General features: G+C 39.1%; 22 protein-coding genes, 1 non-coding gene and 1 pseudogene across 27 annotated transcripts in view; 11 read left to right on the top strand and 13 right to left on the bottom strand.

Moving 5' to 3' along the window:
- LOC115624635 (dehydrogenase/reductase SDR family member on chromosome X) overlaps positions 1 to 3,228 on the top strand; it is a 4,754-nt gene extending 1,526 nt beyond the window's left edge. For all 3 annotated transcript variants that reach the window (XM_030519393.1, XM_030519395.1, XM_030519394.1), the window contains exons 2-5: positions 236 to 450; positions 525 to 632; positions 1,824 to 2,205; positions 2,654 to 3,228. In XM_030519393.1, the coding sequence (XP_030375253.1) occupies positions 270 to 450; positions 525 to 632; positions 1,824 to 2,205; positions 2,654 to 3,050 (1,068 nt within the window). In that variant the 5' untranslated portion in view covers positions 236 to 269 and the 3' untranslated portion in view covers positions 3,051 to 3,228. The remainder of the gene's footprint in view (positions 1 to 235; positions 451 to 524; positions 633 to 1,823; positions 2,206 to 2,653) is intronic.
- Positions 3,229 to 30,036: 26,808 nt separating this feature from the next.
- LOC115624750 (casein kinase II subunit beta') lies at positions 30,037 to 30,961 on the bottom strand. Of its 2 annotated transcripts, none has more exons than XM_030519578.1 (2): positions 30,323 to 30,961; positions 30,037 to 30,233 (listed from the first exon to the last, which is right to left on the bottom strand). In XM_030519578.1, the coding sequence occupies exons 1-2, from the start codon at positions 30,871 to 30,873 to the stop codon at positions 30,140 to 30,142; spliced, it is 645 nt and encodes a 214-aa protein (XP_030375438.1). In that variant the 5' UTR covers positions 30,874 to 30,961; the 3' UTR covers positions 30,037 to 30,139. The 2 variants fall into 2 exon arrangements, with proteins under 2 accessions (XP_030375438.1, XP_030375440.1); XM_030519580.1 differs by having other exon boundaries at positions 30,146 to 30,269.
- LOC115624910 (pro-resilin) lies at positions 30,961 to 31,701 on the top strand. The gene is made up of 2 exons (XM_030519759.1): positions 30,961 to 30,981; positions 31,042 to 31,701. The coding sequence occupies exons 1-2, from the start codon at positions 30,961 to 30,963 to the stop codon at positions 31,699 to 31,701; spliced, it is 681 nt and encodes a 226-aa protein (XP_030375619.1).
- Positions 31,702 to 33,500: 1,799 nt separating this feature from the next.
- On the bottom strand, positions 33,501 to 34,305 carry LOC115624909. The gene is made up of 2 exons (XM_030519757.1): positions 34,302 to 34,305; positions 33,501 to 34,171 (listed from the first exon to the last, which is right to left on the bottom strand). Exons 1-2 carry the CDS (start codon positions 34,303 to 34,305, stop codon positions 33,501 to 33,503), a joined length of 675 nt encoding a protein of 224 aa, XP_030375617.1.
- A 1,660-nt stretch (positions 34,306 to 35,965) lies between these two features.
- On the top strand, positions 35,966 to 42,091 carry LOC115624747 (VWFA and cache domain-containing protein CG16868). Its single transcript, XM_030519575.1, has 6 exons — positions 35,966 to 36,185; positions 36,247 to 36,623; positions 36,699 to 37,467; positions 37,585 to 38,250; positions 38,508 to 39,149; positions 39,573 to 42,091. Exons 2-6 carry the CDS (start codon positions 36,303 to 36,305, stop codon positions 41,588 to 41,590), a joined length of 4,416 nt encoding a protein of 1,471 aa, XP_030375435.1. The 5' UTR covers positions 35,966 to 36,185; positions 36,247 to 36,302; the 3' UTR covers positions 41,591 to 42,091.
- Positions 42,092 to 42,841: 750 nt separating this feature from the next.
- Positions 42,842 to 44,793, top strand: LOC115624563 (phosphate carrier protein, mitochondrial). The gene is made up of 3 exons (XM_030519292.1): positions 42,842 to 42,973; positions 43,491 to 44,450; positions 44,515 to 44,793. Exons 2-3 carry the CDS (start codon positions 43,508 to 43,510, stop codon positions 44,679 to 44,681), a joined length of 1,110 nt encoding a protein of 369 aa, XP_030375152.1. The 5' UTR covers positions 42,842 to 42,973; positions 43,491 to 43,507; the 3' UTR covers positions 44,682 to 44,793.
- A 451-nt stretch (positions 44,794 to 45,244) lies between these two features.
- Positions 45,245 to 47,768, top strand: LOC115624609 (zinc finger protein 2). Its single transcript, XM_030519359.1, has 5 exons — positions 45,245 to 45,428; positions 45,489 to 46,221; positions 46,277 to 46,648; positions 46,968 to 47,505; positions 47,558 to 47,768. Exons 1-5 carry the CDS (start codon positions 45,422 to 45,424, stop codon positions 47,606 to 47,608), a joined length of 1,701 nt encoding a protein of 566 aa, XP_030375219.1. The 5' UTR covers positions 45,245 to 45,421; the 3' UTR covers positions 47,609 to 47,768.
- Positions 47,622 to 48,516, bottom strand: LOC115624610. Its single transcript, XM_030519361.1, has one exon. It carries the CDS (start codon positions 48,374 to 48,376, stop codon positions 47,810 to 47,812), a length of 567 nt encoding a protein of 188 aa, XP_030375221.1. The 5' UTR covers positions 48,377 to 48,516; the 3' UTR covers positions 47,622 to 47,809.
- A 483-nt stretch (positions 48,517 to 48,999) lies between these two features.
- On the top strand, positions 49,000 to 52,597 carry LOC115624646 (flocculation protein FLO11). Of its 2 annotated transcripts, XM_030519422.1 has the most exons (3): positions 49,000 to 49,536; positions 49,613 to 51,041; positions 51,114 to 52,597. In XM_030519422.1, exons 1-3 carry the CDS (start codon positions 49,130 to 49,132, stop codon positions 51,810 to 51,812), a joined length of 2,535 nt encoding a protein of 844 aa, XP_030375282.1. In that variant the 5' UTR covers positions 49,000 to 49,129; the 3' UTR covers positions 51,813 to 52,597. The 2 variants fall into 2 exon arrangements, with proteins under 2 accessions (XP_030375282.1, XP_030375281.1); XM_030519421.1 differs by having other exon boundaries at positions 49,613 to 52,597.
- LOC115624647 (tetratricopeptide repeat protein 4) lies at positions 52,592 to 53,902 on the bottom strand. Its single transcript, XM_030519423.1, has 2 exons — positions 53,268 to 53,902; positions 52,592 to 53,211 (listed from the first exon to the last, which is right to left on the bottom strand). Exons 1-2 carry the CDS (start codon positions 53,898 to 53,900, stop codon positions 52,654 to 52,656), a joined length of 1,191 nt encoding a protein of 396 aa, XP_030375283.1. The 5' UTR covers positions 53,901 to 53,902; the 3' UTR covers positions 52,592 to 52,653.
- A 190-nt stretch (positions 53,903 to 54,092) lies between these two features.
- LOC115624653 (protein LLP homolog) lies at positions 54,093 to 54,868 on the top strand. The gene is made up of 2 exons (XM_030519433.1): positions 54,093 to 54,278; positions 54,489 to 54,868. Exons 1-2 carry the CDS (start codon positions 54,093 to 54,095, stop codon positions 54,741 to 54,743), a joined length of 441 nt encoding a protein of 146 aa, XP_030375293.1. The 3' UTR covers positions 54,744 to 54,868.
- Positions 54,800 to 56,240, bottom strand: LOC115624652 (syntaxin-17). Its single transcript, XM_030519432.1, has 2 exons — positions 55,753 to 56,240; positions 54,800 to 55,696 (listed from the first exon to the last, which is right to left on the bottom strand). Exons 1-2 carry the CDS (start codon positions 56,057 to 56,059, stop codon positions 55,122 to 55,124), a joined length of 882 nt encoding a protein of 293 aa, XP_030375292.1. The 5' UTR covers positions 56,060 to 56,240; the 3' UTR covers positions 54,800 to 55,121.
- A 3,771-nt stretch (positions 56,241 to 60,011) lies between these two features.
- On the top strand, positions 60,012 to 62,028 carry LOC115624565 (sister chromatid cohesion protein DCC1). Its single transcript, XM_030519294.1, has 4 exons — positions 60,012 to 60,086; positions 60,150 to 60,221; positions 60,275 to 61,342; positions 61,872 to 62,028. Exons 1-4 carry the CDS (start codon positions 60,049 to 60,051, stop codon positions 61,969 to 61,971), a joined length of 1,278 nt encoding a protein of 425 aa, XP_030375154.1. The 5' UTR covers positions 60,012 to 60,048; the 3' UTR covers positions 61,972 to 62,028.
- Positions 61,979 to 65,066, bottom strand: LOC115624564 (ATP-dependent RNA helicase ddx24). Its single transcript, XM_030519293.1, has 6 exons — positions 63,531 to 65,066; positions 63,353 to 63,472; positions 62,666 to 63,118; positions 62,423 to 62,606; positions 62,238 to 62,366; positions 61,979 to 62,183 (listed from the first exon to the last, which is right to left on the bottom strand). Exons 1-6 carry the CDS (start codon positions 64,993 to 64,995, stop codon positions 62,039 to 62,041), a joined length of 2,496 nt encoding a protein of 831 aa, XP_030375153.1. The 5' UTR covers positions 64,996 to 65,066; the 3' UTR covers positions 61,979 to 62,038.
- Positions 65,067 to 65,315: 249 nt separating this feature from the next.
- Positions 65,316 to 65,414, top strand: LOC115625002. The gene has a single exon (XR_003995508.1). It is a non-coding gene; the product is annotated as a U6atac minor spliceosomal RNA (small nuclear RNA).
- Positions 65,399 to 75,631, bottom strand: LOC115624545 (bcl-2-related ovarian killer protein homolog B). The gene is made up of 4 exons (XM_030519271.1): positions 75,120 to 75,631; positions 74,627 to 75,010; positions 68,745 to 68,885; positions 65,399 to 66,086 (listed from the first exon to the last, which is right to left on the bottom strand). Exons 2-4 carry the CDS (start codon positions 74,933 to 74,935, stop codon positions 65,628 to 65,630), a joined length of 909 nt encoding a protein of 302 aa, XP_030375131.1. The 5' UTR covers positions 74,936 to 75,010; positions 75,120 to 75,631; the 3' UTR covers positions 65,399 to 65,627.
- LOC115624547 lies at positions 69,782 to 70,039 on the bottom strand (annotated as a pseudogene).
- Positions 75,632 to 76,257: 626 nt separating the features above from the next.
- Positions 76,258 to 94,102, bottom strand: LOC115624546 (bcl-2-related ovarian killer protein). Its single transcript, XM_030519272.1, has 5 exons — positions 93,549 to 94,102; positions 77,424 to 77,708; positions 77,210 to 77,356; positions 76,503 to 76,811; positions 76,258 to 76,440 (listed from the first exon to the last, which is right to left on the bottom strand). The coding sequence occupies exons 2-5, from the start codon at positions 77,691 to 77,693 to the stop codon at positions 76,276 to 76,278; spliced, it is 891 nt and encodes a 296-aa protein (XP_030375132.1). The 5' UTR covers positions 77,694 to 77,708; positions 93,549 to 94,102; the 3' UTR covers positions 76,258 to 76,275.
- Positions 81,062 to 83,620, top strand: LOC115624908. Its single transcript, XM_030519756.1, has 4 exons — positions 81,062 to 81,423; positions 81,536 to 82,084; positions 82,857 to 83,029; positions 83,085 to 83,620. Exons 1-4 carry the CDS (start codon positions 81,062 to 81,064, stop codon positions 83,618 to 83,620), a joined length of 1,620 nt encoding a protein of 539 aa, XP_030375616.1.
- Positions 94,103 to 94,923: 821 nt separating the features above from the next.
- On the top strand, positions 94,924 to 95,619 carry LOC115624641 (phospholipase A2 large subunit). Its single transcript, XM_030519409.1, has 2 exons — positions 94,924 to 95,180; positions 95,241 to 95,619. The coding sequence occupies exons 1-2, from the start codon at positions 94,930 to 94,932 to the stop codon at positions 95,491 to 95,493; spliced, it is 504 nt and encodes a 167-aa protein (XP_030375269.1). The 5' UTR covers positions 94,924 to 94,929; the 3' UTR covers positions 95,494 to 95,619.
- On the bottom strand, positions 95,547 to 96,287 carry LOC115624640 (phospholipase A2). Its single transcript, XM_030519408.1, has 2 exons — positions 95,971 to 96,287; positions 95,547 to 95,916 (listed from the first exon to the last, which is right to left on the bottom strand). The coding sequence occupies exons 1-2, from the start codon at positions 96,270 to 96,272 to the stop codon at positions 95,661 to 95,663; spliced, it is 558 nt and encodes a 185-aa protein (XP_030375268.1). The 5' UTR covers positions 96,273 to 96,287; the 3' UTR covers positions 95,547 to 95,660.
- A 681-nt stretch (positions 96,288 to 96,968) lies between these two features.
- Positions 96,969 to 99,375, bottom strand: LOC115624907. Its single transcript, XM_030519755.1, has 5 exons — positions 99,299 to 99,375; positions 97,986 to 98,128; positions 97,576 to 97,923; positions 97,083 to 97,517; positions 96,969 to 97,009 (listed from the first exon to the last, which is right to left on the bottom strand). Exons 1-5 carry the CDS (start codon positions 99,373 to 99,375, stop codon positions 96,969 to 96,971), a joined length of 1,044 nt encoding a protein of 347 aa, XP_030375615.1.
- Positions 99,376 to 99,525: 150 nt separating this feature from the next.
- On the bottom strand, positions 99,526 to 105,007 carry LOC115624551. The gene is made up of 6 exons (XM_030519276.1): positions 104,999 to 105,007; positions 101,162 to 102,606; positions 100,885 to 101,017; positions 100,683 to 100,825; positions 100,284 to 100,628; positions 99,526 to 100,222 (listed from the first exon to the last, which is right to left on the bottom strand). Exons 2-6 carry the CDS (start codon positions 102,525 to 102,527, stop codon positions 99,669 to 99,671), a joined length of 2,541 nt encoding a protein of 846 aa, XP_030375136.1. The 5' UTR covers positions 102,528 to 102,606; positions 104,999 to 105,007; the 3' UTR covers positions 99,526 to 99,668.
- A 32,363-nt stretch (positions 105,008 to 137,370) lies between these two features.
- LOC115624905 overlaps positions 137,371 to 139,085 on the bottom strand; it is a 3,676-nt gene continuing 1,961 nt past the window's right edge. The window contains exons 2-4 of the mRNA XM_030519754.1: positions 137,920 to 138,111; positions 137,586 to 137,856; positions 137,371 to 137,533 (exon numbers count right to left, since the gene is read on the bottom strand). Of these exons, the coding sequence (XP_030375614.1) occupies positions 137,371 to 137,533; positions 137,586 to 137,856; positions 137,920 to 138,111 (626 nt within the window). The remainder of the gene's footprint in view (positions 137,534 to 137,585; positions 137,857 to 137,919; positions 138,112 to 139,085) is intronic.

Below are 139,085 nucleotides of genomic sequence, written 5' to 3'. Positions count from 1 at the left end.
CGTAGATTTATTGCACTTTGTCCATCTGTTCGACACCAGGTGACGCCGCCACTCATTACTTGAACATAACACTTAAACATAATCAGACTGCACTGAGGCTCAAATTCCAGTTCTTTTAGCTGGCATGTCCACACCGTTATCAGCAGCAGCGTCTTATCATTTGCGTCTGGCTACGCTTGAATTTGACACGTCATAATGTATAATCTGTATGTTACCCGCATTTTGACCTCCACAGCTACGGCATATTCCGCTCTCAGGCCACCTTCAATATGTTGGGGACGCTGTTCACACTTGCCCTCTTAGCCCTGATGCTTTGCGGCTTCATCTTCTCCAAGACCACCAAAGGTATACCCAAGTCCTGGTATGAGTGGAAAACAGAATTTCGATACCAGTATATGGGCATTGTGGGACTTATACACGATGCGCAATACGCGAAGCGCGATCGCGTGGGTAAGTCAAGTTAATACAAATTATTGGTTATGCAATTCCAAATAAGTATATATCTCTCATGCTGTCTATTTAAGCATTGTACAAGCAACCGGATCGGATTGCTGTCATCACCGGCGGCAATCGAGGCATTGGTTTGCGCATTGTAGAAAAATTATTGGCCTGCGACATGACTGTCATAATGGGTGAGTCGGACTTGAACTTTAGGTTGCACGTAAGTTACTTGTTTTAGATCAAAGCCCAGCTTAAATGCCCCTTGAATTAGTGATTCCACATACACTTGGCTCGTTTTGTAAAAAACGCGGCACAATTGTTGCGCGATACGTACGTGCGATGCATGAGCAATGAAATTCAACTTAGTCTGGCTCTCATTGTTGTACCTTTGTATTTAGCAGCTTTTATTTAATTTCATTTTTTTTGTTAAGCGGTCTGGCTAGGCAAATTATATTAAAAATTAGTATATTGCACAATTATTGATTGATTCATAAATTAAATAAAAAATTAGTATATTGCACAATTATTGATTGATTCATTAACTTCATTATTAACATTTTGCTTACAACGGTACAGGGACCGTACAACGGTACATTTCCGTTTAAAGTTGGTTTTAAAACTAGCTAAAAGAAACTTACCACCATCGTGGAGAAGCTGACATTCTGGTTTGAATATTCAACTCGCAGCCAAAAGTATGCTACTAATTTTTTTTCTTCACTTAAGCGGCTCTTCCCCGGTGTACTGCATGGTTAAAACTAGCATTGATGAGTGCCAAGCAGGCATGCTTATCAAACTCTTAAATACAACAGAAACACATTCCGTTTACATTTTGTTACACTAATTAATTAATATTATAGTAAAAACAAGTAGAGTGTATGTACACGAATTTGATTAAACACGGTTTGAAAATTTAAAATTCTATATGTATATTGTTACTTGACTTTTTCCATTTATTCAAAAATAGCCCAAAATAAATAAATAAATACACACACAGCTGACAAACAGCTAGAAATACAATTACAAGTCCAAATTTCCGGGTATTCAATTTTAATGAATTAAAAATATAGAGAAAATATAAGATTACCGATTGTATAAGAAGAGCTAGAGTCACCAAACTTTGTATGCAGGTTGTCCCAGGTCCGGGAAAGTACAAGTTTATGGTTTTTTCCGATATGTTCTTTTTTTACACGGTCTTTATTTACTCGGGTTTGATTTAACACGGTTTGAAAATTAAAAATTGTTTATATTGTTGCACGACTTTATTCCATTTATTCCAAAAGACAAAAGCTGACAAATGGCTAGAAACCATTATTATATGGGTCGTTATGCACATTATTTACGTGATTTCATAAATTAAAAATATGTATGTCATATATCTCCAGGTGTCCGCGATCCACAAAGTGCAGAGGCCGCCGTGCGGTCCATTGTCGATATTAGTCAGAGCAGTGGGAAGCTCATATGCGAGCAGCTCGACGTGGGCGACTTGAAATCCGTGCGAGCCTTCGCACAGCGCATAAAGGAGAAATACACAAAAATAGATTTGTTGCTAAACAATGCCGGCATTATGTTTGCGCCCTTCAGGCTGACCGCCGACGGCTACGAGTCGCATTTCGCCATCAACTACTTGGGACACTTCCTGTTGACGCACTTGCTCTTGCCACAACTGAAGGCGTCCGGTCGTTCCGGCAGGAACTCCCGTATTGTGAACGTGTCGTCTTGTGTGAACCTCATTGGACGTATCAATTATAAGGACATTAATGGACTGTAAGTAATACATTTTAAAATATGCAATAATAAGCAATGCAGAATGCTTAGGTTTTAAAAATTAAATGGTCCGTAACACTTATATCGTCATTATTGTTGTACATATTTAAAGAACCAAACGAATTTATTTGAACTGTGAATCGGCTCGACGATCATCACATACATACTATACATATATTAGTAAAGGTCTATAATATGCGATATACTGCCATTTATTTCTGACTTAAGGAAAAGCTTTTAAAGATTGTTCAGAAGCCCTTTTAATTAATTTTAATTTCTACAATAGTTTCCAAAGCTATGTGTGATGTGTTCAAACAACCAACAAATTTGGGTTAGCTTTTCATTGAAGAAAACTAATCAATAAATTAGAAGAAAAGTAATAGGAGCTTACATCCATACTCGTACATATGAAATAGTAATTGCAATTATTTTTGTTGTTGCCTTTCAGCAAATATTATTATCCCGGCACTGCCTACAGCCAATCGAAACTCGCCCAAATACTCTTCACACGTCATCTGCAACATCTGCTGGATGAGCAACAGGCGCCTGTCCAGGTGAACGTCGTCCATCCGGGTATTGTGGACACAGATCTGTTTGAGCACTCGGCAACCACTTCGGTGCCCTTTATGAAGAAGCTTTTCTTCAAGACACCCGAGCGAGGAGCACGCACCGTCGTGTATGCGGCTATTGATCCAGCTATCGAAGGCCAGGGCGGCACATATCTGAGCAACTGCGGCAAGGGTCCAATGCACGGGGATGCCAAGAAGCCGGAGAAGTGTGAGAAGTTCTTCAAATACTCATGCGATTTGCTGAACATCAAACAGTATGGCAATGGTGAAAACTGAAACTTCGTGCTCTTTATTTAAGCAAAACAAATGAAACACTCAACCTCTTGTACTCCTCCATTTTTTTATAACCCTACCCTTCTGTCCTCGTGGTGCAACGTACATTTATGATCGCTATTTTTGTAAAGCATTTTTGCAATACACTTACAAACTATTTTTATACATGTGTATGTAGAAACGACTGGAGTTTTAATTAACTTGTCTTCGTGACGATAGGCATTAGGTTTGTTTTTCGTTTTTTGTTTTTACTTGACTTGTTACTAAAACGCAATTAAATTAACAATAATAACAACAAAAACAACAGACACAATGCAAGCATAACAGAAAACGAACGGCGGCTGCTTAAAAGAGAAAAACTGCAACAATAACAACAAGAACATTAGCCCCCACATCAGCTGTTATATGTCAACTTTTAAAAGCTACAGCAAACATTTTAATTTTGTTGCCGAACACAATGAACGATTAACATTTGCAATGTGCGAGTCGCTTGCAACGGAATTTTAATCGACTTGCGGTAGGTGTATCATCCAAAACAGCAACAGCAACAACAACAACATCAAGTTTGCTGTCACTTTGCGCTCAAGATGAACTTCAAAGCTAACGACGCTCCGTCAAATTAAGGCATACGGAATCTTTGAATGTGTGAAGCCGTGAAGCCCGTCAGCTGCTGATTTTGGCTTCGGATTTACGGTGGGCTGTCATCAATCAAAAATATCAATGGACATGTTACGCTCACTTGGGTCCCAGGTTGTCAGTGTCACATATAAATGAAGTCATCTCTGCCTTGCATGTCTGATGGGCATTAAGGCGATGATTGGAATCGGGTGGGCTTGAGCATGAGAGTGATGCACAGAGTGCTGATAATTAGCGATTGGGGGCAGTCAAAACGGGAGCGGTTACCATATCCATAACTGAATAAGTTTGTGGCTTGTGGGCTGTGGTTGCGAAGGAATCCATTGAGTTTGCGTCACAGGTGTAGCTAACTGGTACTCAATATTACCGTACAAAAGGTGGGTTAATAAGCTAAAGTTCAATGGATTTTTTAAATCAACTATATTATGGTCGTGCTCTGTCGTAACAAATACACCTTTTGATAGATGGTGGAAACACAGCTAAGAATAAATTTCTCCACGAAACTGAGCCAGCTATACTATACTATACTTATTTTCTCTTCCAGCACTAGAAGAGAGTCCTATGCTATACAACACAACGTATTTCGATATTTTAGTGACTTCACTGATCGAAATTGTTATTTCGAATTTTGACAAAAGGGTCCGTATACATGTCCATCCGTCGATCAATTTGAATAAAATTTAAGAAATTTTCAGCTATACTTGTAAAACTAGGAATACTATACTACGCATGTACTCTTTTCTTATCCGTACACAGACCAAGAAATCGCCTATAACTACATTGCTTATAACGTTATATTGGTAAAAAACAACGAAATTCTGATGACTTATTTGGCTTGCTATACTGTAAACCGTTTAAATTAATAAGCGATCTGCCTTTAATGACGAAACTTCCAAATATAATCGAAAAAATCGTAGAACTAGAGCAGGGCAGAGCTTGTTGACACACATATTGTTTGTGCCCAATACAGTTATTGCAAAAGTATTGTAGTTTTCCCCTTATATACTGTACATACAAGTACTTGTATGTTATTGTGGAATTCGGTGTGTGCTGATGAGCTGTTGAGTTACAACAAAAATATATCTGTTCAACTGATAGTTGTATATACTTACATATACTATAGTACACTCAGCACTTTAATAAATACCCTACGTGACCATGTCAATTTAAAAACAAGAGAGAACGCTACAGTCGAGCAAGCCCGACTGTGAAATACTCTCTATATGATCAGATATAGTATACATCTAATTCTGTTTTCACACGGTAGATTGGTTCCTAAAAATTTCGGGTATATGCAAAATGGAATAAAGTCATGGAACCATATATAAAATTTTTAATTTTCAAACCGTGTTAAATCAAAACCGTGTAAAAACCTTGTAAAAACAGAATTAGGTGTAATCAAGAAGTTTCCTAAAATCTAAGTCCCACGCTAAAATTGGATGGGAAAACAAGGACTTCTGGAATACAAACTATTATTGTGTTTGATTTAACTAAAAAGAAAACGCACGTGCGGCCCCGGCAGATGGATATTTGCATAACGAACTGAAGTGCGTTTGCATTTCTTATCACACTCTGTTCCATTCTTGTTTTCATATTAAAGTTTGCAACATTTGCCTCGTTTGTTGATTGAAACATTTTCTTCTTAATAATATTTTCATCTACAAGTATGTTTGAGGCTCTCAAGTTGTAAATGGTTAACAAACAAATATATATGAGAAAAAAAAGAAATAGGAGAAAAGCGAACTATTATTTTTTGAAAAATATGGCATCAATATTAAAAACAATAAAAAAAGACACTTAAAAAATTAAATAACATAATTTGTACATGTGTGCATTAAACGTATTTTAATTCTGTTTGAATCAAGAAAGTTAAAAATATATCGAGATTAAAACAAACTTACTTGAGAGTGGATGTTATTAAACAAATTTTTTTGAATATTTTACACAGTGTCAAGCATATAGGAAAGAAAAATAACTCATTCTATTTATGATTAAAGGGGAGTAATCAACGCAATCCATGAGCTAATCATATTAATAATACATACATATGTCCAATGAGATTCTTTACAATCTAAACAGCCGCATACCATGCATTACAGAAGCACAATGCGGATTAACGTTGTGCTGAGCGCCACCGGATCGTCACACCACCGGCAGCTAGCCACAATCCAATTAACCTTTCGACATTTGCGACAGGCGGCAGAGGTCTCGGCAACCACGGCGGGGCAGCCACCAAAGCAATCGCCAGCCGACAGACGTCGGCTTCTAGATAATGACCACGCAATATGTTGCACTAACGTGCGCATAAATCACGCGCAAATGTATCTGCTGTATATACATATGTATGTACATTTGTACTCGGATGTACACAGATTTGTAGAAACGACCATACTAAGCGCATTTAACTACGTGCGTGGCACTTGTAATACGATAGTTATTCTCACTTACTTGTACTATCTGGCAGTTGTGTCTGTCCCGCCAGCCCCAAGCGGATGCGGTGGCCACTGCAATTAAAACACTCAACAGCTCTGTCCCAGTCCTAGTCGCAGTTGCAGTTGCAGCCGAAGCGGCGACTTCTTGACAAGTTCAGGCTGTGGGCAATGGCAGAGGCAACGGCGGCAGCTGCTAAGTTTAATAAACCTATCAACCGCAGACGCAACCGCAACCGCAACCATAAAGTCAACCAAACCAACAACAAGAACAGCTGCTGCTTCTGAGTAGTCTGGTAGCAGCAATGCTGGTGATTTTGACCATGTATGTTTGAACTCGGGTGTCAGACAGATCGGCATCGCCTTGGGGTTCGTAATTGAAACGGAACCTGTCTGAGGTTTATAGTATTTTCATTTTTTCAACAAATATGGGCTGTCGACATAGGCTACATACTATACAATAGAAGTACAACTAAGAGTATCTTACAAGTATCTATTAAAAATATTCTAAGAGGTCTACAATAATGATATTAGGTATTATCAAGGGCGTAGGCAGCTTTTGCCAAAAAGGGGTGCCAAAAAATTTAAATAGTGATCAATAGAAAAATATCTACAAATCCAACTCAGTTCCATTTTAAGGCGAAATAGTACGCCATAATAATGAATGTGTTGTCGACTTCATATGGAGAAAAATTTTTTAGAGGGAGCAACGGCCCCCTCTTCACAAATCACAGTCAGAAATAGTCACAGACGTAATTAGAGAGACCTAAAAATAGTTACCTACAAAATAGGGCATTCGTAGAAGGGAACTTCCACATTCTAACTAATTGAAAAGAACTATGTACATATTATCTGGCTTGAAAGGTCAAGGAATAACGCAAAAAAGTGATAAAACTAACAATTTCAGGGCGTACGTAGAAAAAAAGTTTGCTCTCAGAAATCGACCGCACATTCATTATTTTACGACGTTATTTCGCTTTAAAAAAGATCTGAGTTGGATTTGTTGAAGTTCTTCGGTTGAACATATGCAGAAATTATTATTTTAACGCATCGTGTACTATTATTGAATTAAAATTTTATTTTTTTTGCATCCTCCCCTCTTTTGTGAAAAGCTGCGTAAGCCCTTGTCACAAGAATATACTTATTTGTTAATTAGTATTTATGTACAGCTTTCTCTTCTTCTTCATTTCATTTTCATTCAAATATACTGCACAAACCATTTTGGATTGTCCTTAAGGTTTAAATATTTTGCCATCAGTGCTGAAATAATCTTTGAAAATCCAAACGGATGGATATAGATACACCGATTTTAAAAGTAAATTTTTTCTTTACAGAACGTAACCTAACCTTTGTAAAAGAAGTACTGAGAAGGCCTGGAAAACACCATCAGAGCGAAATAGTTCGAGCAAAGTTCATAAACAGTTTATTGATTTACAGAACACACAATTTATTTAAAATCGAATAAGTCTATATATTATAATAAATACATGAAATGGAGGCTGAAAGACTGAAGACTGGAGGAGTCAATGAATTGAAAGGGGCTATAAAGAGCGAGTGGATAATAGAAATTCCAGAAAATGGTAATGATTTTTCGTTATGTGATGAATTCGATGGAGCTGAGTTGCTAGTAAGGAAGATATTGCGTAAACATATAAAACTAGCAGGTTCGAAGAAGAAGAAGAACTCGCCCGCATCCAACCCGGCAATAATTAGGCCCTTGGCAGACGCTGTTCGCAAAGCATATAAAATCTATCTCGACCACTGTAGCGATGAAAGCGAACCGACTCCAAACTTTGATAGATATACATATAACTCGCTATATCCCAACAGCCCAGCTTTCGCCGGCGCTCTTGAGGAGACGTTTAATCTATGCAAAATGCGAGCCTTGAACATATGTATACAGAAATTGAACAATCAGTTGGGGAATCTAGAGTTTAATTTGCTGGAACCAATAAATCCAACGGAGGAGCCCAACGAACCAACTGATCCCAATCATCTTCACTTCGGCCCATTCCCCGAATAATACCATTCAAAAATGTGACAAAACTACAACACCCACGGAAAGTTTGTATGCCTGTTGACCGATGTAACACACCGATTGAAAAGTACTTTAAATTAATTTGCAACCTCTAATTATAGTCATTTCAAAAATATTTAGTTTATATGAATGCAGAATTAAATATAAAAATTGTTCTTTCAGAAGGCTGGATCGGCAACCATCGGTGACGGCTGGTTTTCTATCTATTTCTTAGCGGGTTTCATATGAATATTTGTTTCATAGCTATTTAAAGCTGTTTTCCAACCGTTTTCTAGCTGTTTTTCTATCAACTTTATAGCGGTGGTTTTGCCTCGTTTTATGAGCACTGGTTTCATCAGCACCAGCCTTGTTATGTTCGGCAAACAGCCACTCATTTCTCCGGGAGAGACATATGTGGCCAATGGACGACAACTGAAGCAGTATGCAGTCGTGGAGTTCATCGACAATGACATCGATCAGAGCACTTCGACGAATATCGTGCACACATTGGCGCTTCCGTTCTGGTCTTGGAGCAGCATGCGCTCGGCGTTCAGTCACGCGCCCAGCAGGGCGATGCCATTGCCCTGGGATCGAGCGCTCTCGGCTACATACGTCTGCACAACGGTAACGTTGACTTAGGGTCCGGCTCTCTTGGCTACATCAGCGGTCAGCAGCTTCTGTGCGGGATGCCCGCCACGCCAGTCAAGAGAAAGATTAGTGGCCTTAGTTGTAAGTACGTTTAACATTATCCAGAAAGAAGGGATTTTAAAGGCTCCGGTGGAGTAGGAAGAGGTGAGATAACAACTTTCCTGATGCGCAACTTTAGAGCTCTGTGTACGCTGGAGTCGTGTATTTTTATACCCTGTACCCAAAGGGTAAAAGGGTATATTAGTTGGATTAGTTGCATGTATGGAATACTTTATATTTAATTAAATTAATTAATTAAATTTTTTTAATACAGTTTTTTTTTTGGTGGGGTGGTGCAGGGTATTTAAGAGTTGAACCTGCTCGACTTTAGCATTCCTTTCTTGTTGCTACTCGTACTGTCACGGTTAGATTTTTTCGCCGGCATTATACTGAAATGGAAATTCTATTTCACATGATATATCATTTAAATTTGGCACTCATGCCAAATGCCTTCGCATTATATCCAGACCCCATGAACATTTTGTATGTTTTAAGAATTATATGGTTTTCTCATGGATGCCATCGTCAGAACTGGACTAAATTGAAATGGGACCACACAGGAAGCATCAGCTTTCAAATGGTACAATAATCATTAAAAACGGTTTACCCAGTCGAGGGTACCGAGGTAACAAACATTAAAAAAATACAGGCGAATTGATAACCTCTCCGATTGCGGCAATATATTTTGGAGGGTCTCGAAAATTTCAACTTTGGTTAAGCCCTTTCCAAAATGCATATGTTGATTTAGACAAAAAGGTCATGGGCATGTCTACATCCTTTAAAAGGGGTCGGAGATGCTTTCTTCAGTTCGTTTCATATTTTTTCGTTCGCCCACTCACACATACTGCAAGAGTTTTTTTTTTTTTGTTGCCTTAAACAACAAATTCAATTACAACTGCCATATACTTGCATAACTTGTTAATTCGTCTAAAATCTGCACATTGCACAGAACTCAGGAAAAATTTCAACACGTTCAATCGCAACTACGAATATAAACCTGCAAACCCACAACAACAATAACAACAGCAACAATGGACGGTGGGCGGGAGTCATTTGCGGTTCGAGTACGGAGTGGTTGCTATTAACTGGCGGCCTGAAGTACAATTATGTATCAGATGAAAGGGATGGGGGACAGGAGATAGTTGTACCGCATGCCCACACGCGCTGCTCCAGTAAATCCAACAAGAGGGCATGCGTCGCTGCATCAGCGTGGGCAGTCGGAGTCCATAAATCACGGCATGATTAATGTGTGCATATAAAACGCTCTCGTCTAGAAGTAGAGCCTAGGCCCTAGCTTTTTAATTGGAGCGGCAAATTGTTGCAAAGAATTCGCCGGCAGGCAACTGTGCACAACTAACTATTGTGAAGAGCTGTGGAAAATTTAAATAAAATCCCCATTTGGCACAGAAGCAAGGCGGAGTTGGTCAAGCGACTTCTAGGCATGGCGAAACAATGGCTGGCGTATGCCCAAAAATTACTTTAGGGGCCAGCAACGGGTTTATTGATTCACTTTCATTTTGGGAGTTAAAAATGAAACTTCGGATGGGAATGATTCTTAGTCCTATTAAAAGGAAATCCATTGCTTACTAAATAAAAGGTATTGTGTTTATAGTTTCAAACACATTTTGTATTTACTACAATAAAAACATTAAATATTATCATAAAATGTCTGCATTTTGAATTAATAGATTTCAGCCATTATTTTATATGTACAAGTATATAGAGCATACTCTCTTTGTATATATGTATATACATGTATGTACTTGTCTTTTGATTTCACACTTCCACATACAAGTATTTTACACCTCCAATTAGCTGGCCTACTCGTATCAGGCATGAAACCAAATAGTGGGCAAAAAAATTTCATTAATTAATAAACATCATTACTTTTGGGAGTCAATTAATCAAACACTTAGCCTTACAAGCAATTTGCATATGACGTATCTGAAATGTCTGAAACGGCTGCCGCATTTTTAGCCCAGTTTTGACTGTGTGCGTTTGTGTGTGTGTGTGTGTGTTGTTATTTTTAGCCATTTTTCAAAGTCGCCAGTGGCGGCTTATAAGTATATTGTGGGTATGTGTTATAAGAAATAAATTCGCATTATTTTGTTTGCGGTTTTCCACTTCTTCTGTACGAGTAGCCTTTGGCATTGTTGAATCGTCCGCGACTTTGATGTGGTGCCTGGCCCATTTTACGCTCCATTATCGAGTACAAAGGCCGCTGTCAGAGCCGGAGCATCCGAAGCCACTGGTTGGGTTTGTGGCGGTGTCGGCTTGCAAGTTTCTTCATAATAATAAAATGACCATAAAAATTTCTCATCAAGCTATTGAGCTTGTCAAAATCTGCTCCAATGTAATTAATCGTAAGTATTTACACACATTATTTTGTGTTGTTGTTTCCTTTTGCTTGAAATGGGCTCGAAATTGAAATTGGAATTGAAATTGAAGTTGGTCGGTGCGTGTGTCTTAAAGCGCACTTGAGGCGCCAATGGCTATGGTACATTTTATTCGGTATTTATTTTTTGGCATAAAGTGTTTAGGGTTGCGTGAATTTTGCAACGAAAGTAAAAGTGTTGGGCGAAGGTGAGCCTCTGAATTTCAGAGGTGGACTGGACTGTTGCAGAGCACGGCCCAACTGCCCAAATGACAGGAAAGTGGATGCTGCCGCTAAGGCTGTCGTTACAGTGGCAAGAGCAAACAGAGATGCCAGCTGGCAGCTGCCATCTGCCTGCTGAGTGGCAACGTTGATGTGACTCGCCTCGAACCAATTTCAATTCAAAGCTATTTCAAATGCCCAATAAGCCGACATAATTGTGCAGCAATTTGTTTTCTGATAATAGTAAGTACGTACATACATCTATGTATTTGCTTATTACATAAAAAGCCAAACACACACTGATACTCAGCCGCGTGCGGCTTTCAAACGACCTTGCCTGACTGACACAAACTGTATCAAGTAGCCGCTCAAGCCGCAGTCGAAGTCGAACTCGACGACGCGACTGCGCAGGAAATTAGGTGACGCGTTGAGCTGCGAACAAAAAGTGAATGTTTATGATACTTCAGACTCAAGTCATTGTAGGTACAAATTCCCAAACATCGATGGATGGCTACGATATGATGCTATGGGGTCCAGGGCTATAGAGCTATACGGCTTTGGTGGCGGCATTACGCAGCACAATGGGGGACTGGGAAATCAATGCAAGCGAAAAATAAGAGAAAAGGCAAACATCAACAAAAAGAGCAAAATGTACAACGACTTCGTTAGCAACAATAGAAAGTTAATGGTATTTTGATCAACTGTAACAAATTTATGTACAACAAATACAAGTATTCCACAACTCCGACAATTGTCAAACCCTTTGCCACACTTTAGCGCCAGCAGCTCACACTCCCACTCCCACTCCTACACGCACTCCCACTTAGATACAAAACTAGCGCAGCGACTTGAAAAGTTTTAAGTAATTTAGATACTTTAATTAAGTATCTGTGGCTTGCGTAAGGCACGTTGAGGCACTTGGTCGTATATTTTAGCTTGTTGCAGCTGATGCGAAACATTTGCTCTCGCATTAAATAGATTCAATTGTCAATTGCCGCAGTAATTGCTTAACACTAGCGTGCGAGTCCGTCTACGAGTATGTGAGTGTGAGTGTGTGTGTGTGTGTGTGTGTGTGTGTGTGGGCAGACAACATTACAAAAAGAAATGCGTCATGAAAATGTATAAATGAAATCAATAATAACAATAGAGCCAAAATGCAAGTTGATGCAAGGTTTTCTTTTGATTTGGCCCATCGGCCCTCAAAAATGCAAATCATTTTTGGTTTAGTATGTGGTATTGATTACATTAGGAGTATAGTAGTTGAAGGCTGTCGAGCTAATGCAGGCGATTGTGCTATCCATAAGAAATGTGTTTGACCCCATTGTTCCAAAGGGAGCATAAAAGGAAATTGAATCGCTACACGCACTTATACAATACCAAATTATCCCATATTCAATGTGGCTAATTTAATCGACACTTGAGATTAATTTGGAAGAATGGCCATGGCATACAAATTATCGAAAAACGTTTGCGATAGAGGTAGGAAGTAAAAGTATTTTACAAAGTTGCTCTAATAAACGTAATTATTGGAAATAATTATGTTCGAAAATGTATTTAATAATATTACTATAATCGTATGTGGATCCCCATCTTCAATTCTTTCCTAACCTACTAAATAGGCAGCGAAGCTGAATTTGAATTTTTTTGAATAGAAATATTAATTATTCGTTAAACGTGCCCTAAACCCCAGATGACTGCAATGTTCATAGAAAAGTCAAAGCAAACTTCAGCCGCAATAGTTGAAACAATGTGAGATAATAGTATTTTATTTGAAAGCAATACTATAAATACATACATTATCAGATAAAAATTATATAGTTGACGCTCGGCAATTAGAGTTACAGAAATCAGAATTTACAAAAAAAAGAAGAAGAAACGCAGGATTTGAGAAGTGGACGCTCTTATGTTAGAATAGCCAGTTTATTAGCCGTACATAAGTTGAATTAAAGTATTATTCAAACTAATAGAGCTTTCTTTTTTAATAGTGCAGCTATGCAGTCTGTGTATATAGTACATACATATACATATTAATATTCAAAGGTGCCAATACCTAAACATTTAAGAAAAAAATTACCTTTGAACGTATTTACATAAATAATAACAATTTGAAGATTGCAAAGTGCCAACAAATACTACAAACATCAAACATTCACATGAATGAAAACGATATCTTAGCCTTTGGGCATATATCCGGACTATGAACCTTCAGATATTGAATTTACTTATTAAAAAACGATTGATTTATAGGAAGGGATCAAACAAAGATCGGTCACATATCGCTCTTCGTAATGGTCAGACGAAAAAATGTGCTTCAAGTCCGTACAGCAGCACAAACGTACAAAAGCACAAAAACATTCACTTCGAGTGCAAGCAAGTTATATATTTATTTACAAAATATGTTCATACGTAATACATATTATTATGCTACTTTACAGGTTTTTTTTAACAAATTTGCAATGTTGTAAAATCAATTATTACGAATTTTGTAAGTTTCGTGCAAAGGGGTGTTTATAATAAGAGAGGTACTTAATTCGGTTACAATCGTATACACCTTATATACAATCATATATACCTTATATACATATAATAACACTTATTTAATATTGTATAACCTGGGTATAAAATAAAATATGCCTGATTCTGTTTTTACACCGCTTTTTTTGATTTAACACGGTTTGAAAATTAAAAATTTATATATTGTTACACGACTTTATTCTATTTAGCAGAATTTATTTTGCATATGATCAATGTCTTTTTTTGCACGGTTATAGGAACCAATCTACCGTGTAAAAACAGAATTAGGTGAAAAATTTAAAATTACTACAATTCCTATATTGTCAGTATCAATTGAGCTGTTCAACATTCTTTCAATTTGAAGAAGAATAAAAATTAAAACATTGCTTTTCAGTTTCCCCCTTGTGCTTTACGGTAATGAACATATTTTAACTAATTAAATTTTCCACATGCCTAAGAAGAATTGTAATTTTTCATTTTTGTTTGCTTGATAAATAAATTCATTGAAATGTAAGAACAATTAGTTTTGGGAGAAATGTTATTTGATAAAACGTCACAATAACATAACTTAAATTATAATGTGTGCAATGCATATGTAATCGCATTTTAGGTGACTTTGCATTTAAGTTGTGTCTATTTTTTTAGGACAAAACAGGCTACTTTATGCCCATTAGGTGTTGCATAATTCGCAAAGTCAGTCTAACAATATACCCGTATATAATGTGCCTATGCCCTCAATAGTCACACTCGCTCACTCATCCATTGTCTGCAACCCGGCCAAAACGTCACTTTGCCATCTCGGCCGTCAAATGCTTTGTTGGCAACGCCAATTAACTGATATTTAGTGCCTAATATTAATAGCGATTTGTGGCACATTCGCAACACAAACGTCAACTCACAAGTGTCGGTGAGAACTCGAGGAGTCGACGCCAACATCACCATCGCTGGGGTCTGATCCCTCTTTCTGCAACGATTTTATTTACGTTTATAGATTTGTGTTTCATTTCGTTTCTATTGTGTGGAGGCGCTCAACTCGGTCAGGCGCTGCAACAGCACTTGCCGAAAATATAGTATGCATCTACAAACACAGATACAGACACAGACACAGGCATACTACCATACATACGTATGCACTGATGTAAGTATGTATGGGTGTGTGTGTGTGCGCCCAGTTGTGAAAGAAGCGACAGCCGAAAATCTCAGCACATATTTGGCAATTGCAACAGTCTCGAAATAATTTTAATGCGCTCATCATTACGAGAAGATGGAAAAAATGTGAAAACAACAACCATAACCACAACAACAACAAGTAACAAGCGTCTGTGTGCAAACCGAAAATTTAACAAAAATCATATGTCAAACACTTCAAAAATCTCAGTCGCGGCCGACGTCGTTGCCGTCACATGTGCAACCCATCAACACATTCACATTCACCGTTAAGCCGCTTCCTAAGCTTCCGCGGCTGCCACAGCAGCCACAACTTCTAGCCGAGATCTCAGCTGTAGCCTCAGTCAGCAACCTAGCAGTCTAGTCTCAGCCTCAGTTTCAGTCTCAGCCTCAGTTTCAGTCTCAGCCTCAGTTCCAGTCTCAGCCTCAAATCATAATTAATCTGCTTTGGCGTTTTGCGTGTTGCAGCAATTTAAAGTAGTTTGCGGCACTTGCCCGGCAATCTTTGATTACGAATTGGAGTTGGAATTGGAATTGAAACTGCATTGGCGGCTGATACGAGTACTTTCAAATGGCACTGTACACATCCATATGTATGTACATACGCGTATGTACATATGTATGTATTTGCTTATATTGCTGGCATACCACTCGAGCATCGCCCATGACAACAACAAATGCAAAAATTTGGGTTAAAGTTGTCAGTTGCCTGCGTTGCCGACCGCGATACCTCTGAGGGCAAACAGTTATATTTCTTTAAGATATTCAAATTTCGGCAAACAGTTTCTCGAGTACTGTTTGCTTGTGTGAACTACATGCATCTTTAACCCAATTTATTTCACTATCGTTTCTACAAAACTATTGCGGCGTTGTTTACACTATAGTATTTATTTCTTAATCAAAATTCACACTATTATGATGTTGCTATTTTTTACAGTTCAAATTATCGAATCAACTAAAAATATATGGTATTTCAGATTGCAATATTTAGTTTAACAATCCAACTGAAGTTTATTCGTTATCTACCATAGATTTGAAACTGAAACTCAACCAACAATCAACTATGAATTTCATTTATTTCTATTATATATTAGCCCCAGTGAAAATATTTTTTTTCCAATTTCTGCGAAATGTTAGAAGTAGATTGCTTTCCAGTTTAAAAATATTTTCTGATCATCTTTGGTTCAAAATATTTATACCCTATACTCAACCGCTTTATGTTTATATACTCTGTCTGCCTATATATTATAATACTTATACATATTTTTCCTAATTGTTGTGCATGATAGAATATGATAAAAAAAATGTAATGCTGAAATGTGTATATGTTTACTGCAAAATATTAATGTAATTTCGGGATAAATGCGAATGATGTTGTTTACCAAATTTTGTAGATATTTATCTTAAAACCTTTAATGCAGTTCTTGAACAGCGATATTGATGTCAGGATTAAAAACTATTTTCAACGTTTCATCGTATTTTATTGCAAAGCTTAACAAATTGCTCAAACTAGCAACTGCCCGGTTGGCAGATAAGCCGCCTCTTTAACTATTTCTATAGAAGAGTTAGAGAAAAAGAGGAGGAAAGCGTTAGCTTTTCTGTCACTGTCCAACACCAGCAATCCTTTTTAAACGATCTCACTGAGTTACCAAAAAATGAGATCGTATTTTTATCTAACTTCATCGAACTTACCGGGTTATTTATGGCGAACCTATATAAGAAGGAGATTATATGGTACTCTAACGCCTAACATACTGAGGGATTTTTCTGTCCAATTATTTCCTAGAGAGATTAATTAAGGAAGAACTAGCTTTCAAATGGTAAAAGAATCATCAAAATCGATTGACCTAGTCAAAAGTTCTGAGATAACAATCAAAACACAGTAGAATTGAGAACGTTTTCTTTGCAGAATCCAACCTAACCTTTCTTTGTAAAAGAAGTAATGAGAAGGCCTGGAAAACACCATCAGAGCGAAATAATTCGAGCAAAGTTCATAAACAGTTTATTGATTTACAGAACACACAATTTATTTAAAATCGAATAAGTCTATATATTATAATAAATACATGAAATGGAGATTGAAAGACTGAAGACTGGAGTAGTCAAGGAATTGAAAGGGGCTATAAAGAGCGAGTGGATAATAGAAATTCCAGAAAATGGTAATGATTTTTCGTTATGTGATGAGTTCGATGGAGCTGAGTTGCTAGTAAGGAAGATATTGCGTAAACACATAAAACTAGCAGGTTCGAAGAAGAAGAAGAACTCGCCCGCATCCAACCCCGCAATAATTAGGCCCTTGGCAGACGCTGTTCGCAAAGCATATAAAATCTATCTCGACCACTGTAGCGATGAAAGCGAACCGACTCCAAACTTTGATAGATATACATATAACTCGCTATATCCCAACAGCCCAGCTTTCGCCGGCGCTCTTGAGGAGACGTTTAATCTATGCAAAATGCGAGCCTTGAACATATGTATACAGAAATTGAACAATCAGTTGGGGAATCTAGAGTTTAATTTGCTGGAACCAATAAATCCAACGGAGGAGCCCAACGAACCAACTGATCCCAATCATCTTCACTTCGGCCCATTCCCCGAATAATACCATTCAAAAAGTGCCGAAACTACAACACCCACGGAAAGTTTGTATGGCTGTTGACCGATTTAACACACCGATTGAAAAATACTTTAAATTAATTTGCAACCTCTAATTATAGTCATTTCAAAAATATTTAGTTTATATGAATGCAGAATCTTGACTCAAATATAAAAATTGTTCTTTCTGGATCGGCAACCATCGGTGACGGCTGGTTTTCTATCTATTTCTTAGCGGGTTTCATATGAATGTTTGTTTCATAGCTATGTAAAGCTGTTTTCCAACCGTTTTCTAGCTGTTTTTCTATCAACTTTATAGCGGTGTTTTTGCCTCTTTTATGAGCACTGGTTTCATCAGCACCAGCCTTGTTATGTTCGGCAAACAGCAACTCATTTCTCCGGGAGAGACATATGTGGCCAATGGACGACAACTGAAGCAGTATGCAGTCGTGGAGTTCATCGACAATGACATCGATCAGAGCACTTCGACGAATATCGTGCACACATTGGCGCTTCCGCTCTGGTCTTGGAGCAGCATGCGCTCGGCGTTCAGTCACGCGCCCAGCAGGGCGATGCCATTGCCCTGGGATCGAGCGCTCTCGGCTACATACGTCTGCACAACGGTAACGTTAACTTAGGTTCCGGCTCTCTTGGCTACATCAGCGGTCAGCAGCTTCTGTGCGGGATGCCCGCCTCGCCAGTCAAGAGAAAGATTAGTGGCCTTAGTAGTAAGTACGTTTGACGTTATCCAGCAAGAAGGGAATTTAAAGGCTCCGGTGGAGTAGGAAGAGGTGAGAGAACAACTTTCCTGATGCGCAACTTTAGAGGTCTGTGTACGCTGGAGTCGTGTATTTTTGGTATTCGTATTGTTACGGTTAGATTTTCTCGCCGGCACTATACTGAAAATGAAATTCTATTTCACATGATATCTCATTTAAATTTGACACTCATATACCGGGTGTCTTCGCATTATATCCGAAATCCATGAACATTTTGTATGTTTTAAGAATTATATGGTTTTCTCATGGATGCCATCGTCAGAACTGGACTTCAATTTAGTCCACACAGGAAGCATAAGCTTTCAAATGGTACAATAATCATTAACAACGGTTTGCCCAGTCGAGGGTACCGAGGTAACAAACATTAAAAAAATACAGACGAATTGATAACCTCTTTCTTTTTGAAGTCGGTTAATAACAACAAAATCTAATCTAATCCGACTCGGTGGGGGCAATTTATTTGGCAATCCGCCAACTATGCCCTGAATCGTAGCCAAGTGTAGTCAGCCTACAAAACAGAATATTTAAAATAAAATTCTCAAATAAAAGAAAAACTGATAAGAAAACGGAAGCTTATAGAGAAGCTTAAATGAGACAAATATTTAAAAAATATGAAAATAATCCAGCAACAACTTGTATCCTGCAGACGACCTACCGAGCAACGCAGCAAACAAATGCAATTTAAGTAGAATGCATTTTAACGGGCGACTGTTATCACGTAGCTCAGCTACCCACAGACCCAGTGACTGCCTGACTGCGGCATCACGTTGACGCTGCCACAAACAACACCAACACATCAACGTCGAATTGTAACAATTTTTCACCTGTCGTCTGTGCCGCACATGATTATTACATCAGTTTGAGAGTCGAAAGAGCTGAAAATAGTTTGGCTCACTTGATAGAAAAAATCATAAATTTGTGTTACAAATCGTGATGCGACTGACTCTGCGATGGGCACATTGCAACTGCAACAGCAACAGCATCAACAACAACAACAACCAAACGTACAGCAGTGCGTTACAAAACCAGAGAGTGAAGAAGAAGTGAGTTGCAGGCCAAGGCATCATCAATTGAGGTTTCAGCGGCAGCGTCTTCAAGGAAGCGCAACAATGCGTTTGATTTATGCACAAAAATGTATCATAATTTCGAGGATTATTGAAATTTTAGTACAATATAATTGCAGCAAGTTGTTAGCTACAATAAAGCACATTAAATTGAACTTTCTAAACGCCAGCGTTTATATCTGAATATACACGTAGGTAGTCCCGAGACCATGTGAAAGGATTTCGGGCAATCACACACAATTACCCTTAACATTACATACAACATTTTGTACCTTTAATTTTCGGAAATTATCAAAAAGTGTACGTGTAAGTAACTCAAACACATAATGGCCAAAGTATCTTAGAGCTCGCATTCATTGTCACTGCACTCAAGGCTAGTTCGAACATGATTGGCAACATGATGATTTTGCGCAAAAAGAAAGAGACCGAAACTTAAATTAGGACCACAACCAATCGCTCGAATCGGGTTTGACCAACAGCCGCTCGTCTATGTGTAAGTACTAACATGGCCAACGGAGGCTGTAATTAATTTACGAAACAGTTCCCAGCTCCGGGCAGATAGATAATTGCGCTATCAATCCAGGCACTCAATCGAAATCACGCAGATATTAATTATTATTAATTTAAAACTGAACTAAGCTGAGTGACGAGCCAATATGAATGCTGCAATCATGATACTGACAAGTATTAGCCGACTCGCAATGTAAGTATATGTATTCAGAAGGGAGTGGAAGGAAGATGAATATCCCAAAAATAATGGAATATTTTTATAAACATATCATTGATATGTTTTGTGATATCTATAATAATTTTAGGCGTATTCACAATTTTCTACTTTTTCGAACGTCAAGACTTGAGGCTCTGATATCGCTATTAGTTACCATTCAAAACAAAACAAAAATTCTTAAAAATTAAATCTTTAAAAAATATTCAACTATTCAATTTATTGCAAAGTAATGCATCTGAAAATCACATGGTGGAGAGCATTACAAAGAATTTAGCCTAGTGGGGAATCAGCAGCATGAAAAAGCAAAACTTAATATTCGAATGAATTAAACGTGACTTCTAAAAAAGAGCAGTTGGCTATTAACATAGGGGTAATAGATGTTAATTTTTTAATAAAATGTCTCAGGAAATCAAACAGTATTGTAGTTGTTAAATATGAAATATAAAAACTGATAGTTCAATTTCTTTTTAATTTGTTATCTATAATTCTGTTTTTAATTTTCAGTTAAATATGTTTGTATATTCCTTAAAACATCACTTCCAACTATCAGTAAAAAAAAAACAAAATATTAGTGGCATTACTTAGATTTTATTTCATACATTTTAGATTCCTATAGTTAGCAATGAACAATTTGTTAACCTGCTCGTATAAAAGCGATCGCTCTAAAATAATGCCCGGCAGCTCTTAGCATGTCAATAACAATTTGCCAGTCGAGCTTTCAATCTTTGTTCGCTACAGTTGCGCTCGTTATTAATTGTGCGGTAGATTGCTTGGCATTCTACAGCACAAAAGGATGTGCCTTGACATTTGCCACCGTGCGGTTAAGACAAAAGTGAAGCTATATACGAGTACGAGTACGAATATTGGAAATTGATTGATCGGGTCTAAGCGCCAACACTTGACTTTGCCGACAAGCTCAAAATTGTATTCGTGACAATGCTATACATATCTGCGAGATTGGCGGCAATTCGTATGCAAAGTGCAGCTACAGCAGCAAACGATCGACAGTCATATTATGTTGCTCTACAAGATGTCAGAGTTGGGCATTCATATGCAAATGACACGAATTACTTGCCCGGCTCCCACAATTTTACCCGCCACTAATGTGCATAACGAGACGTGTTCTATTAAAGAAAAGTCTATCCGTCCCAATGGCTGGCTCAGGCTCTATGGCTCCCTAGCTCTCAGACTCTGTGGTTGGCATGATCTGCCCCGCTCGACCCACTGACGCCTCACTGACTGACATAATTTTCAATTCTTGCACAATCATCATCGCTGTTGGGAAAAATCGAAAGTGTTTTGTGTTCAACAGAGCGCAGAGCACCGAGTACCGAGCACCGAGCTCTAAGCGCCTTCATCAGTTGTTGACTGTGGGTCAGCGGACAGTGTGATACGACAGTGTCTCGCTCTTGGACGGCATGCAAAATCCCATAACATTTGTTTATTCAATGCTTTTTATTATGATTTTTTAATTGTTTTATAAACACCAGCAAAGAAATCGACCCAACAGCACGTGCACAGTAGTAAAAAATTTTACATTATCAATCAAAAAGTTGTACTACGTTTTTATCATTCTCTCAAAATCTACTTTTAAAAGTTAATTTAAAAACAAAAGGAACTTTGAATAATAATATGATATATTATTTTTCATGAGCTTTGCTTTCATGTCACAGCAATATAGACAGCGAGCAATTAATAATAAATAACAAGTTCAGTAAAAGAAAACTATAGCTATACGAGTCTTTTGGATTTGAGTCTTCTATCAGGGATAACAAAACAATTTTCAAATAAAACAGAAAAATCTATATTAAACAAGAGACAGTGTTAAAGCTATTTTTATGCGCGCATAGCAGAATCAAAAAGAAGGTTTGGTTGACGTTAATTTGATCTAATAATGCACTTTAAAAAAGGAAAGAGAATTTATATGTTTTATTTGCATTAAATACGCAAAGTTAAGTTTGTGTAGCTTCGAATTTGTAGACAGTATTTAAGGGGGGAAATCAAAATAATAATTCTTGTGGCCTAGAATCTACATACCAAGTTTGTTTAATGTTGTCTCAGCCCTTCCGAGGGGGAGACAATTCTACATACATACTTCGCACAAACATAATATGTAAACCCTTTTTACTTATTCATTCATCGTTAGACGATTCTGCTGCAGATAAACCATACACCAGAGAATTTATAAAATAAAAAGTTCCTAAAAAATAACGATAATATCTATTAATGAATTCGGGTCGAAGGGGGAGTTTTATTTGCTAAACGGCCAACTAATTAAATTTCGATTCTTTAAAATTAAAAAATTGAAGCAATGGGAAAAATGAAATTAAATGAAGTAATAAGTAATGAAATTTAAATAAATAAAAAGTAATACAAATTAAATTAACAAGAAAAGCAATATAAAAATAGCCCATTTAGAATCAAGAGGTTCAACTCATTCTGATAATAAATATGTGTATTGAAATAATTGTACTTATATGGATGCCCATTTCAGACTAAACATTGAACTCTATAGACCTCGTATAAAAGCATTGGTACTTATATGCTACTTTTCCACCAACTTCTTGGCTTGCAAATTAACTTTTAATGCTCGAACATAGTTGAAAAAATATAAAAGGCTGTGTACAGCATAGAAATCACTATTTAATAATCCGAAATGCAAAAGAATAATAATTATATTAGTTTCATAGATCAAAGTATAAAATTGAACTACTTTTGAATAGCCTCTTAGTTACCAAATTTATACACAGATATAGTTAATAAAATGTATGGACGCAAGTACCAAGTAAATGATTTACAATGCCAAGACAATGACTATTTTATTATACGAGCGAGTGTGTATGTACTTCGAATCTTCACCAACCTTTTATGATTTCCTTCCACTGTAAGCGTCGTAAACTTTAATTAAACTGAAATACAGCCGACAATTGTGGCCTATGTTGCTGCTGTTTTCAATGTCAATGCGCTAAGGATGACGCCGTTGTGGTTTACCTTTTTGTACGGCATATGTGTGAATGTGATGTGTGGCATGTCTAACAGCCCGTCAAGGCGGAAGTTGTGCGAGCTGTTTGAGCGCAAAGTGTTTATCAATATATCAAAGCCTGATTCGAAGCATATTTGTGAACACAAGTAATCATTATTTTTGTATATACTCGTACATATGTACTATATGTAGCTACATAGGAGTATAGCATGTGCTGATTTGATTTGATTTGATTTGGAGCTCATCAAAAAGCGATTGCGGGCTCGGTGTGGGTAGGCCGCAGCCAAATGCCAATCAACCAGCAGACTGCTCGCAGTTAAACAGCCGATGACCCCCACGCAGTGACATGCCAAAGTGATGAGGCGAGGAGGATGTAGACTTAGTCGAAGTCGAGTCGAGTTGTTCTTACAAGTGGCGTCAAGTTGAGCATGTACACGAAACGTACACACATACAGAGGAACCAGAGGAACTGAGAATCAGAGAAACATGCACGCTTAGCAAGTGGATTAACCAAAGCGAAACAAAAGACTTAGGCAACGAACTTGCATGCGCATACTCACCAATCAGGGCCATAAACACAAACACAAACACATTCACACTCGCACTCGCACTCACATATCAAGCTACGGACAATGGACCATTGAGTGCAGCTACAAATTGGTAACAAAAACTATAGCAAGAAACTAATTTCAATTTCCTTTTGTTTGGCTTCCTTAATGAGAGACCGCCGCAAAAGAACTTGGACGCACGCACGTTTTTCCAAGCATACCCAACAGCCACATCATCGCATTGTCGTCATATTGGCTGTGCTGGTCTGGCACTAGCACATGCGCATGCGCATGCGCACCTTCTAATGTTGCTCAAGCCGAGGCGATGCATGTTGCGCAACTATGTTGCTGGCGCATCAGCATCAGCAGCGACAACAAAAACAAATTTACGCTGCTGCTGTCGGAGCTACTGCTGCCCCAGACATAACCATTTCAATTTAGCTGCCGACTTTGCCTTGCGCTACTGCAAACAATACAAGTGTAAGAGTTTGCCGCCTGGCTTTTCGGATTTACAAATGGGCTTAAAGTTGCTCCAAAAGACTGCCACCACCTCATTCCTCCTCCTCGAGTTCAGCCATTTCTGTTGTGCATTGACATTTTTTGCGGCAGTGGGAAATAGTTTTATGAGTGCCGAGAGCTTACATATAAATAAATCAGCCACAGCGCCCACAATTTGTAATCTTTACTATGGCAGTCAGTGGCTCTCAAACTGTGTGCCACATCAATCATAGCCGCTCTGTCACATACCTGTATTCATATGAGGATACATGTATGTACTCGTACATATGTGTGTGTCTTGTCTAATGCATTTAAACAATTTGCACTAGAAAATTGTTTTGGCGTTCAAGTTTAATTGCTAAATACTCGCACTCATATGTACTTGTATTATTATTCGTGCTCGTACGTTTTAATTATTGATGCGAGTGCGCGCACCTCTCAGACTCTGGCACTTCAATAACTAATTTGGCAGCAGTCGAGTATGCTGATGCACTGCTCAGCAACCTGTAATTACTTTATAGAGTGCACTGCACATCTTTTTTATGACAGACAGTCGCCGACGCCGCATAGCTTTTAGTCACAAATTCAAGTCAAGTCATCATAACTGCAACAACACACGATGCAACTCCAAATGCCATAGGTCTACCTATACAGAGAAGCTTTTACTCTGATTTTGCTGCACAAATCGGCAACGTTTATGTTGGCGATAATTTTTAACAACATTTCGACCTTCGGCTATAGCAGCAGCACAAACAGCAACAACAGCAACAACAGCCACAACTGCACCAACAACGGACAAAAAATGCAGTTGGCCAAGGAATGCGCGCACACACGAAAATACTTTCGAATATTTTTTTGATTTGTGCTCGAATCAAGCATTGTGCGGCGCCCCCTTCAACGACGTCTTTGTTCATCAACATCATAAACATCATCATCGTCATAATTATAAACATCAAACATTATCAACAGCATCTTCTATTTTAGATTCAAGTGCGCGTAATTTACATCGAAATGCCTTAATTGATTTTCTGGTCTTCGCTGCCTGTGTGCGGGCCCAACTCGCAATGAAATTATTGTAGTTTAATTTAAATTACTGGTACGTTCCACTCGTCATCGTTCTAGGTTACAAAACAAATATTTCAAGGTCCGCTCTCAAATCAAATTGTGTTTCAGTTGGCGCATCATCACTTTGTAGGGTGCCATTAGCTTGGCACGTTCAATGTAAATTAGCTGGCAAAGTTGCTGCTGATATACAAGTATGCAGGAAATTAAATGATTTTTAATACGTTTGTACGCTGAAAAGGCGCTTCGTATTATTGCTGTCTAAAATTTTCCTGCATTTATGTAACTGACATAACGATTGAATTATATTTTATTATGCTCATATAAAGTATAATTATTTAATAATGGTTTACAGCATTGACTTTTTCAGTAAATGTTTTTTAATATTTCTGTCATTCTTTCAGGGGCATATGCCAAGAGTTTATTTTACAAATATTAATGGAAGATTTTCCACAGCTTGTTTTTACGCAAACTATTCTCAAAGTTTTCGTTTTTGTAAATTTTGTATTGCTGATAGTTTCCTAACCAAATGGGAATAATTTTGGTAGCTTTCTCATTTCTAACGAACGAGTCTCAAATATTATATGAAACTTCCGTTTTGGGTCCACTAATAAATTTTCAATATAACGTAATAGAGTATAATTTCCTATGCCCTTTAAATCATCCTTTTTTTAATCGAAGCACGATATAAATGGTTTACTGTTTACGTTTTACACTTTGTTTAAAAAGACCCCTGGCCACCATTTTAAACTTATACTTGTACTTTCTGAGTGAAAGTAAACACATTTATTATTAATTTTCCTACAATTTGAGTTACCCCAAAAGATTAAGAATGATCTTATTCTTATTTTGCAAAAATGAAATATAATAACTAGTATTCTGTTCAATACTATCATTTATCAAGGCAATAAGTCTGTGTTATTTTCCTTATTTTATTTGTTTTGCAAAGTGTATGCTAAATAAAATGGCTTTCAAATAACAAGCTTCAATGCCGTAAACCTATTTAGGGCGTCACAATTATTTTGTTGCATATTGTACAGTAGTTATAAGTCAAGCATTCAACATTGTGAAAGTCACCTAACTCGTGCCAATAAATAATCAAAAATAAAAAACTCTATTATACACATACAATTAAAATTGTTTGCCAAAATGCCAATAATAATTATTACGCATTTAAATTTTTCAGAGTACACGAATATAGCACAAAAGCCAAAATCTCAAAAGTCAAAGTCAATTTTCAGCTTAACGAACGACATTCAAAATGTTTGTAGTTTGATTTTGAAAATCTGATAAATGCTACACCCACAAACGCGTCAAGCAAATTATGTAATATTGATGAATGTTTGAAATGCTATTCAAATTTTGCTACAGTTATGTGTTTTGTTTTCTAGTGAAGTGGGGAGTGGAGCAGGCCAATAAACCTCCTTCTCCTTGGGCGCACTGGCTGCAGCAATAGGCATGTGTGACCTCATTCAATCTCATTAAATGCAATGCTCACACTTAATTGCATATTACTTTTCGCGTCAGTCCATCTGAATCTATATCTCATTTCATTTTGGATACAAACAAAAGTCCCACGCCCACGCGATGCCCGACAGTAAAAAGAGCTAATTTGTAATAAAATTACGAGGCGATTGTGCGACAAAAGCAGCGCAGACAACAACAATAATTGGAAGAACATTACAATGCTTTGTTTTAACACATGATGCACAGGTTCGTGTCTTAAGTCTTTTGTTTGCTGCACGCCAACTGCATGGCAGCTGCGATGCCGCACGACTGAGCTGAGCCGAGCCGCCTCAAAGTCGGCTGCAGAAGATGATGCGTGGCCAGGCACACAGGTATTACTGCACCAGTTCCGCTCGCTCTCAGCAAACGCTCACATATGCACACACACACACACACACACACTCACACATCTATATGAGCAATAGCATTGCAAATGGTCTCCGCTAAGGCAGCCTCTTAAAGCCCAAAGATAACAACACCAACAACAACAACTACTACTACTGCAATAAACACAGTGCCTATGGCATGTCGGGAGCGCATTTCGCATTGCTCCCGCGTTGCTCATTTATTTGAATGTGCGACGCTCATCTTCATGGGTAGCGCTTAACAAATTTCGAGCGTCGTCATTGTCGTCGTCATCATCAGCATCATCGTCCTGAAGTCGACAGCAAATGTTTGGCGCTTTAATTTAAAAGTAACTAGTTTACTATAACAGTAAAGCTTCGTTGTGTTTGTCTGCTTGCCATCTCGTCGTGTTCGTTTATTTTCAGTGGCACTTCAAGCCAAACGACGCGTCGATGCTGAGAGCGATGCCGACGCGAACGCGAACGCCAGCGCTGCTGCTGTTGCTGTTGCTATTGTTGCTGATGTTGATGCCGTTGCCGTTGCCGCTGCCGCTCACAGTTTGCATTAAAAAAGCGTCATGTTGTTGTTGTTATTATTATTGTATGTATATTATTTTGTAATGTATTTTTGGGTATGTTGCTTCGTCTTCTACTTATTTGAAGCTCATGCTCTTCGACTCTTGAAATTTGGCGCGCAGTTTTGTTGTTGCTGCTGCTACCGCTGCTGCAAAGCCAACGGTGCCAACGATGGCAACGATGGCAACGGCGACTGCACCATTTCAAATATAAATACTGGCCTACGAAATTGTTTCAGTATCACAATCAAATCAACCATCTTCGCAAGAAGAACACCAAAAACGCATCTGGTGCTGTGTCTTTAAACCGTTACGTGTGTGTTTCGTTCAAACTCAAGTGATTACACAAAATGAAGGTATATACTCGTACATACAAACAATACATACTCAAATATATATAATCGGCTACAAAAAATGTCTTTCGTGTTGTGTGGTGTACCCAAATCCTGGCCGAAGGATACATTTAAAAATATACAAATCTCAAATATTTGTCCACCTCTAGTTTGCTTAAATATTCAAAAGAATTTAATTAAAATTTTGCATAAATTTTAATATCCAGTTCAAAAAAATATAACATATATTAATGAAAGCTTAATTGAGCAGTAAGACTCGAAAAGTGAATTTTCTACTAATGATATCTCTTCCGTTTCGTGGGTATCTTTAATTGTATTTAAAAGCACAAAGCATGCGACAAATATTAGGAATTTATCCGCTTTTCAAACTTAGTAAGCCCTAAATACTTGAAAGCATTTAATTTACTTCAATTGTTAAATCCTAACATTAGCTTCTTTGAATATTTCGATTCATACAAGTATTCAAATGCTTGGAAACGAGCATGAAATTAACTCAAGATCAATGGCTCAATTAATCAAACAAACAACCAAAAACATACATGAGATTAGCAAATGCTAATAATAAATTTGGTCTTTTAGCGGCGCCATTAAGATATAATAACGAATATACATATATGTATAGTATGTACAACAGCATCAATTTGTAGCGACTACTGTTTGAAATTTGTAGGAGTTGCCGCGCAAAATTTCCATAAAATATCGGAGCGTTTTTTAGCCACATAACTGAGGGTTAATAAATGGCGGTCCAGTGCTAGTTCCTTTCAGCTGGAGTGTGGGGTGTGAGAGTGTGTAACACCGAAGCAACAGACAATGGTATTGTTTATTTTGCAATGCATTAATTAAAAGTAAATAGTACAAGCAAGTGGCAGAATGCATGCCCAAGTATGGACTGCACAAGAGATGACCAAGGAGCGATAATACACGAACAGCAACATAAACATCAAGTACAACCCAAACAACATCGGCAAAATTGTACAAGCTTTTCGCCTGCAGCATTTTAACGCCAATGAAGCATGAAAGTCATTGACGGTGGCAGCCGGGTTAGATGGACAAACAGAAGAGGTTGCATAAATAATGCCCAGAAGTTGGGCTTCTCTGCCAGTTGTGCAAAAGCAGCGACATTGCGAAAAGTGGAAGTCGCACTCGAAGTCGGAACTGAGACGCAGTACAGCCGTTTTCTAATCTGTGATCAAGTCAAACTTATCAAACGCTAGCTACATGACAACCGTGTACTGCCTGGACAAGTTTGTCTTGTCTTGATGCCTCGACTTGAAGATGTTTTCAAGTACGAGTTTGTTGACAGCATATTTGTTTAAAAAAAAACATGCTCTCGTACCTATATATCTTTTCGTAGTCACATAGAGAACAGTTTAGGGTATGAAAATGGAGGCTGTGAAATATATTTTCGTGGCAAACACAGCTGCAGATTTTCAACATCTGCCCATAAAAACATTAAGACTGATTCAAAGCTAATTGCGGCGCCACTCAATTAAGCAGCCACAGAAGCTTCTAAGAGCACTCAATATTTACGAGCCATGCGAGTAAATGCGAGTGTCTGCAAAGCCTAAGCGACTTTATACGTCATAATTCAAAGTTGTGCAACTCACCACCATATAGCATATACTTGTAGCACTCCCTTCACTTCTTGCGCCGACAAAGGCAAGCAAATTGAAAACTGCGACCCAATTACCACAGATTTGCATATTTACCCAGAGCCACAGTTAACTGTCGTCATTTTTTGTTTTCGTTTTTGTGTTTTTTTTTCCACAAAACAAAGCATAATTTATATAAACATATTAGAGTAAAAACAATTGCAAAAACTGCATTGTTAACAGATTTAGAAACAGCTCCCAGCAAGCCCCGCAAGATGCTAATGTTCGGCTAATTACGAGCATGAGTTTGAGGCAAATTTTTGTTTAGCAGCGCATTCGCTTTTTAATTATATTTTGGTTGCAGTGAACAATCATACTTCAAAATTTTACTAAAACGAGGTCCAAAGTGGGGATTATACATCAGTTGCTCTCTTCGTGTGCCTGTTCCTTGAGGTAGGCGGCAAAATCACCCGGTGAGCGATAGGCCAATTGATGAATCTTGAAACCGTAGAGCCTAGAAAGAGGGTGGCAGCATTATACCATCGAAACTCTAAGTAATACAAATAGCTTGAGACTTTTTATTTCCACTCGCCACTCACTCACCTGGGCACAAACTTTTGCTTGGCGCGCTTGGGGCGCACCTCAGGATTCACCATGAACAGCATGTGCGGAAACCCAGTCCCAAAATAGGCGCCATCGATAGTCGAATGTCTTGCCGCCTTGGGCACATAGATGTCATTACATTTGGGGCAATAGATGCGTACCATATCTTCGCCGGGCGTGTCGCTCAACCCAATGGGGAGCACTGGCTGACGCTGGCAAAATACCCGGGGACACGTGCCAAACGCACCCTTTTGGTATTTCTCCAGCATGAGTTCGATGCCACGATTGGTTAATATGAAGCGCGCATGTATCAGGCCGTAAAGCTTCTCAGCACTCTGTTCTACTTCCGCCTCTGCGGGCGCATCCGACTCCGGCTCGTTGTCGAGATCAAGGATGACCTCGAGCGCTCGTCGGTAGTTGCTTACATTCGAGTCCAGGAAATTTAAATTGAATTTGTCATGTATGTAGTCCTCGTCGATTTCGCAAAAGAACTCGTTGCCCCGCTGCTTGCAAAACCACTGTATCCAAGCGGTCTCCTCAGAGTCGGTCATTGTATGCAACAGTTTATGAAGCGGAAAAAATATCTATCTAAGAGATAAAAGCTACAATTTTGTTTGTTTTTTAGTTTATCTGCTACGATGTTCATCATCTGTTACTATGTTTTAAAAAGTCCCCAAAACAATGATAAATAACTTAACTCCCTCTTCATCTCCTTGCAGTGCTTTGCATCGATCGCGCTGTTTGCCTGCCTGGCCGCTCTAACGCACGCCGAGCCACCACTGCCACAGAATCAATACCTGCCGCCCAACCAGGCTCCACAGGCTCCATCCAACAACTACCTGCCCCCCACTCAGAACTACCAGACACCCTCCAACAACTATCTGCCACCCCAGCGCGCCGCTGCCCCGCCCAGCAACAGCTACGGCGCCCCCGTTGCACAGCCCCAAAGCAACTATGGCGCTCCCTCCCTAACATCGGCTATATTCAAGGGTCAGAACGGTGGTGGCGCATCCAGCGGCTATGGCGGTGGTAACGGTGGCGGCTATGGCGGTCAGCGCGATGAGGAGCAATACGGTCCAGCTAAATACGAGTTCAAATATGACGTGCAGGACTACGAGTCGGGCAATGACTTCGGCCATATGGAATCCCGCGACGGCGACCTGGCTGTGGGCCGCTATTACGTTCTGTTACCCGATGGTCGCAAACAGATTGTGGAATACGAGGCTGACCAGAACGGCTATCGTCCCACCATTCGGTACGAGCAGACGGGCAATGGCAATGGCAACGGCAACGGTGGACGCAACAGTGGCTACAACAATGGCGGTGGTGCCGGTGGCTACGACAACAATGCGCAGGGAAAGTTCGGCGGCTATCAATAAGTGTGTGGCGCCCTCTCCCAAAACTTGTTCTCTAGTTTTCTCCAATTTAAGTCTCAACCAGCAGTTCTATTCTTCAGCCACCGCTGCCATGCTAAGTATTAGGAGCATTCATTGAGCATTGGCCAGCATCCAAAGTTTTCCAGGCACAGTCTTGGATTACAAATCTCGCCTCTCTTACACGCTCTGTGTCTATGTCTGTCTCTTTACTTGAACGTGATTTTGCCATAGCCACTACGTTCGCCACTCTCTGTTCCTGTTCTTCCTCTGTCCACCAAGCCTGACATGTTTCATCTTGTACTTCGCCGATTGTTTGTTAAGCGCTTTCATTTTTGTGTAAGTCTACGCACACACACGCACACACACACACACCATAGGCACATACATGTGCTATGCTAAAAATGTGACCATCATACACGCATTTTACATACATACCTACATACATCAACATTGTATTTAATTTTAATTAATGAAAATGCATAGAATTCATAAAGAAGCCGACAAAAAATGTGTAAAAAAAACATATTAAATTTTTTGTGTATATTTAATAATAATGAATAAAGAAGCATTTTGTATAAAACAAAGTCAAAAAACAAAAAAACAGCGACCACAAATTTCATTTCTCCTTTTTAGCAATGTATCTCGATGGTTACTCACATGGATCTCGATGGTCAAGGGCGTAGGCAGGGAGGGGAGGGTTGGCCGTTGGCCCCCCCCCCCTAGAAAAAATGTTGCCATATAAAGTCGATCACACGTTCATTATTATGACGCATTATTTCGCCTTAAAATGGATCTAAGTTAGATTTGTTAAAGGTTTTTCATTGATCGTATGCATAAGTTATTTTTTAAATGCATCGTGCATTATTTAATCAACATTTTAATTTTTGGCACCCCCCTCCCCTTTTGGTAAAAGCTGCCTACGACCTTGTCGATGGTTACTTAGGGCTAAAAGTTAAATATTGGAAGAAATCGTCTTTGTATAAAACACTTTTATACATTTACATAACGTTGTTCCAATTCCACATGGGATATTCGAATCCAAGGATAAATGGGCTCGGCAACACATTCAGCAATAAATTGCATGGACTCAAGAAGCATTTTAAAAAATGTTAAAAACTTAACAAAACTTCCTTTTTCCTACAAATGTGAACGAATAGTTATTTACCTATTTTAGAGATTAGCTTCTTTTATTATAGCCTGTACCCAAAGGCTAAACGGCTATACTAGTTTTGTGCGAATGTATGTAACACACAGAAGGAGGCGTGACAGAGCGCACAAAGTATATACTTGTACATATATTATTGATCAGTATGACAAGACGAGCCGATATAGCCATGTCCGTCTGCATGGATGCAAGGATCTCAGAAAGTACAAGTACAAACTTGGAGTCCAAATTCTCCTATTTTTGTGTTTTTTTTCAGATGCACACCTCCCCCCCCCCCCCCTCACGCTGTTTGTGATTTTTTTTATAACCCGTAATTCTTGGAATTTCCAAATTGAATTCGGTAGTTATATCCAGTTAGTTATTGCTTTGACTTAATTCTTTACTGCATACAAGCACGCATAGACACGATTGTGATGTAAATGTATGCTGTTGAAACTGTACATAAACACTTATGTGTGTATGCATGTCATAAATATTTTATATTTAATTAAATTAATTAATAAAATTTATTTAATTTTTTAAATTATTTTTTTATTTTTATTTTTTTTTTGTGGAGTGGTACAGGTTGAGCTCGCTCGAATTTAGCATTCCTTTCTTGTTATTAATACAAATCAGCTTGTTAAAGCACTTCAATTATTCATTTTAAGACTCGTACCAGCTGCTCTTCTTTGTTGTATTTGTAGATGGGATCTTGAAGTTCGCCAATAGTTGAATATTTAAGCTGTGCTGTAAAGCCATCCCCTGTCGGTTCGTCCGCATTTTGGACAGTCCGATAAACTACACGTTGCAATTTATTGTCTGGTGAAACAATATAGTACCGACCTTCTTTAAAGTCCACATACTGACCTGCCGGCCGAAGTCTATCAGTGTCAGATATCTCTTTGGATGTGTCGTCATCATCAGGATAGATTATTCTAAAACCTAGGTTAGTTGGTGGGCCATACTGAGCGGCAGGTTGCTGTGTATTTATAGGAGAATTAGTGCTCCTCTCCCTATTAAAAAGTTCAGCTTCATTTGGGCTCGGCAAGGCCTGTTCATTGGGCACATCTAACCGAGGGGGCAAGTAATTAGATTGAGGTTCATTCAGTGCACCGGTTCCCAACAATTGTCCAGCAAAGTCAACGCGCTCTTTGGTAACCTCCACGCTGGGCCGCAGTCGCTGCGGCTCTGCCGGTTCCTCATTTGACGGCAAATATTCCCTAGGCAGATTGAAGGGCACTCGAGGTCGCCAGCCAGCGGCAGGATAGGGAGCACGTCGATGATTGCCTGAGACAGGTGGTTCACCCAAGACGGCTACAACAGCAACACCTAGAATAAGCACCTGAAAAACACTCACATTTTAAATTTTCTTTTCAGCTATTTAACACTATATACACACTTTTAGTAACATTCCGAACAACGTTGCAAAAATAACTGCAGCTTACAACTCTGAACTTACGCATTTTTATATAAAAACTTCTGACTATGTATGTTATCATTTTATTATGCCAGACAGGTGCGGCATACATATTATATGCTAAAGCCTAGGTGGGGGTGACACACATTAGTTACATCTGTGCTCCATCTCGGGACACATAGTCACGTACCCGATAAGCAAAAAAAAAGACAATAACCCAACAAAAATCGTATGCAATTGTCTGGCCTTGAAATCATGCGCCTGCGCAACGGATGAGCAAATTTTTGGCAGCTGGACAACATTTTTGGGCTGAGTTACGTAATAATTGGCAATGTCTAGTGGCGGCTTGGAACATTAGTGCGATTCGAGCTAAGCAAAGCACCGCTAAGAAAGTTCAATGCCAAGTGAGCCAGCACTATGGAACAATGAACCCAAGGAAATGAAGTTCTTGATAAACAACAGTCGAATCCGGAAGAATCCGATTGGTGACATGAATAACTTCATCAAACCACAGGTGCACTACTTAAGACCACTATGTCCCTACTAAAAGCAACAACAAAATTTCAATAAGCCAGTGATTAATTTTACTTTCCGCTTACTGGTGCTCAGTCGTTCATTCATAATCTAGTGGGCTTCCTGTTTGTGGGAGTTTAGTATAAAAACTTACGCGGAATTACATATGTATGTATAAATAATTATCATGAATTATATATTCCATTCTTCAGATGGCTTCAATTTCTGTCTCCTTCCCAAAAAATCGTGCGAAGCTTTATGACAAAATTATAAATGAACGTTTCGTGGCTTCCTTGTGTGTATTGCTTTTAAATTTACGGTGCGGCGTAAACAAATAAAATACATCAGTACTTAGACAATCTGAATCCACTAAGTATTTAAGGTATTTAGTATTTAAGAGTTGAACCCGCTCGACTCTAGCATTCCTTCCTTGTTTATACATACTTACTGACATTTCTCGCAACACTTCATTCACATGTTAAACGGGTGGAATGCTAGAGGCATGCTAAATTATTTTAATTTTTGTTTCGTTCTTTGAAAACTCTTCTAAAGTTAGCTCTTATTTTTCTACTTCCTTTAAATATAATGCAAGCTAGAATCAATTGGTATCAGGCTTATGTAGTTCTTGTTTTATTTTGTTCTGCCTACTTTTCCAAGCAAGTTTTGTTATTTCTCTTTAATTAAACGTTCCTCGACATATTGGCATCATTATTTTTTTATTCGCTAGTGTCGCCGAAAATTGTACAAACATTTTTTTATAATTTCCGCTGGAATGATATGTATTTAAAGAGAATGAAAATATGCTATGAGAATATGCTATAACAAACATTTAAAATAATCTGTGAAATGTGAATGTAAAAATGAAATGTGTAAGGTCACAACACTGCAGAATTAAATTAGAGCATATAACAGCTGCTCATCTATTAAAAAAAAATCTCTTACAAGCACTCAACACTCTTTAAGAATATTACTTCTGTTATCGGCATAAAATAAAAATATCCCACAATAATTTTCGCGCCTTGATGTTCCATTCTCTGTTCGTTTCAACTATCATCTCAAATATCCCACCGCCCCAATAGCGATACCGATTATCGACAATAATAGTGCTGTTATTGATTTCAAGACTATCGGCACAGTATCAGCAACTCTGTATTGCGCTGGAATGTGCACAACATCAAAGAAAATTTAACAAAGCTATGCCTTTAAAAATATAAAACTGTATGCACTGTTTTTTTAAGTGTGTAAAGCGCATGCTTGTTTTTCAAGCAACCATTACAAAGAAGCAGTGTTGTAGGGACGGGCGCCGCTTCTATAACAGCAATTGAAAAGAAAATTCGGGTGGTTAATAAACAAACAAGACAAGCAGCACCATGTACCGAAGGGGGGTGCTGCGCTGGGCATGTTGTTAAGATAGTAAGTTATGCGTGAGCGCGGCAAGCGACCAATACTTATCTATGACTTTTTTATGCGACAGGGACAGGCATGCTTTAAATGTGTCTGTCTATTATGTGTAAAGGAAACTAATTCAATATGTGGCAAAGCGGCACAATAATACTAACGTTGCTTGCTTTGGCTCTTGCTGTGCCGGCGACAGCGATGGTAGAAGTAACCACAAATAGCAGTCAACATGTTCCTCTATTTCTAAGTAACACAAACAAACCAAGTGCAAACACGACAACTAGCAACAAAGTGCCTACGCCCAACAGCAATGCCGCCTACATGCAGCAGACACCTGCAAGCGTTTTCTTTGCCAACTACAACAACCAGCAAAATGTAATGCAATTGGTGCGAAATGTTGACGGCAAACTACGCAGCATTCGAAATGTGGAAATGCATGTAGCCAAAATTCAAGTGAGTATCACCTTTACTCACCTTTACTTAATAAACTTTGCATTACTATCGTATGTAAATATCTATGGCTTGCAGGAAATCTTTGACTCAATGCATTTGACCAGCGGCGCAGCTGCCACTTCCTATCGTCCGTCCAGCGCATCTAACGGCAACAACGCTAGCCACATCAACGACAGCATTCAAAGCACAGTGCAGCTGCAACATGATCTGCAATTGTTTAGCAAGCGCCTGATCAAGAAGCTAGAAAAGGCCACTCATATTGTGCTAGAATTACGCGATTTATTACGAGTCAATCTGACCAAAGTTTTAGTGCAGCAACACGTTTACGATGATTTGGACGAAGAAGAGGACAGTGAGACCGAGCTCGATTTCGATATGGAAGATTTAAATGGTAGCAGTAGCAAAACAAACACAGAGCATATGCATTTATATTTGAACACACATATCGAGAACTGCCAAGCCGACTTTGAAGCGGTGTCAATTAACTCTGGCATGCATTATAACAAGCAGCAAATACAAATATTAAACTATCTAAAATCGGATGATGCACGCGCTACTTTCCTTAATGAGAACAATGCGCGCTCCCTAGCCGCCAATAGTTATGTGACAGAGCAGTTAACACGGCTTAAGCAACGCCTTATCCAAAATGACGAACAGGAGAGTAAAACGATGACTGGCACTCATGTCAAGCATTTGTACTTTTTATCGAACAGCGATGGTGCCCCGGCTGGTGCCCAATTTCGTCAACTCTACGTATCCGCCATCAAACGCAAGTTCGTACTTCTGCTCATCGACGTGGGATCAGCAATTAACGCGGAACTATTTGAACTAAGCAAAAATTTTGGTAAGTCATCGAATATGTCTAAGAAAACTGCGTTTGAATGCAGATTTTTAATAGCATCTAAAGAAGTTCTATAATTTCAAAAAGAAAAATTCTTACTTCTTTCTTAATATCCCACAGTAAACCAATTGCTACAGCTGCTCGATGATAGCGACTACATTGCAATGGTTACGGTATCTAGCGAAGTGGATTATATGTTTCTGGACAATTTTCCAGCCGAGGCCGCCTATGGCATCTACAGCGCAACACGCGCACACAAGGAGGAAATAATGAATTACATGAACAATCTCAGTTTGGCATCAGGGCGCGTCCTTACCAACCATACCCTTGGCTTTGAGTACGCTTTTCAGCTGCTGCACCGTTTGCAGAATTCCAGGCTCGTCGACAGCACACAACCTATTGAATTTATATATATAACGCGAGGCCTTCTGACCAATCTCTCGGATGCTATGTATGTTCTGCGTGCCGTGGCGCAGGGTCAGGCGCGTCTGCAGGCACCCGTAATTATCAATACCTGTGCCGTGATACTCGACGAGAAACGTATCATGTATGAGAAACAGTTTCTCAGCGATGTGGCCACCCAGAACTACACCAAGTACGATATTGATGTGAGAGCCTGGCTGACAACAGGACAGCAGCTGGCAGGCCGATTCTTTGTCCTTAACAAAATGCATCCTGAGACACTGCTGCGCGCCAGCACAAGGGTCTTCGGACAACTCTTCACCGAACGATTTCTAAACGATACTTTGGAGGTCCACGCGCCAGTTGTCGATTCGGAGAGTAAAGGTAAGGTCTAACTAGTTGGATTTACAACAGCTTTAGGAATATATTTGATGCTTTAGGGATTGGATAAATTTTGGAACCAACAATATTTTGTGCGCCAATTTTTTTTTTCTAATTAAACATGATATTATAGGTGTTTGCTCTATAAGATAATGGTGAATGGTAAACCTTGTTTGTATTCTTAATTTATGTTATTGAAGGCTTTTCGCACATTTGAGTTTCGAGTTATTTGGAATATACAGTTGTGTTTTGCCTTTCAGATGTATTAGTCGCTGTCACGCATGCCATAGCTCCATATGGTGTGGTGGGTGTAAATCTCTACCTCGATGATTTAATAGAGGATCTGCTCAACTATCAGCCAGCTACGCCTAACAACAAGCAACCGCAAAACTATGCTTTCTTGCTCGATAGAAGCTCTGGCAATACACTGGCCCATCCCGCATTTCCACGTCCGCTCATTCAGCGACAGACTTCATATCCGGTGGACATTTCCTATCTGGAGAATGCTACCGATTTCGTGAATATACGGCAGCGTATGCTGCGGGAAGACAACGGCAATTTAACCACCAGCATTTATTTGGGACGACAGCTTTTGCAACGCAGCTATCATTGGAAGTCGGTGCTAGGCATATATGTCATATGTCTGGTCAGCACTACAAACATGCAGCAGCTACAAATTACAGGCACCGGAAATCTAGCGTATAATGCGTCAAACAATAAAGCCCCGATTACACTACCATTAACGATGCAGCGCTTCAACATCAAAGATTCGGCCTATGAATCATACTATGGCGAACTCAACAGTCAGAGCATGGACTTGCTCTATCATCGTCTGGATCTAACCAAGAGCGGGGGTAGTTCTCCAAAGACGTGTCGTTATTTTCGACAATTGGCCACACTAGGTAAGTCTAGCAACAAACAGCGTAGAGTACTTTAGTCATTTATTTATTTAGGGAGATAGGGTGGCTTATTAGATTTATTAAAATCAATCTTAATCTTAATGGTGTTGACGTGTAGAGTTCAATTTGATAAAATCAAACTAAATCATTCTCTCTTGTTGTAACACAACTATTAACTTAAATGTGGAAAAAGATTTTAGAAAAAGCGTTTAAGCCTTAAAGAACATTTTCGAAATGTTAAATGGAGTTTTAAAAACGGGTAGATTTGATTTGCAATATCTGTAACCATAAAATTCAGACGTAAACCTTAAATGTCAATGCCAGATGTGTCGTTGTAGTATGAAAATAGCCAGATGGTCCGTTAGAGTCAGTAGCAGTTTTTAAAGCAGCTAGAGTATAGCTTACACCAACATTAATTCTTTTCAGATGCACCCACATTGTTTCTGAGCTCGGCCGCCTTTGAATCGCCTTTTACCTTTCTGCACAACAATCGTCCGCGCACCCAGCTGCGCAATGTGGAAGCTATCATGGCCTATTTGCGCGACCCCAGCGGTTTGTTGGCAAACCCCGGCCTTCGACCGCGGATACGCCACGAGGTTAATGTACTCTACCAGGCGATGCAGCTTCTGTGGAGACGGCATCAGGATGGGCGTGGAGGTCTTCGTAGTTACATAATAAGACGCTATATTGCCAGCGTACATGGCGTGCTTCAAATCTATCCTGGCTGCTTGCTGAGCAGCAACTATGATGCCACACGACGACCCTGGTTTCGTCAGGCACTGGCGCAACCCGGTAAACTTGTCAGCACTGCGCCTTATTTGGATGCCGGTGGAGCGGGTAATATTGTGACAATAGCTCATACAATTTTCGAGGGCAAGGCTCATGCCTTACACTCGGCAGAGCAGGATGAGCCGCTGGCTATAGTTGCCATCGATGTCCCCTATGCATTCTACTATCGCATCATACTGGACACAACGCCGCTATGCCAGCTGCCGCATATTAAGTGTCTCCTGTTCGAGCACGAAGGCTATCTGTTGGCCCATCCCAGCATGTTGCAACCGGCTATGCCGCGAAATCTGCGGCGTCCACATGAGCATTTAACACATAAAGAATCATATCTGGCGAATGATATGCTCAATCACGCGACCCTTGTACGGAAGCTTGGCTGTGCCAGCTATCAGAATCGAACACTACAACGTTACTACGCGTTCAACACGTCCCTGACCGCCATTTTAAGCAATGTGGTGCACGGAGAGCGCACTAAATACGCCATTGCGTTGTTGCGTGGCAGCAATCTCTTCGCCGCCTTCCTTAACTCCAGTTGCGATGGCGGTGCCTTCTGTCCCTGCAGTACTATTGACCGGGTGTGCCTCAATTGTAATCGCATGGATCAGACGGACTGCGAGTGTCCTTGCGAGTGTCCTATGCTTGCTCCGGAAGCGTATGCCAACTACACTCAACAATTTCCTTATTGCTCGCCACCGGGTGAGCACTTTGTGGCGCTCCCACCCACACCGGAGACGCTCAATGCCTTGCCCAGCTGTGTGGCAATTAGTTGCGAGGCGCACGCCACACAGGAGGAATGCTTGGCCGTTATGGGCTGTGAGTGGTGTCAGCAGGATGTAGAGGGCAATAGTTTTGGTGCCGCCTTTTGTACTGCACAAGCAGGTTGCTTCAACGGCATGCTGGCCTCATTGACGCCCTATGGCGAGCTGGATGAGTTGGAGTTGTTGGCCGCCCAGGGCTACAATCCTCAACGAGACCAGCACGCTTACTCTGCTTTCGGGCCGCTGGGTGGGGCCATTGTGGTTCTTGCTCTAGTCATCGGTTTTGCCATCTACTGCTATCGCCACAATCTGGATACGCAAGAGCAGTTCTATGTGGACTCTATGCAGGAGGAAAACTACGGCCTGCCGCTCTCGCGTTTTAATTTTGACGACTGTCAGGCGCACGATGAACCTCCCCTGGGCTATGATCATGCGAGCGCACAACGCCAGCTCATGCATCCGGCGGATATCTCGCCCTATCACGTGTCGACTGGCAGCAGCTTCCGCCGACCTCCGAATGGGGAGTCAGACAACGGCTACAGTACAATGACACCGCACGAGGACAGCTCCGACCAGCAATGTTTTACACTAGCGGAGCCGCTGCTGCTGCATGACAAGCGGCACAGTCACAGCAAGTCGGACACTATGTCCATATCGACATCCATATCAAGTCCAACAAATCGGCAACAGTCCTCGACGCAACCCAACACACATCCGTATCTGAGCAATCAGTCGGCGTCGAAGACTGAGCGTTATAAGCAGGCAACGCCCTCGCCTTGTCGTGGCATGGTATATGGCCAGACGACGCTGGCATTGTGCGCGGACGAGGAGCAGCGACCTCACTATATACTGGCCCCAGTCACTGTACATCGGCATATGGAGACTGCCGAGTCGTAGCCCGGACCTAAGTTATAATGTTAATTTTTAGTGTTTATATCCGCTTGTTTGCCAATTAGTTTTAAAAGCAGTTCAACTGCCCTCCCAACGCTTTTTCCACACACAGTTTGAGCGGCACTGTGACCCAACGCATCAGTTGACATCAATGTAAGAAGTAACCAAGAAAGCCAGCCAATTAATGTTAAAGTCGTTTATTGTCCATTTCTGCCATTTTTATCATATTTACTGTAATTTATTGCAAAAAGTATTATTATGCAGTTACTTCCAATATGTTTAGAATTTGTTTTAAGTCTAGCCTATCTAGAATTGTAATAACTGAGCACTGTCTGTACTTACTTGCGTATTTGTATGTATGTATTTACGTATGTACATACATTTATTCATTAACGTATGTATGTGTGTAGATGCACTTGAGGTGAGGAGCGTATATGTATACATACCTTTTTGTAATAGCGCCTAAGTCTTAAAGTTACTAACTACAATTTTAGAACATAACTTGTATGTTTGCAATAAAATGTTTAAATTTTGCATAAAACAATGCCATCTTATGCCTAGTATAGTAAATATCCTTGATCCAGACACCATTTGCACGAGTGCCAAGTGTTCAATAAAAAATAGAAACACTCTTGATTGTGGACGCCCTCCGACTGATCGATCAGCTGCACGCTGAGACAAAAGCGACGCGTTAATGAATTTATTTTTACATGCCTTTATGTATGTATATTCGTTCTATAAGCAAGCACGCAGAAGCGTCTTCGGTGTAGGCCACTTTTTAAATTGACAGTGGCCAAATTGGTTTATTTATAAACAACAAATATCAGCCATTTCGTACTGGGTTGCCGAAACTATATTCAACATTAAGAGCGAAATTTCTACTTTGGTTAAAAACGCATTACATTTGCTTTTCTGTTACTTTCCCGATTGATTGATTTGATTGGCAACCAAGATAATTAATTGTTTCAAACTCACAATTTCAATATTATATTTAAACCTTTTACATTTATCTCAGAAAATGAATATTTATTTTTTCAAAAATTAAATAAAGGCAGTCGGTAGTAATTTTCATTTGTATAATACATTATACACTATTATAGTATACATTTTTAATATTTTGGGTTTTGAACATAACATAAATAAAATATTTCATAAGAATTTGCCTATATTCTAATTATATCTGCGCACTTGGCAACCCTATGTGGTACTATTCGAATATTTTCTGCTATATCTCGCATATTTTTTGCAACTGTTGCATTTGGTTTTCTGGTCTGGCGCACGGCGAACGTTGTTCTGGGTTCTAAGTTTCTGCCCAACAACAACAACAACTCTCTACTTGAGCTATTCTATTATCAACTTTATCCACCTAAACTGTCTATAGGTTTTAAAGTGAGTGTTTTTCTTAAAAAACAATTCAAATAATTTCGAAAATAGTCGCACATGGCAAAAGAAAAATATGCGTGATATCATTACGCAACCGATTAGCTGTTTATTGCATAAAAAGAGCTTGTGGAATAAAAGAAAAAGTTATGTAAAAAATATTGAAAGCAATTGATCCTGTAGAATACAAGATCAATCTGATTTTCTGGAGCTTCGTTTTTGTATCGGAACATTGTGCTTTATAAATTCAAGTGGTGACATAAGCAAACTTGATAAATCTTTTTAGATTCAAGACTTAAAAAACGTTTTCTTTCTTCTTTTTTGAAAATGTGTACCCTGAAGCTGGTTACATCATGACCTTAACCTTAGTTCTTTACTTAGACAAGGAAATTTGTAGCGTTACGGATTCTATAATTCTAGCATAAAATATTCCTCAATTATTCTGATTCGGCAAATGATGATCTTAACATTAAGATTTGCTTTACGTGTATATTAATGTTCTTTTCTTTCTCAAATCCATGTGCAGCTTAAAATTTAGGCATTATGTTCAAATCACTTTTCGAAGCTGCGCAGAACTCAACGTTCAAGTCGCCATTCACCAGCGTTAACTGCCAGGCTGCAACAAACTCGCCAACAACTTTGACCACCAGTGGCAGCGATGTAGCTCCTCGGCAGCTGGCCCCAAACCATAACTTTGCAGCCGCAGCGGTCGCACAAGGGGATTCCTGTGAATTCGGCTCGAACAAGTATTTCTTGCTGTGTGGTTTGGGTGGCATTATTTCCTGTGGCTCTACACACACAATGGTCGTGCCGCTGGATTTGGTGAAGTGCCGTCTGCAAGTGGATCCGGCAAAGTACAAGAGCGTTGTTAACGGCTTCCGCATTAGTTTGGCCGAGGAAGGCATTAGGGGTTTAGCAAAGGGCTGGGCACCCACCTTTATTGGATACTCTATGCAGGGTCTGTGCAAGTTCGGTCTGTATGAGGTTTTCAAAGTGATTTACTCCGATGCCATTGGCGAGGAAAATGCCTTCCTGTATAGAACCGGTCTCTATCTGGCCGCCTCGGCCTCGGCTGAGTTCTTCGCCGACATTGCACTGGCGCCAATGGAGGCGGCCAAGGTGAAGATACAGACGACACCCGGATTTGCGAAAACTTTACGTGAGGCCCTGCCCAAGATGACGGCCCAGGAGGGCATTTCGGCATTCTACAAGGGTCTAGTGCCATTGTGGATGCGTCAAATTCCATACACGATGATGAAGTTTGCCTGCTTTGAGCGCACGCTTGAGCTGCTGTATAAATATGTGGTACCCAAGCCACGAGCTGATTGTACCAAGGGTGAACAGCTGATTGTCACATTCGCCGCGGGTTACATAGCTGGTGTCTTCTGTGCCATTGTTTCCCATCCAGCCGATACTGTGGTGTCCAAACTGAACCAGGCTAAGGGTGCTTCAGCCATAGATGTTGCCAAGCAACTCGGTTGGTCGGGTAAGTAAACATCCGAGACTTTTCAGTTCGATTTGTTTCTAAGTATCTCCCTGAACGATTAAAGGTCTGTGGGGTGGTCTGGTGCCTAGGATTGTCATGATTGGCACATTGACTGCGGCACAGTGGTTCATCTACGATGCAGTGAAAGTGTTCCTGCGCATGCCACGTCCACCACCACCAGAGATGCCCGAGTCCCTGAAGAAGAAGCTGGGAGTAACTGGTGCGCAGTAAGCGGTAGAAGTTAACCTGTTTAAATTTAGTGCCATATGCGATCAAATTGCCTTATCAATTCATTCAAATTGTATAAATAACGATTAGAAAAATAAAAACTATAAAACTCAAATTTTAATCGTTTTTATTGATAATTAGGAAGATAATTAGGAAGTGCCCCTATAAGTTCACCCAATTCTGTTTGTACATGGTTTTGATTTAATACGGTTTGAAAATTAAAAATGTTATATATGGTTACACGACTTTATTCCATTTAGCATTTTGCATTTTGACTCATTTTGCATATATCAATGTCTTTATACACGACTTTTTAGGAACCAATCTACCGTGTAAAAACATTGTACATAGCCAACTAACAAGGAAATAGTTTTTCAGGTTTTACAAACCTTGTTCCGAGATAGCTTTTACCATTTTCGATACAGGGCTTCAAAATAACAGCGACTTTAATAATCAAACTTTATTGAAACTCAATATGTGATTTTTAGTTGCTAGAACCGATTTTCAAAGTGAAAAATTCGCGGTCTTGTGCACCAAGCTGCCAACCCGCGATTTAAATGAATGTTAAAATTTTATTTATTTTTCCAGTGCTGTTAACGTTTCTAGTATTTTATCAGATATCAAAATTCTTGTGACCAAGTCACAGAAACAGAAAAGTGTCCATCATTATCATATAAGTGCAGCTGATTTTGCTTTTCATTTGAACCATACCATTTTTTCGAGGTGTATCTCAATCAAGGTGGATGTCAGGTGCGTATGTGAGCAGAAGTATTGAAATAACAAAACTTAATCGGAAAACCTCAATAACAGCGCACAATCAAAGCAATCTCACAGCATCGCTGTTACAATCACAGCACGTGGAGGCCTCTAGTTCTATTGAAGATGAAAATGATGAAGCGATGTTTAGCTGCGCACAGATTGAAGGGAAGCAAAGCGAAATTTACTTCTGCGAGGACTGTGGCTGCAGCTTTGCCAATATGAAAGACTACACGGCGGCACACAATGGAGCTCCCGGCACATGTAACAGTGATCAGAGAACCGAATATATTATTGAAGAAATTGAAGATGACGAGACAGAAATCAAGGTATTGGATGATGAAGATCTTTCAGATGAAGAAGCGCTAGTGGTAGCTGAGAAGCCGCTATGGGAGCTCGTAGACAGTGAGACATCCTTACAAATGGCTGCTGACCAGTCCAGTAACAGTTCGGAAAAGTATTTTTGCTACGACTGCCACTCCATTTTCGAGGATCGCCATAGTGCCGAGGAGCATACGTGTCCCCTGGCGGAAGAGAGTGACCCGGTGCTGGCACAAAAGATCGATTCGCCAGTGCCACCCAAAAAGCGGGCTGCTGATGTTCCGTCAAAAAGTCCCTCCACATGCAACATATGCAACACGATCTTCAGCTCGGCTAGGGGCCTCAAGTTTCACATGCGCATTCATGAAAAGCGTGCGGTAAAGCGCATACAGGATGCGCTACCAGTGGGCGCACATCAGCAGTATAATGACCTAGACCAATTCCATTGCGAAATTTGCAACAAGAGGTGAGAAGCCAATCCATGTTGAGATATGTTGCTGAACTAATCCATTTCTCCCCAGCTTTGACCAACATCTTTTGGCCGTGCACAAGCAAATGCATCAGGGCAAGGAGCAGCACATGTGCAGCGTATGCAACCGCAAATTTGATAGTGCCATAGACTACGAAATGCACATGAAGCTGCACGATAAAGTTCAGGAGCCCACTAAGCTGCCATCTCCTAGCAGTGAGAAACCTGGTTTCCCTTGCCAGTACTGCGGGCGAGTTTTTTCGCGGCCTTATGAAAAGGTGAAGCACGAGCGGGTCCACACTGGCGAGAAGCCCTACAGTTGTGAGGTCTGCGGCAAAATGTTTCGCGTCTCCTACTCGCTAACACTTCATTTGCGGACTCATACCAATATACGTCCATACGTGTGCACAACGTGTAATAAACGGTGCGTATTAAAATGGAATTCCAAAAAAGATTTCGTTTTGGAATCGGATAGTTGCGCTAGTCGGACGGCTGAATGTGTTTTAGTGCGATTCAAGTATATTTTTCAAAATTAATTTGATCAATTTCATCTAAAATTTTGTTGAGTTACTCCAATTTGATCACCAGCCTATTCGTAACTTCCCATGTGATATAGTATAGTAGTCTGACCCGCTAGTAAAGCAATCGATGTGCAATGTACATAAAAGAGAAAATGTCAGCCATTTATTAGCGGACCTACTGGTTTATAGATGGTATTATCAATTCGATTTGTTCTCTTCTAGCTTTAAATCCCACCAGGTCTACTCACATCACCTGAGTTCCCACAGTACGGAGCGTCAGTATGCGTGCGATGCTTGTGGAAAAGCCTTCCGCACATCTGTACAACTGTACGCACACAAGAACACTCACACCAAACCGTTCCAATGCGTTATTTGTAGTCGGCCATTTTCATCCTTGTATGCCGTCAAGGCGCATATGGCGTCGCACGAAAAGACGGGGAGCGAAGATGGCAAGGGCACTAGTAGCGGAGGTTCGGGCAAGTTTTCCTGTGTGGAATGTGGCGCCGAATATGCGCGTCCATTTGGCCTGCGTCTACACATGAAATCGGCGCACGGTCTTGTCATGGGGTCCACAATAAAACTAGAAGATGACCGTACGGTTAGTGAAGTTGAAGAATCCGATGCAGCAGCTACAGATTCTGAGACTGCACTGTTGATAGCGGCCGCTGCAGCAGATGCTGCCCAAGTTAAGGAGGAAACCTGCAACATCGAGGATACTGGTTCATCGTATGAAGAAATCGTCGAGGTGCCCGCAGATGCTGTGAGTATTATGTCATGAAAAACGGAATCCCTCCTAATTGTTACGTTTCCAGTTATTCAATGTGGATGACTTTCACAGCGAGGAGATTATTACCAGTTGGTGAACGAGAGTGATCATTCAAATAAGCGAATACATTTATTAATATTGAATCAAAAACTGACGATTAACTAGAAAATACCGCTGGTGTATACCAGTCCATTGAATTAACATAAATTAACATGAGAAACTATATTTATATATGTATATATATGTATGTGACTAAAGATAAGGATTTTTCATATTTAGTTCACATTAGTAACTAGTCCTATTCGACTTGGGCTGCGTTGTCTTCATCTGTCCGTTGCTCGTCTTCCTCGCCACTTTGGTCTTCATCGATAATTTCCTTGAGCATTTCAACCAAACATTTAGCCTCGTCAAGCTCCTTGCGCAGCGTTCCCATCTCCTCTTCCAGACCCTCAATTCGCTCGTGCAAATGCTGATTCTCTTTCAGCGTCGTCTCGAGAGCTTCGCGTCGGGTCTCTGCCAAGCGTTTGTAGTAGTTCTCTCCCGCCTCACATACGCTGGTCAGGTCATCGACTGTAATGGGCTTGTCAGCGTCATTTGGCGTTGCATCGGTCTGTGTGTCCGCGTCATGAAGTTGCGCAGTGCTGCCCGTTTCCATGCACTTGCGCTTTCCATATTTCGGCGTTGCATTGACGCCAGCCTTCAAACGACTCAGTTGATCCACGATGGAGACGCGTCCCGTTATATTTTCCTTGTCATTGACGTTGCCCAAAATGGGCTTCAATGTTTTGCGTTGCTGTTTTAGGTGCTCCTGCTGCTCGGCGTCGCTCTCAATCTGAATGTAGACTTTTGCAGCACTCGCAGACATTTTCAATCGTTTTTCTTTCGCTTTTTTTGTTTTTAGAAGCTGCAGTGGTTTATATTGTGCACACAATTTATTTACACATTTAAATTCTATTTGTTTTTCGCTCGCTCTTTCTATGGTTCTTTCTGGCCGCCAAAAATTGCAGCGTGCCTAGTGATGTGTGAAAATTAATCGACATTGTTCTTATCGATATCACTACTGAGTATTTGCCAGCACTGTACATTTTCGCTGAGTATAGGCCGAGTGGTATTCCTAAAACTGATTTTAACTTGTAATAGAGTAATTTATGACAAATATAAATCAGCTCAAGTATGGGAATTTCAAACACAAATGAAAATGTTGTGTGGAGATTTACACAATCTTTTCCAAATCACAATTTATTGCCTCTAATACGAATTAAAGTTTCTCTTCTTTCTCGTTGGTGTGACTGGGATGAAAATCCATATTCTTATTAGCAAATTGATGTAAACAGTATATACGTACTTACATAGTACACTTCTGTAGTTCAACTCAAAGTACTGTTAATGTTTAACTCTTCAATAAACTCCAGAGGGCGCTATAAACACTTATTTCCACAGGGCGGATTTTGAACAGAATTTAACAACACTTTATTGGATATATGTAGCTCCAACACTCCACACCCTTTGCAGAAAACATGTAATTTGCAAAAGGACTCAAAAAGTTTGTTAAACATTTTCATTTGCTTATTCATCACATATACCCACCACCGACAAGCACCCACCGCCGACCATCAGAATGAATCACAACGAGATTTGCATGTTCATGGACGTGAAACTTGACACCCAGGACAAGCGCGCAACTGCCCTACGTACGTGGACCAGATGTCAGGTAAAAATCGAGGCCATTAAATGTGTGCCCTGCTTTTTACGCCTGAGCTTCCAAAGCGCGGGAGACGCTTCAGAGCTGCTGAGCGTTTCGGTCAACGTTCCTGGAGTAAGCATCAGCCTGGCCACATCGCGCACAAAACAGCACTCGTATGGACTTTTCTGGACGCAGAATCGACGTGATTGTTTTATTTACTTTGCCCTGGAAACGGAGACCTCTTGCAGGCGGCACATGAAGTGGATGAAAAAGTCCATTAAGAATCTTGAGCTGTATCGCCAGGTCTTCCTAGAACAGCGCAGACTTAGCCGCGGGCCCAGGTGCGTTTTCATTCTACTCCTCGATTGGTGATAATATACATACATACATATGCAAAAAATTTGTAATATTTTTCAGTGCACAAAATGCTCTTGGTCCCCTGCCTACATTGCCGGATGTTTATGGTCTGGATGCCAACAGCTTTTCAGCACGAATTTCGCGCGTTTCACAAATATATGAGGAGATTTTCGATGGCAGTCGTATATCACGTGCGTCCATTGCATCAGGTATCTACGAAGAAATGAAACCGTCCACTGAATTAGAGGTGCCGCCAACCGTTCCTCCTTTACCCGTACATCGCAAGCGTATTAACACCTTCGAGTGCTCACCGCAGAATGGCAGGATAGATGAGTTGCCCCGCTGCAGCACCAATCCCGAATCGGACCTAGCCAAAAAGAAAAAATACAAGAACATGCTAGAAAACATTTTTGGCACTTCTCGTGGAAAGCGCACGGCAAGCATAAGTGAACCCGTCCAGCAGCCGCACAATTCACCAGTGATCTACGAGAACACAACACCAACTCGCGGAAACAGTGGAACTCCCACAAGCATCGTAAAATTTCAGCGCAACAGTTTCTCCAGTCCCGATCTATCAAAACTGAATTTTCTTGACACATGTGGTGAAGCCCACATAGCGGATATGCTAAAAATGGAATCAGAGGAGTCCAGCGGAGAACTGAATGTTAGTCTGGATGAATCCGTTATTGAACCGGTATCGCGCGATTTGTTGCTGGCTAAGATTACAAAGCAGCTGAGTAAAGGAAATTCGCTAGAAAGTCTCAACGTGTCTGAGCAGTTGCCACATAATTTTAATTTTTCTGCGTGTAACACTTCCAAGATTAATCTCATTGGAGCCAATGGCGCTGTTCCGAACAATACTCTCTTACAGAAAAACAAAATTCTGGTTGATGATGTCTCAGGTTACTGTGTAATGGCGCCCATTGTGAAAAAAAACACTGCACAGATAGAGAAACAGCCTACGACAAGCACATCCTCGAGTACCTCTGGCTATTCGACGGGCTCCTACAGCTCCTCATCGAGTAGTTGTAATAACGAGGATCAACAGTGTAAGACGTTAACCCAGGCGCAAATTCCCCTACCACCTCCGCCACCACCACCAATGGTCTCGAATGAGAGCGGGATTTACGAACCCATGCATGTCTCTTCGCTTAATAGCACAGCAACTCCGAACAGCGGTTTCGTTGATCACCTATATGAAAATTTGTTAACTGTTAAGGCGGAACAGGAGTTGGAGCTCCCGCTGGGCTATGGACTGAGCACCAGTACTCCTACTGAGTCACCGTTGGTGCCAGTGTTGCCACAGAAAGGGACACCCAAGAACCAGACAGCACCCACCAAACAAGAAGAGGATTACTATCAAACACCACGCAGGTCCATAATAAGCGTAGATGACAAGATACCCTCTTATTATCCGAATAGCTGCGACACACTGAAATCCAAGCGGCGCAGCCCCAACACTGACAATGGGAGTGGTCTCCGACATTTGGTAAGTGCTAAGCTGCGACGCGAGCGCAAAGAGAATCTCTACATATCATCACCGCAACAAATTATTGAACAGCGTCAAAAGCGATCGCCCACATTATCAACAGCATCATCATCAGCAGCATCATCCGCATCAAAGACTAAAATGCAAACTAAAAAGACTGCCGCCCATAAAATCTCCGAGGGCGTTTATGCTGTGACCCATGGAGCCAGTAATGGCAAATGGCATAGTAGCAACAGCTACAACAATAATGACGTGAACAATCTAGGTGCAGACGTGCAGCAGAAAATGGAGGAGGAGCTGCTTCAATTGGCCATGTTGCAAAACATTGATTTCAAATTTGACGATAACAAATCTAGCGATCCAAAGGCTCAACCGGCAAAGTCCATTCCAATTCAAGAATCACCAGTGCATCAAACGAGCATTGTGCCTACTAAACTAGAAGAAGAGTACGAACATTGTTATCAGGCAGCTGAGAGTGCAACGCGCTTGCTCCAGAGATATGCCACATTGGCCAAGTTCGGCAACTCACCGACGAAGTCGCCACAACATCAGCTCCAGGTTAATCAGAGCGCCAATATCAAGGCACAAGCGGTGGAGGCGAGCGATGTGGCCATGACGAAATCTATTGCCACACCAAGCGAACTACAGCCTACTAGCGGTAGCATGAAAAAATTTGCCTCGTTGCCGCGATTTAAGAAAATCGACTTCTCACCTCTGAGAATGCGGCTGAACAATGTGCTTCAACGGAATCAGCAGACTCAGCAGCCGTGAGTAACCAATTAGATCTTCCCAGTAATTTGTATTTAAGTTCCCGTTGCTTATAAGTCTTTAAATTGTGATTTTCATTTCGATTAAGTGTTGAGATCGGCCGAAGATTCGGATAATTCTATGTATGTAATAGCTAACAACTAATTTTCTTATATGCATATTTCTTATAATTTTTAATTTACATACATATGCATAAGCTTTATGTTTTTTGTTGCTATAAGTTTTAAAAATCAATTGTAACCATATCACACGCCTAATCAGGGCAAAAGGAAGTAGTAATCGACTGTTCCTTCAATGTTGGTTGTTTTAATGTTATTTGTATCGACGACTTGTTCACCTTTGGGCTCGTTTTGTACATGCGGCACAAACAGCTCCAATTATAGATATAATCTTATATACCTTATACAATCTAATGAATGTCTATAGGAAGTAAAACATTTGCTCAATTATACAAGAATTGTAACGCTTTTACACAAATTTTTATTGTTGACTTACCTAGAGGCGCCTCATTGTTGACAAATTTAGTTACAAATTTTAAATGCTATACTTAATTTTATTAAGAATACGCTTTCGGCTTCGCAAAACGCAGTAGCTTAACATATCAACAATCCCAGCGTGTGTATACATACAACTGCACATATACTACATAGTATATAAGAAGTTAAATGACAAATTAAATTATATTGCAAATGCTTTTATAGCGCAACCAAAGTTCAATTGTACCGTAATTTAGATCTCAGCTTCGAAACTTTCCGCTCAAGATAATAAAACTAAAACAGCGCTTTGTTAAAAGAACGTGTTTTGATTTGTGGCATTACCGTCGTATGATCTTACATATTACAGCTCAGCTGTAAATCAGTGGCCGCCGTTGCTGGTGTATAAACTCCTGCTCGATGGGTGTGCCTGATGGCACCACATAGAACAGCAAGGCGCCACCGGAAACGAAAAAACTTCTTTCGCTTATGATGTCGCGCAGCGTCTTTTCCAGGCTCACCTTGTGGACGCAACCAACCTTGCGGTTCTCGTAGTAAACAGTAACATTGCCCAAGCGATAGCTATTTGACTTATCGCAGGGCAGGGGCTCAGCAAAGAGCGTCGTCAAGCAATCAGTCATAGTGGCACTTTCTGGCAGCTGTTGCTGGAAATCACTTAACAGGAACTCTGGATAGGAGAAGGCAGCTGGCCAAATAAGTGAGACGCCATCCGCGCTGTCTAAGTGTACTGGAAAATCCTCAAGTGGCAAAAATTTTGGGCGCAGTAGCTCCTCAGTTATGTGTTTGTTCGCTTTAAGATCATCAAATTTTACAGAACGATGCTCCAAAGCATCCCGCAGCTTGTGAAAGTGTGTGAGGCGACGTTTTGCCTCGGCAGCTTGCTTACGCTGATTGCGTTCCATTTCAATCTGCAAGAAATTAAATCAGTTGTGTTCAATTTGCTGGTTATACTGCGAATGCAAACCTTGTTCATTTTGGTCTTGTGCAGCAGCTCTTTTGCTTCCTTGTGATCGATATTCACCTCGAGCAGCTCCTCGCACAGTTGCGTGCACAAATTGAACTTGTCCAGCTCGTGAGCACACTGAGCTGCTCGCCATAGTGCCTTGATGTAGTCAGGCTTATAGGTGAGGGCACGCTGTGCATCGCTCAAAGCGGATCTGTAGTTCTTGAGAAAATACTGCGCCGCCGACCGGTTGTTGTAGAGCACGGCCAGAACCTCCGAATTCTCGCATTTGGCCTTTATACCCTCAGTGAAGCTATAAACTGCCATGCGAAACTTTTTGTGCTTCATGTAAAAGTTTCCATCCTCTTTGTAGTTTAACGCCAGTTCCTCACGTGTATTTTCATCCGGATCGTACTTAAGCTTCTGCAAGCCCTCGAACATTGGATGCACTTCGTCGCCCGGTTGTGGAGCTCGTTTCATGAAGAACGGATGCTTGTCCATTTCCTCCTGCCAGCGGTCTTCAGGCCACCCTTCCTCGTAACGTTTACGTTCCAAGCCATCGATGAAGGCATCCAGCTCCGCGTCAAGCTTCGCAGCCAGTTCGAGGCGATCCTGTTCAGTCCAGTTCTGTTTGGCGGCCACCAACTCGTCCATGCTGGCTGAATAGAATTTTTAGAGGGGGTACAGAAACGTAAAGAAGTGGTATTTTACCAGTGTGGCGTTGCCACATGAGGCCTTCGAACTGGATGTACTTGTTTATGAAAGTGGTGCTCATCTCTAGTTGACTTACAGCACGTGTAAACATTTTACGCAGTTATTGTATTATTATTTTATTAATTAAATATCATGGGCCGTTTAAATCGATCTCGTAAGCGTCGCGATGAAATGAACAAAATAAAAAAGGCTCGCTACGAGAAAAAAGAGCTTATTCGTTTAAAAAAGACGCTTGGTTTGATAGACGCCGATGGTAATGAGATTATAAAAGATATAACCGATGTGGCAGAAGTTAAAACTTCAAAGGAACTGAAACGGGTAAGGTGAAATAAATGGCCTTATTACTCTGAACTAAAAGGTAAAACGGATAGTTCAGAAAAGACACAGTCCAGCAGGGACTGCAATTTTTTGATGAAAAACTTGTACCCTGGACACTTTTAACAGAACTAAAGTTTCTAGTTGAGTTTAAAAAGGCCATTTTAAAAGCCCTTCTTCGTCAGAAGAGTATAATTGAGATCAATTTTGCAGGAAGCCAAGAGCAAAGAGGAGCAGGAACTTATCTATGAACACGAGGAAAATCAAGAGCAGGGTCAACAAGTGGCAACGTTAAACGAGAACACGGGCAAGGAGCACGTATACAATAGCAAAACGCTTAAGGATCAGTATGGTAACTATCCTCCGTGGTTCAAAAATCGTAAGACGGCCAAGCGTCTTCGCAAAAAGCAGCACTCACAGAAGAAGAACTTCAAGCAGGCTTGGACAACTGTTAATGTTCCCCTTTAGATTCTGAAAGGACATCGTTTTTAGTATAAGATATTTAGTACCAACATGTAACGCGATTACATATAACGATATGGTCATGTTAACGCCGAGTTTATTGCATTAAAGCCTTATTAACTAGAAGCCAATTCGATTAAAGCTTAGCTTAGGAGTAAACTAGTAGTTTTAACTATGGTAGGCAACGAAAAAACATGGAGACATATATAACCAAACTAAACGGTAATGTCAAATGCATTAAAAGTGCTTTTTCATTCATTGCACATAACATCACAAAATGGGAGGAAATGAGTATCCAGCCTATTACTGGATGGAACAATAGCTTCGCGCTCTGGATAGCATGCTGATTGAATTCGTGGTGGCCAGAGTGGCACACACTGTGTGTCATTCTGGCTTTTCCTTTAGCTCCAACCCTTCTGACATAGGAGAGTCCTGCTCTTGTCCCACGAGCTGCTCTTCGATGTTGCCATGCGTTACCGTGGGATTGCTCTTAAGGACAGAGCCGCCTGTGAAGCCAAGTACACCGCAGCCGATAGCAGCTAGACCGCCAGCTTTTATTCCTGCCACTAGTCCGATTGGTCCGCCAACACAAGTTCCAAGGAGAGCGCCTACAATGGGATACATTGCCTTTTTGTACGTAAGAGCACGCCGCAAATTGCTTTCCCCTATCTGTACGTTTTCAAGCGCGTCTTCTGCATTGTCTGCTACAATATTTACGCTTTCTGCCTGCTCGTGTACCAGGCCTTGTATGTCGTGGAACAATCCATTCAAAGCCTGCATTTCGGTCTGTAAATGCTCTAGCTCATTCAAGCAGGCCTGTCGCTGCGCTAGCTGATGCTCCTCTAATCGAAAATTCGTCTGCAATGGCGGCAGCATGCAATGCTGATTGCTTCCATCGGATGAGGGTTCATTGTTCTCTTCGTCGTCATAATTTACTTTCTTTAGCTTAAGCTGTAGCTCTGTAATTTGGTTGCTGTAGTTATAGATTTCTTTCAAGTATCGTTACTTTAGATACCTGCAAACTCCTTCTTCATGCCCTCAAACGCCTTTTGCTTTCCATCTCGCATTAATTCATCAAAACCCTCACGGTCCTCGACCTTGTTACGCAGGGTGTCCATTTCAATCATCAAGTTCTTTAACTGCTTGATGACGCGCATGGCATTGAGCTCCTCCTTCCTGATTTTCTGCCAATCACCCATCGCTAAGCTTTTCTCAATATTGCTTCGGTGGTTTTTTAGCAAACTTAAGTGGTGGGGAACAGCGTCATTAAATCTTTGTACCGAAATGGCAGCTTGCCGCAATGGTATCTTTGGAGTGGCCATTGTACTTTCTACTCTTTGTTTGATCTTTTATGGGCTCAACTGCGTAATTTTCTTAAAAGTCGATCTGACTTAATAAGACTTATTAGGAGTATCGTGTTATATGGCACAAAAAAGGTGCATCGAATCTGAGCTCAAGAATATCACAATCACCTCGTTCCACATATTTTGAAATGGGTGGTTGTATTTATTTATTTACTTATGTATGAAGTACATACATACATACGTTTGCACACTATATTTTTTAAGTGCTGCGTAATATGCGTCGATAAGCCAGTGCACGAAAACGAAAATATTTGGCGCCTTAGAAACTGGACGTGATATTTAAATACATTCACGGCAGTTTTTTGTTTTGTCATAAATAATTAATGTACATTTAGTCGACGCCAAATCGTACATATATGTACGTCTCTAAAAATAAAGTTTTCAAATTGAAAGCGAAAGATAAGAAAAATCTATAACTTTTCAGATGTGTATAGGATTGGATTTGGCTGAGCAACGGTTTTGAAGTGCGAAAATGTATACATAAACGTATATTGTTTTTTTAAAAGACCAGCGATCAAAAGTAGTCCGAACCTCTGTAGTTATAAGCAATATTGCATTAAAGCACTTTATAAAATTTGGTAGTTCGAAATCATTTCTAGTGTAAGCTGAAAACGAGACGGCGTGGGAAGGAAACTTATATTAGTCTGCTGGCTTAGCCGGAATACAAATTGTTTAAAGGCATTTTTTATAATTCCTTTCGTCTCAAAGCTCAGGTCCTTGTTGCTGCGAAACACGGTCAATCGATTTTCGCAGACCTCCACTGATTGCTTTTTCCCCCATTCAGAAAACTTGGTAATGATGTCAAAACCGGTGGAATAAAACCTCCTAACCCAGCTCCCGAAGTCTCTGGGGAGCTAAGACAGAGCTAAAATAAAGGCCTCATGATTTTGAACTCCTATTTTAATATTTAAAATCTATTTTTTCTTTTCAATTCATCCATCTGTATGTAAGGATAAACATTTTTCCGACCCTTCAATTAACTTATGTATGTATGCCTTTGAGAAACACGCTGACACTGCATCTCTTTTACTTCTTCATCGCTTAAAAAAGTTCTTCCCTCGAAGGCTTTTTTATTTTTAATTTATTTATTTTACACACATAAGACATCGTTGTGCCAAATTTGGTGTCTCTACCTCTTATAGTCTCCGAGATCCAGGTGTTCATACGGACGGACAGACAGACAGACATACATAGATGGACTCGTATTGTCATGCTAATCATGAAGACCTCAGCTTCCCTTGGGTGAAGGACGAAGTTAAGAAAATCAGCAAGCGGTACATGCAGAGGCTACATGACCACCCCAACAACTTGGCGATGAACTTGCTGGACAACAGCGAACGGACCAGGAGGCTGCTCAGGACCTCCCCAGGGACTATCCGGATACTACAACCACATTCTAAATGAAATAATAAACTGTGAAGTTTATATTTATCCAATTTAATGATTGTCCATGATGGACAGTTTTAAATAAAATACGAAAAAAAAAAAAAAAATATGTACAGTTACATATGTATGTAAATATTAAACACTTAAAATAATTATCCAATATTTCAATTTGTTTGTTTCTTTATTTTTAAAATCATATTTTTCACACGAGTGAAACTTTTTGACCAGTACTGGATTTTTTTACCCTGTACCCGTAAGGTAAAAGTATATATTAGGTTTGCGCAAAGGAAGCATCTCCGACCCCATATATTCTTAATCAGCACGACGAGAGAAATCGATCAAAGTATGTCCGTCCGTCTGAAAACGGTTGAGCGCACATTAACCAAATAAGACCATAAACCATATTTGCAAAGATAATTTATATTTATTTATTTATTTATTCCTAGTGCTACAAGAATGATTCTTATAAATTAATGCACTAGTCACATTAATTAAATTTCCTTAGATATTATTAAAATTCAAGTGATTTCATTAGCGTACTTAACCTATTTATATTAGATACATTTTAATTATACATAAATTTAAAGTGTATTTGGTTCTTATTTTTAATATTATTATTATTTTATAATCAGAACAAAAATGTTGCCTACTGAGTGTAAATGTATTAATATTGTGATCTTACTTTATTTCATTTAGGTATTTTCTTGATAGTGCGCATGAATTCTATTTCTAAAATGCGTTTCATTGCTGATTGTTTTTAAGCCATGCGGTAACTCGTTCCACAGACGAACACCAAATATAAAAAAGTGTTTTTCGGAACAAGATAATCTATATCTTATGCAGACTATATTATTTGTTCTTCTTGATGAGGTAAATGAAATTTTGTCATACAAATAATTCGGCTCTTTTCGAGTAATGGTTCTGTGTATAAAAATTAGGGTCCTAAGTTTAATCCAGGAGTTAAGAGTCAAGTTAAAAATTAGTTTTGCGTATTCCGTTATGGATTCTCTTCTTTTAATATCAAAGACATAACGTGCAATGCTGTTAAAGGCTACTTTTAGTTTGTTCTGGCTTACGGCGTCACAGTTTCCGAATAATTCTACTCCATAAAATAGTGAGGGTATCAAGTATGTCTTAGCAATAAGGAGCTTGAGTTTGGCTGGGAGGAAATTCTGCGTCAAAGAGAGAAACCTAAGTGCACTATACGTTCTTCCTACAGCATTATTAACATGATTGTGCCATGATAGTGTCTCATTAATGATTATCCCTAAATTTTTTGCCTGCCTTACGTATTCAATATGTTTGTCTTTCAGTTGTAATTTCTCTAGATTAAGTAAGTTAATTTTCTTTTTATAAATTACCAGGCATTTAGATTTTTCCGGATTGACTTCCAGACCATTTATTCTCGCCCATTCACTGATTTTCAACAGATCGTCATTACAAGCACGTACACATTCTTTTAATCTATCTAACGGACGACTAACATACAACTGAACATCATCTGCATACAAGTGAATATCGCAGTTTGACACAGAACATGGAAGGTCATTAACATAAATAGAAAATAGCAGGGGCCCTAGCACTGAACCCTGTGGGACTCCACGTTTTATTAACAGAAAAGACGAAACACTACACGAGGTGACGACTGCTTGATGGCGACAGGACAGGTATGATTGGACTAGATGTATAGATGTATAGATGTATATATATTATATATACATAAATATATATATTTTTTTTTTCAAATTTTATGAAAATCGGTCAATTCTAAGTTACCGAAACAATTTTACTCCAGTACTACATCGGCAAACTGTAGCATCAAGTTTTCTTCTGCTAGGGACGCATAAGCTCATTGCCGGAAGTTAGTCTTGGTACAGGGTATTTCACTGTCGGGCTTTCTTAGCGTTCTCTCTTGTTATTTATAATGTCATTAAATTGTCCGCAACTGCCAATATTATATTTTAAAAGAAAAACAAAGCAATTATCAATGAAAATAAAAACAGAGTAGGTACTGGATGATAGTCAATTTTGCATTGGTATTCCTTTTTCTCTTAGATTATTAAGCACCTCAATTCACCGCTGTTTTGTCAAACAGGAGAGCAGGAGGAGATGCAGTAGATAAAAACAATGGTCTTCTATCTCGTACTCTATTATATAATGTATTTTAAATGTCATGTTGGTAATGCGGGACGCGTTTCAGGTTTTTCGGGACTATTTTATTCGATTTTTTAATGCGGGACAACACCTGTCAATGCAGGACTGTCCCGCACAATGCGGGACGGTTGGCCGCCTTAAATTTATATTCCCCACATAATAAAATCGAAATACATATGTACAACGTATGTCAATATATTCCGTAGAAGTAACTTATTAATTACCATAAAGCATTCATCAAAAACATAAAATATGTTTAAAAACTCAAGTTACATCTATTGTGGTATTTTATCATGGTATGTGACATGAATTCAACAAGTGTCCGTATTTGAGGGCACAAATCTATTAAGGTGTGGCAACGCTGTTACATTGCTTTTGGCGCGAGTAGCTTGTAATAATTTGAGAACATGGAACATATGGAAGTAAATAAAAATGCGCCACAGCTGTAAGTAGGCATTACATAAAATATTTTGGAACATATTGATTCTAACATTTACCAATTGTACAGATACGTGCGCACGCCGGAAGATGTGAAAGCCATAGTTAGACACGCCAAGCTCGATGAACGGCAGCTTACGCAGTAAGTCTTTTCGAGATCACTGTGGCCATCAAGCTAAATATCAACTCATTTAGATGCACTCAGGCGCTCTATTATCCCTCCGCTGATATAGTAGCGGATAACATTCGATTGCTGGAGCTCGACGGCCACATGCTGCAGCAAATCCGAAACGGACAATCCCTGTATTTCAAGGGTGGTCTGCATGAAAAGCTCGTATTGTGCACAGACGAGCGCACCTACGATGTCAAAGGTGCTGAGATCTCGAACAGTTTGCTGCTGGTGCCGGATTTAAAGTTTGCAGCGTCCACGAGCACCTCTCCTTTAAAGAGCCCCCGAACTAGTAATGCAAATAGCTCGTTAGAGCGCAGTCTCAATGACAGTGCCGAGGACGAACTGGAGGTGCCACGCACGCTCGATCAGCGCAAGGTGCTCGGCATATTCCACGAGTATTTCGAGTGCCGTCAGATACAACCTCGTTATCGTAAACTTGGCGAGCTGCTACAGATGACACGTTTCTCTGGTTCCGAGAATGAGGAGTTTATTGAACGTAAGCTTCTCTTTAGCTTCCAGCAACTGTTAGATACTGTTCAGTGCAGTCGAGCTGAATTTGTTGAAGGTTTGCGTCAGTATCGTGCACTGGAATTTAATGGCTACTTGCGCGTCCTCGACTATGAGTACGAATATCGCATTGTCAATCTCATGTTGGGTTTGATTAGCGAAAACTCCTGGCAGCTAGACGAGGTACAACGCGAGGAGACAATCGCTGCATTGGAAGGCATAGCACCGGAAAGCATTGTTGCTGGTCTCTTCGACATTTACACAGTCCCAAGTGTTCGGTGTCCTGAAAAATTTAAGTATCAAGAAGAACTGGTAGCACGAATTGTGGCACAGAATATTCTCCAGCCAGGTCTGCGTTTTCGCAACGAAGAGTTTATGAGCACCTGGCAAGACGCACTTCCCGAAGGCATGACATGTCGCATCGAATATTTGCGTGGATTAGGCATCTGCGACAAGGAAGGTGCACAGCCCTGCATTCGGTCCTTGGCCGAGGAGCATTTGCCCACTACAATACACGAGCGTATGCGTGCCCTGTTCAAAACCAAGCGCAAATGGACATTGGAGGAGATGGAGCCGTATATTGAGTAAGTATAAATATTATAGGACTTTGAATGTCAATTAAAAAACCTAGGTGCTCAATTTAGAGTTATTGGGAAAACTCTTCAGAACTGATAGTGAGAATTGTTAAGAAATTGTTGGAAGGTTGATAAAAAGTCATATTCAAACAAACTTCCGTAAACATACATTCGATTTTCAAAGTTCTAATTTTTTTTTGTCATTTTTTTTGATTTGGAAAATAGTTGTAAAGGGAAACTAAGAAAGATATGCTATAGCATACATTTTTGTTCCGTTCAGATGGACAAAACTGACCCCATATTATATTTATTGCGATCGAAAAATAAAAAACTAGGAGAATGTGTATACTAACGCCTTCTGCGTGTTGCAAAAACAGCGATTTCATAATATGTATTCGATATGTGTAAAATTTGATAACACTTACCATAAATTATTTATACTTTTCGAGGTACTAGTTTATAGTTGGCACTCAAAATTCTACAAAGATCCTTCTGTGCCGACTACCCTACTTATTCATCCATTACTTCATTTGAACAGGTGCTTTACCACACCTACACTCTCTGTTTCCACCCTACTGGCCAAGCATGCGCGCTGCCTGACCGAGGCTGGCGTGCGCTACTATGTATCCAAGCACTAACGTTCCATTTTAGTTAATAAGTGTTTATTTATTTGTACAGTTTAATATACATACATATATATTTGTATTAAGAATTATGTTTTCGTTTGTTGCGCATTTTTTTCGATTGTTTCATGTCTTCGATGGCTGCCTTCATGGTTTCCACAGCGCTGTTTGCTTGAGTAGGTGCAATCTCCGAAGCGGGAAGTAATTGTCCTGTGCTTGTTGGATATCTGCGTGAAAAATATATGTATGTAGTGAATGCATTATACATTGTCCTAAAGTACCTGAAGCTAAATCCTTTTGGAAAGATGGGCTGACTCAGCAAGGCACAAAGTTGTGCCCGAACCGTCTCCACATGCAGGCGATTTCGTCTTCGTTCGATGACAAATGCATCTTCGTCCATATCACTGCCACTAAAAACAAAAACTATGTGATCCAGCATTAAAATTGTATATATGTATCAACTTACGACTCATCATTGAAGCCATCTATAATCATGTCCATTTCTTCGGCATGCTTTTTCATCCAGCCTATCTCGCTTTGAGTCCTTCTCAGCTTTAGTTCTTCCTTGTCCAAATCGCGGGCCAAATTAACACGTTCCTTGACAGCAGACAGAAAACGTTCGGAAATAGGAAATAGAGGCAAATCCTCGGCTATTAAGCGGAAAGTAGTATTAATAAAGCATGATTGTATTAAAAAAAACAAAACCTACTTCGCTCCAAGGTTTTATACAGCTTCACATAGTTTTTCACTTCGCCGGGCTCCATGAACATGACCGTGATGCCATGTTTATTAGCTCTAGCGGTGCGCCCAGAGCGATGCACATAGTTCTCGCTGGTCCGCGGCACCTGATAGTGTATGACATGTTCCACATTGGGTATGTCCAGGCCTCGGGCAGCTACATCTGTGGCTATCAGCAGGCCAATGGGATTGTCACGAAAGCGTTCGAGGTTTTTTAATCGTTGCTTCTGTATCATGTTTGCATGAAGTGGCAACGGATTACAGTCGAGAAGGCCAAAGAGCGTGGCTAAGCGCTTAACACAATCAATCGAGTTACAGAAAACTATGGTACGTCCGGGATGGCGCTGTATAAAGTAATACAGGTAGTAATCTTTTTCATCTATGGAGCACACGAGTCGGCTTTCTGTAAGCGTTTGTGCCGTTTCTGAAAGGTGATGAAAGAAGATTAATAGATATTTATTCATACATTATTAAATGACAAATAAATTAATTCTAGGAAGGGCTTTTAATGGACATTATCTTTTTTGTTCTTCAAAAAAGTTATAGCCAGTATATAAGTGCATCGAATTATCGAAGCTACGTCATCATTTAGAAACTTCGAAGCAAGAGGTTCAAATTATTTAATTTCATAGGAGAGAGAAACCTAAGATTGACTTACGTTGACTGCTCGTAATGTCCACAATTTTGGGCTGTGATATGCCCAGCTCATCGATGAGTCCTTGTATTTTTTGATCCACTGTCTGCTTAACGAACTTGGGACGCTTTCCCATATTGCGCTCTGCAAGATTGAATCAATTAATAAAATATATATTTCACATGCATGGGTGAGCGCTTACTTTGCATATGCTCCGGCAGATCGTGCACTAGAGTCAGGGTGGCGGAGTACACAAAGTTCTGGCGCAGTTGCTTGCGCTGCTCATCCGCATTGAGTACCTTCAACAGACTGCGGAGTTCTTCAAAGTGACCCTTCTCCACCATGCGATCGGTTTCATCGATAACTAGAAAGCTGACATGCTCGATTTTCTTCAAATGCTGGTTTCCCTGGGTGTAGAGTTCCCAAAGGCGGCCTGGCGTGGCAACCACAATTTCGGGACATTGGCGCAGCACGCGCTCCTGCTTGGCAACGGCAAGGCCACCAAATATGGCAGCTACCTTAATGCCTGTGTACTTGGCAGCGGCCACCAGATGATTTTTCACCTGTACGGCTAGTTCTCTTGTTGGTGTTAGCACTAAAGCGTAGAGGGGACCCATTTTCGACCCGGATTGCTGTCCTGTATCGCTGTCCTCATCGCTGGCACCAGACACGTAATCCAGTTCCTCGGGCGGCGGTGTAAGTTCGTGGTGTTCATCGGCTGGTTCAGTTTTTTGAGCTCCCTTGACCCGCGGTGCTTTCCGTATTCCAGACGTTATGCTGCGTTGCTTTAGCTCCATTATTCCAGCAAGCAACGGTATGCCAAAGGCCAAAGTCTTGCCACTGCCCGTCTCCGCAGCGCCCAATATATCCTTCTTGCCAAGTATAGCTGCGGGCAGCGTCAGAGTCTGAATCTGTGTGGGTGACATGAACCCCTGCTCGGCCAATGCACGTAAAATGGGCTGCGGCACGCCGAGCCCATTCCAGCCTACTAAATTTTCCTCAGCGGGAGTCGTAAGAGACACCAGCTCCGGCACTTCCTCGTCACTATTCGCTTCTTTCTCCTCCCCCACTTCATCAAGCTCTTCGGAATCCTCTTCGAGGTCTTCAGCAGACGGGGGGCGCAGTAGTACAAAGCGATCTGGCGGATAATCATCATTTGGCGTATATTTGCTCTTTAGATCTTTGGGGGTCTTTATATTAGCTGCTGTCGGTGTCGGCTTTCCATCTACTTTCTGCTGTCTACGGATTTCCTTGCGCTTCTCACGTTTCTCGCGCTGTTTCAACATTCGTTGTGCATGGCGCTCCGCATGCGCCTTTTTGCTCGGTTTCTGAACCTTTACTCCAGGTATATTCTCATCGTCACTCGAGCCTTCGGTCTCACTATCCGAGTCCGACACATTGTTTTCAGCTTTGCGTTTTTTGATAGGTGTTTTTTTTACGATCCGATCTTGTTTGTTGTTGCCCCGGTTTTTTGTACTTGATTTCACAATCTTTGGATCGTAGTCGTTCAACACTTCCAAGCCAATCAATCCTCCCAATGAGCCGCTGAAATCATCGGATATCACGTGGCCTTTGATTTTAACCTTTTGCCAGCTATTTTGACTGGCCGCCTTGCTCTTTGGATTTTCATTGGAATCTTTTATTTTTGATAGTTTCGTTGTCACCATTTTTGCATCAAATTTGGTAAAATGCGAAACTACAACTGAACAAATAACTGAGCAACTGCGCCGACCGCGTGGAACAGCTGATTCTTCTTCTTGATTTTGCTGTTTGTTGACATCGGCCTTGGAGATGGGAGTTTTTCAATTCGTGATTATGCTGTTGGTGGAATGTGATTCGATTTTGGGTGTAATTCACGGACACCTAAATGTTGTCACGGGTTCATCACTAATAACAAGGTTGCCATACTGTCGCAGTAATTTTATAATTCTCAAGTAATTTTTCAGATAAATTTAACCATAAATAGACATTCATCTGCGCGGAAGTTGTGTAGTTTGGAAGGAGAGCAAGTTAGCACTCCCCTAGACAAGGATGGAAACACATTCATGGACGGTTGGGCACAAGACGAAACCGTCCAAAAGTTTTTTTTTTCACTTTTCACATTTGTGTTTATTTACTTCACGCAGTTGACCCTAAATTAGAAAAACGTACATACGAGAAAACAAATTATAACAAAGATTAAACATATAATGAATTCTTTATAAAATATAAGGCGACTTTTCTTTTGCCAAACAAGCAGGAATGATCAAAAGTTCTCACTGACTAATTGTTACACGTTAAAACATACCTAAACTGTCCCTCAAAATAACAACGAATACAAATGGCAGCCGATGCGCTTACAAACATTTGAGACCACATAGGCACCTGCCGATATCGTCATGAACAATGTCAGCCAGCCGAGAAACGAAAACTCCCCAACGCGCGGTCTTATGTGCTGCTGCAATCCCAACCAGCCGCCATTGTCGATTAGCCAATAGACCAGGTCATCTTCAATTATTTCGGCCAATCCATCCACCAGGAACTGCAGGTAGTCGTAATGGCCCTGGCGGACGCAGTCTATGGCAAAGCCGCCACAAACAGCAAATATCGATATGATCTTGCCCCAGGTAATGCTCGACCGAAAGAGATCCTTGGCCACCAGATTGAGTAGCATGGGGGCCATGTCGCTGTCCTCCAGTTCGCCGAATGGTGCACGTGACAGCTGACGGGATATATTCGTGTAGACACGCGGATGCATGCGCTCCAGTTCCTCGCCCATCTGAAAATTAAATGTAAATATGTATTACACTTTACAAAATAAGAGTGTGATATCAAATTATGTACACTTTAAAGTAAATGTTAAAATTGTTTTCATAATTTAAATTCGGTAAATGCCGAAAGGCAATTTTGCTTCTTGTTTTTTATTTATATTCCTTTTAGTTTTATTATTATGTACTAAGTTGTTGTTGCACTATTATAAATTTTATTTTCGGACATAAAAATGTTATCATACGCTTTAATACTCTTGTGACTTGAGGTCAACTACCGGGAATTGAACCTGCGACATTATTTCAACAGTACGTTAACCCACAGTCGGCAATCTGCTGGCTCAACATCTTGCTTCTTATCCAATTGAAAAAAAATTCTTATATCGTAATTAAATTGATTAATGCCTGAGCTAAGTTTAAAGGATATTTAATCCGTAATTAAAGCAGTCAATAATAATACACACTATTGAAGAAACTTTGTTATTACACTGGGCATGTTGTTTTAATGGATGAAATTTAAACATATTTGGCCTATTTAAATAGGAAAACAATGAAATTGGTTTAAAGTTGTCTCCGTTAATTTTTTTTTACAGCTATAAAATATTTTGAGAATAAATGACTGCATTGAATGCTTTCCTCTGCGTCCGATCTTATACATAAACGCATATAAACACGCAGACACGATTCTGTTGTATGTTGTTGAAACTCTACATAAACATATGCCTCCATTTATGTATGTATGCATTGAATATTTTCCATTTAATTAAATTATGATGAGTTCGCTAGACTCTAGCATTACTTTCTTGTTTAAATTCATTGTTTTTTTAGGGATCATCATTTTCTTTGGACCAACGTTTTATGAATCCAAGAACGTCCTTAGCCTTGCGTATGATACAAGAAATATGAAGATTGAAGTTCAATTCAACATAACTCCAAGATCTTTGGCAGTAGATACGATGATTTCTGGACCGATAAATGTACATAAACTTAAATTTAGAACAGTTAAGGTGTAATTGGTTAACCAAGCACCATCTCTGCATGCAGAGAGGATCGTTATATGATAGGATGAGCTTCACATCATCAGCATACATCAGTATGTGAGAATGTGACAGGATAGTAGGAAGAAGCGATACCTCGGTAGTTTGAAATGTCTGCCTTGCAGCCTTTTTTGTGGAGCGGAATAATTAAGGAGTTTTTCCAAATAGTTGGAACAACTGCAGTGTCAAGCGACAAATTGAAAAGCTTAAGCAATGGTTGGAATAGGGAGGTAGAACACTCCTTGAGCGCACAACTGGGAATGTTGTCTGGCCAAGGAAAGTGTGAAGATTTGACTGCCATAATACCTGACAGAATGCAAGTACTGCTAATTATGGGTGAAAAAATATAATTAGATTAATGAATTCTATAAGGGTATGAATCACCATTGAAACTAATAGATGAATAAGTTGACTTATAAAACTTACCGAATAAGTCAACAAGAGCCGAATCATTATTGCATTTTCGTTATGAAGAAAAAAATAAAGAAGGCAAAGCTGACGATTTACTAACGTTTGCAGTTCACAAAATTGAAAAACTGCTTAGGGTCTTGAAGAAATCGAGCTTTACAGCGCTCAAGATACTCAGTGTAACAGTGAGAATTGAGAAGAAGAAAGTTCGATTTGGGTATAAAGTATTTGAAATTAATTGAGGAAGATGCTACAACGCTATAGGGAATGCTGACATCGAAAAGGGAGAGAAAAAAGTAGACGCGATTTCAATGTGAACGGATTCGTATAGAAATGACCAATCAGTTTCTGAAATGTTGATGTAGAGTGCGAATACATAATATAGTGGTACACGGCTGGCAGTTGGGCAAATAAAATTCCACCACCATGTCGGATTCGTTATTAGACATTTTTTTTTTTTTTACTTTTATAGGCTTTGTTATACCTTGTACCCGTAGGGTAAAAAGGGTATATTAGGTTTGTGTGTAAAAGTATGTAACATGCAGAAGGAAGCATCTCCGACCCCATAAAGTATATATATTCTGAATCAGCATGATGAGAGAAATCGATCTAGACATGTCCGTCTGTCCGTCTGGATGAATCTGGAGGATCTCAGAAACTATAAAAGCTATAACAACCAAAGTTGGTATCCAGATTCTCCTAGGTCCCCCCTCTCCCCCGCTACAGAATTTCGTCAATAGCGTCCACCTTTCACACAATTATCTACTGTTGTTCCAATTCGATCAATTTTAAGAAAAGTTATTAGCGAAACAAATTCTCTCCAGTACAACCCCACCAAACTGCAGCAACAAGTTCGCTCTTCTACTTCCTCTTTTTGCTTCTGCTATGGGCGCATAGTGTCGAAAGTTTACCTGGGTACAGGGTATTTCACTGTCGGGCTTGCTCGACTGTAGCGTTCTCTCTTGTTTTTCTTTAGTCTTATTTAGTATAAGTCCTGTATTGTTTTGATTATTTTTTTCTCACATCGACAGCTCTGTTTGTTGATAAATAAATAAATAAAAAAAATAAAGTATCCTCTTAAGCGGGTAAAATTCGGCCGACGCTGAGTGTTCGGCCAAGAAAAGATTCACTTTACCGTTAATGGCAGCGTATCGACCGGGTTGAGATTGTCGTAATACTTATTATTTTAATATTTGTACATATTTGGAAACATATTGCACTTACACTATTGAGCGCTGGGAACACCTCGTAGACAACATGTGACGATGGCTCCAATATGGTCCGTAGTCTTTGTATCACTTTGCGATTGAGAACGCCGGCCCGACGCAGGCGAGCTCTAATGTATTGGCCACAAAGGCATTTGCCCTGAAATGAAATTAATTTAAGACGGTGGTGGTAATGAATCGCATTAATTTAAGCCTCAATCATTTCAACAACCTAACTGACACTTTGATCTTTCAATCGAGTGCCTATAGATGCCACAATTCAATTGAAAAGTTCATTGTTAATCAAACGCCAGTCAAAATTTCCGCCCAGTTGCCGTCGTTTTTGCTTCGTTTGAAAAATTTATGTTTTCTGGAAACGATTTTGCTCGCTTTTCCTATGGCGCCGACATTGAAATTTAAACACACATACACTCGTACACACACACAAAATTCTTGAGGGGCGTCTGTTAATTTTTAGCCAAAATGAGTGCTGCCGAGGGGGTTTTTCATTTTCGCTTTACAAATATGATGCCCAGACAAGTACTACCTGGGATATCTGGGTGGGGGGCTGCCCGAGATTGCGGGTGTGACACCTGCTAAATTTCATTCACACCTTTTGCAATAAGAAAGAAGCACGTAGTAGTAAAAGTTTGAGGTACCCTCAACGCCTGCCCGAGCACTTTTAATGATGCACACACACACAGCACAAAAAAAGATAATAATAAACATTTTTCGGATACAGTACTAGCATAGAAACAAAATACTCGTACATACATACATACATTCATACGAATATATGATAATTTTGATTCTCTCTAAAAACACGTGCTGCACTGTTTCTTGTAAACATATACAAGCTTATTTAAATATGTGTGTATGTATGTACATATGTATATGCTTCGGCCATATAACTCAGGAGGAGAATTAAATCTGCTGTTGTTGTTTCAATTGGCCAAAACATTTAAATACAGGGCATCAACCTGACACTGACAGGGCAATCAAATTTTAAATGCGTAACAATAAAAATGCTCAGATATACATACAAGTATTCTGGGCTGAGGTGTGGAAACAAATTTATTATCAATAACTGCAGGTACTATGACAGTGAGAAAGAATTAATTAATGAACTTGACAACTTGGCTTAAGATTTTACTGCCACAGGAGGCTCAGAATGGTAAGTGGTGGCACCCCAGTCTCGGCGCCTTTTGAGAAGCCTAGATAGAGGACCATAGGCACGAATCCTTAGTGGAATGCTGTTTGCACAGCAGTTACAGCAACGCCCAGGCGGTCCTTAACTCCATTCAAAAGAACCATTGCGATTCTGTTCACTTGCACAATTTATTCTTATTATTTGTTTCTTATATGTTTTATTGACAAATAAAGTTAGGAACAACAAAATGTAATTTGAACAGAAAAGGAATGCTATAGTCGAGCGAGCTCAACTCTCAAACACCCTGCACCAACTCCAACAAAATGACAACAGTTTTTATACCCTGTACCCAAAAGGTGAAAGGGTATACTAGTTTTGTGCGAATGTATGTAACACACAGAAGGAGGTGTGGCAGACCCCACAAAGTATATATATTATTGACCGGGGTGACATGCCGAGTTGATAAAGCCATGCCTGTCTGTATGAACGCAAGGATCTCAGAAAGTATAAGAGCTAGAATAAAGAATCATAAATTTGATTGTTATCCCTATTTCCAATCAAAACAGAACAGAAGAAGCTGTGGTATAAAGAAAATGTGAAAGAGAAAACGGTAGAATGTGCCTTGATTACTATTAAAGCACACCACAGAAGACGTGCTTCAAAAGTCTATTTCCTATATTAGATGAGATGAGGATTCGTCGAATTAGATAAATAAAAGCTTAGAAACTGTTGCACATTATGGATGGAATTATTTTGTTAGATAGGAATTGAAATAAGCCTTATTATTTTCTGCAAATTACATAATATATAATTTACATAAAATATAATATAAGAGGTATATGAAATGTACAATGTGCAGGTAGAAGGAGGCGTGGCAGACCCTGCAAAGTACTTGTATATATACTTGTAGTACATTCTTGATCAGCACGACAAGACGAGTCGATCTAGCCCTGTCTGTCTGTCTGTATGAACACCTGGATCTGAGAGACTATAAGAGCTAGCGACACCAAATTTTGTACAAAAATGCTTTAAATGTGCGCAATTTTGTTTAATTTTTTTATTTCCCCCCACTCCCCCGATAATGGGAATTTTCCGTAACACCGTTCGTAAATTCATCTATATCTCGGAGACGATAAGACCACCAAATTTCGTTCCATGATGCCTTACATAAATACGCAGAAAATTCGTATTTTCGAATTTTCCTTCCTCCCCTTCTCCCTTCCAATTTGTGATTTTCAATAACTCCCGTAATTATTGGAATTTTTGACTTAAATGTGTCAAATACTTTCGGTTAGTGATTATGAGTCGGTATGCCAAGTTTTCTGAACCGGTTTAAAAAGAATTTATAGCCATACATATATGTAATCTCTGCCCAAGCGCTGCCCGCAGCTGTTGTTGTTGTTGTTGCTGACACAATTCCTATGTAAATGTGCAGTTATACAACCTTTAATTTTAATTTTTTTTTAAATTGCCTTAATCCTTAAATTTCTTTAATTATTCTACACTTCTGACACCTGACCTTAGCTTATCCACTTGTTTTTAGTTGTGAGAATAGCTGAATTACAAAAAATAATTCATTTTGGCAACAGTCTAGTAGATCTAAGTATGTTTGACTTTAAGAACCCGCACAACCTTAACGGTTTGTAAATTTGTCTATTTTGGTATAAAAATATACATATATGTAGCTGTATGCTTCAATTGATAAATGTTTGGATGTCGATAGACTAATAAAACTCACTGGCGAGTATACACAAATTGTTCGATTTATTATCTATGCTTACAGTTAATACATTCGCTTTGTACTTTTTCCGAAGTCGGGTGATTAACCGCTTATAGAGCACAAGTGACTCTTCAATAGACCAGAGTCTGCGCAGACAATGGCTACAAGGTCAAGGCTTGCAATGTCATTAGCCAAGACACTTGTTAAATTGTCTATATTGTTGGCGTGACAAACGGTAATTGTGCGAAAAAGTACGAGAAAAACGAAACGAGTTTGAAGCTTGATTTGTTCGCTATAGCCATCAATATACTCGTATATGCATGTATGTATGTTTATACATCCGTACATAAATGACAATTGTATCTGACATGACATTGTAAATTGGACAGCAATATAAATAAAGCTAGTACCCACATACATAAATAGTACTTATAAATGAATGATCGAGTTGGGTAGTTAACAACCCCATGAACAAATGAAAACTTAATATCTTAATATATATTCAAAAACTGTAGATATATACAGAATTTTCTATATTTTCCTTACATATATATATGTATATATAACTAGATACTAACTATAGTATCCAGGTACTGGAAAACCGTGCATTACGGCAGATAACTAACTACCCCTGAATTTAAAATTTGTTTATGAAAATATCGTAAAATCGTATTGGGAAATAGTTTTCCAAGATATATCCTGTCATAGAATTCTTCAATATGTTTAAATTAAATTTGCCCTCAACACATTAAAACTTATTTTTGAGCGAAATTGTTGGGCACGGTGTACTGCTTTCATTGCTGTTTCTTTTCAGGTTTTTATACCCTGTACCCGTAGGGTAAAAAGGGTATATTAGGTTTGTGCAAAGTATGTAACATACAGAAGGAAGCATCTCCGACCTCATAGAGTATAAATATTCTTGATCAGCATGACGAGAGAAATCGATCTAGACATGTCCGTCCGTCTGTCCGTCCGTCCGTCTGGATGAACGCGAGGATCTCAGAAACTATAAAAGCTAGAATAACCAAAGTTGGCATCCAGATTCTCCTAGGTCCGAGTAAGGACGAGTTTATTTTTTTTTTTATTTCCCCCCCCTTCCCCCGCGACAGAATTTCGTCAATAGCGTCCACATTTCAAATGCTACCTAAACCAAACTTCTCACACATAATTTATATATAATTGTCTACTGTTGTTTAAAATTTTATTCAATTCGGTCAATTCTAAGAAAAGTTATTAGCGAAACAAATTGTCTACAGTACAACCCCCCCAAACTGCAGCAACAAGTTCGCTCTTCTTCTTCCTCTTTTTGCTGCTGCTATGGGCGCATATAACTCAGTGACGGAAGTTTACCTGGGTACAGGGTATTACAATGTCGGGCTTGCTCGACTGTAGCGTTCTCTCTTGTTGTACTTGTCATCAGAGTTTGTAAACTTGGTTATAAAATTCGTGATTTAAAATTGGTTAAAAATGTTAAATAAAATTTTGGAGCTCTTACACAATTTCTACAATCTACCAATCGTGGATGAGAGGAAATCCACAAATACCAATATGATATTTGATAGCATTATGGTTATCTTCAATACTTTCAGAGTATGAAAGAAAACTCTTCAGCAGACAACATACTTACAGCAGGTCCTAATGGGCCAGCTTTTATTAGAATTCAATATTCAATTAGTATTTGAGGTGAAAGCTTGGAAAACAGTTCATTTTGAACTTCTGGGAACTAGGTACGTACGAAAAAGGCCAGCTCTTAATACCATTTTGAACGTCAAACATGCTTTGATAAATGAAAACAAAAAATGTTTTTTAATAAATAATAGTGCTAAAAAATAACGCTAATATACAAGAGGAAACACTAGGAGTACTGCTATGAGTGAAATAAGTTTGTGATTGATTCGTAAACTTCCCAGTTTCAAAATTGAATTAGATTTATGTTTTACTGAACAAATGTTTAACCATTTTTATTGCAAAGCCGTTTTATGACAAAGTATATATAGTGTGTGTCTTTTATGTATGCAAACAGTTTAAACTTTGGACTCTTATAAAATTCTATGTACGTGCTATCAAATTTGTTGAAAAGGTCGCACAAAAAAAACATTTTTAACAATAAGTAGCACTATATGTGCTATACATATACGAGTATACACATAAATAATATGTTAATGACAAGAGTTGTGAAACGTACAATCTTGAGGCATCTGTCATTTTGTAGGTACAGGTTTTAGATTTTTAAAGCTTATTTGTTTCGTTGGGCGATAAAAATTAAAATAAAAGGCTGCTTTCTTCTCCAATTTTAAAATGTGAATACTCTTTAATCCCTTAAAACAAATTTTTCTCCTACACAAGACTATATACAGTACAGTCATGAAACATTTGAAATCATGTAGAATTGATCAGAGCTCTAATAAGTATGTATATTAGTGTAGTTTGTTTATGGGATATTGTATACAACGAAGAGTGTACATACATTAATATTCCACAGCACATGCCTCAAGAATTTATTAGCAAAAACTTGAGAGTGCATTTCCCCAACTACTTGAATAAATATTCCATATTAAAAAGGCGCGACTGCTGCTGCACTTCAGTTTTTATCAGCTAGATAAAAAATATATATGTACTTATATAAATACAAGCATGAATAAAATATTTACCCTATCAATTATGCGGCGACAACAGCGACCTACATATATACACTCATGCATATAAATATGTATGTAGATGAGTGTAAAGAAAAGCCCCAAGGCAACTGAAAACTCTTAAGAAACTTATTCTAAAACACTCAAAAATGTAAGACGCTTTTATTTGAGAAAAGAGAACATGCTTAGTGAATTGCCGGCCATTTTTCATAAATTAATTTTGAATTTAGTACACACTTATGTACGTATGTATGTACACACAAACAAAAGCAACAAAATCGGCATACAATTTATTTGCACAGCTTTTTTTATCGCTTCAAGTTAAAAAAAAGTAACAGAAGCCCAAACACACACATAAAGTAAAACTTCGGTGAATTGTCTGCTCTCGGTCTCACCTGATTAATAATTTCCATTTTGTACTCCTGATAGTTGGTCATGGTGCGCGTGCTGCTCGCCAGCGACGATGTCGAGGCGGCGCGTGTCATGTGCCCAGTGCTGGCAGCACTGCCTGTGGCAGTCGCTGATCTGCCATTGGCCGTGCCCGGCATTGTTCCAGGCACAGATGCACGCAACGCCTTCCACTCCGCCGCTGTGGCGATGGTGCCCCGTCTATTCGCCGCGTATATCTCGTGGTCCAGCGAGGAGGATTTGAACTTGGCCAGCTTAGGCGCAGTGGAGGTGGTGGGTGCCATGGCCGTCGTCATCTACGGGCGTATTTGCTACTGGCGCTGCTTGGCTGACGTTAGACAATTACCCGCAACAGCAGCAGTAACAATGGGCTGAGAGTGGGGCATGCTCGGGTTAACATACATACATACATAGATTTGTAGTTGCTATTGTTGTAATGCTGCCGCATGCGCTTTAAGTGCGGATCAGGCAGAGACTTACCTGCTGCGGCGCCGCTGTCATTTAGTTGTATAATTTGTGAAATTCTATATGATTTTTTCTTCTGTTTTTGTTGTTGTTATTGTTTTTGTTGCCGCTGCTGCTGTTTTTTTTGTTCAATATCAAGCACAGTTTTTTGCCTTTTAAGCGCGAGTTGTGCTTTGTGCTTTTTTGGAGGTGGTTTGGATTGATAAAATGTAGAAAACAAAATAAAAAATCAGTAATAAATGTGGCGCGCAAAGCGTAAAGCCGAGGAAAAAACTTAAACTTGTTGCTCCGCTGTCTGATGTCTGACAAGCGCCGCCGCACGCTGCACGCAAAGTTGTTCGATTAATTTGCTTTGGCACTGCTTTGCTTTCTTTTCTTTATACTTATGTTTTTGTTTTTGCTTTTCTGTTTTGTTGCGGTGTGTGTTTATTGTTTTTCGCTTCACTTTGCTTTGAACTTTAACTTTAACCGAGAAATCTACGAAAATGTTGTGCAAGCGAATTTAGCGCGAGGTTCTAACGCGTGAGAGTGTGCGCCGCCAACTCAGCTGCTGGTCGTTTGGGGCCGAGCTCCAAAGTTGACGCACATTCACCAAAGCGCGTTGAGCTTTTTGGCGCCAGGGCGAGACAGCTATAGGTACCACCAGATGCAACCATGCTAAAGCTTTGCGCTGGCGGCTAATTTGAAACTGTTTGGAGCTTTTAGTGGAGCTTTTACATTTGGTAAAATAGTGTGTAACATAGCCAAAGGCATGGCACATGTTAATAATCATACTTATTATTCAATACTAATTCTATTATTTTTCCTTACTTTTAAATTAAGCTTTCAATTCAGCCCTCCATGTGTATAGCACACTTGTTATGAGATTTATACTAAGATCGGAACAAAAATGTAATATAAATTTCATAGGAATGATCGGCCAGGCAATATTTAGATATTAAAATATGAATATAGTATTTAGGTATGTTTAATATTTTAAAGTCTGACACGTTCGAATAAATGAAAGAGGGAATTTAAATACAAATACAAATTTAATTTAACAAACGTACATTTATTTCATAATGTACTTTGGGATTTTTGATGTAAGACCAACGATATACTTACAAGTATACCAACAACGTGTACTAAGTATTATTGTTTTAGGACGCCAGAATTTGTAATTGTTTTGATCTTAATCAGTAGTGCGTTGATATATTTTCGGTATCAGTGTTGTTATAATAAATCGCAAAAACATAAAAATTAAAATTAAACCAAAGACCACACCAATAACCAGTGTAGTCCACTCCAATGGATTCAGACTGTTCGTAGTTGGCAGGACGTGCGTATTGATGCCATTCTATGTACAGAGAGAATAGTGTAAAAATCGTGCAATACAATGAGTCATTGTTTTGTCGTTACCCAGCCGCCATTCTCGTTGATCCAATGTACGAGTTCATCTTCGATTACATCCTCGACGCCCTGCATCAGCTTTTGCAAGTACTCGGGATGTCCCTGGCGCACACAGTCTACGGACAGTCCACCCGCAATGGCAAACAATGAAATTACCTTGCTCCAGGTTATGCCCGTTTGGAAGAGTTCACGGCCCACAGCTCCCAAAAGAATAGTCACAGCATCGGGTGTATGAAATTCGCCACCTGGATTTCGACATATTTGGCGCGCAACGCCGTTGTAGACCCGCGGATGCATGCGCTCCAGTTCGTCGCCCAGCTGCGGCAATTAAAGATAATGTTATTATAAATTGAAAATGTGTAAATTAAGAAAAAGAAGGGCCTAGTCTAGGAAATTATTACTCATATTTACATTAGCATTTGCGAGAATTTAATAGAAAAGTGCACCGTGCTTAGAATTCAAAGTTTCAAAGCAGATTAACTTAAGTTTGCCAACCATATTGTGGTGGCTCTAGCACCTGCACCTTTCAAGAACCTTCTTCATATTCTTATCAAGAATACTATTAAGTACTTAATCTGTCTTATCTCTGTAAGTGTATTGTAATTTCTCATGATGTCGATATAAACAGACAATGCATTTCAATTATATGTTATCAAATTTAAAATTTAAAGAATTTTCAAAGTTTAGTTATTAACATTTTGACAATTAATACAAACCACTTGTACTGCCGGAAAAACCTCGCGCACAATACTCGTGGGTGTGGTTCCTAAAATGCTCCGGATGCGTTGCAGGCCCAGCTTTTTATTGAAGAGACCTGATCGCCGCAGACGTCGTTTAATGTAATGCCCGCAAAGACAGCGCCCCTAAACACAAGAAGCGCAATTTCAAGAATAAACTTGTAAACACATTACGACACGAAATTTGACGTACCTGGGAGATGATGTCCTGAGCAGGTATTTGTGCAGCCTTCCAGCCTATCGTATAAGAGAGCTTGCGTGTGACCACATCGCTGACATTGCTCAGTCGTCGAAGGGTCGACTCACGCTGGTTCACCTCGAGGAGGGTCGTCGAGTGTAGAGTCGCTGGAAAACTAAACTTTCGCCTGTTTTGAGCCTGCAGCAGCCGCTCAGCTTGTGTGCTTGGCAGGGGAAATCCGTTGCTGAAGTTGTCATTATTCGCGGGGAATGATGTGCCCGGCATTATTCAAGTGAAATCCTAGAGAACGTTTAAATGATACACAAAAGGGAAATGTAAGTCGTAGTTCATCTAAATAACAATCATTAGAAAAGCTGCAAAAACAAAAAACCAACAACACCGAATTCTGAAGAAAATAGTTAAGAATATTTGTTCGCAAAGTAAAGATACTCCTGCGCAAGATGTTCACAAAACTGAACAGAGATGGAACGCTAGCATAAGGAATATAATACAGTAGGAAGGCTAGAAAAAATAAAGCATAGTAGGTAGCAAGATATGCAATCAAAAAAAGGACGGTGACAGCTAAATACACCAAAATAGATCATGAAAACGCTCAGAATATATTAGGGTTCGTAAAATGCGAGCACCACCCATTCGGACCCACGAGAAATTCTGCCTGGGACGAACTGAAGGCCGGCTCGCATGACTCTCGGCTTTTGTGACAGCGAGCCACGCTACCCACAATTCCTCGCGTGTAGCAAATTTTACGAACCCTGGAATATATCCATATTTAGAAACAAGAGAGAACGCTACAGTCGAGCAAGCCCGACAGTGAAATATCCTGTACCCAGGTAAGCTTCCGTCACTGTGTTATATGCGCTCATAGCAAAAGTAAAAAGAGGAAGAATAAGAGCGAACTTGTTGCTGCAGTTTAGGGGGGTTGTACTGTAGACAATTTGTTTCGCTAATAACTTTTCTTAGGATTAACCGATTTAGATGAAATTTAAAACAAAAGCGGACTATTGCGTATGAATGATGTGTGCAAAGTTTGGTAATGTAACATTTGAAATGTGGACGGTATGGACGAAATTCTGTAGCGGGGGAAGGGGGGAAAATTCCAAAAAATAAAATAAACTCGTCCTTTCTCGGACATAGGAGAATCTGGGTACCAACTTTGGTTATTCTAGCTTTTATAGTTTCTGAGATTCTTGCGTTCATCCAGACAGACGGACAGACAGGCAGACGGACGGACATGTCTAGATCGATTTCTCTCGTCATGCTGATTCAGAATATATATACTTTATGGGGTCGGAGATGCTTCCTTCTGCATGTTACATACTTTCCACAAACCTAATATACCCTTTTTACCCTACGGGTACAGGGTAAAAAACCACTTAACACCGTCAGGATAGAATAGAACATGTCAATAAAGAATAAGTTGGATGTTTAGAGCGTAAGAATGAGTAAGATATTATATTGTTAGTACATAAAAAGAAACTAGTACATGAGCCTAAAAATGTATAAATACTAAGTTATTAAAGAAATAAAATCAGAATGAATTTGGAAATTTAAGCATGTGCTTGTTTCCTTAAAGTAGTTTCCCAAAATTGTCCGCGCAGAGTACAAAGTAGCGGCTTATGGCATTGGTAGACTGCAAAGAGTATAGATCGCAGCAAAGAAACATTATTTTTTAAATGAGAAAAATATAAATTTATATCTGGATATTTATGAAAGATACATTTTTCTATCTTTCAAAAAATAATAAAGAAAATTAAATGATGTGACATTTTCGGTACCGGTATATTATCATAGTTAAAAAAGAAGCTTATGTATAAAGTTTCAAGTCTATGGCTCTAGGACTGCGGGAGGTGTAGTAAGTGAAGCTAACTATAGTCATGCATATCATATATTTATCTATAAAGTAAGACAGCATTTCCTCCTCCTTTTAAAATAATATATTCCTCCTTTTTAAAATAAATACTACACAAATATTTTTCTAGAAATTACAATTGCAAGTTGCACATTACAAGTGCAAATTTTTCCTATATTTTAATTGAGTTTAGATTCTGGTATCTTCGAATACAAATATCGTTTATTGACGTACAATAAATAATAAAATGTTCATTTTTACGCGATGGGTGCCCAACTAATTGCTGTCATTGATACGAGTACGTGGTCTAAGGAAAACTTTTTTGGTACCATTAATGATTGCGTTTCGTGTTGCGTGTTGTCAGTTGCAAGTTGCAAGCTGTGTGTGGCGGCTGCGTTTCCTGCACCAAGCTGTCTTGTAAAATCAATTAATTGCAACTCGATTTGGACGATGTGGCAAATTTTCTTGTTGCCGTCTGTCTTTTGAGCCCATGAGAGATTGTTATCTCGTGTGTTGATTTTGATGCATGGTGTGCTGGTAATGGGATTTCTGCGTTGAGGGGCCTACAGTTACCCATTCTCTTATGTCCGATAAAAGCCAGTTTAAATGTGTACCGCATAACATTAAAGGCATAAGCTGCCTTTTCAACTACATACTTATGGAAAGCCTATACGTATACCCGCCCTCCACGCAACCCATCGTCAAACATACGCAAGAAAAATAATTGCCTCCAATCATAAATGTCATGTTGGATTGATGCTCATTAAAGTTTTGCTTTGAATTTATGAATGACATTATTAGTATAAGCTTGAAAACAAGATAAACAGGGGCTCTGAACATTGCACAGTGCATCAGGCTGAATGGGATCAGACTTTTCAATATCGGTATCGGTATACTTCTTACTTGTATATAGTATATCTCAAAAAATGTTATGCATGAATGTCGAATGTCGGATTGTGCAAGTTTAAAATTTGTTTTTATTGGAAGATAAAAATTTGAACAGTTTTATTCCGAAATTCAACATAAGTATATTACTTTTCTGGCTTGTATTTCGAATACAGTAGTAGTTAGTTAGTAGTTTATTTCATTCTCTACAAATTATCGAGTGAATAGTAATTCAATTTGGATGAGCTGTTCTTGCTGAATTTATAAAAAGAAATCGCTCATACAAATGATGCAATATACATATGAATTTATATGCATTTCTAGTCTTCAGTCGGTATCTTCATGACAACTTTTTACTTTGGCTGCCCATTTTTGGCAAATTTTTGAAGCATTGTCGGCATCGTCGAAATAGCCGGCACGGCTCGTTTGATTGGAGCGCGTCTTTTGTCTTTGACCATTTGAGACAAAAACTTCGCATTATGGCCAAAATGCTGTTGCTTGTTGTCATTAGTTGTTGGCGGTCAGGATGTCAGATGGCAAATGATTTGTGCGACAAGTGAAGCGACATAAAAAATGTTTTATACATGATGCTAAGTATATTCCGTTTATATTGTCTGGGGATAACGAGTGGCAATTAGTTTTACATAACCTGGCCCAATATTCAATCGATTCGAAACTGTTCAATTCGTGATCAAGGAAAGTTAAGCCAGAAAATGTCCAAACATTGAAATCGTGTGTTGGCGGCTATAAAATTAACAGCATAGAAAGTAAGTATGGAACTTAAAGAATACCCAACCCCAAGCGGGTCAGCAAAGTCACGCTCTGGGGTCTGTACTTTCATGCGCTAGCTTATAAAAGCTTATCCATACATGGTTCCACCGATTAGTGAATACTCAGAATGCTAAGTGCTTGGACATATTGCTTAGTTGGACTCCTCATTTTGCGGCTAGGAACTGGCGCAGACGCGGATGTGGCGCACTATTTCACACCCGTGGACTTTGGCAGCTTTGTTCATGGGCAACATCCGTATCAAGTCGGCCTAGCCCCGCCCCAGCCGTCTACTTTGTATGGAGCTCCCATTAATCCAGTAACGCCAGCCCCTGTTGCACCCCCAGCTCCGGCAACCACCGAGTTCACATTACCCGAGATCATCGAGAACCGCAGTGTGAAGACTCATGGCAATTTTATACCGCTCAGTCAGCATTATCTGCCACCGGCTGAGGAGCGTCCCAGCTATGAGAGTCCAAAGCCAGTACCCAGGTATGATGTCTGCATTGTTGGGATCTTGAGACTACCAGTTCCTAACATACGAGTAAAATCAATTAGGCATAAGCATAAGAAGCGTTAATTCAATCCAATTCCTTTGTTGCAGCGACGAAGCCTTCGCAGGCTACTATTATCCATCGCCATCCAGTACAACGACTAGCACCACCCAACGACCCATTGTCGTGCAAGATCCTGGCGATGATAATGATCTGGAGGCGGGCTATGATTACCATGCGCCTGTTTTGCCCTCCACACCGGCACCGGTCTATCTGCCACCGGAGCAGCCCAGCAGCGAGAATCAGCAGCTGCGCCTGAGGCTTAAGGAGATGCGCTGCTTGCAAGGAGGCTATTTCCGCACAATTCTCAAAGTGGACAGCTTTATAAGCACTGCACCCACCGTAGACACAGGTGATGCACAGGATAAACGCTGCGAACTGAAGCTATCGCGCAGCTACCTGCTCTTGGATATAGCGGGTGCGGACTTCGAGCGTTGCGGAGTGCGCTCCTGCGGAAAGGACCTATGTCTGCGTCTGCGTTTTCCAGCCATCCGCGGCCTGCGCACCGCCGGTGATGCAATTTTGACGCTCCACTGCAAGACGCAGGAGCGAGTGGCCGTGAAGACGCATGCTCTGAAAATGGGTGTTGCAAGTGATGTGTAGGTGCATTCACTAGAGTTGTGTCAGTTCAGTAATGCCAAGGCCCCGACGTGAATTAACATCCGACAATATTTATTATATTATTTAGTTACGAGTCTGTTCAAAAGAAAATGTGAAGGTCTTGCTTTGATTGCAATGCCTCATGAGTTCTCCCCAACAGGTCGTCCGATAATAAGGAAGTTATGGAACGTTTGCGTGCATATATGTATATACGTGTATAGGTCTGTTCAAAAGAAAAGGCGAATTTTGAATTCCTTTGAAAAGCATTTATTTATTCGTCAATATCCATCTTGTCACCTTCACAGCCATCCCCTTAAGATATAGTGCACTTATTGCTCCCTGCGACTTATTCCTAATCCCAAAACTGAAGAGACCAATGAAAGGAAAGTGTTCTGCCACAATTGATGAGATAAAATCAAAATCGAAGAGCGCATTTCAGAAGTGCTTCGAGGATAGGAAGAAGTGCTGGCATAGGTGCATTATATCTGAGGGAGATTACTTTAAAAAGGAGAAAATTGATATTGCTGAATAATTAAATACTTTTCAAAACAAAAATTCAAAATTCATCTAGTTCCATTAACAACTTGCAAAATTGAACAAATCGATCATTTTTCAACATTTTCAACCAATATATACCAATATATATACTACGAATATTCATAGTATATAGATTCGTTAATATATAATACGGTCGCGCTCGGTACTCGAACTACATAACTTTAGTGACTACTGCAAGGTATTTCAACTTATTTATAGAATTTTTCTTTTTAGACAAGCGCGCAGCAGTGGGACTTACGCCCATGGAGGTCTGCAGAATGCATTTCGCACTCATGTAGAATTACTGAGACGTGGCAGCAACGGATACACACGGCATCTGGAAAACAATGGAGCCGTGCAGTTAGGAGAGGATTTGCTGCTACGGGCGCATGTTCTGGCCGGAGACGGTGAGTGGGCTAGCGGTTCCTGCCTAGATCGACACTAACAATTCCTCTGCCATAGGTTGGAACTACACTAAGCTGAGCGACGTGCAGTTGCAACGGATTTCCCCCTCGGGCGATCTGCTAAATAGTGCCCAACTGGTTACACCACAGGGCTGTCTTAATCCAGCGATGCAAAGCATTTGCGCCCATGCGCCCAGCTTTGAGGCCCCCTTGGGTCAAAGACTCCACTTTAAGGCTGTCATGTTTCAGGGCATGCGAAGTGGCGATGTCCTGATAATGTCCATGCGAATAACCGGTTGTTTGGAGCGCGAGGATTGCCAACTGACGGCTCAAGATTGTGTGGTTGGTGGGACGCAGCGACGAAGACGGGATACGACAGGGCAAGGAAATGGTACCGAAGCTTCAGAACTGTCGCACATCACCTTTAGAGTTATTCTACCAGAAGCAACTGAAGAAAGATCCTCCAAGGAAGAGGAGCAAAGCAATGAGCATGTGGCCGACTTCTCCAAGTCCTTAGCATTGGGTGGTTCATTAGGATTTGTTATTTTACTTCTGGGTCTGGGCATAGTTGCCGCCTACAAATTGGGAAAGTAGATATGTATATGCTTATGTACCTATTCGAGTACATAAATACTTACATTTAAAAATTTAACAATTGAATTGGTAGTCTTTGATTTGCTTTTAACGTGTGTCAATACTAGAAATCAATGCCTCTTTACTCATCTTTGTGTTGAATGAGAACTGTTCAGACCTTCTATAAATTAAATTCATTTTAGAACTATTTCTTTGTTTCTAAATAAATAATTTTGTTCCACCTTTTAAACTTGAATAATTTGTGTGCCTATCAATATTTGCTGTTGATGTTTGAGCAACAATGTGGAATCATAAATTCTTTACGTGAACTTACATTTTTGTTTATGGTTTTTTTCCATTTGGCTATTTATTTTAAATTTACAATATATTTCTACACATAGCTATAGAGTATTTCAAAGACGGGACAGCTGACTTTAGCTCTTAAACATACACCCAGCAGCGCTCGCTTCCTAGAAAACCTCGTACTAAGCAAAATCGTGTTAAACGTACAAAAGTCAAAAGTGGGTTAAAGTAATATGCTTCTTTTTATACCCTGTACCCGTAGGGTAAAAAGAGTATATTAGGTTTGTGCAAAGTATGTAACATACAGAAGGAAGCATCTCCGACCCCATAAAGTATATATATTCTTGATCAGCATGACGAGAGAAATCGATCTAGACATGTCCGTCCGTCTGTCCGTCTGGATGAACGCGAGGATCTCAGAAACTATAAAAGCTGGAATAACCAAAGCTGGCATCCAGATTCTCCTAGATCCGAGTAAGGACGAGTTTATTTTATTTTTTTTAATTTTCCCCCCCTTCCCCCGCTGCAGTATTTCGTCAATAGCGTCCACATTTCAATTGCTACCTAAACCAAACTTTGCACACATAATTTATAAATAATTATCTACTGTTGTTTAAAATTTTATTGAATTCTGTCAATTCTAAGAAGTTATTAGCGAAACAAATTCTCGCCAGTACAACCCCCACAAACTGCAGCAACAAGTTCGCTCTTCTTCTTCCTCTTTTTGCTGCTGCTTTGGGCGCATATAACTCAGTGACGGAAGTTTACCTGGGTACAGGGTATTACACTGTCGGGCTTGCTCGGATGTAGCGTTCTCTCTTGTTTTAAAAATATTTTTCAACTTGTATCGTGTTTTCAGCGTGTTAAAAAAGGAAAAGAATTTTTAATCATGTTAACTCGGCCTAAAATAAAATAGGTCATGTTAAGCGAGGGCTAGATGTTTTTATTTTCAATGCATCGACATCGATGATTGCTTTCAAAGTTACATCTCTACTCTGAACACTCTAAAACCTTACATTATTAATAATTTGTTCGATTCGATTTGCTTTTTGTTACTATTAGTATTGTGCATTTTCGTGAGATCAAATGTACTGTAACTAAGCAGAAAAGACCCAAAATGTCCATGTGTTGCCACCGATTTATGAGAAACTGAACAAACTTATTTATAACAAAAAAAGAAAAAAAAACACAAGTCTCTATCAACGGCGCCAATCTCTGAGTGGAGTTTGTGTTGGTGTTCCAAACACAATTTGCCAAGCCAACAAATTGACTTATTGGCCATGCGAAATCATCAAATTTTGCCCATTTTTAGTCTAAACAGAAATTAGCACTTAATAAAATGTTATTTGTGTTCATGTCGCCTGTAATTTACCGGCTCGAGAATGGAGTTGAGAAATTGCACACAACAAATGTCCGAATGTTTGAACATAAGTTTTATAACTTAGTGCATACTCATACAATACAAGTATTTGGTGCTCGATGGTGCTGGTGTCTTAGTCAGCAGTTCGTTGTTCGCCTCTGATTAACAATTTGCAATAAAGGCGAATTTTTCGTATGGCGAACTGAAATTTTATCACGTTTTCACGCTTGGCGCATTTAATGAAACCGAATACCTGGGAGCAGTCGCTGTTTATTTTTGGTTTTGTTATTTGGTGCAATTTGTAGTCATTTCTTATGTTAATTCGTGTGCAGTTGCTGGTTGGGCGTGTTTTGGTGTTTTGGGCATACATCGGAGGCCAATTAGCAGCATGTGCGTATAGCACATGGAGCGTTAAGATAGATAATTACTGACTTGAGTAACGGCTAAAGGTGGTGCTTAGGGTGTAAATATTCAAAGATTAGATAGCAATGGGAGGACATATGTATGTGAAGGATATACTCGTATCTAAGTGGTACGATATTCGGTTGAATGGCACACTATGATAAACCAAAGAATACAAAATTTAATAATATAATATCGTTACTGTTCATTAAATAAGTTCAAGAGTGGATTTAAGGTAAGGTCTTAAAACTTTTGATCTTCATTGATGCTCTATAGTTTGTTCGATCATATAACTAATATTTATCCCTGGAATTAGTATATGCTTTCAAAATAATTTCTCAAATGCATTGCCTATCCGTTAAAGTCTGTGTTAATTTATGGCACATTGGAGAGAATGTTTTAGAAACAATATATTATATGTAAAAACAATTTCGTATTTGAATTTATAATACTGATACTATTTGGAAAAATTGTTACCTACTTATTGTAAGGCCACATCTATATTTGAATTTGTGGAGCAGTCGTCATTATTTTCTTGCCTTGCGAATCCTCAAACCAGACCCGTGCAGGTAGATTTTTATGTTTTTAAATATTAATATTTTTCCATCAGTTTTAAATGGCTGAATATATAATTAACTAAAGGGAAAATTACCAAAGTAACAATTATCCATATTTAAAACATATAGTTATGTGTTATATTTAAAACATATAGTTAAACTATCTGGTCTGAATTTTATTCGACTTATTAAAGCAGTATATGTTTTATTTTTTCAAAAACTTAAATAAGGAACTCCTATGACAACTTTTTAGTAACATATGGCCGTAGCTTAAAATCTTATAAGCTTCTAAGTAGATGGCAAGTTTAAGAAACAGTGGTGTTATCTCACTGGTCTTAATACAATATCTATATATAAAGGATAAAATACAATGTAAGGTCTGCGAAATAAGTCACCTTATCAACATATTTTTCTTAATTAAATAAAAAATCTTCGATATTTTAAAATGATTAAAATATAAAACTTTTTTAAATTACAGTTTAAATTTATTTTATAAATATTAAAGGAAATTACAAGAAACTGTTTTTAAAATTAAATAAAAAATGATTTCGAACGAATTAATAAATTGACCTGATCAAAGAACATTATTTCTGTTCAATATACTTGTGTTTATAGTGTTCATTTCCTAGATATGTCCCCCATTACTATAAATTACTCTTAATATGAGATCTGCTATTAAATTAACCATGTTTTGAAGAAGTGATCTGTAGCATTTGGCCCACTCGAATTTGGGCAGAATAGGGATCGAAACAATTGATCGAACTATATGCAGGTAGATTTGATCCATATTTTCATTCTGTGTATTTCGGTAATGTCCTATTTTCCCGTAAATACTTAGCACATTCTACTTACATTAATAAAATATTTTAAGTGCATGGCAGCATCTCTTGATGCCCACAATATTCCCACACATTGCAACGATCTTCTGAGTAGCTGCCTCTGTAAATCCAAATCCCACACAGTATTGACGTTTTCGCCTATATAGCATGGCATTCTGCGTTTTCGCTTTTAGGATATACGTTCGAACACATGTACGTGTATAAAATGCCATCGAACCTAATTAATAAGCCCGACACGTTCGCAGCACAATCGCAAGTGCTTACCAGTAACAACAACAACAAGAACAACAACCAAAACAACAACAACAACAGAAACACTGCGAACAACACCGACAGCAACTACTTTGTCTTTGTCGCAAAATGGCAGGCAAAATGTTTAGTGCACATAAATTAAGTGCGGAGCGGGTCTGTCCTTTCGTCCGTCCGTTCGATCGTCTGATCGTCCGATCGTCCGTCTGCCTGTCCGCCTGAACGGACTGCACAACTGGCGCTTAACAGACTTCGCTTATGAAGCCACTCGACCAGCCGGGCCACTGAGCTGACAATTTACACTTTTCATGTGAGTTTCCATGGCACAGTCAGCCAAATGGTGCGCAGGCCTAAACATTTTTGATGCCTTGCTCTATGGAGTAGCATGGCCGTGCTGCTTAAATTAGCGACTACTTAGAGCCCGATTTAGCTAGGCTAATAAATATTTATAGTTGCACTTCATTTTAGTTCATTTTCATCGGACAACTATGTTTCGTATGGGTTCTATGAATGGATTTGCCCAGATTGGTCGAACACCAAGCGTATAGTTTTTTTTTTCTTTCTTTTCAGTTTAATAAATTATGCTCGCGTGTAGTTTAAGGCGAACAATTCAAAGAAAAGTATTTTAACATCTGGAAGAATGTGTACAGACAACATTATAATGTTTACAATAATCAATTTTTCAGTATTAATATGGAGATGTATTATCGTATTCATTTCATAAATATTGTATCAAATTGAAACAGAATTGTACAGGGCTATCTTAAAACATTCGAATACATCCATTAAATACAGTAGTACTGATTGAGAAAAAGGTATATGAACACATTGATTGATCGAATTTTTTCAGGGATAGGAATTGCGATCTTCATCGCTGCTCCATAGTTTGTTCCATCATATATAAGTCAAGTTTTTGTGAATTGATTCAACTAATATTTATCCTTGAAATTAAAATATGCTTCCAAAATAATTTCAAAAATATATTGTCAAACCGATTAAGTCTGTTTTAACTTAGATGCATCGGAAATTTTCTCCGTTATTTCTTCTACAATATTTGTGAAATCGGTTGGTTGTGGGACTAACTTTGAAGATTACGTCGTTAGCTTAAGCACATTGGAGTCAATGTCTTAAAAACAATATATTAAAATACCATGCATTATTATTTAGAAAAACAATTTTTGTATTTGAATTTACTAAACTGAAATTATTTGTACAAATAGAGATATCTACACCGCCGTAGATCAGCTCAAAAAAGGTGTCTTTAAGCTACGACAAAATTTCTTAAGCTTACCTCCTTAGTTGATGCACTTCCTCTCAAGATGCACACTGAAGTCACCTACGCCTGCTTCAGTAAAGCATTTGATTCTGTGAACTATGATCTTTTGCTCTTTTAACTTAATCTTTAATGAATTTTACTTCGATTGTTGAAGATCTTGGTGAAATTAAATCAAAAATGTAATTTAAGCTTCACGCAACTATTATCAACAAGGTTTAATGCATAAAACATTGATGGAAGGAATTTAATGATCCCCATACAAACTAAATTCGGTTCAGAAATATTTCCTATTTTTTCTTCTACTAGGATCCAACCTTTCGCTTTCCATTGAACTCTAGCAGGCTTTTGCTTTTAAATCTTTTACCATTAGCAATCCGTAGAATTGTTCTTCCTCTGCACTCTTAGGTCGTCTTGACTTTTCTGTCTCTTGTAGGTCTCTGACTTAATTCTGACTTATTTAACAATAGTCCCATTCTCGTTTGATTAACACTCTGGTGAGATCCTTAAGTAATCTAGTTAGCTGTTAATTAAAACAAAGTTCTTATATACGCTTTTTTAATATATATATTATTTTAAATTCCTTTTTAAATAGAGCAGTGTGAAGGTGACCAATAAGTATTCATATAATGATGGTCACACATTGCAAAATATCAATAGAACTAAAGTAAATTATGAATCCGTCATAATTTCGAATACGTCACCCAAATATTGGAACAATCAATTCAATGATTAACGAAAATTATATCTTAATAAATAATTGAGTAGCTCAGAATTGTTGCTGTTTTCGTGCTGTAGAGAATAAATTGTTAATTAATTTATTGCCGAAACGCAAACTTTTGATTGCCTATTGTGTATGTGGATAAACATTTATTTGTAATTGGTCGAACAGCGAGAAGTATTAGATTAAAGTGAACGCCTCGCACACTCATTAGCAAGTTTTATTAACCAAATGTGTTAATTTTATTTTGTGGCTGACAAACGCTGCCATTGGTCTGCCTCCTAGCTGTTGCCGATTTAATTCATCGTTAAGCGTTTGGCTAATACAATGCAACTTTTTTTATTGGCTGCCAACTTGCTTGGCCTAAACAACAGCATGTGTGTGTGTTTTTCAAATGCGTTGAGTTTAGTCTCTGGCCATGTTCATGCTGTGTGCGGTTGTATGTTTACATTTGTGTTACTGATTTTTTACGGCATTAGAAGCAGTTGCGCAGGCGCAGCGGGCGCCGACATGGACGTGGGAGCCTGGGGTGCCTTCAGAACCCCTCTCAAGTATTTTTTAACGACGCCATAGAGGACAAGCTGTGCTCTGCTCTGTTGAAACACCATTTGGGTTGGTCGTGTTGGGTTCGCTCTGATTTAGCTGAATGTTAGGCGCCTGACAAACAATTTGAGCAATTTGGCTTTCGAATTGTGATTGGTTAATCAAATCGCAGTTCATTAAAATGCCATTATAAACGTAGGCCTGCACACAAAAAACACTTTCTGATAATTCACAATTCCTAATAGCTGCAGTGGCAGCGGCTTCGTCTATCTGTGGCTAAATCGATGGCAGTAGTTGCTAGGGTAGAGCGGCGACATAAACTTTTGTAAAATTGGCATTTAAGCTACAATTACATACTATTTAGACGTAAATCGGCTTGCGTTTGCGGTTTTGACAACTGCTACCACAACCACCGTGAACGATAAAAACTGAACATATGTATGTACATACGGGCATAGTACGTGGGTATGTATGAATAGGTAAGTGTGTAAAATAATAACTTTGAAATGAACACTGCATACGTTTCTACAGGTGTAAACATTGTTGGGATCATCAAATACTTATTATTAACGCTGTTACTGCTGGTGTTTGTCCGATGTCTCTGTTGTCGATGTCGATGTTGACTTTGCACTTTTCATTTCAGGCCACGTCAATGTGCGTCATTCAGATCGAATGTGAAAGCTAATGACTTGAAGGTAGACGGTCATATGTTATGTAATTGCAATATACATACAATACATGATTGCATACATATAGATAAATGTGCTTGAGTTATGAAAACGATCATTAGATCCATCTTGCAAATGACTTTCGAGGAGAAACTGGTAACTTGTAGTTCCAATATTGAGAACCTGCAAATATTTCTATAATGCGTTGTCACAATTCAACACAATTGCATACTTTAGTTGAGTAGAATATAAGCAAATGAAATGTAATCAACAACACTTTTAATTTACTTTCGACAGCGTCAAGTAGAGACAAAAAGCCATTTGCATTTTAAAATAATATGTAATATTTTGACACAAATAGAGTCTGATCAGATCAGGTTTTATTCATTGTATCCAATTTTAATCGACAATCTGACAGAAACATTTAAATACTGCCTTTACTATAGTAGGCTCCAATTAAACAGACACAACTTGCTTTATACCCCAAAATGATGTTGCTATTTTACATTAGTTACCAGAATAAAGAGACGACAGCCAATTCAGCTCAGAAGGCGGTTCCTCCAAAACAATTTTTTGTAAAGCCTTCGACGACTTCATCAGGCTTCTAAAAAGGTGAATCCAGATTAGGATAATACTTAATTGGCGGTGGGGCTTCTCAAGTTTTCAAACACCACTGAGAATTAAATGGAGAATCGACCGTTTTTATACTCTGTACATGAAATGTACAAGAGTATATTAGGTTTGCGGGAGCTGAAAAATGTAACAGGCAGAAGGAGGCGTGGCAGACCCCACAAAGTATATATATTCTTGATCAGCATGACGAGACGAGTCGATCTAGCCCTGTCTGTCTGTCTGTCTGTCCGTCTGTCCGTCCGTATGAACACCTGGATCTCAGAGACTATAAGAGATAGAGACACCAAATTTTGCACAAAGATGCGTTATGTGTGTATTCTATACGAGTTTGTTTTATTTTTTTGATTTTCCCCCCCACTTCCCCCCTATGGGGGTTTTCCCGATTTTCCATTCGTATAATCGCCTATATCTCGGAGACTATAAGACCTAGGAACACCAAATTTTAGTCCCAGATGCCTTATATGAATACGCAGAAAATGTATATTTTGGAATTCCCCTCCCTCCCCCCTCTACCCCGCAAATCGTAACTCCCGTAATTCTTGGAATTTCGAACTAAAATTTTGGAAATACCCCCAGTTGGTTATTATGTGTCCGTATGCCAAATTTCATTATGATAGACCGATTTAACAAGAAGTTATAGCCATAAATATATTTGCTGATGCAGCGCTGCTGCAGCGCTGCTCAAGCGCTGCCCGCGGCTGTTGTTGATGTTGCTGTTTGGTTGACTGCGAAAATGCTTACACAGACACGAATAGATGCGCATAGGCATACATACACTCACACAGACGCAATTGCTATGTAAATGTGCAATTATACACCCTTTACGTGAGTTCGAATACCGAGAGAGGTAAAATCGATCAAATTTTTTTTTTTATTTTCTTAATTTTTTTATTTTCTATAATTATTGTAAACATATGTACAGAGTATTTCAAAGTCGGGACACCCGACTTTAGCTTTTTTACTTGTTTTCTTTGGTCACAGACGATAAATTTCTCGAAAGTGCCTCGACAGCAAACAATTTTCGTTGGTTTTGGATATTCTTGGAATATGTTATATGCCAGTCTTGCATTATTAACTTATGCACTATACACGCTATTGGACAACCTTTTGAGCGAAGAGTACGGCTACCGTTATAGTCTAAGAATCACCTTTCCTATACGTATATACTGTGTATTTCGATTATTTGAATTCTTTTCACCTTTCAAGAAGTGCTTTAAAACTATCAAACTTTATGATGCCAATGTAATAATTAATGTGATCCTTAGAATTGCACACTCGTGTAATATAAAAGTTAAGATTTTGTATTTTGCAAGATAAAGTTTAATAGGTTTCTTCATTTTCCCAAGATATTCACTATTTGCTAAACTGAAATTTGAAGCAGTATACATTTTTAATACTTATAGTGTATTAATTAAAATATTAAAGTGAACTCGAAAGAAGAAACACGAGTATATACGAATATCAACTATTCAAAATTTGATTATGTATTTGGTTTAAGAAAAGGAATAGTTTCAAAATGAGAGTTAAATAGCATCATTATGATAGCTTCATTTTATTGGGTGACTTTATTCGTTATTGAAATTTGAGTTCCAATTTCCTGAGTTTCCTCATCAACACAGTTTCTACCCTACAAAGAATTGTTGTATTATTCGTCAGAATTCCAAACTACTTAGTTGGTGTGTTGTTTATGTTTTTTCGAACATCAGCTATATTGCAGATTCTTCGAACATACAACAGTACAACAAATCCAATAAAAGTTGGAGTTTCCAAAATAGTCGTAGCTGTTCACTTTTTTTGATTTTGTATTTTAAAGCTGGTTTTCAAATTATAGCAACGCAGATCGATCTGTTAAAATATGATTAGTTCGAACTGTTTTAGAACCGAAAAGAATAATTATATTTTTAGATATATTTATGAAAATGTAATATGTTAATCAAATTCATTCATTTAACAATTTGAATTGAAAGTGTTTTGGATAATGCAAGCTTTGAGAAAAATACGCTGTACACATTTTAGTGGCCCCTGGTGTATTATTCGAACATCCGAATTCTACAAGTATTGCCGATGTACGCCTTCACATGAAAGCTGACTGATGACGCTTTGAAACCACAAAATAGGTAGAGAACGATTTGTGCCCAACTCAATTAGAGAGTGTAGGAGTGCTTGAATCGCTGCGACGCGTCGTTGCATACTGCCCACTACGAGTATAAACAATAAAAGTTCCAGTACAACAAACAGATCACGCACTGCCATTCATAAAGCGGCAAAGTTTAATTAAATTAAAAACTCGTTGGCTATTTTTTTGTTTGCCGGTGCGTTCAACTTTTGCCGCCGTAGCCAACTACAGATTTGTATACATATGTGGGTATGTTTGTATATAATTTGCGAATGAGCCGCTTACCAAATAATGGGCAGCAGCCAGCAGAGGTTGGGGTTGCAGGAACAGTCACCCACTAGTTGTTTACTCAACATTTATGCAATAATTGGTAAAATAAATGCCACACCCGCACCAATTTTTATCGGCGAATATTTGACGTTCCCATTGATGGTCCCGCGTTTTTATCTTTTGTACACAAACATACTGGGAGTTGGATGCGCAATTTGTTTTGATGATAATTGATATTGTTTCAACGATAAACTGTATTCTGCGCTGTCTTCCGATCGGTTTGCTTGCATGAAAATTAGTTAATTATTAATGCGCTGCGCGTTTCTCCGCCGCTGAATATTCACGGTCACAGTTTTGGCTTAAGGTTTATTGATATTGGCCAGTGATGCATACAGATTTGAAAAATTTAAGTATTGTGTACTATTTTTAAAACATTAAAACGGTCGAAAGCTGTTAAAATACCATTATATTAAAACAAATAATGATTGAACAGCAAAACTAATCGTTGATCTGAACCGAAATCGATTGCTGGTATTTCAACTGATGAATTTAAACAAAAAAAAAACACGCGTTTCGTAAAGCGCACTATACGAGCACACTACGCACGTCTAATCCGAACGTTGCAATTAAAATGAAAATACTATACAATCAGCTCGCTGGCAATAACATAATGTTAACGCGAGAGTTGCCACCTACAAGTTATAAGTAGTTTAGGGAAGAAATACGACGCGAACTTGCTGATCTGGCCATCTTTAAAAGTTTTCAGCGCTGCCAGCCGCGTGGAAAGCGTCGAGCCGGACCGCGCAAATGAAACAATTTGAATTTTATGAACTGTAGTATTTGTATGGAATATGGGAGGCTTTTTTGAAATAAGATACCTGAAGTAAATCGAGTCGCAAAATCGTTTGGAAAATTTGTTGTTATCAAAATTTATGAAACTTATTTTTCAAATTTGTCTTATTATGATTCTTAAATGGAAATTGTTTGTTTTTCAAGTAGTTTGTTAGTTGTTCAAAGAAAGACGATTGTTGTTTTTGGTTTAATCTGATCTTTACAAAAATTATTCTGCATGTTTGACAAAAATATTCAACATATGTATTCAATTGTCAATGGAACTTGAATAATTTAAAGAGAATGATTGAGATGAATCTAACAAGCGTAGGAATTCCTAATTACCCAGTAGATCGTCGTGATTATTTTAATACCAATTACTTTAATCTAGTTATATGAATGCAAGTTCCACCTGATTATGTATTTTAAATAAAAGCAGCAACACTAATCACTTGCTCAGTCCTCACTTTTAGAGACACTCAGCGTATTTTAATCGCCCAATATCGTACAATTTAAAAATGCTCGGCGGTACTTCTGATTAGTAATTGTTCAACCGCTGAGAGAGATGATTGTTCTCAAGCAGTCTGGTATTTTGGTTTTTCTTATCTGCGCCCATACTGTCACTTTGGGTCTTGGCTTTGGAATAACTGTGCCGGGCACGAAATGGTGTGGTCCTGGTAACATTGCCGACAGTTACGACGACTTGGGTACAGAGGTTGAGTTGGACATGTGTTGTAGGGCGCACGATCATTGCACGGAGAGAATTTCACCACAAAAGCAACTTTATGGCCTATCTAATGACAGAATGTTTCCCATGTGAGTAATTGCTATCGAATACTGAATATAAATATTTTGTTTTTTGAATATGCTGCCTAGTTTTTCATGTAATTGCGAGGCTATCTTTCGCAACTGCCTGACATCGCTGCACAACATGGAATCGGCCGCCTTGGGTCGTATATACTTTAGCTCAACCCCTGTGTGCTTTGCCCATGGACATCCCGTTGTATCATGCCAGGAACACCAATGGGACTCATTTCAGAAGCGGTGTGTCAGTTACCTCGTGGATGAGACTCGGCCCAAGCAGTGGCAGTTTTACGATCTGGCGTTCTACACACATATTGTAGCTTAGGAGGGGGAAACATGAGAGGAATCTAATTAAGACGCAGTTCTGCGATAAGCAAATGTTTTTTACATGTGGTATATATTGGAAATTCTACAACATACATATATACTATACTTGTATTTCAAAAACAAATCGGGGAATGCGCCATCAAGTTCAAGCTACAGTTCGCAGGGTCAGCTGCTTGCTGGAATCGTATAGAAGGGCATGTCATAGAACTGCCAGACCTTGGCGCTTCGTTTGTTCACGTTATAGCGGATGCAGCGCTTACGAAAAGTGCCCGCCTGGTACTGCTTACAGCCCGTGGTCGGATAGCCCTCTGCGAAGCATTTTTTCCGTGTGCCATAGTAGATCCTGCCCAGTGTATTGGACGTAACGGTATTCACTTGTTGCAAGCAATTGATGAACTCCTGCTCGCACGTGCACTTCAAGCTGCACAATAAGTTGTGATTGAAAAGTATTGATTTTGCAAAATTTGAAACCTACATGGGAAACCAATCCGTATTTATGGGCAAGTTGTGCAGCGTCGTCTGCGACTCCATAATCTCAGGACAATGGTCATGGGCACGACAACACTTGTCTGTCTCCTTTTCTCGGCCAAGGTCGTCGTAGCTTGAAGCCGTATTCCCTGGTCCGCACCACTTAGTGCCTGGGGCCGTAATGCCCGAGTGCGGCACTGGTGGAAGTGCCTGATTGTAAATGTCCTCATCCTCAAAAATCGCTTCGTCAGCAAAGCCGTGCGAGAACGCAACAAGGCTAAAAGCGAGCACTAAGCTAAGCAGTTGCATTGCATAGCATTGACTTTTAAGAACTGATTTAAATCTACTCGGACTGTGCTCAGTCCGGAACGAGACTGCTGTTTAAGTCAGTGTTGCCAATAAGCAAAAAATAAAATTATAGCCAGCTACAATAACAAGAGTGAAAACTTTCCGAATTGTCAAGCTTTTTCCGCTTGCCCTTTAGGTAACGGCATAATATCTTAGGTGTAAAAGCTCGATGTTTTAGGGACTAACCTCGTGGTTCCTATGTATGTAAATGTGCAGTTATACACCCTTTACACAAATTATTTTTGCAGCATTACAATTTCGTTAGTTTTTAAATTTTTGTATGGGTGGAGATTTCAAAACGGGACTTTAGCTTCTACACTTGTTTAGTTTTATTTTGAGCAATTAGCAATTAGTTATGACATATTTTTAAAATTGTTTTTCAGTGCAGAGGTTTAGCAGATGAGCTCACTCGGCCCCAGCATTCCATTCTTGCTTAATGTGTTTAAGTAGAAATGAATGCGGCGTCTCATAGCAACAACCTTTCAGAAGAAAGTCGAACAAATATATCTTATACACGAACCTGTTTTAAGTTAATGCAAACTTATTTCTAAAAATGAACACAAGATGGCGTATTGACTAAACACGTGGTGGGATATCCACATACCACTGGATGGATGGACAGACGCGTAGGCTGCGAAAACCAGAATACGTTGCATTTTAAGGATTCGCCACAATTAGCAATATGTTATTCCTTAAAACTAATTATGACAGATAAAAGAAGTGGAATGTAGGACAAAAGCCATGTGGAGGAGCCATTGCACCCCAAATTACTGAAATTGATGATATACTGCGTCTCGTCGGGGGTCTGGCAAGCAGGTTGGGTACACGAGACGTCGCCAAAGCCCTGTGCTTGTACGGAGAAATAAAGCGGCGGACAAGGCTCGTAGTCGTAGCCCGTACATGCATCTGTCAGATCGTAGCTATAGGAACCAAGCTCGGTCGATTCGCACGTTTCTTCAGCACGCAAGGGCGCAGAGGCATTCCGAAAGGGCAGCGGTATGCTTCGGGAGGTGCAAACCATAAAGGCCACTTGACTGATGGGAGTAACTTTCAGATAGCGCATGCTTTGCCTGCCCGGTGTATAAAGAGAGTCCAGGCGATAGAAGTTGATGCTCCCCAGCCGCGCATATTGCTCCAGGGAAGTGATGTCATTAGTGGTGATGTCCCCAGTTGAGTAACAGCGTGGATTTGAGATACGGCGTGGGACTGCGAAACATGTAAGGGATTAGACTTAAGCCTCAGGCGACTGTTGTTTTAAGGTTACCCTGTCGTATGCGTTTTATGACCGGCGCACCGCACTTCTCCGGTGGCAGCTCCGTGTTCAGTAGAAACAGATCCTCGCTAGGAGCGCGGACAAAGTCATGGAAGCGCACCAGCGCACCGCCTCCATAGTAAATGAAATGCAAGTTGGGTAAACTGTACCCCAATCTGTCAATATAACGGCGACAGTAGTCATAGTCGTGCTCGTCCACATACGATATGGGACTGGGCACCAACAAGGCAACCAGCGATCGACCGCCCAAGTTGCCGGAAGCGCTCTCTGTGGCCAGCAGTTGATCCACATGTGATTGCACCGTGTTCAATATTATGGGTAAATTGAACCCAGTCTGATCTGAGAATCAAGAGCAAGCTAGAAATTACATAATCATGCCACTAGTTGTCCTCGATACTTACGTCTTGAGTGCGTGGTTGCATTCCATTGCTCGTACAATCCGAGAATATAGTCGGTCGTGTTCACAATCATCGATCCATCGGAGGCGGCAAAGAGTGTGACTGTGCTGGCATAAGGATGTATGTTTAGATTTTGTAGCACATAGCTGTAATTATGAAAAGGTTATCTTGTAATGAAGAACCACTAAAATGATGACATTCTTAAGCTTCTTGAAACCATTTCCAAATTTTAATGATAAGCACGCGTTAGTTTTCAAAGTTGTGAGGGGACTTATCGTATATCGACTGTTGAAGACCTAGAGGTTCTTTTTGATTCCAAATTGAATTTCAACCTTCACATCTCTAGTATTGTCGATGGTTTACCTGGATTCATTAAACGTTGATCCAAGGATTTTTATGACCCTTATACCTCTAAGCTTCTTTACACTGCTCTAGTACGTCCTGTGCTTGGTGTCCGCAGCATAGAAAGCATCAGGAACGTGTTGAGTCTGTTCGGAAGAAATTATTTCTTTTTGCTTTACGTGGATCCCAGCCTTTGCTTGCCATCGTCCTAATAAGCCTTCCTTCTTCAGTAAATCGTAGTAATGTTCTTGGAGTAGTTTTTCTCCACAAATTGGTTATTGGTGAGGTTGACTCCTCAGCTCTCTTAACTCGCCTTAACTTTTCAGTTCGTTGTGGAGCAACAAGGCATTATATTCCATTCATCTTGTCTAGATACACAATTGCCTACGCTATGTTATGTTATGTTATGTTATTTTTGTGAAGTTTAATTTATAACTAAATATTAGTATTGACAACACTATTTCTTGATCTATGAAATATATAAATAAATAAACAGGCTTTCACAAAAAAATGTATCTTATTATTACGTAATACTCGTAACGATGCATTCCTAGTTTCCAAAGAAACTATTATGGAATTGAAGAACGCGCTTATGCCTCGACACCATCTACTGAACACATGATTACAGATCCTTCAACATCTCTTATCCTTTACTCTTGATTTGCCTGTTAAGTTTTCTATGTTTTGTTTATTCCCCAATTTTGGTCTCTCCTAATATTCTCTTTAAATGTATCATCACTTTTTATATACCTATGTATATTGGTATTTTTTTTTAATGCTGATATTAACAATTAAACTAAAACCAACAACAATTTTAATTACATCTTGGTGTATGTGCAGTGGAAGAAGAGAAAATTAATCAAATTTAATGCATTGTTAGTTTTAGAAAATACTTATTTTTTTCCGAATGTGTGTTCTAATATAAGTAGTACTGGCCAAACTTTAAACATGCTAGGACTGATTGATTGACTTACGCCACATAGTCCACGACCCAGCTGTAGGGCCAGTATGTGTCCACAAAAACGAAGAGATTGCTCTTCACGGTGGTCATATTTGAAATATCAGACCATCGCTCGAACTGGAAGGAATCCATAGTCTCTGGAAGGAAGATGTAAGATTATATACAAATAAAATAAATGCTAAAGGTCAGAAGACTGTCGGGAACCAGAGTTGGGTAGGAAATTGCAATTAAAAGTCCTCATTAGATGATGGTTGAAAGTTTATTGTTATTGCATTGTAGGCTTACAATAGATAAAAAATATTAATAATAATTTAAGATGAATGCTGTAACGATTGGGATTGTAACTTTGAACTGACTCCACTTATACATACTACCGGCACTATTCAGTGCAGCGACTGCAGCAGCACCAGGCCCAGGATAACGGTGAAGAGGCTGGCGGCCAAGCCCGCCACGCCACTATAGCAGCCCATGTTGACCATGGAGACAACGAATTGCCATTGATCGGGCGTTTGGCAGGCGTTTTGTGTGCAGGATACAGTCTGCTGGCCACCGTTCGAAACCGAGGCGGTCTGCACCGACAGATAGAGAGGCGGACATTGCGTGATGGTATAGTAGCCATCGCAGGCAGTGGACAGATCGTAGGTGTAGGAGTTGCTCGTAATCTGGACACAGGTCTGACTTGTCGAGCTGCTGCTGCCAGTGGTGGTTGAGTTTTGAATGGGCCATTCGTTGGTGCGCGATGTGCAGATGGTGAAGGTGCCGCCACTCTGGGATTGAATGGTCAATACACGATTCGCGCCATTTCCAAAGAAGTAATTAGAGGCAACGCGGTAGAAATTTACCACACCGGGCCGTTCATATTGCGCAATCTGATCGGTGCCCCAATTGGGTGTGATCCAACTGGATCCGCAGCGAGGGTTGATGATGCGACGCGGTACTATAAGGAGAGGGATTTACTAAGTGTGCTGTGCTGGGACTGGCTGAAAACGTTCTCTTACTCTTGGCAATGCGAGTGGCAACGGGTCCAGCCGAGGTGGGTACGGAGCTACCCAATTGCAGTTGGAAGAGATCGCGCGAAGAGTCGCGCACGAAGCTGGAGAAGCGCTGAATACTGCCACCACCATAGTAGATAAATCGCAGGTCAGGAATCTGCTCATATATGTATTGCAGCTGGGTCGTGGCAAAGGAGGAGTCGCCGTCACTAACGGTTGCCTGATTGGGGATAATGAGCGCGACTAGCGAATGGGCGCTCAGACTTGAGTTGGTCTTTTCCCCATTCATGAGAGTTTGGGTCAGGTTTTGAATCTTGCGCAGCACATTTGGCAAATTAAAGCCCTGCGTGACTGTAATTAGATGGGCTTAGAACGGATCACAAACGGTTGTCTAGCTTCACTTACATTGGGCTTGTGTGGTAACGTTCCATTTCTGGTACACATCGGTTATGTAGTTTGTCGTATTGACAATGATCGAGCCATCGTAGGCCGATAGCATAGTTACATTACTGGCATAAGGATGGATGTTCAGCTGCTGGAGAACGTAGCTGCAGGTAAGAGGGAAGACATGGCAATCAGTCGAAGGGGAATAGAGTTGAGAACTTACGCCACGTAGTCGACAATGGTGCTGTATTGCCAGGAGGTATCCAGAAAGACATAGAGGTTGGTCATGGGGGTTATTACATCGACTAGGTCTTGTGTGCTGCTGGCCGAGCAGGCCACATCGTTTAGCGATTGCGCTGCAAGTAAACGAAGAGATCAAGGAATGCTACACATTATTCAGGGATGGAGGTAGGATGAAGGCGATGAGGCAATAAAAGCAGTATACCCTTTTCAGGTGGTTCCCCGACAGTTTACTGAAAGCTAGGCGTTTTGGTACTTACGCACATAGGTGACCAACGCGGATGTGGCGGTTTCGGCGAATGTGGTGATTGCGCTGGGCTGCAGTGTGACTCGCAGCTGCATTGCCCCGTCCAGCACCTGGGCAAACGCCGACGTCTGGAGGGCCAGTTGATCAGATGGCGCCACAGTAGGGAACTGTTCCTGCCGCGTGCAGGCCATAATGCCTGAGTTGAGCACACCCGTCTGGGAGTAGTACATGCGTAGCAGCTGGGACAGCTTTAGACTAGACGCCTGCGTACGCCAATTGGCTACGTTCATGGCAATGATCAGACCGTCCAGGCCTCCGCGTATCTCAGCATCAGTGGCCTCCAAATTGGTGCGTTGAGAGAGGAAATACCAGTGGGGAAGCACAGTGTCGTTCCAGCCGCCTGTAGCTCCAACCGAAGCCACATTGTTAGTTGTCATAGGCACCTGCACCAGAGCAACCTCGGCCAAGTCTCCTGCCAGGGTAGCGGCCCAACGATTGTCAATACTGACGGTGGTTACCTGCTGCTGTGGGCGTCCGCGTCGCTGTGTGGCCAGCGCCAGCAGGGTCTGTAGCTGTACCGTCTGCTGTTGAAGGCCAGTAGCGATGCCCGCAATCAGCGTACCCGCTGACACCGTGCCCCAAGGCGTGCGTATGACACCATCCTCGACGGGGCACTGGCTACCTTGGGTATCTGTGCTGGAATAGGTCCAGTCAGCATCATTGTAGTCTAGCTCGCCGAACTGCTGATAATTGGATCCGACTTTGGGGCCACGCTTCTGACGTACATCCACCCACTCGGCATCGCTGATGAAATTGCTGCTCTGGCTCGGATTCTTCACGGAACGAGGCAGGCGGTGGGAAACATATTGGGACAGGCGGCTGCAAACCTGGCTTTCGTCCCCACGCACTCTAGTATCAAAGGTGCTAGAGAGCATAAAGTGCAAGGAACAGCGCTCCACTCTCGTCAATGTGCTGTTGGGAAACGTTTGGGCATTGCCCGACAGCAGTCTTGAGAGGAGTATGCGAAACTTGGGAAACTGGAAGCCCGTCGGGCTGAAAGGTATGACACCATCGCTGAGGGCCACATTCTGCGCACGTCGGATGCCATCCTGACGGAAACGATACAGCAAGCTCACGGCAATTTGGCGGATATCCTGAGCTATGTCATAGTTATTTTCCACTTTCTCGATCAATGAGATGAGTGTGTCGATATTGGCGGGGAGGCGATTATCGCGATTCATAAAGTACGACGTATTGTAGCATTCCACCAGCGAGGGCGGTACCTGCAGCATTGTGTTCTCTTGCGCCTGCGTTCTGTCCAGGCAAAGGATCAGGAACAGGCAGACAGCTGCTGCTGCCCTGAAAAGAGACACTTGCATGTCTTTGGCTTTTATGTCCAACTGTGTCCACAATATTCGTGAGTTCAAATGAAACTCAAGTCGTTGCTTTGCATGGGTGCTGTAAAGAGCGAAGGCAAATTTCAAAAGTTAGGTCAGGTTTGGCCAATATCCGATATTATACCATACTGATCTTTTTAGTGGCCAGTTACGTAATTAAAGTCGCCCTTTTCTTATCACTTGCTTTGACCCTGGCCCAAAATGTTGCTGCTCTAAACTAAAGTTTTTCCGTGCTGTGTACATATGTAATACCTTCTATTCAGATAAGGTCTAGCTGGTCGTATTGGGCCTACTTGTATGTTATTCGCCTGCTTATCGCCCCAACTCGTCCAACTATTATTCGCATTTAAGTCGCAGGTGCGGCGATAGCATTTGAATTTGTTATCTTTGTACAGATAAATGTACATTTAACGGGCTAGTCTTATAGACACACAAGCGCATACAAAAATGAAAAATAAATCGAGAAATTTTAGACCGATTGGGCGTTCATGTCGTTCGGTACTTAATATTCCCAAGTGGGTTTTCACTGAAAACTCTTCAGTTAGAAAGTGTAAGAGCTCGACATGAATGGTTGCCTGATCAGTGCTTTTATCAATATTGTGAGATATATACATATACATATCAATATGTAATGACAAAATAAGTTAAATAGTATGTATGGGATGTACGAGATATCATTATTTAAAAATTTGGAGTTAATCATACGCAATATACTAAAGATTTTCTTTCGCCCGCGTGGCATTTTCCACTTTACCAATAAGTGGGCGGCCAAATAATTCCACAATACCCAAGGGTATCGTGGTAACTTAAAACCAAAAAAAAAAAAAAAAGATTTTCTTTAAGAAAATACTTCAAAGAATACTTAATTACATTTATTTTATAAAAACTGTTCTCAACAACCATCTTCGGGGAGATCTCCGACTCTGACAATCATATTTTTTTATCATCATTATTTTTTTCTTCCTAAGTAATCTAATTTCCCCTCTTCTTACTATTTTTTAGTTCGTCAGGTCTAATAACGTTTTCACCAGATTTGCCTGTCAATCGGGGTATAGCTGGCCAAATGGCAAAAAAATTCCCCAACGTGTCGGAGGCACTTATAGACATTGTTGTTCCTTATCTTTAAAGTTATATTATTATTTGTTATCTATATCTATATCGACAGCCCATATTAGTTGACAAAATAGATTGAAAAAGAAAAGTTTTTTAATTTTTCTTAGTGTAAATTCTTAAACCTATACGAATTTGTTCCGCATCATTAATTTCCTTGTATACCTCTAGACAGGAAATAGTTGCATACAAGTTTTCCATATAAATCGAAAAAAATTAAATTGAAATACATACATAAGAAAATATAATCTGAAAAAAACCTTTCTAAACATCATTGGAAACGTGCTGCCAACAAATAAATGTTGAAGAGAAGATATGTTGTAAATCAGTATTAAGAAGTTGGCGTAAAAACGTGAGTAAAGTAGGACTTCAACGTTACTTTCTTTACTTCAAATTCAAAGTAATGTGATTCCCCAATATTTATATTATATCATATTTATATAAAATAATAAAAGTGATCTAATTTATTTAGGGTTTTCCTAGTTCATTGAAATAAAGTAATATCTTCTGTTGAGTGAATGTAAACGAATCGTTGGAGAGTGAATATTATCTGAAATGCGTGCCCGGAAGCTGACGTCATTGTCCAAACACTCATTTATAGATTAATCATTTCAGTGATTATAAAACGAACAATAAAACATGAGTCAGGTTAAACGATTGGTATTGATATATGGCAGATCTAACAGTGCTTATCAGATAATTTTTATCAGCTTGCGTCTATGTATACATTGATTGTCAGTTTGGGACGTGAAACACTAATACCGTAGGTCGATATTGGTCAACACTCCAAAAATGCCGAAGTAAGGCGCAAAATACGAGTAAGTGGGGCACCTTTGCGTTTGCAAAGTCGGCACCATTTAGTTTTTACTTGTATATTTTACGAGCCAGCTCGCCCATAAATGCCATTTAAGCACTGCTGATAAGATATGGTTGTGTATAGATTTTAAACTGTATTAAATGGTTAGGTTGCTATTATTAACACGTTGAGAAATAGGGCGTTTTCCAAGGCAATTCGATATTTTTGTAGACTTTGTAACTTTTAGTTGATATAGCGGCGCACTCATTTGTTTGTGTTTATGATTGCACAATTCATGTCGATTGTACACTTGGTGAACATTTTGGAGACTTTTGCATTAGTCATGCAAAACGTTGCGACACTTTTTAACTATTTGAAATATTCTTCAGATTTCGGCACACACATTCGATCACATCATCTGATTACACACTTTTTTTATAATTATTTTTCTTAACAATATGTTTTCTCAATTATAGCAACTTATGTTAAGGTTTATTCTTTTCAGGTACAAAATTTTGTTAAATGTTTTCTCGTAATACTTATGTACCTTGCTCCACCTGCTACTCTATTCGTACTGACTGATAGCTTTTCCAGCGTACAGGTGCCTCCCCAGACAGCCATTGCATATAATCAGTGCGCTCTCTGCAAATACCTGTATGTTGCGTTGATAAGATAAGCATAGGCCGTTTAGAGAACTGGGTGAATAATGCTTTAGTCAGATTTTATGTAGAGTTGGACACTTTTGGACCCTGTCCGTTGTTTTTTTTGGTTTTTGAGAAAGTAGTAACACAAAGAAACGCCTGTGTGCAGAAAGTGCTTCAAATACGATCGGTTAGCGTTTTAAAATATTGTGAAATCTGGAAAGTTGTACTTGAACTACACTGAAAAAAAATATCCAAATGTGTTTTGTATATATAACAACTTAGAAGATTGTTTTTGGACAAAAAAGGTGTAAATTCTTTCAAATGTGTTTTGTATATATAACAACTTATAAGATTGTTTTTGGACAAAAAAGTTGTCAATTCTTTCTTTGCCCGTTGTTGTTTTTGGTTTTTGAGAAAGTAATAACACAAAGAAATGTCTGTGTGCAGAAAATGCTTCAAATACGATCGGTTAGCGTTTTAAAATATTGTGAAATCTGGAAAGTTGTACTAGAACTACACTGAAAAAAAATATCCAAATGTGTTTTGTATATATAACAACTTAGAAGATTGTTTTTGGACAAAAAAGGTGTAAATTCTTTCAAGAATCGAGCTACGTACGCCTGGAAAATAAATATGTTCCTGTTTTATTTAGTACTTGTATATTATTGAATTCTATTGATTTGGCTTGTTTATTTATTTACCCAAAAATTTGTGCCTCCCTAAATTTTTTTCCCGTCCACGTTTATAAAAATTTTAAATTCCCTTTTAACATTGATTATTAATCTGTTTCACCTTTTTATTTATTTATTTAATAAGTCAAAAATATTGGCTGTTAACACATGACATACATGACTAAATACGCATGATATTATAGAACATTATGAGCTGAAATACCCTTACCCTAGACGCACGAGGAAAAACAATTGCCAGCCCTCAGTCTGATGGGACAAGATATTCTACTTAGTTCAGTAAGACTTTTGTAGTGAGAAACAGAGAAGAGAGGAAAGGAGGGAGCGAGAGATAAACAGAGAAAGCTCACTCAGAAAGCTCTTTATAATTGAAGCCTACTATACAGCTCTACAAATATTTGGCAATGCATAAGTTGTGCATCTATTAAGTAGTAGAGAATAGTCTCCTGCTGGACAGAAGAAAATGCGGGAATGAAGGCATTCACGTACCCGAATATAAATCTATGAGGGGACAAAGCACTAGGGGAGCATTCTGTGGTTAGCCAAAGACAGAATACTAGTATATATATTCAGAAGTATCTTAGTTTAGGAAACTTCAAAAAAATGTCCCCCAAAATTTGCCTCGAAACTGTAAATAGTTGCAGTTAATACTCATCAATAATATGCTGTGGGAATTTAAGCTTTTCGGAGTATTTAAAAAAAATACAACTTGTTGATGTCTTCTAGAGCGGGACTGGATATGCAATTGTTATCATCGGCACGTCGGTTTTGGAACTCTTAAGCAATTTTTGCAAACTATGTAGTTTGAATATGAATGGAAACTATATACATGGGATAGCCTGTGAATATATTCATAATATTTATTTACATATTTGTTTTATTATTACACGAAATAATTAAATTAAACAAAATACATACAATCCCTCCATCTTAATTTAACTCTTCCGTCAACCATGTATAACAATTCACAGCTTATTAAGAGACCAGCTTGGTAATGCATCCATAAACCCGTAGTCAGACCACTAAGGCTCATTCGCTCGGGTGGCTTTGCTGCGCTTGCAGTGAAATGAAATTATGCAACAAGGCGGCAAAATGTTTCATCATTTAATTTTGCCAGCGTCGAAGACAATAAAACAATTCGGGTACAGGCGTTTGCCAGGCAACGTCCCTAGATCCGAAGTCTACGTCCGGGGAATTAAAAATGCATGGCATGCTGTGGTTTCCATCCTTCCACCTAAGCGCCGGCCCCGTTCATGCTGATGCGACAAATTAATGCTAAGCCGCATGTTGACTTAACGTCCTGTCAACAAAAGTGTCGTGTCGCTGTCTGCACTGATTTCGCATTTCATTTTTTCGCACCCTGCCTAGAAGAGACAAAAACAGAAACTCACACCCGAACTCCACTTTGTTTTTCACATTTTCTGCACGAATTAATTTTTAATGCAAAAGGTGCAAAAGGAAAACATCACGAAGACAGTCCCAAAAATTGTTGCTGCAGTAGTAGAAGCCACAACTCACTTTAATTTGGCAAATGTCAAAGCTGGAAAGCGGAATGCTTGTGTGTACAAGTGTGTGTGTTTATAGGAGTCCCATTGTAACATTTTTTAATAATCTAAAAGTCTTTCGAATGCCACTACATCTACAACCCAATGCAAATGCCAAAATTCTATGGCACAAACAAAAATTCATCAATTTATTCCTTCTTTTTTCTCCTTTGCGCACGGTATGGGAATAACATGTTGACAACCCTCCAAGTAGGCAGCAATTTTTTGTTTTCGCCATTCGCCTTTGCGACAAACCGAATTTAAGCACAAAAGCCCTATTGTTCAACTGACTAGAATATATGGACTGTCGTGGAAATTGGTAGGGTAGTGTGGGAACTTGTCTTTTACCAGGCATGAGATGTGGGTTTTGTCCGAAATATGGGAAGAGATGGGCAAGTGTGAACACAATTTACTTATCTTATTTTAAGTAACCGAAAACAAAAGCCTAACTGTTTCAAGAAGCATCAATGTGTTTATTTCACTTGTAATACTTGTAGAAGTATAGATAAAATATGATGCTAAACCAAGAGCTTTTACTTATTTAAAAAAGGCCGATCTCAATGAGCAGCAGCGTCTTTCCTTTTAGGTCCGACAAAGTAGAATGGATCTTCTTAGAAATGTGGTTGAATCTTCTTACCCAAGAATCACCGCACATATGTATACTTTAGTATTTCAATGTTCAAAAGTTCCGTATGTTTACTGAGTATTGTTGGCTTGGCTCATCGCTACAACAAGCTTTAGATAAGCTTATTAATATTGTTTAACTAAAGAAAGTACAACATGAATTATAGGCCGACCCTTTACCTTAAACATATGGCTATGAACTATTTCAGTAAATGAATGAATATAAAATTTAATAATTGGTAATAAAAATCTAGTTTAACTTAAAGTGAATTAACTAATATGAATAATATAATATCTTAGAATATTCCTCTGGTGTATGGAGCCCACAATACAATGAACAATAAATGTTGATTGAATCTGTCCAAAAAGCATTCTTGCTGTTTGCTCTTGGGATCTGAATTGGGAACCACACTGTCGCTTGCCTTCTTATAGATCTAGATTAAAACTAATAGACTCCCCTTTCCTTCTTGGCCTCGTAGTTTTGGCAGTTCCCTTGAGATTTACTCAAGCATTTCGTATCCTTCGATTGCCTATTTGTCGATCTAACTTTGCCTCACACGAACCCTTCCGTGTGTTGTGTTCTAATTATAATCTTTTTTCAGACAGCATATCCTTCGAGTACTATTTCATCATTAGTACTTGCAAATTGATTCAGACAGTGTCTAATCCTATTTTACTGCACTAATTGTTTCACTTTTTGTATTTTATTTTAAGGTATACTATGTAATATATTGAATTCTTTTGTATATTTATAAGTTTTTTTTCTTCTTATTATTTTACATATATTTTTATTGATTTTCTTGCAAAGATAGCAGTTCCTTGATGAATGAAAACTATGAATAAACATTCAAACAAAATATTAAATAAATATTTATATAATTATAAGTATGGCTTTAAGGAAACATTTTATTTTCTATGTATTGTGATGTACCCAAGTTTTATATGTTTTCATTAATTTAGTTTCATAAATAAATTTGTAATATGCATCGCTGATTTGTAACAAGTTAGCAGAGAACAAATTCACTACTTACGCGTTTTAAATTGGCAACAGAGTCATAAAAATAAAATTATAATTATGACATAGCAAAATAAAAGAAAACGTATTTGAAAAGTGCGCTGAAATAGAAAGCACGGCAACGTAAACTGAAGTACAAACAAATGCAAGGAAAACAAAGCTGAAGATGAAAAGTTTTCATTTAATTTTTTCCCCATTTGAGTTATTTTCTATTTTTGGTCTGCCCGCCAAGCATCAGCTTTCATTTGCAATGTTATTTTTTCTACTATGTTTTTCTTTTGTTTTCGACAAATTTTAAAACATTTCTTCTTCCTTTACGTCTGTATGAGTTTTCTAGCAGCCGTGCAAATCATACTTCAAGTATATTTTAAGCTATAAGTGCTAGAAAGCTGGCTTTAACATTGAGCTTTTAAGAAAAGTTCACTTGGTATCTCCTTAGTACAGATATCCAATATAAATATTAATAATTAATAAGGGGAGCTAACATCTTAACAAGTAAATAATCATACAGATCTACACAGGAAAGTGAGCTTTTATGTGTTTATGTATTTATTTATATTTATGTCAACAAACATTGACTGTCGATATAGGAAAATAATACACGTACTACTACACATTATATGAAAAAGCCTTATAAGCTGGGAAAGCCTACGTTGAAGAAAAATAATTAAATTACAATTATATCTAATTGACGCCTCTGCGCCGATGGGGGAATATTATGTGTCTGTCGGCTAGCTATGTCTCGTCTCACAGCCAAGTGTGGTCAGAGGCCAGAGGAGTCAATAGATCTATCAATAATAATTATTAATTTAAGTAAACTATTAATATAAAATAAGAAATAATAATTAAAGCTAAGGCAAATTGTGAAACTCTTAAATGTAATTGTAATATTAAATGTCAATTTAAACTAAATTAAACCTGTAATTAAATTAACAATTAACTGAATGAAATCGAAATGAATATGTAATGACTAGCGTAATAACTCAAAAGTAATCTCGTACTTGTAACGCTAGGATAAGTTAATAAATAAATAAATAAATAAATAAAAATAAAAACAAAAATAATAGAGAGAAGCTTAGATATTAATTAAAGCTAGTTAAAAATAGTAAACAAAATATGGAATCTCAGACCTGGTGTGGGAAGCTGGAAAAAGGAGGTAAGCTCGCAAGCAGACAGCTTTGATCGTGTCTATTTGGAATGAGAGGGCGAAAGACAGTTCCTCCGTCTATAAAAAATAATGTAAAAATTCCAAAACTCTGTTGGCCTATTTAATAGATATATTATAAGCCGTTGGCATTTACTCTAGTTTCCAATTCAGTTTTGCTCCGAATGTAAACGAATCAACCATATAATAATTCGTGACGAAAGCAAGCTGGCTACCGATTGTGTGAAGTATATAAGCAAATCGGCTGACCACTTGAATGCCCTTTACCATAAACTCATTATAATAACAGACACACTCACAGGCACACAAATATCCACTGAAAGTTTGTCAATTTGTAAGTGCCGAGCTCAATTTTACGCAACATTAAAACTGACCTTAGGTCATTTGGCAGTGGTCCTTGACGCGTGCCAACCAATACGAAGGACCCTCCATTGGCAACCGGTTTTTCCTTGTTCTTCTGCAGGCGTTTTATTCAGGCTGCATTGTTGCTGCTAATATTGTTCTGCGGTCCACAATCGGACAATGCAACCACCAAATAAAGCGCAGGCACGAGCCTGCACGAGCCTGCACTCGCTGAATGCCATTTGTTGTTGTCGCCACCGAGTGCCTTTCTGGACAGGGGTCATTGGTGGCGTTGTTCCTGTGACCAATTGGTTGCATGACATTTTCATTTGGCAGCGCATGTTATTGCTATATTTGTTAGCTGGTTGTTAGACTTGCTCTGCCCTTCCCACCCCATCTACAGAGAGCAAACGCAGCACTTGGCATGTGAGATGGCCCTAGGGAGGACATCCGGTTTTCTGGTTGAGTCAATTGTCCATGTTTTGAATAGGCTACAAAAATATATAAATATGTTTTGGTTTGAGAAGAATCGGATCACCGCAGAAGACCAAATTTTTGGTATAATGTTTAAGTAAGTTCGGGAAAGTATTTTAGGAAGAAATACTAAGAATCTTATGGTGCCACAAGAAATTTGTTTACAAATTAAAATTAGTTAGCAAGATGGAAAGTTCTGTACTTTTTTGGATTTTATGAAAAAAAGCAAACAAAAATACTACAGGTACTGTTTTAAATCTACAGATATAAAACGACAAGAAGGATACTTAGTATTCAAGTTTCTTTTTAGTCGACAACAACATTTCTTGCCACATCACGTATTGAAATGGTTCTTTAAATGTTATTTTTATACCCTTCAAGGAAAAGTGTAAGGAAGATACGTTATCGGCTTATATATGATCAGAATGACGAGATGATTCAATATGGCGATATCCGACTGTTTGTTTTAGTCACTACACCTCTCACGGAGATGTAGTTATCTTATTTTAATATATTGTACGAAGGTTCCTTGTAGACGGATACAGTTCATACGTGTATGTCGATTGCGACCAGATCAGAGCACTAGCTACATATAACATATAAACGATATAGCTTAGAAAGAGTTTTGATATGAATAACTTTTTGTTCAGACCATATGCAAAAAATGCCAAAACATTTTCTTAATTAAAAAGGGCTAGTACATGGTTGGTGCTTGTACCAGTGTTTGTGAGCTGGTTTCTTTCACGGTACTGAGAATTAAAGTATTGCTGATTAACTTCCTTTCATGTCAATATTTAACTGTGTTTTTTGATAGTGTAAGTCCACCACGTTCTAAATTTGTAGATATTTGTGGTGTTAAGTAAGTAATTTAAAAAGAATCATGGGAAATTAATTCATTTGCAAAATACTTTTTTAATAAATTAAATAAATTCCTAAAAAATCTAGCTTGTCAAAGCTCTAAATAGTATATCGAATCGTCGCCAGTCCAGCCTTTCTAGGTGAGATCTTTTAAACGAATTCGTTTTGCAAATATCCATTGTCCCACAATTTTCAGTCCACAAACGATGTAACAAGACTTGGTTGAAAACTTCCTTCTAAATTTGGATTTTAAATAAATAACATTTTTGTACTCTGTACATGGAATGCACAAGTATAGGTTTGTTTTTAATTAGTTGAGTTTAAATCATACTAAGTATAAAATTGTTGTTATACTAGTAGCTTCATATTATAGCATCGGTGCAAAAATTCATCACGAAGTCCTTGAGAATGAGGAATGCATAGTTATCAAAAGAAGCAGACAGATAACATACTCTTTATATTGATGAATTTCCCCAAAAATTATCAAAATTTATTTATGTCATCATCATTAACTTACACACCAAAAATAATTAATTTTTTCAGTGAACGGTTTAAAAATGTTTATCATCGAAAAAGCTTAAGGTGCTGTAATATTTGTTTGCAAACAATACAATTAGTGTGCTGCGTTAGCATTCAACAGAAAAATGTGGTTTCATAAATTTATAAGCACTTTTCTCTGTCCGGCTGTTTAGAGAAATTGGTTAGTTGGAGATAAAATGGGGCTTTTTTCTTCATTTATTTATTTCTTGGGGTCTGAGCTTGTATGGAAAAAATATTGTCCCAAGCAATTCAAAACACATCTACCTTTACGATGCTTTAATTCAAACTTCCATTAATTATTCAACACCAACTTATTCTACCACAACCTACCCAACATCATGTGTTATGTGTAATACATACATACATACATACATACATACATACATACATACATACATACATCCTAGATATCCCTAATCACAACACTTGCACCAACAAAACGTTAAATAGTGGTCTTCTTAGACCAGAGGCAACCGCTTTTGTGCTCAGGTTAGTCTCTGAGTCTTACCTCGGCTTAGTTGAATTGAAGCTGAGTCGAAAAACTTTTGTGTAAAGCTGATTTCGAATATGTCTGGTACAGAATGCGGAATTTTTAGCTTTGGGCTGTTATGCGCTCATTTAAATACAAAATACCAACAGACGTGCAAATAAAATCGATAGCCTACATTTACGACACTCGGAGACCTTAAGCAACAATGTGAAAAAAATGAAAAATTTGGGAACAAGAACAAAAGGCAAAGTACAACAGCTTAGACACAATGCATATAACAACCCTCCATTAAAATAAACTGAATTCATTGTGGATGTAGAACCGTGTTCGTATGTGCTTGTATGTATATCCTCTTTAATTAGGAAAAAACTTCGAGCCATGAGAGGCGAAGGACTTGCCAAGGGACCAGCATCTGTGCTATAAGGATGGTGAAGCATGCACGTCAAAATTTCGGTGGAAAAATTATATGAAAATTGTGTGATTTGGATACGAGCAGTATATGTCCGTCTTACATCATTTCCTTACCCAAATGTGTATATTTGTAACGTGTGGGTCTGCAAGTAAAAGCCCACATCAAATAAAGTCACGTGTGCTTGGGCAAACATGTGAGTTTCGGTATAAAGCCCAACCCAATGCCAATCCCAATCCACAGTACAAGTCCGGAAGAGCCTTTAAGAAAAGGCTCAACAACATACATACTTCTGCTCCCAAATGTCAATGGTTATTGTTCCTTTCTCCGGCCGTCGTCATGTCAGTCGCATATGCTAATTAGGCAATTAATATTTGTGGGCGAGACAACTTAATTTATAGACCAAGAAAACACATTTCTGTTGCCTGGACAAAATGGCATGAAATGTGATATTTTCGAACTAGTGCGAACCTTTTTTGTTTTCGTTTGGCCGGGTCCGGGTGTGAGTCTGGGTCGCCGTCTGAGACTGAGACTGAGTATGAGTGCGTCGTGCGCCATGCGGTAAGACAATAACCTTATCACATGTTGCCGGGACTGGTGCCCCAAAACTTTTGCACCATCACCGAGCTGGAGTTTGATTTGTGGTCGAGCACATGTTGTCCCTGCCCGCTTGGGTCTGACGCTGGGCCTGTCAGCCCACTGATATGCCGCCCAGTTCAATGCTTGAATGGTAACGTATTATTTGAGCATTTCATCAACTGAGCAATAATATTTTCTTAGACAAACTCTTTTCGAGCTGAGCATACTTGACATAACTTCAGCTTGGGCATTAACATCGGCATGGGCATGTCTTGGGCTTTGTGGTCACCGGTTGGCTTAGTCGAGCGTGTGCAGCAACCAAGATGTCCTGCAGTGCATGTTGGCAGAATTTCGCCCAAAGGCGACATTTGTCAGACGACACTTGAGATGGGCTGGGGCTGCCCGAGAAAGATTTGATTAAGTTTGTTTGTCTTAAGATGACAGAGAATTGTGGAATGTGTATGAGAATGTGGAAACGAAATGTGATATATATATCGTAAACGATAAGTTGATAAATTATGGGAATTAGACAAACGTGCACATTAAAGCTAAAGTTTTGAAGAATATACATAGGTAATAGATAATTTCGGATAAATTATTTTCATCCAAGAGCTTTTCAAAATATAAGTAGTTTTCTGAGTCAACCATAGAGCCGAACTTGTAATAAATTAGAGAGCATTTGCGATACCAAACCAAGCTGAAGCAATACTGATATTTTTTTTAACCAGTTTGTTTACCTCTTTATATATTCAATATTTTTTTAAATATTTAATATCCACTATCCGAATATATAATGTATTGATTACCCTGAGCATTCCGTCAGGTCTCTTTCTAGATATTACTAATTTTTTTGAGCTATGGAAAGAAAAAGACTATTTCTCCATCTTCAAAGTCAAGTTCGCCATTAATTCCCCCTATATTATTAAACATTACATGAAGCTTAGGATGATAAACTTACTACAAATAAAGTAAAAGTAACTTAAATCACTTGCGTGAACATGGAGGTCCCAAGCCACTTACTTCACATGATAATCACTTCATAATGATGCCGTTAATTCTACTACCAGCTCTGCGAAAACTTCACAATTGCCACAAGCAAAAACAAACAATTTTTCTCAACCGAGAACTCAACTGAACTCATGTGCTGAGGGAGTTGCCGCAAAAACTTTGGCGACTTTCACGTCTTGGCTGCCGTGTCTGGGTTGTCTGCCTCGGCCTCGGCATCGGCATCGGCCTCAGCTGAATCTGTTGGTGAGCAAAATAAAAAACAAAAGTTGGAAAATACACACTCGCACTCGAATATCTTGGGCTTCTGCTCCGCACAATTTGGTTGCCTACTTTTCGGCGATGTGTGTAGCCGAATTCAAATTATTACATTGCAACAACAAGAAGAAGAGCAAGAACATGAGCGGAAGGGCTTAAAACAATTTCATTAACTGCAAACGAAGCAACTCCATGAAGATGTGGAGCGCATAATATTCAAGTATCCACGCGTTTTAATTGCAGGCGAAGTCTGTGTGGCCCAAGGAAACCGCAAGCTAACAATCCATTAACTTTTTGCCACTCGAGCGAGAGAAAAAACTAAAGGAAATGCCTGCTGCACAAGTACCAGCCGTACTCATCAGACAAAAACCCATTCCAGGACCTCTCTCAAGCCCGAGCCAAGGCACCTCAGGCGGGTGCTTTGCATATTATAAAAAATATATATTTGCAGCTTTTTTTTAATGTTGCTCCTCTGCAGAGTTCAGCATTACAGCTGAAGCGGCTCTTCATCAACCGTCAACAGCAACAACAGCAGCAAACATTAAAAATGATGAAGGATGCTCGCATAAGCGCACTTACACACACACATATATAGTATACTATATACATAGACATATTAAGTTTTCGTTTGCTTATATTTGTTGTTGCTATTTTTATTTTCTTTTTCGTCCACTTGAGGCAAAGCAAGTTTTTCCACTTTTTGAGTTTTTAAATGCAGTTTTGTTTTTGTCTATTTATTTGCACAAACCCAGCTTACATATTTGGCTTTGTACACATTTTTGAATCTGGAGTGGGTCGTTGGGTGGTTGGGGGATGCTCTAGGTTGTGGTGGACTGCCTGCAGTAGGCTTCAAACGAGATGAAAGGTACACAACAATTTTGGATTTTTTAATTAACGCAGAAAGTTCTTCTAAATTCGATCCGAGTTCGCTCCCATTTATATATTTACTTGCAGTTGAAGGAAAATATTGTGTTGAAAAGTGAAAGTGGTGTTTGACAATTATTATTTAGCACAATTTCAATTCAATTTATATAATAGTAAAATTATAAGTTCAACTGGAAGCTCATATTTACATTTTTTTTTTTTTAATTTTGCTTTTATAGATCTTGATCAGATGATCGGATCCTTAGCCTCTTTCTCACTATCGATCCTCAGTTTTTTGTCCGCTTACTAAGAGATATGCGGTCCTTTTTTAATATTTCCTGCTATCAAGCGCAAGGTTTTGGCTTGCAGGTTTCCTAGTTTTCGCAGCAATCCCGTATACTTTCAAACGATATCGTTAGAAGGGAGCATTATATTCACAAAATGTGTATGTAATTCCTTAATTTGGTGATGATAATTATTATCTATTTTTTTCAACCTACCATTGAGCACACATTTGAAATTTTATGGCATTTACTCTTGCGCTTTAAGATATTCAATGAATGCACTAATAATTAACAGGTCAGTCGTAAGAAACAACAGAATAACAAGGGAATCGAGCGCTTTGCCTCTATCCATTTGCTGTTCATTTAAGCGCACAATAAAAACAACTTCAAATAATGAACCTCTTCCAAACATGCTTGTTTGGTGCGTTACTTTTTGACCTTACCTTGGAAAACACAAAATACGTATTTAAATACTCTTACATCCATCGCTACAGTCCCCGAGGGTATCAGAGTTGACACTTGAAACTTCTACCCTACATCGAACTTTTAAACTTTTGCGTGTGAGCGAAACTATTTTCCAAATCAAATTAAAAGTTAAAACCAATTCCCACACATGTGAATGTCATGCGCCCACAAGCTCGGCTGCTATGCTGTTTTTGTTGGGTGACGAGCCCTGGACCGAGCCCTCTCCCCTAACAATCTATCTCATGCGATTGTTTCGTACAATAAAATCAATAAATGACTGTAAACTTTTGTTGTTTGTTGTTGGTTCGGTTATGCATACTTCAAATTGTTCACAAGGAGTTCTAGCTCTGTGTTTTATTTAAAATTGAGGTTTGATTTATTGTTGGTAGAAGGATGGAACCTTTTAAAGATTGGTAAAGAATTTCCGCTATTTCGAGAGATGTGCAATTTAATGTACGTTTTTTAAGCTTACTTTCTGAACGATGTCTAAATAGTCAGGGTATACAAATACAAATGCTTCATACTTATGATGCTTTTGTGCCTGCATGTCACAGCTATTTTGAAAATTGTTTATGCTATTATCTTTATAATTTGTCAATTGGCTTCAATGCCCTTTGAGTGAAGGTGAATAGAGATATGTAACTAGGTCATAGCATAGGTCATAGGGTAAAAGAAACCTATCAAACCCGTTACAGCTATTCGATTTTATATCTGCATATTGTATAAAAGTAGTGCAACAGACCATGTGTAGGTGGTTTCGCCACTACATGGCCCGCCAATAATGAAGAAAAAAAGCTTCTTAGATGCACATGAATTTTGAACGAAGGTTCCTTTCTTTTATTATACCCTGAACCCGTAGGGTAAAAAGGGTATATTAGGTTTGTGCAAAGTATGTAACATACAGAAGGAAGCATCTCCGACCCCATAAAGTATATATATTCTTGATCAGCATGACGAGAGAAATCGATCTAGACATGTCCGTCCGTCTGTCCGTCTGTCCGTCCGTCTGTCCGTCCGTCTGTCCGTCCGTCTGGATGAACGCGAGGATCTCAGAAACTATAAAAGCTAGAATAACCAAAGTTGGCATCCAGATTCTCCTAGGTCCGAGTAAGGACGAGTTTATTTTATTTTTTGGAATTTTCCCCCCCTTCCCCCGCTACAGAATTTCGTCAATAGCGTCCACATTTCAAATGCTACCTAAACCAAACTTTGCACACATAATTTGTATATAATTGTCTATTGTTTTATTCAATTCTCGCCAGTACAACCTCCCCAAACTGCAGCAACAAGTTCGCTCTTCTTCTTCCTCTTTTTGCTGCTGCTATGGGCGCATATAACTCAGTGACGGAAGTTTACCTGGGTACAGGGTATTACACTGTCGGGCTTCTCGACTGTAGCGTTCTCTCTTGTTTTTCTTACATATTATTATGTATTGTAATACCCGTATTCTTAGTCAACATGCCTTGATGGGTGGATCTTTTCCGTGTGTCTGTATGAACGCAAGTTTTTTTGGAAAGTAAAAATGTAAGAACCAATAACATTTCTAGGCTGGCCACCTAGAAGGTATATAGATGGTGAAAGCTTATCTTGGGGATTATTTTTAAGCGGTGACAATGGCTGAATAGAATTTATTACTTTCTTATTACGTGTTAAAGCTCAACATTTTAGTGTTTGGCAAACACACTTTAAGCTTATAAATCTTGCCATTTATAAAAAGGTACATAAAATTCTTTCCTCATTCAGGAACCAGAAGCATCCCACTGCACCTCAATTAGGTTTCTGTCTGTGTTTGTTCAGTTCGTTGAGCACCTTGCTGCGTTGCCTGGCATGAATTTTTCATGACAGTTTTGCTGGACGAGTTGGTTATACACAGAATGGCGTTGATAATCGCCCAATGCTCAAATGCATGTGCACTGAGGGAAGTCTGTGCGCCATGGCTGGCTTTGGTAATGTGATGTGGAGCAACACTTTTTGCAGTGTACTCGGCGAGGACACTTCAAAGGATGCACTATCTAAGACGTTCGAGGCAAGTGAAGCATACGGATAACGAACTGTTACTGTTGGTGCTGCAAGCATTGAGGCGGGAAACCGCGTGCAAACATTGCAGTCAATGCTGGCAAGGATAAAGTCGATGCTGCTACCCCAGCCCTCTTCTCCTGCGCTGTCAAATGGCAAGTGTTTGTATAGCAGATAGCTGTGAGAGTCTGTTGACACATTGAATGGAAGGCTGGGCTCTGGCATGAATAATAAATGCGTAAGCAACAGAAATAACAACAACTGCAGTGTGCTGGACATGCGATAAACCGAACGTAATTGGAGACATGCAGAGCACTTAAGCGTACATATGTGTCTGTATGCTCTCGCCCACGCTGCTGCCTCAACGAGGACCTCGTTTCTATTTCACAATTTGACACACAACCGCAATACAGCCGTAGCCGTAGACTGAGTCCAAACCCTACTCTTCGTACGCTTTCGCCACGGCAATTAACTTTACAAATCGCATGTGAGCCTGTGATTAATTATTCCAAAACCGGACACTCAACTCACAGCCGGACAGTTAACCCATTTTGGCCTAAAAAAGGGTTGCAACAGCTGCACAAAACTTCTCCAATATGTGAGTGTGTGTGTGGGTGTGTGTGTGTGTGTGTGGGTGTGAGTGTGTGTTTGCGTGCGTGGTTATGTGAGTGTGTAGTTTTGACACTTCACGATTATTGTACTCCCCCGTAACACATTTGATGAATGTTTGCTCATAAGGCGAAAATTGAAACTATTTTACAAGGCCCACATCTTGACCGGCATCCGCATGGCCAAAACTGGTAATAGGTTGCCAAACTTGTGCCCATTCGACCATATGCCACTTAGCACATGCTGTTAGCCCAACTCCATCATAAGCCGAATATACGAGTATGTTTTTTGGGTTCGAATATTTCCTTTTCTTTGCATCTCCTTATCAGCAAAAGTTTTGCATTAATTTTGATTTGGTCAACACTTCATTAATCACGCCCAAATGGAACGTGCCCTGGACACACTAATGTGTTGTGGTTAAGGACATATGTGTGTGTGTGTGTGTGTGTGTGTTTGTATGCGTGCCTGCTGTTTACCAAAAGTTTTATTAGAAATGTGTATCGAACCACTTTCAAAGACCAAGACGAACGAATCTTTTATATCGATAAGAGCAGAGCAATTCCCTTTCCATTCAACATCACGCACACAGCATCCTGTCATTTGCATATATGTACACATTCCTTTTTTTTTTTTTTTTTGGGTCCCATGTCAGTTGATCGCCGTTAGGTTGCTTTGCTTATTAAATATTTAAATTTACATGCTCAGTGATCCTTTCAATTTAAACAATGCTCGTAATCCTGCCGGCACACACGAAACAGCTGTTTGGCCCAGTCGTTTTGTTTCTTTACAAATTCCAAACATGCAAAGGGTTAAAGGGGTTGACGACCTCGACGCAGCGACCAACTTTCGATATTCAGCTGATTGTGAAGCAGATGATGCTGGAACGGAAAAAACACTTTGGGGTGATGGTAACAGGCATTATTATATCATATGCAAATGCTTAGATATAAAATACACATTTACAAATTTGAAAACCCTCTGATTTCTCTTATTTCCCTTTAATTACTGGTCTAGTTCTTGAGATTGTAAAAACGCACTTTAAACCAGATTTTTGTACTATAAATTGTACAAACTATATTTGGTCATTATTTGGGTTTATTCTAGGCACGGAGTTCTTACTTGACTTAATGGACGTTGGGTTAGTGGCGAACTAATTTGTATTTAAATTCTTATTATAGAGGTTATAAGCTAACGCACATTAAGGGCGTCTTTTCATTAATGATGTATTATAGATACTTTTAAATATGAAAAATCTCTTGTAAGCAAATTAGTTTTTTTTTTATCATTTGACACTTTTTATTAATCTTTAATATGTTCGGATTAAATACAGCCCGTAAAATATTGACTGTCCTGTATTTTCACTATTTTTTCTTGACTGCTTTTCTTTAAAACATAAGTCGTTCTCATAAACTTATATTAATTTTATGTAATTCTGCATTTATATTTTGGAACAATTACTGTATTCGAATGCCCCTTACTACTTTATTTATAAGCTGATAATTAAAGGTTTATGGACATTTATTGCTTCTGTTTTTCAATTAAAGCATTAACCTTAAGCGGTTGTCATATATTATTTTAAGCATAAAAACTCGATTGTTTCATTGTTATTCAGATGTAGAACAATTACGCACAATAAAAGTATAATTACAATAATTACTAAATTTCGCTCATTAAACTTCAACTTTTATGAGTAAACTTGGGGTCTGGTTCGGAACTGGCACGCAATGTTGATCCCATGCAGGCATAAATAAAAAATTTCACACGAAAATTCATAAATTAATCAAAAGTATTGTTTGACAATAGTCGAGGTATGTACACGTACACGTACACGTACACAAACACACAGAGGCACACGCATTTATTATACATGTATAGTATATGCATGTATATACACACACGCCCACACGCGAACAGGCGACAATTGACCCTTTTGTTAATTAAATTTCGGACAATAAAAAGACATTTGGTGTGTGCGGACCTGGTTGTGTGTGTGTGTGTGGCGTTGGTCATGATATGCAAACAAGCAAACAAAGTAGGAATAGACTTGTTTGCGCAGGCTAATATGAACGGCGTCCGATATACAAGGTCCGATTGTGTCAAGGTAAATTTCAGCTACAACACAGACCATAAATTTTGGACACTATTTTGGGTTGTAATATGACAAAAAAAGGGTTGACAGGAACAGAAGAGGGCGTCGAGCGAATGTGCTGCCAAGGGGGCGTCAACACAGCAGGCTGCGACACCGTCAGTTCCACTGTATGGCTGATGAGTCGCCGTCGCCTCATATATAGCCTGCATGTGATGTTTATCCTGCTGCCTGCCGTCTATTAGCCCACATAAATTATTAACGCGTATTTGAACGTCGGTAGTTTATTAGCACTTGAGTCTTGAGGCCAAAACTAACTGCCTCGTGCTCGTCTGCCAGCTATGCGTGCTCATGGCGTAATGTCCTTTTGGTGTCCTTTGCATGTCCGCCTATTGGAAGTTTATTTATCTTTTGCTTCTGCTGAGTTCGTCTATTTGGTATTAATTTACATACAACACGCATCCTCGCACTTCGACTATTCGGAAGCCCATACACATAGATTTTTGAACTGACATTTATGATATACACGTATCTGGAGGCAACAGAATGGTGGCGGATCTCAATTACCACGAATACCATATGGGAAATGCATGGCGGCAAGGACTTCGAACTTTATGCATATATCCTTGTTGCTAAAACTGAAAAAAATTTATTATTTCACATTCTACTTTCTTTCTAATGCGGATACATATTCAGTGACCGAATTTCTCCGTGAAAAGTAAAATACTAATAAAATGTTGTAGATTTTTTCTTCAACTAAAATAAACTTATCTGCTTTAATCTGTCTTTTTTTTTATCAATATGAACTCTCTCTAAAGTAACTGAAATTATTAATCATTATTAATCGATCAACTATTCATAAATTATAGATTTAATAAATTAAAAGTTTGTTCAATTTTAATATCACCCCAATAAAATATTTTAAAATATAAATACAAATATATATAAATAATAATACAATTAATCTTAAAAATTAATTTTTTTTTTCAAATATAAAGATTTATATGGGCTTTTCGTCTTTTAAAGAAATTTCTGCATTTTAACTAAAAAATTAAATTAAGTTTCCAGCCTTCAATTCAGTGACTAATGATTAGCTACCTTTTCTCAGTAACTATACTGTGGTCATTTAATAACGTTCAAAATTGCATAAAAATATATACATATATGCAATATATCCGCATTGGTAATGTTCGAATATCTAAAATTGAAATATTCCCATCTTATTTACTACAAAAAAACCTTAAATAAAAGTAAATAAAATTTTATTTGCATAGATAAAAAATGCCATGCGAACTATGTCAACCCCCTTGCAGGGCGACCCATAAAAAGTCAGTTGAAGTCAGCAGCAGCAAGAAATAATATTATCAGATAATTTCTTTTACCAAAATAGTATCAACGCCGCTTTGAAGCGGCTGGCATGGCAACCGCATCCCACGGAGCCCAGCCCAGCCGAGCCCAGCCATCCCCTCACGAAGCTCCAGAGAAAACATCCCCTCGGGCCAAAATCAAATCAGCGGCCAACGAACGGAAAATAAAACGCGGCCACATTAAAGAGGACGTGGCTGACGTTGCCGGCCAAGGGACACCGATGGACTGCGACCAAGAGAGCTGTCGCGGCCGTTTGTCAATAATTCAACTTATCACCGGCGGATATTAGAAAGAAAAATCTAAAGGACAACACATCCGGTGCTGCGAGGAGCAGGCATCAATAAAACACATTTGAATGTCCACGGCAGCAACGTTGACGGGGCGCCAAAAAGTTATTGAAAAGGTGTTCATGTTTATCGAAGCCCTTCCCAGTCTACGAGTACTATTTTGTCTTTTTAGATGCACTAGAGGATGCTTTAAAATGTTGCTCCAGCAACACTTTTGAAGTGCAAGAAGCGCGCTCTTTCACTTCAGTCGAAAACTTTTCAGCACACAGAGGGCTGTCTCTGAACTCTGACTTGGAGTCGCAACGAAAGTTACGTATCTTAGGGCTTGTCAACCCTCCAATGCCTGGACTTCTGTATAAACATCAGAAAAAAGAAAAAGAAACTCCCTCAAACTGTCAAACAGCGGCATTCGCATATAAGGTTGCTACTTGAAAAAAAGGAAAAGGAATTTTATTTACTTTAGTTCATTTCGATCTGTTTTTAGTCTCCCCCCGATGGGTATGTCTATGAAGTAGCCTTTAAAATGCTAAAGCGCTTTTAAATATTTTCCTTCTCCACTCTTGACAATTTGGTATCAGATATTGATTTTAAAGCGATGCACGACATCAAATGTTATAAAAAGTTCATTTCATTTAGTTCTACTAAATGTCTAGTAATAATAAAATTACTATTATGTACATATTAGAATGCACTCTACGCTCTTTATACTCTGAACATTAAATGTACATGAGTATATTATGTGTGCGGGACAACATTCTTAGTTGTGTGGTCAAAGAGTATAGTACTTCCCTCTGCAAGCCGTTGCTTAAGCTTTTTAATCTGTCCCTTAGAACGAAATCTTTCCTGCTTTTTGGAAAGAATCGTTTATTATACCACTCCACGAAAAAGGTTGTAAGTCATACATTTCCAACTATCTGCCATTCCTAAATTATTTGAAAAAATAATTACTTCCTCTTTACAGCAATATTGTTAGTCTGTAATCTCCCCTGCTCAGCATGCATTTAAACTTCGGCCAACAATGTAATGTGCTAGAATTTACATCTTTCAGAAATGATGCATTCCTAGCAAATTAAAATAAAAAAATAATAAACTCGTCCTTTCTCGGACCTAGGAGAATCTGGATACCAACCTTGGTTATTACAGCTTTTATAGTTTTTGAGATCCTTGCGTTCATCCATGTTGATTCAGAATACATATTATTTATGGGGTCGGAGATGCTTCCTTCTGCATGTTACATACAGGGTATAAAAATAGGACACAAAAGGTACTACTCAGGTCGAATATTTCTAAACCTGTTCTCGTAACTCCAGGGGAACCTCAAGGTAGTCATCTTGGCCCCACTCTATTTATGAATGACCTTCCGTCTATCCTGCTGCACTCCCGTATACTAATGTATGCCGATGATGTGAAGCTAATTTTTATACCCTGTACCCGTAGGGTAAAAAGGTTATATTAGGTTTGTGCGAAGTATGTAACATGCAGAAGGAAGCATCTCCGACCCCATAAAGTATATATATTCTGAATCAGCATGACGAGAGAAATCGATCTAGACATGTACGTCCGTCCGTCTGTCCGTCCGCCTGTCCGTCCGTCTGGATGAACGCAAGGATCTCGGAAACTATAAAAGCTAGAATAACTAAAGTTGGCATCCAGATTCTCCTAGGTCCGAGAAAGGACGAGTTTATTTTATTTTTTGGAATTTTCCCCCCCTTCCCCCGCTACAGAATTTCGTCAATAGCGTCCACATTTCAAATGCTACCTAAACCAAACTTTGCACACATAATTTATATATAATTATCTACTGTTGTTTAAATTTTATTTAATTCTGTCAATTCTAAGAAAAGTTATTAGCAAAACAAATTCTCGCCAGTACAACCCCCACAAACTGCAGCAACAAGTTCGCTCTTCTTCTTCCTCTTTTTGTTGCTGCTTTGGGCGCATATAACTCAGTGACGGAAGTTTACCTGGGTACAGGGTATTACACTGTCGGGCTTGCTCGACTGTAGCGTTCTCTCTTGTTTTTAATAATCGATGGTCCAGAGTATTTTACGACCCCTATACACCAAGCTACTTTACAGTTCTCTAGTACGGCCAGTGCTAGAATACTGCTCATGTGCTTGGTATCCTCAGTATAAATTGCATCCGGATCGCATGGAGTTGGTCTAGAAACAATTTGTTTTTTTTACTTTTCTAGGTTTTAACTGGGATCCTAATCTGTGATTACCATCCTACTCCAGCATACTTCTCCTTATTAACCTACCTTCTTTAGCTCACCGTAGTACAGCTATTGGTGTTCTGTTCCTCCACAAATTGATAGTCGGAGATGCTGATTCCTCTATGCTTTTAGATCGTATCAATTTTTCTGTTCCTTCCAGGCCAATAAGGAACTTTCTGCCTCTTCTACTTAACAGATGCACTAGTGATTACGCCATGCATAATCTTTTTCGAGTGTTATGCGCTATAATACTGTTTACTTTTTAATCGCAAGTGAGCTCTCTCTCCCCTCACTAAAATCTTCTATTTTCAGCTACATCGGGCAGAATCACTGATCACCACTGCTGTAAGTAGGGGCATAGCTTGCCGGACTGGCTAATAAATTTCGCCCAACGGGTCAGTGATTCTTAATTAGGTGCTTACAAAGCGTACACGTATTAGGTATCTCAAGTTGTCATGCTGATCAAGAATATATACTTTGTGGGGTCTGCCACGCCTCCCTTGGCCTGTCACATTTTTCACTTTGCACAAACCTTTCAGGTAATTTATTTAGTCACTGTTTAATATTACAACTTGCTATTTAATAAATATATATTATATACATGTATACATATATATTATAGTTATAGTTTCTCATTTTAAAATAAAATAAGATATACCTGGATTCAGATTCAAATTCGATTATTAAAAACTATTGCACAAGTTTTTGAATTTTTCTAATGAAGAGCTGCAGAAGCTTGTCTAAATACTTAGTTCAGAAAGTAAAATTTGTGTAGTTTACAAAAATTGGATTTAATTTGTTTTATTAAGTACAGTAATATTCAAAATAATGAATTGTGTGGCGAAAGAGCCCTCGCTGTTAGAATTTGTCTTCATAGTTGGCTGGAGAATGATTCAGTCTGTCATGTTCATAAATACATTTTAAAATATTTGTAAAATAAAAATATTTATTGATGTCATTGTGCAGCTCAATAGACGTCATTAACTTTTTACATACCTTGCCAGACGATATTCTTAAGTGTGCACAGTAAAATGGCAAATGGCAGAGAAATTACTTGAAAATAAAAAATATGTTTAAATTCTTCATTTAACGGCTTCGTCATATACTTGTAAAGTGCCAAGCTATCGTGCATTATTCTCGTTGCCAAGGCACACATGCACATATACTACACATACTTGCGAGTATATGCCCGACGCCTCACACTATTGGCCAAGTCTGAGTATCAAGGCGAATCAGTCAAAGGTCGTTAATTTTTAAAATGCGCGTATAAATTTCTGAACAATAAAATGGAAGAGCAAGAAGTAACGGAAAATAATTTTGTGTTGTGAGTGAAGTGCGTTAAAATTGAGTGTGCAGTGGGGTCGCCTGTGTGCCTATGGGTTATTCATAGTAGACAGGGGGATGGGGACGAGGATGGGCCCTGCAAGTGGCGTAAAGTGTTTGAAATTGCCCATTTTTTTTTGTTTTTTTTTTTGTAAACTCCCGCACACAATGTGCTGTAAACATTTCTTTTCCAAGATGGCGCTTGGAAAAGTTAACCCTCTTGTGGGTGAACCCAGCCCAACCCTTCCACTCTGTGCCACCCTCTAACTATGAACCACGCGGGAAAAACTCATATGCACATTTAGGAAAATATCTTAGCTACACATTTTTGTGTATTTCCTGAGGGTGGTGGTAGCAGCACATCTGGGTAATGTGACATGGCAATTCATCTGTAATTTTAGACGCCATATTTTTTTACGTCCCATAAATTTTGTGTCAAGTATTTATAAATCAAATGTACTCGTAACAGGCTTCCTCCCATTGCTCCAGCTCCCATGTCAATACCTAAGGCATACTATATTTTATATATGCTTGGCTGAAGCCTTGTTTGTTTCCGTTTGTTTCCGCTTCCGTTTTACAAGCATTCTCCATTAATGGCAGGGCTTTGTCTTGTTTTTGCAGTGCTTGCCAAACCGTATTGAAAATGAAGAATTATTGTTGATTTTAAGTTCATAACTCAAAAGTTGACTTTAGGCAGTGCCACATGTGATATATGGTTTGTTTTGAGTACAAAGTGCTATTACTGACGCTTATCATGGTTGAGAAACTCTAGAATATCTAAATGTCGGCAATATTGCATAAATTAGGGTATATAAATTCATAAAGTATTAAATATTAGTTAAAACAAATAGTTTTAATTGTACCTTTTTGGGCATTAGTCCTCGTTTGGATTTCCAAATTTTAAAGTTTGAGGGGTAAAACCATTTCAGTCAATAAAATCAGAACTATTGAAAATATGTAAAAAATAAGTTTCGATGACGTTAAATGGTTCAGTTGGTCCTTATTATTAACATATTATTCGCATTATTAACAATGGGAGGCTCGAAGTTATATTTCTGATATTGTGTATTATCAGTTGTATTTAAGCATTTCTCTTGGAATCTTCCAAAATAAAAAAATGGCAATAAACATGTAAATTGTTTTTCACCATTTCTGATATAATAAGAATTGATATGTTCACCCATTGTTAATAAATAAATATGCATTAACTTTCATTTTATTCTTAAATTGATCCTAATCTCTGCAATATGTATGGATATATACACACATAACTTAATATACAGATTGATTATATTTTACACAAAACTAATAGCACCTTTTTCTTTTCTGGGTTACAGAAATTTAAACTAAGTAGTATACTCTTACATATAAATGGACTGCCTTCGAATGAAACGAGATGTCGATGTCACTCTGCCTTGCGATTACCGAAATGTGGGAAATCTTTGAAAGTCATCTTACAGAAATGTACCAATAAAAGTTTTATAACAACACCTTTTCAAGACTGCTGGAATAAGTACTGAACATTTACGGCAAACATCGCCTATAACGAACATACAAGTACAAGGTTCATCTCGCCTCACTGATCATGTTTCCTTCAATACGAATATGTTACTATAATATCGTACCAAACAGAAACACCAGAATCTCTCTGCTTCTGTGATTGTCCACAAAGCTACATACATCAAACAAATTGTCGTTGAATGGTAAACTGCTGAGTCGAACTGTGGGGCGAACCGCATTTACGAATTAGTTCCACTAAGTGTCAGGCAAGTGCACAGCATTTAAACAAAACATTTTGAGGTGGGTTAATTTGTTTTTGCATATTTTAAATATAAATTCAAATGAGTTTGATTCTAGTGGGCGGATTCTATAAAATCGCCAAGGTGCTTCTATTGCAGTGTCAGTTGTGCAGTAAACATTGCCTTACAGCCCACGTTGATCTATCCATGGCGAAAATACTGGTGAGCTTAATCTGGACTCATAATTCTTGCTGCGTTTTACGAGAATACCCCTTCCAGTTTCCTTTGTTAACACTGGCTGTGCTGAACAAGTCAGTTCACGGAACGGAGGATATCCGCAACTTCGTAAGTGGCGTAGCACGACTGAAGCTTGCTCCTGTTCGAGCTGTAAAATCCCTGCTTGGCGAGAATGCTGGAAATCAGGACGATGCACATGCGCAGGCGGTGGCGATTGCGGAGGCAAATGCGGCGGCAGCCGCGGCAGCTGCGAATGCGGCCATCCATGCAAACGTCATAAACAGTTACCAGATTCCTTGGCTACTTCGTCAAAGGAACCAAGGGAATATTTTGGCCATAATAAGAAATCCGCATTTGTTAGGTCCAGGCAATGGACTTGGCTTGGGTATTGGCATCAACGGTGGCGACCTTATAGGCGGTATTGGAGACGGGTTAGGAGGGATAGGCGGAATAGGTGGGATAGGGGGGATAGGAGGAGTTACAGCATATCCAGGATTGGGCGGACTAGATGGGCTGGGAGGAGTTTCCGTTGGAGTTAATGGTGTGGGAGGTGGAACGGGTGTTTCTGTTGGGTTAAGACCTCCATTCGGCGGGATTGGAGGAGCTGGAGGGTTAGGAGGCTCTGGAGGAGGTCTTTTAACCGGTGGTATCGGTGGGGCAGGTGGTGGTGGACTAGGCGGTGGACTTGGCGGTGGACTTGGCGGTGGAGTTGGCGGTGGACTTGGCGGTGGAGTTGGCGGTGGAGTTGGCGGTGGTGGAGGCATTGGTGGTGGCGTTGGTGGTGGTGGAGGCATTGGTGGTGGTGGAGGCATTGGTGGTGGTGGTGGTATTGGTGGTGGTGGTATTGGTGGCGGATTAGGCAACCTATTCGGAAACTCCCTTTTTGGAACTCTGATTAACACTGGTTTAAGTTTACTGGGCCTGGGCCATGGTGGTACTGGATTAAGTATTGGTATTTCAGCCGGTGGAGCAGGCGCAGGTGGAGGCGCCGGAGCTGCTGGAGGTCGTCACAGTATTAACTTAAATCTCGGTCCACCAGGCCTATTTGGTTTGCCATTATTGTCAGCTTTAGGCTAGAATTTGCTCCATTCACTTGCTTCCCTGGATTTCTCATGCAACGGTATACGATGTCGGCACCAACGATTGCGTAATATATAATTAAGTTTTTATGATAGAATGCTAAATGTAATATGGGCAAGATTAAGGTTGTTTTGGCCAAAAATGTATTTAAGTTCTACTTTATATTTTTCATTAAAATTAAGCAGCATTCCAAAAAAATTTCTTTCAATGGAGTAGCTTTGACAAACAAAGGCAGTAGTTGAGCAGCATTATTTCTGGACAAGAAGTGGTTAGAAAAATGTAACATGCAGGATCATGTTCAATTATTTGAAAATATACATATCTTAAATTAGGATTTAAGATACATTGAAATCCATGATACCGAGAATACCAATACTGCACTTTTTGTGAAAACTGCTTTGTCTTAGTACTTTTTGTTCAAAATTCAATAATTGTTTTCAATTGGTTTATATACAGAGGTCAACATATCGAATCGTCCACATGCAACGAAAAACAATTTTGCGTTACATTTTTAAGGAGCATATAGATAGCATAAAGACTTTTCTATTTTAGCGATCCTGTATGTTTCATATTTTAAATTTCTTTGAAAATTGTCATATATTTATATTAATGTCTCTTTGGCGAAGTTTAGACCTATAAGTTTGTTCTTCTCGATGTACGGTTCCTTACGTGGGATTCGGTCACAAAAATGTTCTTTATGTAAGAATTTGTGTATGGTTTATCCTGTGGCATTAGCATTGAAATCTTAACCAACTTTTTTTTTTTTTCAATTTCCACGGCAATTGTTTGGCGATTCTTTTTAGTTTGCCGCAAAATCCACTATTTGGTTGTGGAAGAAGGTTTTTCTTTCGAACCTTTTCCGCCTTTGTCTTTTATCAAGCCGTCATTTTATAATTATTTATTATTGATCGCATTGTTTTTCTAGGTTTTTAAGGTTTTTTGGAAATTCTCCTTTGAGATAAACCTTCCAAATGACAATTAATAATTTATCTCGCAAGTCTAAACGGGTGCGATGCTTTGTACCACTAATTTTTCCAAAAGCTGCTAAAAAAGTGACCACAACTCTGCAAATTTATTTCTAAAAAGTCATTTGACATAATCGTAAAAAAAACAAAACAAATTCTAACAAAGTATATAGATTTCTTCAGTAATGTTTTTGGTATTATACTCTTTAAAGCAAAATTGCATTTTATTAAAAGTGGACGACTTTATATATTGACCCTGTATGTTCAAATACATACATATCTCATACATATCTCTCTTGTAAGCACAACATTGCTGACTCTCTGATCTAGCCGAATTTGGCCAAACTGTGAATTCCTATATGTTTTTTATTCCTTTGGTTTTGCATTGGTATTTTTTCCAAGTCCAATTTTTGGCCGTAAGATAATATTGTGTTAAATTTTTGCTCTGTAATTGACAAGAGTTCCTACAATTCCAATGCCACTGCTCACTGTCGATTGCGATGCATTTTTCAACAGCCGGCGGCTTTTATAGCAAACCCTCTTTGAGCACACACGAAAAAATCAAAGAGAACCCTAAAATGTGAAACGTGATAAATCATTAAATGCGAAAAATTACGAGTATGTTCCTATATTTTTTCACTGGCTGTCAATTTTAAAAAACACGAACTCAATGCGAAGGAATTAATTTGCATATGAAAAGCATTTCATGCTGCCACCTTTGGAACAATTGCACAACACGGGAGAGGCGCCCCCTGAATATGCTAAATTATGCAAAGATGCTTTCCCTTTTTTTGTTGGTGTTTTTGAATATTTGAGACGCAATTGAATAGGCAGATTACCAGGCGTCAGCTGTGGCGAATGGCCAACAGAGGGTTAAACTATGCAGTGCTAAAATTTAATGCGCCTAGTTTGTTGGCCAACATTTATGCGCTGAGCTTAATCATGACTGCAATTGCTCCCTGGTGTCGTCATGTTGATAAGAACGCACCGCGCATAAAGGCTATCATATTCATTATGAAAAGACTGAAATTGCCACTTCAATGGACAACAGCGCCAACAAAATGAGGCGTCACACAATGGGGCAGCAGCAGAAGAGCAGCAGTAGGCATGAAAGAAAGGCTTAACTTGCCAACATGAATGCGTAATGACCAGCTCCCACTGCCTCTGCCACTCTGCCACTGCTGCCGCTCTCTTTTCGGCTCTCGATTCCCGCTCCTGTGTCTGATAAGATGACAAAAATATAAAAATTGACACATAAAATTTAAGACGCCCGTTGGCGCACCGGTCGCGTTCGCCATTGCCACAAAGCACCAACACGCGCCATCTCTTGGACGCGGCTTCAACCCACGTCCTCGATGTTCAGCTTTGTTCACCCACTTCGTTAGTTATGTAAATGACTTTGTTTGTCTTCCATTGTGCCCCTTCCCTTTCCCTTTGTTGTTGTTGTTATTGTTATCGTTGTTCGTTGCTTGAGTGTCTTTTCTAACAAGCTGGCAACGCTGTTATCATTTGCACGAATACATAGACACACACACACGCACACATAGGCACGCACTCACGCATGTTATACGCATTTCGCAGCGCGTAGGCACAGATTTTTAACCCTTTCGCGAATGCCACCCCGAAAAAGTAGGCAAGGGTGTGTGCGAGAGAGTGTGTGCCTCCAATATGAATACATGCACACAATTGTCTGCCGATATTTACTTCAGCATTTACTCCAGCTACTATACATACATACATATGTACATACGCATACAATATACGCATGTATATAGACGAAAAGGGGAAATTTCCACGCACATCACGCATGAAAAATCCGCTGTCGTACATAAGCTGCCGCTCTGTGTGTGTGAGTGTGCCATTGTGCGTATTGGTGTGTTGGTGTGTGCGCGTACGTGTGCATGTACGGAAGAATATATCCTTTCGATTTGCTCGAATCTCGTGTATGTGTGTGTATGTGTGTATTCTGTGCACAGATTTCGCGTCACAGATATCTTATGAGAAATTGTTCCAATTTCTTCAAAAACAAATTGCGTCACAATGGATATCTGGGGTTGGCGCCACTCCTTCACATGCACGCCATTGGAATATTGCGACGTTTTTTATTAATACATTTTTCAATATTTTGGCATGCCAGGCGACATAAGGAGTGAGCCTGATATTTGCTCATGCTCATAAATATTTAAATAAGCCTAACAGTTTGCACTTAATGTATTTACTTCTCTGAAAAGTGAAACAGAGTCATGTTTTTTTGATTTTGAAGTTTGTAAACCTAAAGTTATAAATAGTTACATTTTTTCGAGTCATTATTCTTCATTTAAAATTTTTCATAGGCTGGACTATCATTAAATTTTATCCGTTATCCTAACCAAGTAGGTAACACAAGGAACGAAATTCGTGCTAGCTCGTCGAGCTATGCCAGGCCCCCACTTATAGTACGTACAAAAATCATAACTCTCAAAATCTTTATTTGCTCATTGAAATCATATGATAACGCTTTTCCAATTCTCGACTCTGTCCGAAAGATTATTTACTAAAATGGCCTTCAGTACCTTCTCTGATACGGCTTGGATTTCCTCAATCGAGTCAAATCTGTATCCTCTTCGGAGTCTTTTAAATTTTTTTACTAGCTATAACAAGCTCATGTATCATATGTAGTTATAGTAAATCAGGGTTCAACTGTTGTGGTGGAATGACTTGCGTCTTGTTTTTAGCAAATTGATCACGAATAAGTGCAATCAAACGAGATTTGAAGATTCCGAGTTCTATTTAAATGCTGTTGACTAAACTATTCGAAATGTCAATAACATCAGTAACGTCTTTAGATGTCCATCAACGATTTTGGTGCCAAAAACTCTTTGATATACTTATCCCTCCGGCTGCTCATCAGTCCTTGTTCATTAATGTTCCTTGAAGCTCTTTCCGCCGACACTCTTTGAGTATTTTATGTCATTCATAAAACTGTAGACTTAGACTGTGTATAGAAAGCCTTCTTCAACTTTTTCTGCAATAATTTAATATTTTACAGAAAATTCGTTGAATAATTTCGGACAGATGTTCACAAATCTCAATTATACATACTATATGTACATATCTTAGCAATAAAGAATTGAAAAGGGAATTTGACACAGCTGTAACCGACTAGTTTTTGATAAGATTTGTCCCTATCGAAATAACCAATTTTCGGCTCACATTTGTACACAGTTATAGAAAGCATATGAAACATGATTTTAAAATATTTTTGGTATAAGCAGATTTTGTTGGATCAAAATAAGCTACCGTGTTTGATGTTGTTGTATCTGGTAATTACCGGTAACGATTGGCGTTGGTTTTACAGCTCAAAGTTGATGTGATATGATATATCGACTTAAAAAAATCGATTCAAGTTTTTCATCCTGTATCCTTCTCTCTCGAGCACTTAATTAATGAAAATTTCCTTTTCGTGTACATTTCCTTCAATCCACAATGTCTGAAAGAAAAATGCCTAAATGTATAAGAAATTATGCCCCAAGGAACTGTCCCCGTCTATGTACGCAAGTAGCTTAGTATATGCTTTGCTTGTGTGCTCTTAGACTTTTTACATTTTGTATTTTCTTCTTTGATTACCATTCGCAACGGAGAGATACAAAGAGACAAGAGTCAAAACATGTCATCCATGGCTTTTAATTACTTTTTAGGGTAGTTTTGAAATTGTTCGTTTTCGTAATGTTGGTGGGACGGAGAAAAAGAAAACTGATATACTTTAAAGGAAACATCTTTATGCCTGTATACTTTTAGTATTCACAGCTAGCAACTTATCCCAACCCCTGTTCACACACGTGGACATGCCACAGGTCCTGACTGACCCTCACTCAATTACGCTCTCATGTTAATTTCTGTTATGTAAGCCAGTCTGCTTTTTATGTGTGGAATATTCCCGCGGGCACTTTTTGGCACGCATCTATCCACTTGCCCATGACACTTCAATATTCATTTTTTCCTTGCACATGAAACCGGAAATAACATGATTGACCTAAGGGAACACGCGTCAGTCGAAGGTATAGGAAAAAAGTATCATTTCAAATCGTATCAACTGACCGTAATTGAAGTGATTTGTATGTGCAATCTGTTGCTTCGCATAACAACAACAACAATAGGAATGAGGAGGGTTCGTCGCACCGGTCAGTGCTGGTCAGTTTACCATCCTGCCTCCTGTCCTGTCCTGTCCAGTCTGTCTGTTGGCCTCTCAATCTGTCTCTCCCTAGTTAAAGTGCGACTTTCCCCCTGTTTGTTTGTTTGCTTGTCCGTTGTCCGTTGTCCATTGTCCATTTATTGCCGCTGGTCAGCGAGCTCTGTGGTCAGTTGTCGTGTCTGGTCATTGGTCTAGGGGCGTGTGTGTGTTTGTGTGTGTTGTGTAAACAAATCAATTACTGCCGCTAAATGCATTTTATTTATGCGCCTCCAAAATTTGAATTTTAAATGAGGTATTTGGGTTTTACGATCAGGTTTTTTCACACCTTTTGCGTCGTACATGAAGCTGTTAAGTCCAGGGGTCAGTGCGTTTAGCACTTAAGCGTTTTTAATCTTTTTTGAATAGCCTAATGGGCAGTTTTAGAATCATTTATTTGAACATTTCACAGTTGACACTGATCTGAGGCAACTAATATCATGAATGTGTGAACGTGTAAGTCTTTGCATACAAGCTGTTTGTTTCGAAACTTTGGTGTGTTTCGAAAAATTGTTTTTGAAATTTGCTTAGCTTAATGAATAAGTAATGACGGCTTGGTATTGTAAAGCTGTATAATTACATCAAGTAAATATGGCACAAGTTTCAACACGAAAGGAGGCCTGGAGTGTGCCAATTCTAAAATAAGCTGTAAGCACTCAAACAAAAAAATTGTAATAATTGAATGAAATCAAAAATGTTGACCACATACGATAGGCGGTCGGACATAGCTTTAATGACCCGTCTCTTTATAGTGGTCAAGAATATATATACTTTAAGGGGTCTGCCACGCCTACTTCTTTGTGTTCCATACATTGCCACTAAACTAGTACAGGGTATAAAAATGAAATGGGTTTTTAAGAAAGCTTAGAGTTCTAGATATGATAGGATTTATAAGGATTGTAATTCCTTTTTTTGTACAAGTGACGAAAATATTGGTCTCTTGTTAGCATTTCATACGATTAAATTGCGAATTGAAACCATAATAGATTTGGGACGTGTCATGGCTAACTTTACTTTATTTGTATCCACAGAAAAACTAAATTTCCACAACAAAAGTTTTAAGCATAATTTTAAAACAGAATAATGTTTTTAAATATCACACATTTTATATAAATGCAGCCATACTAAAAAAAAGTGATTTAATATTTATTGTTTACATTTTACAACAAATTTATTGCCTCACTAAGCAAAGTCTTAAATCAAGGTCAGACAATCTGCACCCTAATCGACATAATTTTACAAGCGTGTCATGAATTTGACATTCGAAATAATTTGCTTGTTGTCTCTAATTAAACTATTGTCAATTATCGTGCAGTCTGTTGTGGCTATTAATTAAAATGTTGTCTATTCTTAGTTGTAGTTTGTCGCCTGTCAACCATTACAGTGATAGACTGGCTAATTCCCATTAGAGCTTACACCATTGGCATAATCAGCTCTTAACATTATGAGCATCATAAGAGACCTAAAAGGTACACTGTGTGAACAAGTGCATCTTTATCTTTATCAACACACACACGCACACACATGTATTTACCTCTCACGTATCTTTTCATTTACATGCCACCTGCAGTTGGCGCACTCGACTCTGCCCAACCCACCGACCTGACATAATGCACTTGAATCCACGGCGCCTCAATTTGCCTCATGCTCGGTTTTGAAGTGCGAAATATACTCTAGCCTCGACCTGCACTCCAGCCATGAATTCAGGAGCAACCGCCACATCGCAGGGTCCTTTATTACAGTCAACTGCGAGTCAACCGAGTGCAGCAAAGTCGACGCCTACATCTACGAGAGTGTTTGTGCATATGCATTCAAATGCCTGCCAGCCAGCCTCTATGCAGGCCTCATCACCCATCCCAAGCACTTCCCACGCTGCAGTTGCACATTAGTGATGTGCGTTCTAGTTCTTATGGCTGAGTTGCACAGTTCTTGGTCCTTTTCCAAATTGTATGTATTTGCTTGAACAGTTTGAAATGCTTTTGAACGCTCAACTAACTTAATGAAGTAACATTGCTAGTATACGATAGTTGCTATATTAAGAATAAACAAATCATTATGTGATCTAGCTCATATGCATAGTCCATCGACTGGTTCGAGGCCCGACAACTCCGTTGCACATGCATTGCAGCTTGCAGTGTAGCTGGCTATGTTGCTTGCTGCCGTTGCATTATCCTTTAGAAAATATTTGCAGCCCTTTGTGCCTTTTATTTTGCACTTGAATGCATGGCTCCGGCTGTTGCATGCAATGGCGGTGGGGGTTGTGGCATATTCATATTCCCATTTCACGCCACATCACACGCTGGCACGTCACTTTGCAGTTTTCACACATGGAACTCAAAGGCAACAGGTCGCCACTTTAGGCGTTTGTGATGGCGCTTCCTTTCAAGTGATTAGGCAGGCAAGTGTTCTGGGCATGAATGGAAAATTTGTAAAGAGTCTGGCGTGCTTTAATAAATAAACAATGGATTCGTGGAGGGGATACAAGCATAACAATAAATAGCTTAGATAATTAGCTTAATTTCTACTACGCGAAAGTTTCTAGGCTACACTAATGTGGCGTTTGCGCACCACATTCTCATCATAGTCCTCGATATCGTCGTCTCCATCGTCAATCTCCACATCATTAGGCCGTACCGGATAGCCCTGCTCTGGTGGCACAATCTTCACGCCCCGCTCGCCAAACAGCAGGCAATCAAAGTTTCTAAAAAATAGAAGATAATTTGAAGAAATAGCCTGCATTTTCACACACTTACCGTTCGAATAGCTCGAAGCCCTGGAATTGGCCCGACATGTACATGCAGACATGCATATTGCGACCCACAAACCAGATGTCATGGAACTGGATGCAAGCGCGGGCAAAGTTGAAACGAGGAGGGCGGAAGCAGAAGGGCGGTGGATTCTGACCCGAGACCTTGCGTCGGAACCAAATATTATTATTGACGCGCATGCGCAACTCAAATGAGAATTCATCAGGCCGGTAGGCCACTTCGGTGCAGCTGTTCATGCCAATGACGGCCAGAAATCCTGTAGAATCAAGACACAAATTAGCAATTGACAGAACGATTTGCCTATACTCTATATACCTACCTGCACAGCATTTGCATAGGCCCGTGTCACAGGAGCAAGGTATACGATTGACTATGTTATTTATAGTTATATTTGGTAGAGCAAGCTGTCGGGCTTCTTCCTCGTGTGCTAGCAGGTTAAGACGATGATTAAATGCCCCCAATTGGACTGCTGCTTCGTAGGCCAGATCGTCCTTGGGCTGCTGCACTGGCACTATATAATCGGTGTTTAAAAGCAATGCAATGATGTGTGACTGATTGGTTTGCTGCCTTTTGAGGAAGCCGCATGGATACATATATACAATTGTGAGTTCAAATCGCTTTTAAAAGTTCACTATACCCAGAAATTAGTAGCAATTAAATATTTGCTTAAGATACATTTGCTGGTCGCTCAAAGCTTTAAAATTGTAATTGCAAGCGATATTTTCAAAAAATATTTGTTCAAGTCTCGTATGTACTGAGTACATATAGTAATATTAATAAATAACTCATATTTAACTCATTTTGCGTAAAGTAAGTAATAAGGAGAAGGAAGCATCTCCGAACCCATAGAGTAGATTCTTAATCAACATGACGAGACGAATCGTTATAGCCGTAGTCTGGATGAACGCCTGGATTTCGGAGAATGTTGAGTCCACATTCTCCAAACCTGTTATCTAGACTCTCCTAGACCTTAGGTCCTACCCTAATCCTAAACAAATTTATTAGCGAAAACATTTCCCTCCAGCACTACACACACAAATTGCAGGAGCGTGTTAGTGTAATTTATAATACTGTTGAAGGAAGTGTATTAAAATTGAATAGAGGTGGTGAAGGCTTAGGCTGGTTTAGTGGCAAGGAATCTGTCTAGAATCAAAAACATAAATCCCAATAACTCACTGAAAAGGAAATTGCGCCATATGGCCGTCCAAAACAATTCGAATATTTGTATTAAGTTTGAAATATAATGTAAATTTGATATACAAGTATAACACTTATTTGGTGAGTTCGATTACATTAACTAATCAGAGAAGTTACCTTGATTCTACATTTTTGACAAACTTTTTCGCGAAGCTTCTTCATAAAATCGAGATTAGTGGCTCAAGTTCTTTGCAAAAAAAAAAAAACCAAACAAAATACAAATCGAGAGCAACAACAATTTTAAATCAACCAACCAACCAGCCAACGAACCAACGAGTTTTTTGCTTA

Source organism: Scaptodrosophila lebanonensis, unplaced genomic scaffold (assembly GCF_003285725.1).
Source record: "Scaptodrosophila lebanonensis strain 11010-0011.00,11010-0021.00 unplaced genomic scaffold, SlebRS2 tig00000061-arrow-pilon, whole genome shotgun sequence".
NCBI classification, from domain to species: domain Eukaryota; kingdom Metazoa; phylum Arthropoda; class Insecta; order Diptera; family Drosophilidae; genus Scaptodrosophila; species Scaptodrosophila lebanonensis.
The sequence above is the reverse complement of the archived record's forward strand: the minus strand, read 5'-3'. Positions and strand labels throughout refer to the sequence as shown.

Bases quoted from the DNA above. Each gene is read 5' to 3' on its own strand.
- LOC115624750 (XM_030519578.1), bottom strand. From the start codon at position 30,873: ATGACCGACTCTGAGGAGACCGCTTGGATACAGTGGTTTTGCAAGCAG. The intron at 30,234-30,322 runs GTGAGTGAGTGG...CCCTCTTTCTAG, and splicing joins AAGCAAAAGTTTGTGCCCAG to GCTCTACGGTTTCAAGATTC.
- LOC115624910 (XM_030519759.1), top strand. From the start codon at position 30,961: ATGTTCATCATCTGTTACTAT. The intron at 30,982-31,041 runs GTTTTAAAAAGT...ATCTCCTTGCAG, and splicing joins TGTTCATCATCTGTTACTAT to TGCTTTGCATCGATCGCGCT.
- LOC115624747 (XM_030519575.1), top strand. From the start codon at position 36,303: ATGTGGCAAAGCGGCACAATAATACTAACGTTGCTTGCTTTGGCTCTT. The intron at 37,468-37,584 runs GTAAGTCATCGA...AATATCCCACAG, and splicing joins TGAACTAAGCAAAAATTTTG to TAAACCAATTGCTACAGCTG. The intron at 38,251-38,507 runs GTAAGGTCTAAC...TTTGCCTTTCAG, and splicing joins TGTCGATTCGGAGAGTAAAG to ATGTATTAGTCGCTGTCACG.
- LOC115624563 (XM_030519292.1), top strand. From the start codon at position 43,508: ATGTTCAAATCACTTTTCGAAGCTGCGCAGAACTCAACGTTCAAGTCG. The intron at 44,451-44,514 runs GTAAGTAAACAT...GAACGATTAAAG, and splicing joins CAAGCAACTCGGTTGGTCGG to GTCTGTGGGGTGGTCTGGTG.
- LOC115624609 (XM_030519359.1), top strand. The intron at 46,222-46,276 runs GTGAGAAGCCAA...ATTTCTCCCCAG, and splicing joins TGCGAAATTTGCAACAAGAG to CTTTGACCAACATCTTTTGG. The intron at 46,649-46,967 runs GTGCGTATTAAA...GTTCTCTTCTAG, and splicing joins TGCACAACGTGTAATAAACG to CTTTAAATCCCACCAGGTCT.
- LOC115624610 (XM_030519361.1), bottom strand. From the start codon at position 48,376: ATGTCTGCGAGTGCTGCAAAAGTCTACATTCAGATTGAGAGCGACGCC.
- LOC115624646 (XM_030519421.1), top strand. From the start codon at position 49,130: ATGAATCACAACGAGATTTGCATGTTCATGGACGTGAAACTTGACACC. The intron at 49,537-49,612 runs GTGCGTTTTCAT...AATATTTTTCAG, and splicing joins AGACTTAGCCGCGGGCCCAG to TGCACAAAATGCTCTTGGTC.
- LOC115624647 (XM_030519423.1), bottom strand. From the start codon at position 53,900: ATGGACGAGTTGGTGGCCGCCAAACAGAACTGGACTGAACAGGATCGC. The intron at 53,212-53,267 runs GTTTGCATTCGC...AATTTCTTGCAG, and splicing joins ACAAGACCAAAATGAACAAG to ATTGAAATGGAACGCAATCA.
- LOC115624653 (XM_030519433.1), top strand. From the start codon at position 54,093: ATGGGCCGTTTAAATCGATCTCGTAAGCGTCGCGATGAAATGAACAAA. The intron at 54,279-54,488 runs GTAAGGTGAAAT...TCAATTTTGCAG, and splicing joins CTTCAAAGGAACTGAAACGG to GAAGCCAAGAGCAAAGAGGA.
- LOC115624652 (XM_030519432.1), bottom strand. From the start codon at position 56,059: ATGGCCACTCCAAAGATACCATTGCGGCAAGCTGCCATTTCGGTACAA. The intron at 55,697-55,752 runs GTATCTAAAGTA...ACCAAATTACAG, and splicing joins CATGAAGAAGGAGTTTGCAG to AGCTACAGCTTAAGCTAAAG.
- LOC115624565 (XM_030519294.1), top strand. From the start codon at position 60,049: ATGGAACATATGGAAGTAAATAAAAATGCGCCACAGCT. The intron at 60,222-60,274 runs GTAAGTCTTTTC...CAACTCATTTAG, and splicing joins GATGAACGGCAGCTTACGCA to ATGCACTCAGGCGCTCTATT. The intron at 61,343-61,871 runs GTAAGTATAAAT...TCATTTGAACAG, and splicing joins GAGATGGAGCCGTATATTGA to GTGCTTTACCACACCTACAC.
- LOC115624564 (XM_030519293.1), bottom strand. From the start codon at position 64,995: ATGGTGACAACGAAACTATCAAAAATAAAAGATTCCAATGAAAATCCA. The intron at 63,473-63,530 runs GTAAGCGCTCAC...TCAATCTTGCAG, and splicing joins TCTGCCGGAGCATATGCAAA to AGCGCAATATGGGAAAGCGT. The intron at 62,184-62,237 runs GTACTTTAGGAC...TTTTTCACGCAG, and splicing joins CCAAAAGGATTTAGCTTCAG to ATATCCAACAAGCACAGGAC.
- LOC115624545 (XM_030519271.1), bottom strand. From the start codon at position 74,935: ATGACGACGGCCATGGCACCCACCACCTCCACTGCGCCTAAGCTGGCC. The intron at 68,886-74,626 runs GTGAGACCGAGA...ATTTCATTTCAG, and splicing joins AAATGGAAATTATTAATCAG to GGCAAATGCCTTTGTGGCCA. The intron at 66,087-68,744 runs GTAAGTGCAATA...TTTAATTTTCAG, and splicing joins TGTTCCCAGCGCTCAATAGT to ATGGGCGAGGAACTGGAGCG.
- LOC115624546 (XM_030519272.1), bottom strand. From the start codon at position 77,693: ATGCCGGGCACATCATTCCCCGCGAATAATGACAACTTCAGCAACGGA. The intron at 76,812-77,209 runs GTTTGTATTAAT...TAATTGCCGCAG, and splicing joins TTTTTCCGGCAGTACAAGTG to CTGGGCGACGAACTGGAGCG. The intron at 76,441-76,502 runs GTAACGACAAAA...CTCTGTACATAG, and splicing joins TCAACGAGAATGGCGGCTGG to AATGGCATCAATACGCACGT.
- LOC115624908 (XM_030519756.1), top strand. From the start codon at position 81,062: ATGCTAAGTGCTTGGACATATTGCTTAGTTGGACTCCTCATTTTGCGG. The intron at 81,424-81,535 runs GTATGATGTCTG...CCTTTGTTGCAG, and splicing joins AGTCCAAAGCCAGTACCCAG to CGACGAAGCCTTCGCAGGCT. The intron at 82,085-82,856 runs GTAGGTGCATTC...TTTTCTTTTTAG, and splicing joins ATGGGTGTTGCAAGTGATGT to ACAAGCGCGCAGCAGTGGGA.
- LOC115624641 (XM_030519409.1), top strand. From the start codon at position 94,930: ATGATTGTTCTCAAGCAGTCTGGTATTTTGGTTTTTCTTATCTGCGCC. The intron at 95,181-95,240 runs GTGAGTAATTGC...TATGCTGCCTAG, and splicing joins AATGACAGAATGTTTCCCAT to TTTTTCATGTAATTGCGAGG.
- LOC115624640 (XM_030519408.1), bottom strand. From the start codon at position 96,272: ATGCAACTGCTTAGCTTAGTGCTCGCTTTTAGCCTTGTTGCGTTCTCG. The intron at 95,917-95,970 runs GTAGGTTTCAAA...CTTATTGTGCAG, and splicing joins AATACGGATTGGTTTCCCAT to CTTGAAGTGCACGTGCGAGC.
- LOC115624907 (XM_030519755.1), bottom strand. From the start codon at position 99,375: ATGACCACCGTGAAGAGCAATCTCTTCGTTTTTGTGGACACATACTGG. The intron at 97,518-97,575 runs GTAACCTTAAAA...CATGTTTCGCAG, and splicing joins CATAAAACGCATACGACAGG to TCCCACGCCGTATCTCAAAT. The intron at 97,010-97,082 runs GTAATTTGGGGT...TGTCATAATTAG, and splicing joins GCAGTATATCATCAATTTCA to TTTTAAGGAATAACATATTG.
- LOC115624551 (XM_030519276.1), bottom strand. From the start codon at position 102,527: ATGCAAGTGTCTCTTTTCAGGGCAGCAGCAGCTGTCTGCCTGTTCCTG. The intron at 101,018-101,161 runs GTAAGTACCAAA...GTTTACTTGCAG, and splicing joins CGCGTTGGTCACCTATGTGC to CGCAATCGCTAAACGATGTG. The intron at 100,629-100,682 runs GTAAGTGAAGCT...ATCTAATTACAG, and splicing joins CGTTACCACACAAGCCCAAT to TCACGCAGGGCTTTAATTTG.